We start from the raw sequence: 142,968 nt of genomic DNA, 5'->3' as shown, positions 1-142,968 counted from the left end.
TACTCGAACCACACTGAGGGCTTCAAGGCCCTGAGCAGCTCTTGTCTGTTATGGAGGTCAGCAACGGGAGTGCTGTATCCGAGGAGAGTTGTAGCGCTGGGTCGCACACGCCGTCACTACGGCGTGCCGATCCTAGCCCGTGCCCATTTGAGTGACGGTACACTCCGCTCGGGGTGTGACCTCCTCGTGGGCATCGGCTTAGTGCGCCTCTCTGGCAGACATCTGTAGAGTTGCGGGTTGGGCTACGCTATACCTCGCAGAGGCTTACAACCTCCGTGGGGAGTCGGCAGCTCGAGTCTTGCCAGCAGGTGAGACCAGCAGTCGTGGGGCGTACGCCTGCGCATAGCGCCATTCCCCTTCTGAGGTGGACCAGTGCGCTATGGGCTGCCTCCCTTCTTTCCCCAAGGGTGAAGAATAGGCAGTCCGTCCATCCATCAATAGCACTCAGGGCGGCGGGCTCGGCGGAGCAGCCCTGCCGCCTATGGCCGGGTATCAAGCTGAGTTATTACATATAGCTCTAACCGGACCTAGTGCCCCACACGTAGTAACCCCCCACTAGGGTGGTTCCGTCTGAGATGTCGTCATGAGATGGTTCCCCGCGTGGCAACCCATGACCTCCCCAGGTGGACATCCACCTTGCGGCATTCCGCACATACCTCCCATGAGTTCTCCCCTATTTGGTGAGACCATGTTGGTGTCTCCACTGTATTCCCCCCTAGGGTGGGAAGTGGTCTCCGTAGCGCACGTCCTCATTGAAGGAACAGCGCTTACCCAGTAGCCCTACGACTGGATGGCCCTCGCCAATGGGGCCGTCTGAGTTGGCAGAGGGCAGGGGCTACTCATCTTTGCCAAAAGCTCTGGGAGCCCCTGCCTGCCCACTGGAAGGTTACAAATTTCGCGATAGCGCTCACGTGTGGCTCGCCCAGGCCGGTCAACGTCGCTTCGCTAGAGATTGTGACGCGGCTAGTGCCGTGGCGTTTTCCATAGGAACCCCATCTGTCGGCTTCGACACAACGTCGAGAGACCGACAGAAAGGGAACGTCCCGGTTACGTATGTAACCTCTGTTCCCTGATGGAGGGAACAAGACGTTGTGTCCTTCTTGCCACGACAATAGCCGTCCGCTGCAGCAGTCACGAGATGCTCTCAGGCTCCTCAGCACAAAAGGTGAATGAATGAGCACGCCGGCTCCCCTTTTATACCCGGATATCCGGGGGCGGAGCCCGGCATGCAAATTTCATTCGCCAATTTCATTGGCCTTTTCAAAATAGTCAGAGACGATTGGTTCTCAAGGGCGAACCCCATCTGTCGGCTTCGACACAACGTCTTGTTCCCTCCATCAGGGAACAGAGGTTACATACGTAACCGGGACGTTCTGTAAAAGTTCTCTCAAAGTTTTAAAAAAAAGTTCTTGAAAACTTTAGTATATAAACGTTACCTTACATAGTTAGTGTAACGTCTTAAAAATGTTACATTGTTAAAAATATGTCATGACATAAAATTAGTTATACAACATTTTCTTTTTGCAAATCAACTTAACTGACTTCAACTGACTTAAACTTGTTCAATGAACTAATGACATATTTAATGCACTCAATTATTCCAATTATAAAAATTATTATTTACAATTTACAATTAATTTGTCTTGACTTGATTTAACGTCTTGTCCTGCCTTGATTCCAGGTCTTGTCTTGTCTTGTCTTGCCCTTATTCTAGGTCTTGTCTTGCCCTGATTCCGGGTCTTGTCTTGTCTTGCCCTGATTCTAGGTCTTGTCTTGTCTTGCCCTGATTCCAGGTCTTGTCTTGTCTTGACCTTATTCTAGGTCTTGTCTTGCCTGATTCCAGGTCGTGTCTTGTCTTGCCCTGATTGTAGGTCTTGTCTTGTCTTGCCCTGATTCTAGATCTTGTCTTGTCAAGTGGATGTACTATTTTGTGGATTATCTTTTTCTTGGGATAACTCTCTCCCGTTTAGTCCTGTCCCCCCACACCCACTGGGAATTGTTCCTGGCCACCTCAGCTCCGCCCACGGCTGGCTTCACCGTCCCTCACGGCTACAGGACTCTCTGCCGTCGCTGCGGCTTCGAAGATCTGATTCTGGTTTGTGCTCAACTCGGGTTTGCTGACCTCTCTCCTGCCATCACCAGAGGTCACTGTGCCTCTCTGCTGCTGTCCAATCGTCCTTCCCCTCACCTCTGCTGATGCTATTGTATGCTGGGTTCCACATTTGGCTCACAGTCAGCTGGGACAATCTGGGTCGTCTGTTGGTCCTGTCAGCCTTGAACTTTCTAAGTGCATGTGTCAGTGTCTTACTTAATAAACTGTCGTTTTTTTAGGTTTAGATCGTAAAAAAACCATTCCCACTGATTTTTCCTCTATTGTTAGAGGGGGAAACACAGGAAGCCCTGTAGGAGTCCATTTCTCGTCAGACTTGTTATCAAAACGAGCATAGAACTGATTCAGTTCAGTGGCAAAACAACCAGAATGAGGACACTGAATGTTGTGTTGCCTCTGATTCCTCCCCATCATACTATTTCGCCTTTAACCGCGCATGTCCCATTTTTAACTTTTCCTCAACCTTCCGTTTGTACTACAATTTAGCCTCCCTAGTTTTTTTTTAAACTATTTTTGCAAGATTTGAACACCATGTTTATCTCCATTTAAAAAAGCTATTGTGGTATACTTTAAAAACAATGTTCCTCAACTTCAAATTGCAAAGGCTTTGCAAATCTCTTCATCTACAGTGCATAACATCATGAAAAGATTTAGAGAAACTGGAGAAACTCTCAGAACAGCATGTCTCAATTCAGTGAACTTTTGAAGTTAACATTAAGCTACTTCCGTACCATATACTCCGAAATATCGGTTTATTTTGAGTCTCGGGGTCTGTCAGGAACGTCTGAAAGCGAATAATCACCTAAAATTGTGGATCACTAAAGTATTGCTTGCTAGACACAGAGCAACTGTCGAGACATGAGCAGAACACAAAGTCGTCTTGCAAGTTAACATAATTTTGATATATATATCAACATTATGTTAACTTGCAAGACGAATGACCAGTAATATCCTGTAAGGATCTACCACGAGATCGCTCCTTACCTCCGGACCAGCAGGGGGTGATCTACTCTGGATCCAACCTCAACACCGCCCTAATCAAGCCTGAGGCGCTACACCTTAACTTAACCCTATTTAAAGGGACTCATATTATGTACCCTTCGTTCAGTCTTGAGCCTATGTTACCCATTGTTTGCACCTAGCTATATTGAAGCGGTCTGTTGTTTTGAAATATTGTTTTTGTTAACTTTGTTTTTTCAAGTAAACTCTATTTAGTCTTAAAGACTCTTGACTCATTTGCTGACTCTGCTCTTGGATTCATGAAGAGATCTATCATATAGAGTTGAACTCTTACATATCCGAAGCACCGCAGCCAGTCCATATTTGTGTTTAATGTGATAAATATTCACTTTTATTTATACGTGGTTGCAACAACATTTAGTTCTAATTTGTTATACAGTATCATACAAATGTTTAAGTGACTGTCACTTTAATGCTCAGTTGTTAGTCGGTTGTAAATGAACACATAAAGCTACCAGATCTATGCTAACATTAGGAATGTTAGCAAAGTTATGAGCTGACAAGTAATTGCACTTCTGAACTGAGGGTTGTCGAACCCCAGGAACTCAATGGTTACCATCCACTTTATCCGTTTGAAAGAGCTGGCAAGCTATACGTTACACCAAAAACCTTCTTGCTTCACTAAGGTATATTTGTTGAAAAGCACATGATTTTTTTTCGGTGTCAACATTTTGGTGTAATCGTCAATCGATGTACTCTTTTTACTTTTTGAATTTTTGAATTCCCACAACAAAATGCTGTGTCGTGTAATCATCTCCCCACAGAACATTAAAAAAGTTAGTCTTGATTCCAAGATTCTGTCCTGTTCCAGATTCTGTTGACGGCCTCAAGTTTGAACTTAAAAGCAGGCTCCAGCATGTCAGACTCCAGTTCAGACACTGCAATTTTATGTGAATCCTCATCTCCATCAACTTCTTCAGCCAGCATCCATTCAGAGCCATATGCCGCCCATTCGCAGCCATGGCCAACCGCCTTTCCCATTCCAGTTTTTGCTTATGTGGAGCTGAGGCTAAGACAAGGTAATGAGGCATTTCGAAAGGATGGAACATTTCTATCAATTGCCATAGACATGAAGATTGAAATTCTTGAGAAACTTGCAGAAACTATATACATTTATTCATTTGGCAGACGCTTTTATCCAAAGCGATTTACAAGTAGTTTTATACAGTGACCAATCAGGGGTAATCAGGGGTAAGGTGCCTTGCTCAAGGGCCCTTCAGTCATGACCTGCTGGCACTGAGATTAGAACCGGCAACCTTCTGATCACAAGCCCAACGCTCTAACCATTAGGCCACAGCTGACCCCTTACTGATTTAAAGTGTAGCATCTGCCTTAATTGAAAAACACATCTGGATGGTATGGGTGAAAAATAAGTATCAATTTCAAAATGGGCAACTACAGCCAACAGCTGAGAGATGCAGGATTTCAGGAACTGAAAGTAAATTCCGAAAAGAGAGGTCTTGGGGAGACAAGAGGAAAGCAAAACAAAGTTAAGAAACCTAGACGGTGTGAAACCAATTTTCTTCCAAATCTACTTTAGGGCAAAAATCGGGCAAGTCCAGAAAAGGAAAGAGAGCAAATAGCTGTGGAGATGACGCAGAGGACACCAGACATCACCTTTTTTGATGCTGCTATGAGCAGGACGTATTCTTTGATAAGACAAGAAGTCATTGAGGAAGAGCCACCGGTGTCACAAATGAAAGTCCGATGGCCAGCACTTTTCACAGAGAGACAGGTAAATTGGATTGATTTGTTTCATTGTGCTTTGAATTTATCAGATAATCCAGAGCTATGAAAGTTGTACTGCTCTATTACAAGATATGGGCAGACTTAATATCCTTAGATTATATAACCAGTTCTGTCACGTTGAATGAAATAAAAATGTTGTGTTAAAATGTATTAATTTAGTACTGTTGAAAACTGTCATTGAGACCCTGGCGCTTTGTTAAATTTGTAAATATATTTGTTTTTATAGATCAGCAAAGAATTCACCAGGCTTGTGTCAAACCCTAACCCTAACCTAACCCTAACTTGAGCAAGTCCTTTTTTGAAGGCCTTGATGGTCATCTCTCAAAGCTGATACAGTTATTCAGCTCAAAGCGTTATGAGGACATTCCAGAAATGACTTCAATACTGGAGAGCCTTGATAAGGATGTCTATGGATCAGAAAAATAGTGATAGTGACATATTTTCTTACAAAAACAGATCCAAGATCCAGCAGACATTAGTTTTAACCCCAATTAAAAACACCTAACCAGCTAAACCAGGTGTTCAGGATCACTATAAACTTCTAGGCAATATGTTGAATCAGGTTGGAGTTAAACTCTGGAATACATTATTGGCCCTCCAGAAGCAGGATTAGACACCTCTTATTTAGGTGGGATAAGCATGCTAGATCCACTATTAAATCTTATTTTGCTGCTGAACAAAAAAGGTAACAAACAACTGTTGTTGCATCACATCACTCGTTATTTATTTACAACAAAATATACAAGTGTAAATGTGGAAATTTGAAATGTATGCTTTTTGGAAAAAATAAAATGAATAAAAATCAGGATTGAAGGAACCATTCTATATTTTACAGAAAACAACCCAAAGGATGAGGACTGCAGCATTGCTGGGCCTGCCGTGGTACATGCGAGAAACTCCTTCAAAATATTTGACCGGTGCGCATACAGCTGATGCTCGTTATAAGTCATATAGGTTTAAAATGACAAGAGTGTGAGTGAATGATGATAACAATTTATTTTTAAAGGTGAAATATTCACAATGAGATCTTAAACTACAATGAACTTTTAAACAGTACAACCGAAGATTTTGTTTTCTGCCTAATTTGCTGCAACTTGATCTTCAAAGAGTGAACTCTTGCGGTTTATTTGTCTGACCCAAGTCCGATAATCAGGTGTATCACTTCACAAGTGAATTTTAGTTCCTTTGGGTAGTCAAGGTTTAAGGCATACACCAGGCCCATCAGGTTCAGAAAAGCATTGGGTATATCATAGGCCTGGATTTTATGTTGTGTATTATTGTTTGTTTATTTAAATAAAAGTTATTTTATGTTCCCGTCTCCTTCCTTCCCTTTATGGATCTTGTTACAATCGCTTTATTGTTATTGTTTTTTTTATAATTATACATATTGTAAATCGGTTTTGTTTGATTCTGTGTAACTTGTGTAATTGTTATCTCCTGGTAAAATAAAGGATAAATAAAAAAAACTTTAACAAATCTGAATTTAAGAAACACACAATGCATTCATTAATTGTCTATTTATACATTTGTTTATTCTTTTGAACTCATTCACTCCCCCAGCCATTCACGGTTTGTCCTTCAGTCATTCACTGTAATAAAATTTTTAATTGACTCTTGTGTTGACAAATATGACCAAATATGATGTCTTTCAGATGGTGAAAATGTTATCTCTGGCTTCTGGTAAATGAACCCCCAGGACCTTTTTGAGTGAATCTTCTTGTTCGTTGTCAGTCATCCCCAAAAAGGCAGGCTTAAAGAGACTTACTTAAATAATCAAATTTAAACTTTCTAAGTTACGCCCCTTCCCAGTTACGCCTCTCTCATGCACTCCACAGACAGACCGCACTCACGCTGGTTCCCTTGATTAGATAAGATTCAACTTTATTGTCATTACACATATACAAGTACAGTGTAACGAAATGTAGTTTAGGTCTAACCAGAAGTGCAATTAGCAAGTGCAGAATATACAGTTCTAACAAGGAGTCAGAGACGTTCGGATCCATATGCAGTATTTTAATATATAGAATGGTCAAACAGGCAGAGATCAATGCACAGCGTCAGGTATGTCAGGGGATATTCAAAATCAGAAACAATAGCAAGCAGAGGTCGAGACAGGTAGCAGAGAATCACAGTCGGAATAAACAATCCAAGATAAGACACTGGAGGAACAAACACACACAAACGCTCAGAAATGCTAGACAGGCTAAACAAGACTTTGCAATGATTGAGAGTCCAAACACAGTATATATAGCGGAGTGGTATTTGGGAACAGATGGTTGCGGTTAGCATGGGATTATGGGAAATGGAGTTGAAAGTGGGAATGGACACAAAATGCCAGAGTCCTGAGTGAAGTGCCCTCTACTGGAGTTCATTGGCACTCCAGCTGATGATCGTGACATAGCCCCCCACCTAAGGAGTGGCTTCCAGACACTCCTAACTGAGCTTAGACCAGAGTTCAGACGGGAGGTGGAATGGAGGCGGAGGGATTGAAGTGGATTGACCGTGGACCAAGGCGGTGCTGGCAGAGCAGGAAGCTGGGTTGGAGCAGGCGGAGCTGGAGCCCACCAGGGAAGAGCAGAGGACCCCCACAATCGAGAAAATGGGACAGAAGCCCACCAGGGCGGAGCAGAGGACCACCACAGCCGAGCAGACAAAACCGAAGCCCAGGGAGGAGACAACCCTTCAGGCGGCCAGTGGGGAGACGACCCTTCAGGCGGCCAATGAGGAGACGCTCCTTGAGGCGGCCCGTGGGGAGACGACCCTTCAGGGGGACCAGCCAGACCTGGCGGTTCAGGGGTATAGAGCGGAACAACGTTTCAGGAACGGACACAGGCTCAGAAACAGGCGTGGGTTGGCACGTCATGTCCGAAGATACAGGCTCGGAGTCGGCAATCTTATCCGAAGACACAGGCTTGGAGTCGGCCATCTTGTCCGAAGACACAGGCTTGGAGTCGGCCATCTTGTCCGAAGACACAGGAGTGGAGAAGGCCATCTTTTCCGAAGACACAGGCGTGGAGAAGGCCATCTTGTCCGAAGACACAGGCGTGGAGAAGGCCATCTTGTCCGAAGACACAGGCGTGGCGGTAGCCACATTGGAATGAGGCCAATGTGTGTGGAGCCCACACACACATTATAGCTGTGACCATTATAATCAGTGCCTCCTCCTCAGGCTCAGGAAAAGGAACAGATTCAGGCTCAGGCTCAGGCTCAGGCTCTTGAACAGATTCAGACTCTGGAACAGGAACAGCTTCAGGCTAGGGGACAGGAACAGATTCAGACTGTAGATGGGTCGACATGACAGGACGAGACTCTGGCTGGGCAGTGGCCATTTTGTCCAAGGGCTCAGGCATGGCAGACGCTGGCTGGGCAGACGTGACGTGAAGCTCTGGCTCTGGCTGGGCAGACGTGATGTGAAGCTCTGGCTCTGGCTGGGCAGACATGACGTGAAGCTCTGGCTGGGCAGACGTGAAGCTATGGCTCTGGCTCGGCAGACGTAACATGAAGCTCTGGCTCGGCAGACGACAAGCCCTGGCTCTGGCTCGTGTGTGCCTCCTTTCGCCTTCCTGAAGTCCACGATGATCTCCTTTGTCTTGGAGGTGTTAAAGAGCAGGTTATTGTCTGAGCACCATGTGGCCAGGTGCCGGACATCCTCCCTGTATGCAGTCTCTGATTGTTGTTGCTGATGAGACCAATCACCGTTGTATCGTCCGCAAACTTGATGAAGGAGTTAGATCTGTTCAAGGCCTGCAGTCGAGTGTGAAAAGGGAGTGGAGAAAGGGGCTCAGTACGCAGCCCTGTGGTACACCAGTGTTGAGGCTGATGGTGGTGGAGCAGATGTTGCCTAACCTAACAAGCTGAGGCCTGTTCATCAAGAAATCCATAATCCAGCTGCAGGTAGAGTTGTTAATGCCTAGGTTTCCAAGTTTGATGATTTGCTTGATGATTGACCGGAAGCCTATGCATTTTTCCCATGGACTTTTGGAAGATCGCAAAAACTAAAAGGTTTGTGATGTTAACACGTTTTGTCTATTAAGATAATCTTTACAAATTAACAACAAATTTTACTTTTGAAAAAAACGATGCTATAAACAGTTCAGGTCGCTCGATATCAACGTCACCACCACCAAGCCTCCGACAACTCTTTCAAACTTTATTAAAAGTGTGTGCCCTGGTAAATTATCACTACGTGAATGAATCCGCATCTACGTTTTAAGAGACTTGTGCCCATGTGGCACTATTTGTGAGCTTTACATGCGTGATGAAATCAAATGTCGCCGCCAAAGGAAGCTTTTATCAACTTGTTTACAAACCGCCATTTTAGTGACAAAATAAGGGTTTAAAAAATGACAAGCGGATTATAACTGATGTGTTTAAGGTCATAGAATAAAACGTACACATATTTCGAGATTTTGTTTACCAGAGACCTTATTTTGGGCGTGTAACAAGCAATTTGGGATGAGAGCCATGAGGGAACAGTCGAGGCTGGTGACGCGAGCGACTTTTGCACAAAGTTTTCAGACAGCTTTCAGAACGGACACTAGACAGTGTTAACACATGAAGACATTCAGTATAGCTCAGTGAGTAATGGTGGATTGATTGAAAACTACAGGCGCTATGTCGTAAAAAATATATCAAATGTTTAAGACATCAAGTAGGATAATACATTGTTTTTTCTTTTTATAACCTGAGATTAATGGATACGTGATTTTAATGTGGCGTTTACCCTGCCTAAAATCTGAAGAAGACCCAACTAACTGCAATTCAACAGCTGCGATTCCTGCGGCTCAAACCATAATGCTGACAGTGCGCCGGAACAAGATGGACACACGTCCTCTTCCAGGCTGATTCATAACAATTACAATCGGTTGGTCATTTCTTAATAATTACTCTAATGGTGGATATGGGCATTTTCAGTGTTTTATTTATATTTTTATAGCGATATTTTAAAGCTCATCAACCTTTTGCCGCACATCAAAGCCATGTTCTTTGTTCTTATCCATTGTGATGGACTAACGGAGTATGTATTACCTCATATGTGTATCCCTGTGAAGTCATAGTTGAACAATAATATCAATGGGATTATAATTCACATATATTATACACAAAATATTTTGCAAATATGAATTCATTGGGGTGCCAATAATTGTGGCACATGCATATTTAACAAAGTATTTATATAAAAATATATATATATTGAGCAAAAGAACAAAATACACTGAAGACATTTTTCACAGCCTTCTTTGCTCTCATTTACCAAAGGTAAATGCGTTTTAGTGGAGGGAACTGTACATTCTTTGGTGGATCAATCCTCCAAACAACCCCTAACAACGTCCTTATAGCTGTTATAAAATCTTTGTAAACCAAGGCTTCTTGGGGCTTAATGCTTTTTATTCACTTGGAAAATAACTTGTTTGGCAACACATAAATGGGTCTTATGTTAACTTGTTGCCTTTATTGTGGTCATGAACAGACATGGTAGTACGACCCCACAAAAATAAGAAGATTCCTTTTTGGCATTATTAAAATGATGTTTATCTTTTAGCCCAACACGTCACTTTCTCATCTAATAGTGTGAGTTACAATTTGTGAAAAGCCGAGAAAATGTTCCTCTGCCATCAACAGATACCTGAACTAAAGTCTAAAATTATTCTCAAAGTGAACAATATGATGAAGAGTGTACATTAAATACACTTAAAACCATCCATAGAATTTCTAACTGTTTTTTAACGTTGCCATTTTCATATCATGCTTTTAGATGTTGCTCGATATGTAGATTTTATTTAATTCAAAGGTACTGAAAAATATCCAGTTTTTACAAAGCATGCTTACTTTTCATATTACAATCAAAAATAATTTGATGTTTATTTTTGCATACAAAGGTGTTTCATTTGCCGATTGAAACATTGGGATCTTTCCTCTCTCAGAGTTAAAATAGCAGTGTTAAATTGATTAAAAATGGACTCAGAAGCTGAATTAGTTTTAGAAAGAACAACTATTCTCTAAATATCTTCATTAAGAATGAGCTTTTCTTTGCACGTTGCATCATCAACTCTTGAAGCTGGCCTGTACCATCTACAGATGCCGTCACTGTCCTCCAGACAGGCGTACTCCAGAGAGTGAGGAGAGTGGGTATCCCACATACATTCTTTCTGAGATCGGGGACAACATGGACTGCCAGAACACCTAGAGATCTGTGGAGAGTTGAACGGACATACAGTTTGACATTGACATGAGTTTTGTGTTTGACTGCTGTTAAAGGAATAGTTCAGCCAGACCATACAGTTTATATTCAGTTATGTTTTCTTCATCCTCATGTTGCTCCAAGAGATGCAAAGTAACATTTAGAGACTGAAAGCCTCGGTCCTTGTTCACTTTCATTTGTGTTCTTCAAAAGAAGTTTTTCAGTAACATTATGACTTTTGTGTTTCCCATAGTGCAGTTTTAGAACAGCAGAACCGCCCAAATAATGACAGAAGTTTTATCTTTGGGTGAACTTACTGAATTAAACAAAGCTAAATGCTTTCTCTTTAATGCCTGCATGGCAGAGGTTTGCTTATTCTTGAAACTATGCAATTTTTATTTTTTTTGGTGAAAATTGTGAATATCAAAGTCAAATTGTGTAAGGTTTTGTATGCTGTATATCATTACCGTGCAGTTGCAGCCCATCTTATACGTTTGTTTGAAGTTTTCTTGTTCCGTTAAGGAGAGATGATCCCATTGCTTGACAAGGCCACACATCCCAACCTCGATCCCATATCTAATCTGGTGTCCTTTAAAAGAAAAGAAATGGGAAAATCTTTATCTGAATAGAAGTTTATCTGTTTGACAAATGCAGCATTTGAAAACATCTGATATCATATGCACAGGGAGTGAAAGGGATATCAAAAGAGAAAATAGAGGGCGTGCCTTGTGTTTTTCAATGCGAATGTGGATCTAAAAAAGCAGTTGTTTCACTTTGAAATAGAACTTGCAGCAGACTGAAAGTTAAAGAGGGTTTGCCAATGCTGTCAGAGAAAAATGGCAACTGGAGGGCAGAAGTGCATTTTCAGATTTTGATTAAAGATGATTTGGGCACATGATTTATAAAAGAATGATGCACAGTATAAATCATTTATAATGAACACTGCAATTTTCAACTAGTTAGGTTTTCAGAATGGCAAAACTCAGCACGGGGGCAGTTGCAAAAGTGCTCAAGATGTTGTGGACTTGGGATATGGCTTCTTCATATTGCTGTACAGTTGCTAGGGTGCTGTAAATAGTTGCTATAGGGCGTGGCACAACGGTTTCCATTGTGATACGTACAAACTGGTTTGTCAACCAAGTAAAAGGAAAACAACACAGTTTTTACCATATGTCACCATGTTCTTCCCACAACTTAGACGAGTTGACACATATCTGTCCCATCTCAGTGCGTGCACTTAATCGCTCTAGCATCGGCGCCACTGTTAGCATTTAGCTTAGCACCAATACAACCAACGTGACTTTCACTTCTACCTGTGCTACTAGAAAGCTGCAAGAAAACATTTACAATGGCCGATATGCCGCTAGATCGATTAAGTGCACGCACTGAGACGGGACAGATATGAATCAACTCATCTAAGTTGAGGAAAGAACATACTGACATGTAAAAACGGTAGTGTTTTACATTTACATTTACACATATTCATTTGGCAGACACTTTTATCCTAAGCGACTTACAAGCTGTTTTTTACAGTGGCACATTACTGCAGAGTAATCAGGGGTAAGGTGTCTTGCTCAAGGGCACTTCAGTCATGACCTGCTGGCACAGAGATCGAACCGGCAACCTTCTGATCACAAGTCCAACAATCTAACCACTAGGCCACAGCTGACCCCCATTTTTCATTTAAATTTACTAAGGTTTACTAAACTATGAGACTCGGAGATGACGAACATTGCTTAAAACAGTATGCCTCTCCTTAATAGGCCAGTGGATTTGACATCTCATTCTTGGGTCTATGACAAACAGTGCGGAGTGCGTTACGCACCAAATAAGTATTTATATTAATTAGCTGTGCCTCACAAGTACCACTGATAAAAGTGGCAATAAGAATTGTCAGGTTTTTTTATGGTAAGTTTAGATTCAATGTGAGACGCAGAGGTTTACCTGAAAGCATGTATCGCCCCTTATCCAGTGTGATGCCACACGACGATTGTGGATTTGTGTAAACGTATTTAATTTCCCTTGCATTGCTAGAACCTCTCAATACCTGAAAGATGAATTTTCATTATGATGCAAACATTTTATATTTGTAGTATTTTATTGTGAATATTCTGCAAACTTGACATCTGTGATTCTCTTTCTTTTTCATTTTTCAAGATAAATATTGTGTAGATGAAAGACTAACATTATCTTGCATTCAATTTAATGGATTTTGATTCATTTGAGAAATATAATATGCTCACCTTGATGTTTTTGATTTCATACCGAAATAAGTTGTGTTGACCCTTAACAGGACCACTCTTTCCAGTTACGTCAGCTAAAATCACTGATGGAAAATAAAGAGGCAGAAATGTTAGAAATGCTGTTTTGTCTAAACATCCTGAACACGACTATTCAGCGCTGTTGAGTTTTCACACACTCACTAATATATTGTTAATATGAGATATTTCACTATTATTGTCCCCTTACAACATTCAACAGTGGACATTGTTGTTTGTTTCTGAATCATGAACATTTCCAGCACTTACTGTCAATAGTACTTTTACACTTGCTTGTTTGGAAATGAAAGAATTGATATTCGAAGATAAATGACAAATCAACTGAAATACAGCGGAAATAATGTTGATGATAGATTTGACGTACCTGTTTCAGAAGTGCAGAATTGATGTTGAGGGTGACGTTGGATACAGCGGCAACTCTCTGCTGTCTGTATATTCAGCCCGACAGACAAGAAGATCAGCACAACACCCAACAGTGTGAAGCCCATCATGTACAGCAGAAGTCAAAGGATTGGGTTTGATTTACAGACTGTGATTGAATTTCTCCTTTTCTCTCAATGGAAGTGGATGCACTTTATAGTTCACATGTCTGAGGGCGGGATCTGCCCTGCCTTCCAAACAAACCCCTCCCACATTCTTGTGTGTTGATGAGTTAGTCCTGCATATTAAAATACTAGAATACAATAATGTATAATGCCAAAAGTTGTGAAGTATAAAACAGTCTGTAATCTATTACAGGTCGGTGCATTTTTTATTCTTTGTTGAATATTTGGGTAAACCTGAATAACCGAAAAATTTAGAATCCTGTCTGTCTGGGTCACTGGTGTGGTGTTTCAGGTCAGGCGTGTGGAGTGAATTTCTACAACAGTGCCCTTGGTGAGAATAATCTACACTCTATTTCACATCAAATTGAACGTCACTGTAAAATAAACAGTAAAAAATAATTTTCTGGGTTTTTTTACTGATTTTACACGTAAAATTACGGTATATATCTGTCACTCCCGCTGACAGAAATATCTGTTATTTTTACTACAGTGTAGAATAAACTAATATGTAAGTGATCGGTCACCCAAAAACAAAAGTTCAGTCATAATTTACTCTTCCTCTTGACAGTTTAAACTTGTATTTACCTCTTTCCTCTGCAGAACACAAGATATTTGAACAATGTTTTGGTAACCAAAAACCGCTGGTCCCTATCGACTTCTATTGTATGGGAACAAAACCAATACAAGTCAATGGGTACCAACAGTTTCATTGGTAAATAAAATTATCTTCTTCTGTGTTCTGCAGACAAAAGAAAGACATATACGTTTGAAATAACAAAAGAATAAGTCAATTATTTTATTTGTTTTTGGTGACCCATTGATTTAATTGACTTTAGTAAAGAATACGATCTACTGTATTATAAACCTTAATAACATATAAGCCCTAAATTAAAACGTAATTACATGACCCAGAAAACATTAAATCTGCAGTTCATTTTTTTCTGAATCATTATCTCATGATTATGTTTTTTCAGTGGCACTTCCTTCTCTCCGTAAAGTACACACACCCATCATCCGCACAGGGGTGTAAAGAGTAATTATACTTGATGTTCTTTATTATTTGTTCTTAACTTAAGTAACATTTTAACTGAAAACTATTTGAAAGGAAACAGTACTTTTGCCCCCTACAATTGACTCTTGAAAAAAGCATTTCTGTTGGTCATTTGCTTACATTGCTCCTAACAAACCAAACGAGTTGTGCTTATGCAATTTATTCCGCCAATAAATACAATGTAAGGAAACCAAACACATGAATTGTATTTTGGGAATTGATGTCACGCCTCATCAATTACCACACGCAACACCTCGATGACTATGTTGTGAATTATGGTAAGAGTTTCGTAAGACTTGAAACAACAAGAAATTAGTCGGATCCAACAAGCCACGCCCACGGGTCAGACTTGAAACACCAAGGATTTAGTGAGAGCAATATTGTGTACACAAAGTTGGCGCGGTAAGCACCGTAGCTCACTACACATTGGGACACTGTTAACTTCTTTTTCTGTGAAGTGACAACTTTTTCTTAACAACAACAGGCAGAACCGACATCTTTGACTTTACCTTTTAAATATTGGTTAAAGTACATCATCAAAGTACATATTTTGTACCATATCAGTGAATAAATTGAATATTGAAATACTAAGCAGGTTGTGTTCACTGCAATACATCAAATGTGTTCTACTATAATACTACATGAAATTACAAACCATTAATACAAACTTTCCATGGTGAATCCAGCAAGGGTGACACAGTTCCCTTTCTGTCGGTCTCTCGACGTTGTGTCGAAGCCGACAGATGGGGTTCGCCCTTGAGAACCAATCGTCTCTGACTATTTTGAAAAAAAGGCCAATGAAATTTGGCGAATGAAATTTGCATGCCGGGCTCCGCCCCCGGAAATCCGGGTATAAAAGGGGAGCCGGCGTGCCCATTCATTCACCTTTTGTTCTTCGGAGCCTTCGCATCGAATGACGACTACTACAGCTGAATTCTTGACGTGGTGCAGCGGATTGGCTCGTCTGGCCGTTCCCAGGAAGGCGGTTCCACACCGTCTTACTCCTCCGTCACGCAATCGGCCTCGATGCGTGACGACGATGAGATGTCCCTCGCAGCATCGGAGGGCGACCTTCTGGCATCCGACCCTGACGATTCCTTTGAGCCGTCTCCGTCCGGAGATAGAGTTCAGGAAAAAGCAGACGTCGAGATGTCGGCCATGCTCTATCGGGCCGCCGCGAGCATCGGGCTGCATTGCACCGCACCGCCCACGCCCCAGCGCTCGCGGCTGGATAATTGGTACATCGGGTCCGAGCACGGCTCCAAGCCGCACACGCCCCCTGTACCTTTTTTCCCCGAGGTGCATGAGGAGCTCAGCAAGACCTGGAACGCCCCCTTTTCGGCTCGTTCCCGTCATGCTGACTCTGTCGCCCTCTCTTCCCTCGATGGCGGGGCAGCTAGAGGCTACGTCGATGTCCCCCAGGCTGAACGTGCAGTCGCGGTGCACCTGTGCCCGCAGACGGCGGCCACCTGGAGGTCTCGACCTAGACTCCCGTCTAAGCCGTGTAGGGTTTCGGCATCGCTGGTGTCGAAATCCTATAACGCTGCTGGACAAGCTGCCTCAGCTCTTCATGCCATGGCCATCCTGCAGGTCCATCAGGCCAAGGCACTGAAAGAGCTCCACGAGGGTAAGACCGACCCAAAGATCATGCAGGAGCTCCGCGCTGCCACCGACCTTGCCCTCCGGGCGACGAAGGTGACGGCGCGAGCTTTGGGTCGGACGATGTCCACACTAGTGGTCCACGAGAGACACCTCTGGCTTAACCTTGCGCAGATGCGTGAAGCCGAGAAAGTTCGCTTCCTCGATGCTCCCATTTCGCAAGGAGGGCTGTTTGGTGACACTGTCGAGGATTTCTCTCAGCAGTTCTCGGCAGTGCCTTTTCAGGGCCTAGCGCCCACTTCCTCGCAAAAAGAGCAGTCTCTCTCTCTAGGTCCCCCTTCCAGCCGCACTCACCCTCCACAGGACGGTGTTCGGCAACTCGACGTTGCGTTGTGGCGACACGCAAGGCCGAGTATAAAACTGCGCAGCCCTCAGCACTCTCACCTCGACGGTGCGTTGAGCTGCGCCACCGCCAGGCAGGTAAATCAGCGGAGCCAGCCCCCCCACGAGGTGGGGCCGGCACCGCTAGCCGGCGAACCGCCCTCCCCATGGGCGATGAAGCAGATCGTACCTCTAGTGCCCCTGTCGCAGTCTTTGAGTGCTTGGTTAGCACTCACCACACCGTCAAGGTGGCTGGAGAACACGATACGTCTCGGCTACTCGATCCAGTTTGCCAGACCTCCGCCCAAGTTTCCGGGCATCCTCTTTACCTCGGTCAGAGGCAGGGATGCTCCCGTGCTGCGGGAGGAGGTGGCAACCCTTCTGGTGAAGGGAGCGATCGAGTCCGTCCCCTCGGCCGAGATGTCCAGCGGGTTCTACAGCCCATACTTCATCGTCCCCAAGAAGGGTGGAGGGTTGCGCCCCATTCTAGATCTGCGTACCCTGAACAAGCACCTCCAGAAGCTGCCGTTCAGGATGCTCATGCAGAGGCGCATCTTGACGTCCGTCAGGCGTCAAGATTGGTTCGTGGCTATCGACCTGAAGGACGCGTACTTTCATGTCTCGATTCTCCCTCGTCACCGGCCGTACCTACGGTTCGCTTTCGAGGGGCGAGCATATCAGTACAGGGTCCTCCCATTCGGTCTGTCCCTGTCCCCACGTGCCTTTACGAAGGTCGTGGAAGCCGCCCTCACTCCCCTCAGGGAGAGAGGTGTGCGGGTACTCAACTATCTCGACGACTGGCTTATCTTAGCGCACTCGCGAGAACTGTTGTGTACACACAGGGATCTGGTGCTCCGGCACCTAGACCGTTTGGGGTTACGGGTCAACCGAGAGAAGAGCCAACTCTCCCCTGCGCAGAGTTCCTTTTTTCTCGGTATGGAACTCGACTCTGTCTCCATGACGGCGCGGCTCACGGCAGAGCGCGCACAGTCAGTGCTGAACTGCCTGAAACTCTTCAAGCAGCGACCAGCGGTCCCCCTGAAACTTTTTCAGAGGCTCCTGGGCCACATGTCGTCCTCGACGGGGGTAATTCCCCTCGGGTTGATGCACATGAGACTGCTGCAGCACTGGCTACAGAGACGAGTTCCCTGGAGAGTGTGGCACGCAGGCAGGAGGTTGATCGTCATTTCACCTCTCTGCCGTCGTATCCTAACCCCGTGGTCATCAGTGACCTTTCTAAGGGCTGGCGTCCCCATGGGGCAGGTCCCGAGGCGCATCGTGGTAACGACCGACGCCTCCTTACGGGGTTGGGGTGCGGTGTGCAAGGGGCACACAGTGTCGGGTCTCTGGACGGAGTCCCAGCTGTGTTGGCACATCAACCGCCTAGAGTTGTTAGCTGTTCTGTTGGCACTGAGGGGACTACGGTCCCTCGTGCAGGGCCAGCACGTACTGGTCCGATCAGACAGCACGACTGCCGTAGCGTATATCAACCACCAGGGGGGTATACGCTCACGACAGTTAACGCAACTTGCCCGACGCCTCCTCCTGTGGAGTCAGCAGGTGACGAAGTCTCTGCATGCCACTCACATACCGGGCGACCTGAACCAGACAGCCGATGCGCTCTCTCGTCAGTCGACGCCCCGTGGAGAGTGGCGACTCCACCCCCGTGCGGTCCAGCTTATTTGGGTGCAGTTCGGGCGGGCACAGGTGGACCTGTTTGCTTCCCTGGACACCACCCATTGCCCGCTTTGGTACTCCCTGACCGAGGGCCCCCTCGGCACGGATGCCCTAGGGCACAGCTGGCCACGGGACAAGTGGAAGTACGCCTTCCCCCCAGTGAGCCTCATTGCACAGGTCCTGTGCAAGGTCAGGGAAGAGGAGCATCAAGTGGTACTAGTTGCGCCGTACTGGCCCAACCGGACTTGGTTCTCGGAGCTAATGCTCCTGACGACAACTCCCCCCTGGCCAATTCCCCTGACGAAGGACCTTCTCTCGCAGGGGAAAGGCATGTTGCGGCACCCGAGACCAGACCTCTGGAACCTCCACGTCTGGCTCCTGGATGGGACGAGGAGATCCTGAGTGGTCTACCCCCCGCGGTGGTGGAGACCATCACTCAGGCTAGGGCACCTGCCACGAGGCAGCTGTACGCCTTTAAGTGGCGCCTCTTCTCGTCTTGGTGTTCTTCTCGCAGAGAAGACCCACGGATTTGCTCGGTCAGGCACGTGCTGTCCTTCCTGCAGGAGAGGTTGGAGAGTAAGCTCTCTCCGTCCACACTGAAAGTGTATGTAGCCGCTATCGCCGCTCATCACGAACCAGTTGCTGGAAAACCTCTAGGGCAGCATGACCTGATCATCAGGTTCCTCAGGGGCGCGAGGAGGCTTAACCCACCTCAACCGCGCTCCGTACCGTCTTGGGACCTCAATGTGGTCCTGGCGGGCCTTCAGAGGCCTCCCTTCGAGCCCCTCGGAGAGACCGATCTTTCTCATCTCATGATGAAGATGGCTCTCCTGACGGCGCTCGCCTCCATCAAGAGGGTGGGGATCTGCAAGCATTTTCCGTGTCCACAGAGTGCTTAAATTTCGGGTCCGGTGATTCTCACGTGATCCTGAGACCTCGGCCCGGCTACGTGCCCAAGGTTCCCACCACTCCCTTCCGGGACCAGGTGATGACCTTGCAGGCGCTCCCCATCGGGGAGGAAGACCCAACCCCGTCCGTGTTGTGCCCAGTACGCACCTTGCGCCTCTACGTGGACCGCACGCAGAGTTTCAGAGGCTCTGAGCAGCTCTTTGTTTGTTTTGGAGGTCAGCAGAAGGGGAAAGCTGTCTCCAAACAGAGACTGGCGCACTGGATCGTGTACGCCGTCACGTCGGAGAGACCGATCTTTCTCATCTCATGATGAAGACGGCTCTCCTGACGGCGCTCGCCTCCATCAAGAGGGTGGGGATCTGCAAGCATTTTCCGTGTCCACAGAGTGCTTAAATTTCGGGTCCGGTGATTCTCACGTGATCCTGAGACCTCGGCCCGGCTACGTGCCCAAGGTTCCCACCACTCCCTTCCGGGACCAGGTGATGACCTTGCAGGCGCTCCCCATCGGGGAGGAAGACCCAACCCCGTCCGTGTTGTGCCCAGTACGCACCTTGCGCCTCTACGTGGACCGCACGCAGAGTTTCAGAGGCTCTGAGCAGCTCTTTGTTTGTTTTGGAGGTCAGCAGAAGGGGAAAGCTGTCTCCAAACAGAGACTGGCGCACTGGATCGTGTACGCCGTCACGACGGCGTACCGATCTCAGGATTGCCCGTGCCCGCTGGCAGTGAGGGAACACTCCACCAGGGGTGTTGCCTCCTCGTGGGCACTGGCTCGGGGCGCCTCTCTGGCAGACATATGCAGAGCTGCGGGTAGGGCAACGCCCCACACCTTCGCAAGGTTCAACAACCTCCGCGTGGACCCGGTGTCAGCTCGAGTCCTACAGGATAACACCAGGTAAGACCGGCGACCGGCAGGGTGTACGCCTGCGACGAGCGCCAGCCCCCCTCTTTAGGTGGGTCAGTGCGCACTCGCCTGCCTCCCTTCTTTCCCCTCGGGCGAAGAATAGGCATTCCATCCATCACTAAGCACTCAAGGCAGCGGCTGGACGGAGCAGCCTGCCACCTTTGGCGGGTACAAGTTGAGTTATCGACGTGTGACTCTAACCGACCTCAGTGCTCCAGACGTGGTAACCCCCCAGCAGGGTGGTTCCGTCTGAGATTCTGTCATGAGTCGTTCCCCCCGGAACCCATGACCTTCCCCAGGTGGGCATCCACCCTGCGGATTCTCGCACATACCTCCCATGAGTTCTTCCCTACCGGTAAGACCATGCTGTTTCTCCACTGTATTCCCCCCCGAGGGTGGGAAGTGGTCTCCGTAGCGCACCTCCCCCTTGAGGGAATAGCGCTTACCCAGTGGCCTATGGCCGGACGGCTCTCGCCAATGGGGCCGTCTGAGTTGACAGAGGGCAGGGGCTTCCGATCTTTCTGAAAGCTCTGGGTCCCCCTGTCTACCTACTGGAAGGTTACAATCTCGCGAGAGCGCTACGTCTGACTCGCCTAAGCTGGTCAACGTCGCTTCGCTGGAGATTGTGACGCGGCTATTGCCGTGGCGTTTTCAATAGGAACCCCATCTGTCGGCTTCGACACAACGTCGAGAGACCGACAGAAAGGGAACGTCTCGGTTACGTATGTAACCTCTGTTCCCTGATGGAGGGAACAAGACGTTGTGTCCTTCTTGCCACGACAATAGCCGTCCGCTGCAGCAGTCACGAGATGCTCTCAGGCTCCTCAACACAAAAGGTGAATGAATGGGCACGCCGGCTCCCCTTTTATACCCGGATTTCCGGGGGCGGAGCCCGGCATGCAAATTTCATTCGCCAAATTTCATTGGCCTTTTCAAAATAGTCAGAGACGATTGGTTCTCAAGGGCGAACCCCATCTGTCGGCTTCGACACAACGTCTTGTTCCCTCCATCAGGGAACAGAGGTTACATACGTAACCGAGACGTTTTGTGTATTTGCTCAATAATTGGTCTTGGTTTATTTTTAATCAAGAACACTTACTGATTGCCACTTTAACACCACATGCAATAAACTAAAAACAATTTTCACAGTAAATAAACATGATGTTTGTCTCTTTACACAGACAAGTTAAAACATTTAAAAACAACTAAAATAAATCCATCACAAATCTTTCATAGTGTTGGGAATAGTTACTTTAAGACATTTATCATATAAAGCAAAAATTTGCCCAAAAATATTCCTTAAAATATACATCATAACACTGTATAAAAATGCCAAAACAAAGTGAAATGAATGAACAAGTAGGTCCAATCTCCTTTGATTCATTGCTGAAAGTCACTCCTCTGGTTTTCTAGTAGGTGTTTCATGTCTTTGGATGCCCAAACATGATCAGTTACACAACTGCTTTGTCATGGTTTTCATGCTGCTAAAAACAAGGGAAACTCTCAAACGATCAATTACCACATACAAATGTTTCTTACAAATGTAAAAATATGAGAAATGATATGAGAAATAATGATGAAAAGTGTAAATGTGAGGAGTATTTTAATGTGCATGATTGTTAATGTTCGCAGTGTCGTCTTTGACAAACAGGTTTGTATGAATGAATAGATAACAGAAGTTAAATTTCTTCTCTACACGGATTTGCCTCACAGAACCAAAAAGTAAACATGAGAAATATTTCTTAAATATATTTCCTGACCTCACATGAGAGGGACAGTTCCAGTATGGACCATCCCACAGTTTTCAGCTAAATTGATGTTTATGAGAGTTGATTTTCAAGCACTGCGACATGAGACGTGAGTTTAATTTCCAGCTGGAAGATGTGGCGGTTATTGTCCCTCCCCACTGGTGCGCCACAGTGACAGAACGGTTTTCCCTCTGTGCCACTTCATCACAAGTAGGTAAAGATGACATGGATTTGATGCTTTGGAAACTGTTGGTTTTTGCATGTTGCTTAGCTCTTTGTAAGACTCGATTAAAAGCATGTCAGATGAAAGGATTCATATTTTATTCATTTTTCTTGTCTGTCATATCTGAGTGTAAGTGTTAATGTACGATTCAGAGCTTCATTCAACCAGCTGCTCTTTCCCAAACACACAAGGAGATACAGAGATCAAAATGACAAAAGCTGCAGAATTCACCATCCAAGATGTAAGATGATCCAGTAATGGAAATATCAGTTAAACAGTTATACCCGAATGTACAGGGCAGGGTCTGGTGTGCCGTCCAATTCTTCAAGTTCATTGGCCTTTTCAAAGTAGATTTGGAGATGGTAGGTTCTCAAGTCAAACCCCATTCTGTCAGTCTCGGCACAACGTCAAGAGACCGACAGAAAGGGAACTTGAAAACTCCTGACAAGGAGGACAGGATCATGACACTTTTTAGTCAAATATATTGTGAAACATGTTAAAAACTTCTAATGCATGACGTATAATGTGTAAAGTGAATCTCAGTTTATGGAAAATTTGGCATGAAATGACACAACAGATGAGTTTAGTCAAGAGCCAGGAGAACGACTGCAAGAAAAACATGGCAATGGCAATGGCATTTAATTATATAGCACTATTAATTTCAACCAGTGGTTGACCAATGTGCTTTAACATAAAAAAAGAGGCAATATTATACATTGTAATAAGATAAAAAAGGAATAGTACAGAAAATATTAAGAAACGACAAATTAACTAACAAAAGCCTTATCAAAGAGTCTTAAAAGAAGACACAGATGGAGCCTTTTTTATTGTAATTGGCAGTGCATTCCAAAGTTGAGGGGCAATGAATGAGAGGGCTCGGAAACCCCTGCACTTTCGATTCATCTTAGGAACAGACAGAGTCTGATCGTTAGAAGACCGAAGAGATCTACAAGTCTTTCTCTCAACCAGTAGATCAGAAATGTAAGAGGGACCCAGACCATTTAACGATTTAAAAACAATAAGCAAAAGTTTAAACACTACTCTGTGGCGCACAGGCAACAAATGCAGAGATCTTAAAACAGGAGTAATATGAGCATGTTTATGAGTCCCAGTTAAAAATCTAGCTGCTGCATTTTGGACCAGTTGTAGTCGGGACATAGAAGATTGACTAATCGCAAAATATAGTGAGTTACAATAGTCCAGACTGGACGTAATGAAAGCATGAATGACTTTCTCTAGATTTTTGAACGAGAGAAAAGTCTTTACCTTTGACAGGAGTCTCAGCTGGAAAAGGGTGATTTTACCACTATCTTTATCTGCCTATCAAATTTCAAGTGTTCATTGAAGATAATACCCAGATTTTTTTACATGGTGCTTGACAAAAGTGGACAACTCCTCAAGATTTATATTGGGGCAGCCACAGAATCTGAAGGTCCGAATATAGTGCTTTCGGTCTTATCTTCAATAAAATGTAGAAAGTTTAGCGATAGCCGTGCCCTTACATCACACAGACAGGCAAGGAGGGCATCAACACCTTTAGAGTTTGCTTAATAGGCAGATCAATTTGCGTGTCATCCGCATAACAGTGAAAAGACAGTCCATACATTCTAAAAATAGAACCCAATGGGAGCATATATAAAGAAAAGAAAATGGGAGCCAAAATAAGGAGCTACCACATCCAAAACTTGTTTTAAAAGCTTATGGGGAATTACATCAATAGCCAAGCCAGAAGGCTTGAGCAGAGTCACTAATTTAATAAAATGGCCGTCGGAGACCGGGGGAAAATGACTCAGAGATCATTTATCTTACTCATAAAAAATTATAGAAAGTCCTCGCAAAGTTTTGAGGATCCTGAGCCAGAGGAGGGCTTAAGAGTAGCATTTATAATATTAAAGAGAGTTTTAGGTTTATGACAGTTCTTGTTTATAATTTTAGTGAAATATATAGATTTTTCTGGTATTGTGATAGGGATTCTCTTAGTATTTGAAGTGAGATATGAAGTTTATCCTTTTTCCACTTTCGCTCTGCTCGCCTACACATCTGCCTGAGAGCACGTGTAGAGTCAGTTAACCATGGCTCCGGTCCAGATTAATGAACAAATGTTTTAAAAGGGGCCACCAAATCCATAACACCAACACAAATGGAATTAAAACTGAGAAGTAATTCCTTCACTCTTAAATTGCCATTCCACTCATCCATATGTAGGCTTTCTTTGCTAAAAGTGGAAATAAAATCCTCTCTAGTAGCTGAGGTGATAAGCCGAGCCTGACGAAGAGTAGATGCCTGTCTAACAACATTTAACTGAGATGAAAAGGAAAAGAAAACAGTCTTATGATCAGAGAAGCCATTTTCACATACATCATTGAGAGAAAAGTGTATGGCCATGCTGATGAGTGGGTATATTAACCTGAGAGGTTAAATCGAAGGCATCTCAAAGATTTTTTTATTATTTTGCCAAAGAATCATCAGCACAGCAGACATGGATGTTAAAATCTCCCAAAATTAATAGCTGTTCATATTTGGGTAACAGATCTCGCAAAAGGGTTGAAAAGTCATTTAAAAAGTCCTTGTTATATTTCAGTTTATGGAAGTCCAAAACCAAGGAGAGCGAAAGCCAGGGGGCAGCGTCAACGACGAAGCGAGAACCGCAACCATCCATCTGCACACTGGCTCCAGCGAGCGCCGGCGGACACGGAAAACTCCAGCCAAGCCATCCTCAAGAGACGCCAGATGCACTCCAGACTCCCGATGTAAGCGTATGAAGTTTTTTAGCTTTATAGCTAGCCCGTTGTACATGCTTTCCACGGCGCCTCCTGCGCTTTCTCACCGGTAGATGGTACAGACAGCGGCGAAGGTGGGCAGGTATCAAATTCAGTAGTGGGGGGGGGGAGCAAGGTTCAACACAAACTGCTTGGTTTGATAGCGCAATTGAAGCTTTTTTCAGGTTTAAAAGAGTAAGACGGTCGTAGGTTAAAACTGAGGATGCGCATCGTATTAAAAATAGCATAAAACTAATTAAAACACACATGACAACTTTGAGTGATTGACGGCAAGCCTGTACCGGCGCCATCTTTTCACTCTAGATAACAGCAATTACACTGACTGATCAAATAATGAGTATGTTCATAAAATATGAAAGTTAACCTAAAAATGAGAATTCATTTATTTTAGTTATTTCATTAACCAAAGTATGCTATTGGCATGTATATTACAGTATTTTTATGTTGAATAACAAGCAATTTAATTTTCTATTTGGATATTTTCACCACAGTGTTTACCATCAGTTACACTTTCTATGGTAAAACAGAAAAAAACACAAACACACTCAGCTGTCTTCTTAGACAACATTATGGCTTTTAAAGACTTTTTGGCTAAAGGAGACTTTTTGACTGCAGCTGAATCAGTTTGTTTGTATCACTGCACTTGCACTCTCTTTAACATTAGTGTATTTTATTCGTAGGATACATCCCAGTCAACAATTTGATCTCACAGTGATCTCACCATGAGCTCCCAGAATACTCACCATCTGGTCAAAATGGGAAGTCATGGCGAGCTAAAAGTCTAACCTCACAGTGCACTGTGTGCTCATACTGTTCTTATACTGTGGTCACACTGTGCTTATCGCGCACACACTGTGTGCTCACACTTTCCGTTTAGGGCCACTAATTCTGCAGAGTCCATTTTCATTTACCTAAACTGACCAAGGCGCTGGTTCACAGAGGATCTATTCCTCTTCCCTTGATGCTCCTTCACTGGTCAATGCTGATAAGGCAGGCGCAGACTTGGCTTAACGCTCTCGAACCGTTGGTTTATTACTGTTCCGTGTTCCTCCCACGGAAAAGGCAACCCAGTGTACAAAAGGACATTACTCAGTATTTCTCATTTGTTTCTTTATTATTTCACAAATGAAATCCAGCAGGTAATAAACCTGAAACAATAAGAAATACAACGTTTCAATTTTTCATGTGCATACTAGCTTTTAACAGCCTCAGTTTACCTCAATAGCCCAATAACAATAAGCGCCAATAAATATTAGTCAAACTGCATATATATATATATATATATATATATATATATATATATATATATATATATATATATATAATAATATTCATTTCATAATTTCATGTACACGCTTCACATTTTAAGCATTATACTTCATCCTCCAATCCTACCAAATCCTATGCAAAGGTATTCTGCAAGCAGGAAACTACAGCTCCCAAAATGCACCGCGGCACACCAGGAAGTAGCGGTCCGCAATTCATAATTTAACAAACACTTATGAAGCTAAAAGTAAGCACAAATGGACTCGTGGGATGGTTAGTTTCATGTCTTACGGCTACGCGATCTCACCAACTTATAACTTATCATAATTAGTTAAACCTGCTTAGATTTACCGAAGCATAACGTTAACATTACCTTTTACGTGCAACGGACGTAAACACAGTATAACAACATAACATGGCAACAGCAGACAACATGGACCCGTTTCAGAAAGCAGGGTAAGTGCAAACTCAGAGTAAGTTAACCCCAGAAAACGGGATACTCTGGGTTTTCAGTTTCAGAACGCGAGGTATATCAAACCCGTGACCGCGGGGTAAGTCAAGCCCGTTTCAGAAATCAAGGTATATTATACTTAGAGTGAGTAACCATAGTAACATACTCTGTGAACCTAACCTGGTCTGGAGCAGGTTTTATTCCACTAACCCGAGGTTTGTTACAATCTCCGCCCCTTTTAGAAGCGCGAGCGGTGTTGAACTTGCCTTCGCAGTTAGTTTTTTCATTCGTTTTCCTTAATCGCGCACAAGTTTATAACACAGACATTAAATGTCCGTTTATTCAGGAACCCGTAGATGAGGAAGCTGCATTCATTTGGAGAGAGTTAAATTTACGTCGGTAGAGAATATATGGATTGTTATATTTGGATGTTTTATCATATCCGGAGGATTTTTTATTTGAGCGATACAGTTTTTCTTTACAGTCCATTAAATATATTCACAATCTGCTTCATCCTTACATCACAAACCTCTCTCGTGAATGCGCTCTTACATCTGAGCAGATTATTTTTATGGTCACGTTTCTTTGCTAACGGAAGCTTTCTATATAACACCAGAGATGCAGAACACGTAAGCAAGGCAACTGTATGCAGAGTAAGAAAAGTGTGCATCGCTCTCAAGCACTTTTTATACATTTTTGTTAAGCTTCCTGTGAGAGCCATCAAAGAGGAGTTTCATAGGATTACAGGTGAATGGTGAACGCCTTTCTGAATAAGCTGATCAAATAAATGTGGTCTTGCTGCCACCTCTGGAAGTAGCTAATAATTCAAATACCCTTAAGGATTTCCCATTGTGATTGGGTGCACATGTAGCCGATCCCACTCGCGCGGTCTTTGAAACGACGTTGGCCCGAATGGGAGACGGGCGCTCTAACGATGAGCCGTAGAGCGTCTCTGTCTGTTGGTCAGGGAGTGAGGGTTACACACTGCACAGCTCTTCACTCCGTTAAACACAGCTGGAGCAGGGGCAAGCATCGCCAGTTTTTTGTCTTCTATAGCCACAGTGCTCGGTTCTCATATCCTCATAACTTTCAAAGCCAATTTATTAAATATATCAAGCATTTCCCAGTCAGGCATCCTACAAGCAAGAGCATTTAAACTCACCGGACTGAATGATGTTTTTATATTTTATTTTCAGCTGCTGCCATGTTCTTTTTATTGCAGAAGGACTGCACCTACATGACAAAAACCGAAGGTATATATGTGTTTATATATATATATATATATATATATATATATATATATATATATATGTATGTATATCTTACATGTAAATGTGTATATATAGACACATTTTTATATAGTTCCTTCCCATTCGTCTGCAAGAAATAAACGGAACGCTTTTTGTCACGTGGCGTTGCCATGGTGAATCATGTTATGTTCGCTCAATTGATGATGGCTTTTTAAAGCCGCGGTGAACACGCGTAACCTCGAGTAAACTTACTCAGAGTGGATTGAACTCATTGAAACCAGCTGTTCTGAAACAGAAAACTCAGAGTAGCGATTATCTGAGTAAATCAACTCAGAGTTCATATTTTAACTCAGTGTTGCTTGAACCTCCTTATTGAAACGGGTCCCATGAAGCGTAAAGCAGACAAGACAACATTTGAAATTAAGCGAGCTTACCAAGTGGCTGCACACCGGGTTGGAATTAATAAAGAACTGAATGAAACGCGCTTCCTTTTATCGTAGTAAACAACGGTCACGTGTTCATAGCACACCCCTCTCTTAAAGTGGCACTACACCTCAAACGTTTCTCCATAAGTTACATACAGAAAACACAACAGTTACTATCACAGTATGAGAATCTATTGAACACACGATGACCTCACATGTTGCTCAGACTGTTACTATCACAATATGAGAATCTATTGAACACATGATGACTTCACATGTTGCTAATTAATCTTTGAACAGGTATATATTATAACTGTATTTTCTAAGGTTGTATTCACTTAGATGCAGTGTTATAATAAATGCTTTTTACTATAGTCATACATAACAAAATGAGGATTTAATCTTTAATTGTTTTGGTTTAATTATATACCTGTTAGGCATGTTATAACTATTTAACATTTACTGATTTATGCCTGTACCTTTGTTTCAGAACCACACACACACCTTCATATTCAACTCTTTATTCTAATAAACACCTCAACGAACATCTTGTCTGCATTCTAATCGATGCTCCCTGGCGGCCATAAACCTTTAAAGACCAGTCAAATTATACAGTCCTTTACAACATAACACTGTAACTATCACAATATGAGAATCTATTGAACACACGATGACCTCACATGTTGCTCACACTGTTACTATCCCAGTATGAGAATCTATTGAACACACGATGACCTCACATGTTGCTCACACTGTTACTATCACAGTATGAGAATCTATTGAACACACGATGACCTCACATGTTGCTCACACTGTTAGTATCACAGTATGAGAATCTATTGAACACACGATGACCTCACATGTTGCTCACACTGTAGTAATCACAGTATGAGAATCCAACACAGGGGTAGGAGCCATTCTGTCCCAATGTCAAGGTAACCCAGAGAAGATGTTTCCCTGTGCTTTCTTTTCCCGAAAACTGACCTCAGTGGAACAAAGCTATGACGTAGGAAACCGCAAATTGTTGTCCATGAAACTTGCTCTTGAGGAGTGGCGACACTGGCTAGAGGGAGCGACCCAACCTTTCATTATCCTTACCGACCACAAGAATCTTGAATACCTTCAATCAGCTAAACGTCTGAATCCCCATCAGGCCAGGTGGGCCTTTTTTTCACAAGGTTTGAGTTCACTGTCCTATCGACCCGGTTCCAAGAAGATCAAAGCTGACGCTCTCTCTCGCCAGACTGAAGAACCCGTTCAACTCCTCTCGAATGACACCATCATCCCAGAGAACTTCCTAGTGGCTCCAGTACAGTGGGATATTCGCACAGAGATAGAATTGTTCAATCATCAAGCAGAACCTCCATCCTAATGTCCCGAAGGTCTCTTATTCGTTCCAGAACCCTGACCCTAATGACTACTCAAACAGGTACCAGCCGCACCTAGTTCAGGATATCCCGGAATCACAGCTACCCACAATCTACTCAAAAATCGCTTTTGGTGGCCAACTTTACCGTCAGATACAACCAAACACATCCAGAACTGCATAACTTGTAACACTTCCAAATCCTCCAGACAGCTACCAGCAGGACTCTTAACACCGCTGCCCATACCTCAACTTCCTGGTCGATGGAGAAGAGGCGTACTCGTGCATGACTTTCTCGACTCCAGACACCGGGGTAACGTTCTCCTGTATCTGGTTGACTGGGAGGGGTTTGGTCCGGAGGAGCAATCCTCGGTCAACTCTAGACTAGACCCCACATTCACAGAAGAGTTTCATCGGATGCATCCGGAGAAACCAGCCCCTCGACATCGTGGAAGAACCCGGTGTCGTTTGCTTCCTCGCCTCAGGAGCTGCTCGCAGGGGGGGCTCTGTAACAGAGCAGGCTCCCACACCACCACCGAATTCCATTTCCAGTCTTGCCTTTCGGCTGGGACTGATTGCACACACACCTGCATGTCATTCACTTTCACACAAATAAACCACTTACACACACCCATTCAGTGTGAAGTATTGATTGGTTCTGGCTGTCATTTCTGAGTGTTATTTTCCCTGTTTGCATTTTTGTACTTGACCTTGGACTGTTACCCGTCGCTGACCCACTTCTGCCCTGACCTGGATTGCTTATTGGACTCTGATTCTTGCTGCCTGCCTCAACTCCTTGGCTTGTCTACCTGGCTTGTCTCTGCCTTTCCTGTATTGCCCCATTCGCGGGTGTTTACCCTGCCTGTTTTGACTTTTCTTAAATAAAGCTGCAAATGGATTCCGCTGACTCTGCCTCGTCACAACAGACCTCTTCTAGGATGATAACAATTACAGTCGATTGGAATTTCTTGATTATTACTCTAATGGTGGAAATGGGCATTTTCAATGTTTTTTTCCTATTTTAATGCTACTTCCTATATTATAAAGCTCATCAACCTTCTGCCGCACATCACAGCCATTGTCTTTGGTCTTATCCATTGTGATAAAGGACTTAGGGAGTTTGGCCTATGTATTACCCCATATGTGTATCCCTGTGAAGTCATAGTTGAACAATTTTCTGTTACTTATCACCAAGGTGTACTAGAAAAATAAAAAATGTAAATTGGATTATACTTCACATATATTGTACAAAAAATATGTTGCACATATGAATTCATAGGGGTGCCAATAATTGTGGCACATGTATATTTAACAAAGTATTAAACAAAACTTAAGGCACTAAAGACATTTTTCACAGCCTCCTTTGCTCTTATTTACCAAAGGTACATGCATTTTAGTGGAGGGCACTGTACATGCTTTGGTGGATCAATCCTCCAATCAAAACCGGACAACGAAAATCTTTGTAAACCAAGGCTTCTTTGTGCTTATTGTCTTTCGTTCACTTTGAAAATCACTTGTTTGACAACACATAAATGGGTCTTATGCTAACTTGTTGCCTTTATTGTAGTCATGATCTACAATTACAACCCCACAAAAATAAGATTTTTTTTATTTTTTGGCATTATTAAAATGATGTGTATCTTTTAGCCAGACATTTCACTTTCTCATCTAATAGTGTGAGTGTGAGATACAATTTGTTCCTCTGCGATCAACAGATACCTGAGCTAAAGGCTGAAATTATTCTCAAAGTGAACAATATGATGAAGAATGTACATTAAATACACTTTAAAAGCACCATAGAATTCATAAGTGTTTTTTAACGTTGCCATTTTCATATCATACTTTTAGACACGTTGCTCAATATGTAAATTTTATTGAATTTAAAGGTACTTTAAAATATCCTGTTTTTACAAAGAATGCTTTTCAGTTACAAATAGAAACATGTTTATTTTTGAATAAAAAGGTGTTTAATTTGCCGATTGAAACATTGGGATCTTTCCTTTCTCAGAGTTAAAATAGCAGTGTTAAATTGATAAAAAATTGACTCAGAAGCTGAATTAGTTTTAGAAAGAACAACTATTCTCTAAATATCTTCATTAAGAATGAGCTTTTCTTTGCACGTTGCATCATCAACTCTTGAAGCTGGCCTGTACCATCTACAGATGCCGTCACTGTCCTCCAGACAGGCGTACTCCAGAGAGTGAGGAGAGTTGGTATCCCACATACATTCTTTCTTAGATTGGGGACAACATGGACTGCCAGAACACGTAGAGATCTGTGGAGATGACAGATTGACATGAGTTTGAACGGACATACAGTTTGACATTGACATGAGTTTTGTGTTTGACTGCTGTTAAAGGAATAGTTTAGCCAGACCATACAGTTTTTATTCAGTTATGTTTTCTTCATCCTCATGTTGCTCCAAGAGATGCAAAGTACATTTAGAGACTGAAGCCTCGGTCCTTGTTCACTTTCATTTGTGTTCTTCAAAAGAAGTTTTTCTGTAACATTATGACTTTTGTGTTTCCCATAACAAAACGAGTAGTGCAGTTTTAGAACAGCAGAACCGACCAAATAATGACAGAAGTTTTATCTTTGGTGAACTTTCTGATTTAATAAAGCTAAATGCTTTCTCTTTAATGCCTGCATGGCAGAGGTTGGCTTATTCTTGAAACTAGGCCATTTTGGTAGAAAATTGTGAATATCAAAGTCAAATTTTGTAAGGTTTTGTATGCAGTATATCATTACCGTGCACTTGCAGCCCATCTTATACGTTTGTTTGAAGTTTTCTTGTTCCGTTAAGGAGAGATCATCCCATCGCTGGACAAGGCCACACATCCCAACCTCGATCCCATCGTTAAACCGTTGTCCTTTAAAAGAAAGAAAGGGGAAATGGGAAAATCTTTATCTGAAAATAAGTTTATCTGTTTGACAAATGCAGCATATGAAAACATTTGATATCATAAATTATGCACAGTGAGTGAAAGGGATATCGAACTTGCAGCAGACTGACAGTTAAAGAGGAAGGTTTGCCAATGCTGTCAGAGAAGAATAGCAACTGGAGGGCAGAAGTACATTTTCAGATTTTGATTAAAGATGATTTGGGCACATGATTTATAAAAGAATGACCCACAGGATAAATAATTTATAATGAACACTGCAATTTTCAACTAGTTAGGTTTTCAGAATGGCAAAACTCGGCACAGGGCAGTTGCAAAAGTGCTCAAGATGTTGTGGACTTGGGATATGGCTTCTTCATATTGCTGTACAGTTGCTAGGGTGCTGTAAATAGTTGCTGTAGGGCGTGGCACAACGGTTACCATGGTTACCATTGGGATATGTACAAACTGGTTTGTCAACAACACTCTGTTTAAATATGTCACTATGTTCTTCCCTCAACTTTGACGAGTTGATACATATCTGTCCATTCTCAGTGCGTGCACTTAATCGCTCTAGCATGCGGCGCTACTGTTAGCGTTTAGCTTAGCACCAATACAACCAACGTGACTTTCACTTCTACCTGTGCTACTAGAAAGCTGCAAGAAAACATTTACAATGGCCGAAATTATAGAAGATAATGACTACTTTGAAGCAGACCCAGAGCCATATCAATTTGAACCCGAATTCACAGAGGAGGAACTAAGAACCGAAGTGAGAGGAATGAATTGTGCTAAGCTAAACGCTAATATAGTGGCGTCGCGCTCTAGATTGATTAAGTACACGCACTGAGATGGGACAGATATGAATCAACTCGTCTAAGTTGAGGAAAGAACATAGTGACATGTAAAAACGGCGGTGTTTTCCTTTAAAAAGCATTATCTTATATGTTTATACGTTTACTAAGGTGCTCTAATTTCTTGATAGAACATGGTGCGACTAGGACTTGCCAGGACAAAGCCTTCTGATCACTGAAGTAATAGGAGATATGGATTATTCATATATTTACACTGTTGCTAGGGTGCTCTAAATGGTTGTTAGGCAATGGCTAGACAGTTACCAGGGTGATCTGTAAAGACTTCTTGCCTGATCCAGTGATATTCCTTTCATGCTTTTCAATTGAAATCTATGTATTGTAACTGTTTGATAGGGTGTGGCTAGCACATTCAAATGTTTGCTTAGAGCTTGGTGGTGGTCACATTTGAATACGCTATGAGATTCAGAGATGACCTAACAAGTTTCTTCACCCGCCTGACGAACATTGCTTAAAACAGTACGCCTCTCCTTAATAGGCCAGTGGATTTTACATCTCATTCTTGGGTCTATGACACGAGTTACGCACCAAATAATTCTTTATATTAAGTTGCTGTGCCTCTGATAAAAGTGGCAATAAGGATTTTCAGGTTTTTTTATGGTAAGTTTAGATTCAATGTGAGACGCAGAGGTTTACCTGTAATCACGTATCGCCCCTTATCCAGTGTGATGCCACACGACGATTGTGGATCTGTGTAGACGTATTTAATTTCCCTTGCATTGCTAGAACCTCTCAATACCTGAAAGAGGAATTTTCATTATGATGCAAACATTTTATATTGGTAGTATTTTATTGTGAATATTCTGCAAACATTTTAGTTTTGCTTTCCATTTCTGATACATTTTTCAAGGTAAATATTCTGTAGATGAAAGACTAACATTATCTGGCATTCAATTTAATGGATTCTGATTTATTTGAGAAATATGGACGCTTGAAAGTGCAGGTAGATTCGCTCACCTTGATGTTTTTGATTTCATACCGAAATAAGTTGTTTTGACCCTGAACAGGACCACTCTTTCCAGTTACGTCAGCTAAAATCACTGATGGAAAATAAAGAGGAATAAATGTTAGAAATGCTGTTTTGTCTAAACATCCTGAACACGACTATTCAGCGCTGTGGAGTTTTCACACACTCACTAATATATTGTTTATATGAGATATTTCACTATTATTGTCCCCTTACAACATTCAACAGTGGACATTGATGTTTGTTTCTGAATCATGAACATTTCCAGCACATACTGTCAATAGTACTTTTACACTTGCTTGTTTGGAAATGAAAGAATTGATATTTGAAGATAAATGACAAATTAACTGAAATACAACGGAAATAATAATGATGTTAGATTTGACGTACCTGTTTCAGAAGTGCAGAATTGATCTTGAGGGTGACGTTGGATACAGCGGCAGCTCTCTGCTGTCTGTATATTCAGCCCGACAGACAAGAAGATCAGCACAACACCCAACAGTGTGAAGCCCATCATGTACAGCAGAAGTCAAAGGATTGGGTTTGATTTACAGACTGTGATTGAATTTCTCCTTTTCTCTCAATGGAAGTGGATGCACTTTATAGTTCACATGTCTGAGGGCGGGATCTGCCCCTCCCACCAAACAAACCCCTCCCACATTCTTGTGTGTTTATTAGTTAGTCCTGCATATTAAAAGATAAAATACAAGAATACAATAATGTTTAATGCCAAGTGTTGTGAAGTATAAAACAGTCTGTAAACTATAACGGGTCGGTGCAGTTTTTATTCTTTGTTAAAAACATTAACATACGTAATTATTTGGGTAAACCTGTATACCAGGAAAGTTAGAATCCTGTCTGTCTGGGTCACTGGTGTGGTGTGTGGGACAGAGTATTTCAGGTCAGCTGTGTGGAGTTAATTTCTACAACAGTGCCCTTGGTGAGAATAGTCTACACTTTCAAATTGAACGTCACTGTAAAATAAACAGTAAAACTGAATTTCTGTTTATTTTGTATTGATTTTACACGTAAAATTACAGATTTATATATATATATTTGAAATACGGTCCAAAAAACACAACATTATAATTCTTCAGGGGGAAAACTTTATTTTATTTATTTTAGTTTATTTCTGGTGCCCCAGTTGCCAGAGAATTCCAATTTCATAATCAAAGATTACATTTTTACAGAAAAAGATAGCAAATTGACAAGAACATGTGGAAAACTACTTATTATACTGTATCCTTATATCCTTAAATTTTTACAGTGAGTTATTTCTATTTTACGGTATATATCTGTCACTCCAGCTGAAAGAAATATTCTGTTATTTTTACTACAGTGTAGCATAAACTAATATGTAAGTGATCGGTCACCCAAAAACAAAAGTTCAGTCATAATTTACTCTTCCTCTTGACAGTGTAAACCTGTATTTCTTTCCTCTGCAGAACACAAGATATTTGAACAATGTTTTGGTAACCAAAAACCGCTGGTCCCTATCGACTTCTATTGCATGGGAACAAAACCTATGCAAGTCAATGGGTACCAACAGTTTTGATGGTAAATAAAAATATCTTCTTCTGTGTTCTGCAGATATAAGAAAGACATATACGTTTGAAATAACAAGAGAATAAGTCAATTCTTTTATTGTTTTATTTGTTTTGCTTTAGTAACGAATACGATCTACTGTATTATAAACCTTAACAACATATAAGCCCTAAATTAAAATGTAATTACATGACCCATAAAACATTAAATCTGCAGTTCATTTTTTTTCGGAATCGTTATGTCATTATAATGTTTTTTCAGTGGCACTTCCTTCTCTCCGTAAAGTATACACACCCATCATCCGCACAGGGGTGTAAAGAGTAATTATACTTGATGTTCTTTATTATTTGTTCTTTACGTAAGTAACATTTTAACTGAAAACCATTTGAAAGGAAACAGTACTTTTGCTCCCTACAATTTACGCTTGAAAAAAGCATTTCTGTTGGTCATTTGCTTACATTGCTCCTAACAAACCAAACGAGTTGTGCTTATGCAATTTATTCCACCAATGAAGATTTGTTTAAACAATGTAAGGAAACCAAACACATGAATTGTATTTTGGGAATTAATGTCACGCCTCATCAATTACCACACGCAACACCTCAATGACTATGTTGTGAATTATGGTAAGAGTTTCGTAAGACTTGAAACACCAAGGATTTAATCAGGTCCAACAAGCCACGCCCACGGGTCAGACTTGAAACACCAAGGATTTAGTCAGGTCCAACAAGCCACGTCCACGGGTCAGACTTGAAACACCAAAGGATTTAATCAGGTCCAACAAGCCACGCCCACGGGTCAGACTTGAAACGCCAAGGATTTAGTGAGAGCAATATCGTGTACACGAAGTCGGCGCGGTAAGCACCGTAGCTCACTACACATTGGGACACTGTTAACTTCTTTTTCTGTGACCTTGTTTCTTAACAACAACAGGCAGAAACGACATCTTTGACTTTACCTTTTAAATATTGGTTAAAGTACATCATCAAAGTACATATTTTGTTACATATCAGTGAATAAATTGAATAATGAAATACTAAGCAGATTGTGTTCTACTGAGCTTAATTTAGTTAAAGTTTGATCGTACGTTTTTTGTTTAGATGGTTTCAAACATTTTGTGATTTCCGGTAAGGGTTGCCTCCCATTTTGTCTATTTAGACTATTGCCGAACAATATGCACGCACTGGGACACACTATATATACATGATATACATGAAACAGAAGTGGCTTCTGTTCCCTAGACGACGACGTGATTGTAACCTGTCACAATAATCAAAATACAGCCCTTCTTTGCATCTCAGTATGTATTTATTCATCACTTAATTTGTAATGTTACTGTATACTTACATTTATTAATTCAGTGAAGCATCAGCTTCAAGCAGTATTGGATCTGATTATAAAGCTTACACGTGAGTACACTTGCACCTACAGAAGCATGCTAGTTGAATAGGAGAAAAACAGCTAACAGTAACTTTTCTTAATAAAAACTATTGCGCTATTGCGCCACATGAAATACATTGGGAGGTCATTTCTAAACCAGACGAGGTTCCCAGATAATATCCCGTGCGAATATGGTTTAAATTAAATTTATCAAGGATTTCCGGAGAAACACGACCTGACAAGGAAAATTACAAACCATTATTACAAGCTTTCCATGGTGAATCCAGCAAGGGTGACACAGTTTCGTGTATTTGCTTAATAATTGGTCTTGGTTAATTTTTAATCAAGAACACTTACGGATTGCCACTTTAACACCACATGCAATAAACTAAAAACATTATTCACAGTAAATAAACATGATGTTTGTCTCTTTACACAGACAAGTTAGAACATTTAAAAACAACTCAAATAAATCCATGACAAATCTTTCATAGTGTTGGGAATAGTTCTTTTAAGACTTTCTCAAGAAATGAATGAACAAGCAGGTCCAATCTCCTTTGACTCATTGCTGAAAGTCACTCCTCTGGTTTTCTTGTAGGTGTTTTATGTCTTTGGATGCCAAACATGATCAGTTACACAACTGCTTTGTAATGGAATCAGTTTTCATGCTGCTATAAACAAGAGAAACTCTCAAATGATCACTAACCACATACAAATGTTTTATAGATAATGTGAAAATATGATAAATGATATGAGAAATAATGATGAAAAGTGTAAATGTGAGGAGTATTTTAATGTGCATGATTGTTAATGTTCACAGTGTCGTCTTCGACAAACAGGTTTGAATGAATGAATAAATCACAGCAGTTGAATTTCTTCTCTACACGAGTTTGCTTGTCAGAACCAAAGAGTAAACATGAGAAATATTTCTTAAATATATTTCCTGACCTCACATGAGAGGGACAGTTCCAGTAAGCACCTTCCCACAGTTTTCAGCAAAATTGATGTTTATGAGAGATGATTTTCAAGCACTGTAACATGAGACGTGAGTTCCCTTTCTGTCGGTCTCTTGACGTTGTGTCGACAGAATGGGGTTTGACTTGAGAACCTATCATCTCTGACTGATTGGAACAGGCCAATGGAAATTGCCGAATGAAATTTGCATGCCGGTCCCCGCCCCGGACATCCGGGTATAAAACGGAGCCGGCGTGCTGCATTCATTCACCTTTTTTTTTTCGGAGCCTTCGCATCCTGATGCTGACGACTTTGTGGTTCTACTACGACTGTTGCTGGTCTTACGACGTGTGCAGCGGACTGTCCCTTCTCCAGTGACTTCCCCTGGGCGTCTCGGCAATATCCAAAGCTTCTCTCTTCTAAAAGAGCACATTTATTTCAGCGCGGCATGTCCCGCTGTGCTCATGGGTACAACGCACTCATCGAGGAGGGGGACGGACACGATGTCTGCCTCAGGTGTCTGGGACTCCGGCACGCTGAGGCAGCGTTTGTGGATACGTCATGCCCGCACTGCGGGCGAATGATGATCCAGACGTTGCGGTCACGAGTGGCTGTGTTCTTTCGAGAATCAGCCACCACCTCGATTGCTTCCCGTCCCGCAGCAGCAGCGGCATCAGCCCTGCCGTCCGCCTCGGCGAGCAACGAGGGTGATATGGGGATGACCGTGAGCCTCTTCACGACCACCTCGCTCGTCTGACCGTTCCGTACAAGGCGGTACGCCGCCTTGCTCCTCAGTCACGCACTCGGACACGGGTGGTGACGACGATGAGATGTCACTTGCAGCATCGGAGGGCGACCTCTTGGCATCCGACCATGACGATTCCTTCGAGCTCCCTCCCCCGGGTCGGGTGTACACCTCAGTGGCCACCAGCACCCTCAGTCAGACGGTGCGGTGTGCCGCAGTATCGCCAGGCAGGCAGCATCTCGGCAGAGCCGCTCTCCTCCCCGGGGTCTCCCCCACGGTGATGGAGCCGTACTGCCAGCCATCGAACCACCCCCCATGGGGGCAATGAAGCAGATCGAACCTCTGGTCCCCCTGTCTCGGTCCCTGGGAGCCTGGTTGGCTCTTCCCAGACCAGCACGGTGGCTAGAGAGAACGATCCGTCTCGGGTATGCGATTCAGTTTGCCAAGCGCCCACCCAAGTTTCGGGGCATCCTCTTCACCTCAGTGGGAGGCGTCGATGCTCCCGCGCTTCTGGCGAAGGGTGCGATCGAGCTCATCCCTCTGGCCGAGATGTACTCCGGGTTTTACAGCTGCGCCCCATCTTGGACCTGGGTACCTTGAACAAGCACCTACACAAGCTGCCGTTCTGGATGCTAACGTAGAGGCGCATCCTGACGTCCGTCAGGCGTTCATGGCAATCGACCTGAAGGACGTGTACTTCCATGTGTCCATCCTCCCTCGTCACCGTCCGTTCCTGCGGTTCGCGTTCGAGGGGCGGGCATATCAGTACCGCTTCCTCCCATTCGGTCTGTCCCTGTCTCCACGAGTCTTTACAAAGGTCGTGGAGGCCGCCCTCACTCCCCTCAGGGAGCAGGGGGTGCGCATACTCAACTATCTCGACGACTGGCTCATCTTGGCACACTCGCGAGATCTGTTGTGTACACACAGGGACCTGGTGCTCCGGCACCTAGACCGTTTGGGGTTGCAGGTCAACCGAGAAAAGAGCAAGCTCTCCCCCGTGCAGAGCATCCTTTTCCTCGGTATGGAACTCGACTCTGTCTCTATGACTGCACGCCTTTCTACCGAGCGTGCCCAGTCGGTGCTGAGCTGCCTGAGGAACTTCAAGCAGCACCCAGCGGTCCCACTGAAACTATTTCAGAGGCTCCTGGGACACATGGCGTCCTCGGCGGGGGCAGGCGCTCCTTTCTGGGGAGGAAGACCCAACCCCTTCCGTGTTGTGTCCAGTACGTGTGCTGCGCCTCCACTTGGACCGCACGCAGAGCTTCAGGAGCTCTGAGCAGCTCTTTGTCTGTTTTGGAGGTCAGCACAAGGGCAGGGCTGTCTCCAAACAGAGGTTGGCGCACTGGATCGTGGACGCCGTCGCCACAGCTTACCGATCACAATATCTCCCATGCCCGCTTGCAGTGAGGGCGCACTCCACCAGGGGTGTGGCCTCCTTGTGGGCACTGGCTCAAGGCGCCTCTCTGGCAGACATATGTAGAGCTTGTGACGCGTCACAGCGCTGTGGCATTTTCCGAGGAACCCCATTCTGTCGACACAACGTTGAGAGACAAACAGAAAGGGAACGTCTCGGTTACTTATGTAACCTCCGTTCCCTGATGGAGGGAACGAGACGTTGTTTCCTTCATGCCACAACGCTGACCGCCCGCTGCAGCAGTTGAGGCACGATAGGCTCCTCAGCACAAAAGGTGAATGAATGCAGCACGCCGGCTCCCTTTTATACCCGGATGTACTCCCTTATATTGTCAATTTCCATCAAGTCAGCCAAAGATGATAGGTTCTCAAGTCAAACCCCATTCTGTTGACACAACGTTGAGAGACCGACAGAAAGGGAACGGAGGTTACATACGTTACCGAGACATTTAATTTCCAGCTGGAAGATGTGGCGGTTATTGTCCCTCCCCACTGGTGCACAACAGTGACAGAACGGTTAAATTATACAAGTGCTTATTGTTTTCGAGAAAACCTGACAGCATACTGTTGTGTTAAAGATATATTTTCAGGTTTGTCACATGATAGACTATCATGCTTAAAAGCGCTGTTCTCCCTCTGTGCCACTTTATCACGAGTAGGTAAAGAAGACATGAATTTCATGTTATGGAAACTATTGCTTTTTGCATGTTTCTTAGCTCCTTGTGAGACTCGATTAACAGCATGTCAGATGAAAGGATTCATATTTTATTCATATTTCATGTCTGTCATATCTGAGTGTTAGTATTAATGTACGATTCAGAGCTTCATTCAACCAGCTGCTCTTTCCCAAACACACAAGGAGATACAGAGATCCAAATGAAAAAAGCTGCAGAATTCACCATCCAAGATGTTAGATGATCCAGTAATTGAAATATCAGTTAAACAGTTAAAAACTGACCTCATCAGAATGAAGCAATGACGTAGGAAACCGTGAATTGTTGGCCATGAACCTAGCTCTTGAGGAGTGGCGACACTGGCTTGAGGGAGCGACCCAACCTTTCATTATCCTTACCGACCACAAGAATCTCGAATAACTTCGATCAGCTAAACGTCTGAATCACCGTCAGGCCAGTTGGGCCTTTTTTTTCACAATGTCTCCTATCGACCCGGTTCCAAGAACATCAAAACTGACGCTTTCTCTCGCCAGACTGAAGATCCTGTTCAACTCCTCTCCAATTACACCATCATCCCAGAGAACCTCCTAGTGGCTCCATTACAGTGGGATATTCGCACAGAGATTGTTCAATCATCAAATTGTCCGAATCTCCCGAAGGTCTCTTATTCGTTCCAGAACCCTCACCCTCACGACTAATCAAACAGGTACATGCCGCACCTAGTTCAGGACATCCTGGAATCACAGCTACCATCAATCTACTCAAAAATCGCTTTTGGTGGCCAACTTTACCGTCAGACACAACCAAACACATCCATTTCCGCTTCTACGGCCTACCCGAGGACATCGTCTCTGACCGAGGTCCCCAGTTCACCTCCAGGGTATGGACATCCTTCTTCAAACACCTCAATGTCAATATCAGCCTCACTTTTGGTTATGATCCCCAATCCAACGGACAAACTGAACGTCTTAACCAAGATGTCATTCGCTTCCTGCGTTCCTATTGTCAACAACACGAAGCTGAGTGGAGCAGAAATCTGTTCTGGGCCGAATATGCTCAGAATTCCCTCGTCAAACCCGCTAGTGGCATCACTCCCTTCGAAATGCATCCTGGGCTTCCAACCTCCACTTTCCCAAGGTCTGGTGACCCACGGACTTGCCTTCTATCACTGAATGGTTACAAAGGAGTGAAGAGGTTTGGGATCAAGCACACACTCACCTACTTCACGCCGTCAGACGCCAAGAACTCCAGGCTAATCGTCAACGTCGCTCCGCTCCAGAGTATCAACCCGGCCAATGGATTTGGCTCTCAACCAGAGACCTCAGACTTCGACTTCCATGTCGCAAACTCAGTCCCAGGTATGTTGACCCGTTCCAAATTGTAAGACAAATTTCTCCAGTATCATTTAGAAAAGACCTGCCGGCTAATTATCATATTTCTCATACATTCCATGTATCACTCCTGAAACCTGCTGGTGGTCCGAGAGGAGAGTTGGAAGAGGGAGCTACATCTCTCAATCCCCCACCCATCCTGGTCGATGGTGAAGAGGCATACTAGTGCATGAGTTTCTCGACTCCAGACGCCGGGGTAACGTTCTCCAGTATCGGGTTAACTTGGAAGGGTTCGGTCCGGAGGAGCAATCCTGGGTCAACTCCGGACTAGACCCCACACTCACAGAAGAGTTTCATTGGATGCATCCGGAGAAACCTAGTGGAAGAACCCGGTGTTGTTTACTTCCTCGCCTCAGGAGCTGCTCGCAGAGGGGGGCTCTGTAACAGAGCAGGCTCCCGCACCACCTCCTCTTCACCACCACCAAACCTTATTTCCTATCAGCCATGTCATTTTTGAGTGTTATTTTCCCTGTTTGCATTTTTGTTCTTGACCTTGGACTGTTACCCGACGCTGACCCACTTCTGCCTGCCCTGACCTGGATTACTTATTGGACTCTGATTCTTGCTGCCTGCCTCGACCCTTTGCTTGTCTACCAGGTTTGTCTCTACCTTTCCTGTATTGCCCCATTCGCTGGTGTTTACCCTGCCTGTTTTGACTTTTCTTAAATAAAGCTGCAAATGGATTCCGCTGACTCTGCCTCGTCACAACAGTTCTCTTCCAGGATAATAACAATAACAGTCGATTGAAATTTCTTAATTATTACTTTAATGGTGGAAATGGACATTTTCAATGTTTTTTTTCTATTTTTATAGCTACTTCCTATATTGTAAAGCTCATCAACCTTCTGCCGCACATCACAGCCATGTACTTTGGTCTTATCCATTGTGATAAAGGACTAAGGGAGTTTGGCCTATGTATTACCCCATATGTGTATCCCTGTGAAGTTATAGTTGAACAATTTTCTGTTGCTTATCACCCAGGTGTACTAGAAAAATAAAAAATGTCAATGGGATTATACTTCACATATGTTGTACAAAAAATATTTTGCACATATGAATTCATTGAGGTGCCAATAATCGTGACACATGTATATTTAACAAAGTATTTATATAAAAAACAAAAGGCACTAAAGACATTTTTCACAGCCTCCTTTGCTCTTATTTACCAAAGGTAAATGCATTTTAGTGGAGGGCACTGTACATTCTTTGGTGGAGCATTCCTCCAAACAAAACCTGACAACGGCCTAGCTGTTACAAAACCTTTGTAAACCAAGGCTTCTTTATGCTTAATGCTTTTTGTTCACTTTGAAAATCACTTGTTTGGCAACACATAAAATGGGTCTTATGTTAACTTGTTGCCTTTATTGTAGTCATGATCAGACATGGTAGTACGACCCCACATAAATAAGAAGATTCCATTTTGGCATTATTAAAATGATGTGTATCTTTTAGCCCAACACGTCACTTTCTCATCTAATAGTGTGAGTGTGAGTTACAATTTGTTCCTCTGCGATTACCAGATACCTGAGCTAAAGGCTGAAATTATTCTCAAAGTGAACAATATGATGAAGAATGTACATTAAATACACTTTAAAAGCATCCATAGAAGTGTTTTTTAACATTGCCATTTTCAGATCATACTTTTAGACACGTTGCTCAATATGTAAATTTTATTGAATTCAAAGGTACTGAAAAATATCCCCTTTTTACAAAGCATGCTTACTTTTCAATTACAATCAAATAGAAACATGTTTATTATTGCATAGAAAGGTGTTTAATTTGCGGATTGAAACATTGGGATCTTTCCTCTCTCAGAGTTAAAACAGCAGTGTTAAATTGATAAAAAATTGACTCAGAAGCTGAATTAGTTTTAGAAAGAACAACTATTCTCTAAATATCTTCATTAAGAATGAGCTTTTCTTTGCACGTTGCATCATCAACTCTTGAAGCTGGCCTGTACCATCTACAGATGCCGTCACTGTCCTCCAGACAGGCGTACTCCAGAGAGTGAGGAGAGTTGGTATCCCACATACATTCTTTCTTAGATTGGGGACAACATGGACTGCCAGAACACGTAGAGATCTGTGGAGATGACAGATTGACATGAGTTTGAACGGACATACAGTTTGACATTGACATGAGTTTTGTGTTTGACTGCTGTTAAAGGAATAGTTCAGCAAGACCATACAGTTTATATTCAGTTATGTTTTCTTCATCCTCATGTTGCTCCAAGAGATGCAAAGTAACATTTAGAGAATGAAGCCTCGGTCCTTGTTCACTTTCATTGGTGTTCTTCAAAAGAAGTTTTTCAGTAACATTATGACTTTTGTGTTTCCCATAACAAAACGAGTAGTGCAGTTTTAGAACAGCAGAACCGACCAAATAATGACAGAAGTTTTATCTTTGGGTGAACTTTCTGATTTAATAAAGCTAAATGCTTTCTCTTTAATGCCTGCATGGCAGAGGTTAGCTTATTCCTGAAACTATGCCATTTTGGAATATGCCAATGTGAATATCAAAGTCAAATTTTGTAAGGTTTTGTATGCAGTATATCATTACCGTGCAGTTGCAGCCCATCTTATACGTTTGTTTGAAGTTTTCTTGTTCTGTTAAGGAGAGATCATCCCATCGCTCGACAAGGCCACACATCCCAGCCTCGATCCCATCGTTAAACCGTTGTCCTTTAAAAGAAAGAAAGGGGAAATGGGAAAATCTTTATCTGAAAATAAGTTTATCTGTTTGACAAATGCAGCATATGAAAATATTTGATATCATAAATTATGCACAGTGAGTGAAAGGGATATCGAACTTGCAGCAGACTGACAGTTAAAGAGGAAGGTTTGCCAATGCTGTCAGAGAAGAATAGCAACTGGAGGGCAGAAGTACATTTTCAGATTTTGATTAAAGATGATTTGGGCACATGATTTATAAAAGAATGAACCACAGGATAAATAATTTATAATGAACACTGCAATTTTCAACTAGTTAGGTTTTCAGAATGGCAAAACTCGGCACAGGGCAGTTGCAAAAGTGCTCAAGATGTTGTGGACTTGGGATATGGCTTCTTCATATTGCTGTACAGTTGCTAGGGTGCTGTAAATAGTTGCTGTAGGGCGTGGCACAACGGTTACCATGGTTACCATTGGGATACGTACAAACTGGTTTGTCAACAACACTCTGTTTAAAAATGTCACTATGTTCTTCCCTCAACTTAGACGAGTTGATTCATATCTGTCCATTCTCAGTGCGTGCACTTAATCACTCTAGCATGCGGCGCTACTGTTAGCGTTTAGCTTAGCACCAATACAACCAACGTGACTTTCACTTCTACCTGTGCTACTAGAAAGCTGCAAGAAAACATTTACAAAGGCCGACATTATAGAAGATGATGACTACTTTGTAGCAGACCCAGAGCCATATCAATTTGCACCCGAATTCACAGAGGAGGAACTAAGAACTGAAGTGAGAGGAATGAATTGTGCTAAGCTAAACGCTAATATAGTGGCGATGCGCTCTAGATTGATTAAGTACACGCACTGAGATGGGACAGATATGAATCAACTCGTCTAAGTTGAGGAAAGAACATAGTGACATGTAAAAACGGTAGTGTATTCCTTTAAAAAGCATTATCTTATATGTTTATACGTTTACTAAGGTGCTCTAATTTCTGTAATTTCTTGAAAACAATTATGAAATAAAACAATAAGGCAGTAAGAATTGTCAGGTTTTTTTACGGTAAGTTTAGATTCAATGTGAGACGCAGAGGTTTACCTGTAATCACGTATCGCCCCTTATCCAGTGTGATGCGACATGATGATAGTGGATTTGTGTAGACGTATTTAATTCCCCTGCCATTGCTAGAACCTTTCAATACCTGAAAGAGGAATTTTCATTATGATTCAAACATTTTATATCGGTAGTATTTTATTGTGAATATTCTGCAAACATTTTAGTTTTGCTTTCCATTTGTGATACTCTTTCTTTTTCATTTTTCAAGATAAATATTCTGTAGATGAAAGACTAACATTATCTTGCATTCAATTTAATGGATTCTGATTTATTTGAGAAATATGGACGCTTGAAAGTGCAAGTAGATTCGCTCACCTTGATGTTTTTGATTTCATACCGAAATAAGTTGTTTTGATTCTTAACAGGACCACTCTTTCCAGTTACGTCAGCTAAAATCACTGATGGAAAATAAAGAGGAATAAATGTTAGAAATGCTGTTTTGTCTAAACATCCTGAACACGACTATTCAGCGCTGTGGAGTTTTCACACACTGTTAATATATTATTGTTAATATAAAATACACTGCTCAAAAAAATTAAGGGAACACCTAAATCACACTACATAAGATCTCAGTGAACAAAATATCCAGGTTAAATCTCTTCACTTACATACTTTGCATAACTTGCGAGAACCAAATAATGTGTCAATGGTCAATGAAAGCCAAAATGATAAACACATTCACGGCAGGAATAACAGTAAAATCACTGTAAAAAAATGAAATATTGGCTCATTCAACTTTTAAAGTTTTACCACAGTAACTCATAATGTCAGTCAGTAATGTGCATGACCCTTCGTGCCCTTATGAACTCCCCGCAATGTCTGGACGTACTCCTGGTGAGATGGCACATGGTCTCCTGTGAAATCTCCTCTCAGACCTGGATCAGAGCACAAGTGAACTACTGGGCAGTCTATGGTGCATCTTCATGGCTTTGGATACATGAGATCCCAGAGGTTCTCAACTGGATTTAGGTCTGGGGGAACGTGAGGGACCAGTCAATGTCATCAATGCCTTCATCAGCCTAGAGACTCTGGCCACATAAGGTCGGGTATTATCATGTATCAGGAGGGCTCTGTAGTGCACCAGTATAAGATCTGACAATAGAGTTGAGGATTTCATGCCAATACTTCATAGCACGTGGAGGTCTGTAAGACCCTCTAAGAATGGTCCTCCCCAGACCACTCTTGTTGTTGCCTCTCCAGTGTACCTGTTGTCACTTTTATTTGCACCAAAACAAGTGAAAAGTGTTCACAACCACTTATGCTTACTTACCGGGTTGAATGATAGTCCTGAGGGTTAACTGACTTGAAGTTGAGCTGTGATGGTAAGGTGTTCCCTTTTTTTATGAGCAGTGTTTCACTATCATTGTCCCCTTACAACATTCAACAGTGGACATTGTTGTTTGTTTCTGAATCATGAACATTTCCAGCACATACTGTCAATAGTACTTCTACACTGTTTGGAATAAAAAATTGCTCATGATTTATAGATAAATGACAAATCAACTGAAATACAGCGTTTCCTTCAGATAAATGTGTTCTGCACTTTAGAACATTTAATTAAAAAGTTAAATTTCATTACAAAAGTTTTGGAAATAATGTTGATGTTACATACCTGTTTCAGAAGTGCAGAATTGATGTTGAGGGTGACGTTGGCTACATTTGCAGCTCTCTGCTGTCTGTATATTCAGCCCGACAGACAAGAAGATCAGCACAACACCCAACAGTGTGAAGCCCATCATGTACAGCAGAAGTCAAAGGATTGGGTTTGATTTACAGACTGTGATTGAATTTCTCCTTTTCTCTCAATGGAAGTGGATGCACTTTATAGTTGACGTGTCTGAGGGCGGGATCTGCTCCTCCCACCAAACAAACCCCTCCCACATTCTTGTGTGTTGATGAGTTAGTCCTGCATATTAAGATACTAGAATACAATAATGAATAATGCCAAGTGTTGTGAAGTATAAAACAGTCTGTAATCTTTAACGGGTCGGTGCATTTTTTATTCTTTGTTAAATAACATTAACATACGTAATTATTTGGGTAAACCTGTATACCAGGAAAGTTAGAATCCTGTCTGTCTGGGTCACTGGTGTGGTGTGGTGAGTATTTCAGGTCAGGTGTGTGGAGTGAATTTCTACAACAGTGCCCTTGGTGAGAATAGTCTACACTTTCAAATTGAACGTCACTGTAAAATAAACAGTAAAACTGAATTTTTGTTTATTTTGTACTGATTTTACACGTAAAATTACAGATTTTTATATATATATATATTTGAAATACGGTCAAAAAAACACAACATTATGATTCTTCAGGTGGAAAACTTTATTTTACAGTTTATTTCTGGTGCCCCAGCTGCCAGAGAATTTCAATTTCAAAATCAAAGATTACATTTTTACAGAAAAGATAGCAAATTGACAAGAACATGTGGAAAACTACTTATTATACTGTATCCTTATATCCTTAAATTTTTACAGTGAATTATTTCTATTTTACGGTATATATCTGTCACTCCATCTGAAAGAAATATTCTGTTATTTTTACTACAGTGTAGCATAAACTAATATGTAAGTGATCGGTCACCCAAAAACAAAAGTTCAGTCATAATTTACTCTTCCTCTTGACAGTGTAAACCTGTATTTCTTTCCTCTGCAGAACACAAGATATTTGAACAATGTTTTGGTAACCAAAAACCGCTGGTCCCTATCGACTTCTATTGTATGGGAACAAAACCAATGCAAGTCAATGGGTACCAACAGTTTTGTTGGTAAATAAAAATATCTTCTTCTGTGTTCTGCAGATAAAAGAAAGACATATACGTTTGAAATAACAAGAGAATAAGTCAATTCTTTTATTGTTTTATTTGTTTTGCTTTAGTAACGAATACGATCTACTGTATTATAAACCTTAACAACATATAAGCCCTAAATTAAAATGTAATTACATGACCCATAAAACATTAAATCTGCAGTTCATTATTTTCTGAATCATTATATCATTATAATGTTTTTTCAGTGGCACTTCCTTCTCTCCGTAAAGTACACACACCCATCATCCGCACAGGGGTGTAAAGAGTAATTATACTTGATGTTCTTTATTATTTGTTCTTTACGTAAGTAACATTTTAACTGAAAACCATTTGAAAGGAAACAGTACTTTTGCTCCCTACAATTTACGCTTGAAAAGCATTTCTGTTTGTCATTTGCTTACATTGCTCCTAACAAACCAAACGAGTTGTGCTTATGCAATTTATTCCACCAATCTGATTTGTTTAAACAATGTAAGGAAACCAAACACATGAATTGTATTTTGGGAATTAATGTCACGCCTCATCAATTACCACACGCAACACCTCGATGACTACGTTGTGAATTATGGTAAGAGTTTCGTAAGACTTGAAACACCAAGGATTTAATCAGGTCCAACAAGCCACGCCCACGGGTCAGACTTGAAACACCAAGGATTTAGTCAGGTCCAACAAGCCACGTCCACGGGTCAGACTTGAAACACCAAAGGATTTAGTCAGGTCCAACAAGCCACGCCCACGGGTCAGACTTGAAACACCAAGGATTTATTGAGAGCAATATCGTGTACACGAAGTCGGCGCGGTAAGCACCGTAGCTCACTACACATTGGGACACTGTTAACTTCTTTTTCTGTGACCTTGTTTCTTAACAACAACAGGCAGAACCGACATCTTTGACTTTACCTTTTAAATAAAAGTCCCAGAGCTTTAGCAAAGATGGGTAGCCCCTGCCCTCGACCATCTCAGACGGCTCCAAGATTACTCTCCAACCTCTCCTGCAGGAAGGACAGCACGTACCTGACCGAGCAATTCCGTGGGTCTTCTCTGCGAGAAGAACACCAAGACCAGAAGAGGCGCCACTTAAAGGAGTACAGCCGCCTTGTGGCAGGTGCCCTAGCCTGGGTCTCCACCACCGCGGGGGGTAGACCACTCAGGATCTCCTCGTCCAATCCAGGAGCCAGACGTGGAGGTTCCAGAGGTCTGGTCTCGGGTGCCACAACGTACCCTTCCACTGCGAGAGAAGGTCCTTCGTCAGGGGAATTGGCCAGGGGGGAGTTGTCGTCAGAAGCATTAGCTCTGAGAACCAAGTCCGGTTGGGCCAGTAAGACGCAACTAGTACCACTGGATTCTGCTCTTCCCTGATCTTGCATAGGACTTGTGCAATGAGGCTCACTGGGGGGAAGGCGTATCGGCTGTCTGGTTCAGGTCAACCCGGTATGTAAGAGGCATGCAGAGACTTCGTCACCTGCTGACTCCACAGGAGGAGGCATCGGGCAAGTTGTGTTAACTGCCAAATTGCGTTAAGTGAGCCGCGCCGTCATGGAGACAGAGTTGACTTCCATCGCGAGAAAAAAGGAGCTCTGCACGGGGGAGACCTGGCTCTTTTCTCAGTTGACCCGTAACCCCAAACGGTCTATGTGCCGGAGCACCATATCCCTGTGCGTACACAACAGATCTCACGAGTGAGCCAAGATAAGCCAGTCGTCAAGATAGTTGAATACCCGGACACCTCTCTCCCTGAGGGGAGTGAGGGTGGCTTCCACGACCTTCGTAAATTCCCGTGGGGACAGGGACAGACCGAATGGGAGGACCCTGTACTGATATGCCCGTCCCTCGAAAGCGAACCGTAGGTACGGTCGGTGACGAGGGAGAATCGAGACATGAAAGTACACGTCCTTAAGGTCGATAGCCACGAACCAATCCTGACACCTGACGGATGTGAAGATGCGCCTCTGCGTGAGCATCCTGAACGGCTATCTAGAATAGGGCGCAACCCTCAACCTTTCTTGGGGATGATGAAGTACGGGCTGTAGAACCTGCTGGACATCTCGGCCGAGGGGACGGGCTCGAACACTCCCTTCGCCAGAAGGGTGGCCACCTCCTCCCGTAGCGCGTGAGCTTCCCCGCCTCTGACTGAGGTGAAGAGGATCCCCCGAAACTTGGGCGGAGGTCTGGCGAATTGGGTCGAGTAGCCGAGACGGATCGTGTTCTCCAGCCACCTTGACGGTCTGGTGAGTGCTAACCAGGCACTCAAAGACAGGGCCACTAGAGGCACGATCTGCTTCACCGACCCCGTAGAGGGTGGTTCGCTTGCTAGCGGTGCCGGCCCCACCTCGGGGGGGGGCACCATAGCCGGAGTTGACGACGAGGAAGGCCGGGCTGCTGGGAGGCAGACGTTACGCGGGACCTCGACGGCTGAAAGGCCTGGCCTGATGGATCTGCAGGATGCCCATGGCATGAAGAGCTGAGGCAGCTTGTCCAGCGGCGTTGTAGGATTTCGACACCAGCAAAAAATGTACCTCTCAGAAACCCTACACGGCTTGGACGGGAGTCTTGGTCGAGACCTCCAGGTGGCCGCTGTCTGCGGGCACAGGTGCACCGCGACTGCACGTTCCGCCTGGGGCACATCGACGTAGCCTCTAGCTGCCCCACCATCGAGGGAAGAGAAGGCGACAGAGTCAGCTTGACGGGAGTGAGACGAAAAAAGGGGGCGCTCCAGGTCTTGCTGATCTCCTCATGGACCTTCATTGGCTTTTTCAAAATAGTCAGAAGATGATAGGTTCTCAAGGGCGAACCCCATCTGTTGGTTCGACACAACGTCGAGAGACAGACAGAAAAGGAACTCCCGTGGACAGAAGACACCTGAACGCGACCGTGGGTCTCAAATGCTGAGAGGTACAGTCATATATCATCAAACACCATACAACTATACATATATACAGTGGGGGAAAAAAGTATTTAGTCAGCCACCAAAAGTTCAAAGATGAGAGAGGCCTGTAATTTTCATCATAGGTACACTTCAACTATGAGAGACAGAATGAAAAAATTATCGTCTGATTTTTAAAGAATTTATTTGCAAATTATGGTGGAAAATAAGTATTTGGTCAATAACAACAGTTAATCTCAATACTTTGTTATATACCATTTATTGGCAATGATAGAGGTCAAACATTTTCTGTAAGTCTCCACAAGGTTCTGACTGAGCAAGAAATCTTGCTTTTTTGTAGGTGACCAAATACTTGTTGTCCACCATAATTTGCAAATAAATTCTTTAAAAATCAGACAATGTAATTTTGTGGATTATTTATCTTATTATTTCTCTCATAGTTGAAGTGTACATTAAATACATTGGGTGGTCATTTCTAAACCAGACGAGGTTCCCAGATAATATCCCGTGCGAATACGGTTTAAATTAAATTTATCAAGGATCTCCGGAGAAACACGACCCAACAAGGAAAATTACAAACCATTATTACAAGCTTTCCATGGTGAATCCAGCAAGGGTGACACAGTTTCGTGTATTTGCTCAATAATTGTCTTGGTTAATTTTAATCAAGAACACTTATGGATTGCCACTTTAACACCACATGCAATAAACTAAAAACATTATTCACAGTAAATAAACATGATGTTTGTCTCTTTACACAGACAAGTTAGAACATTTAAAAACAACTCAAATAAATCCATGACAAATCTTTCATGTGTTGGGAATAGTTCTTTTAAGACTTTTATCATATAAAGCAAAAAATGTGCCCAAAAATATTCCTTAAAATATACATAATAACACTGTATAAAATTGCCAAAACAAAGTGAAATGAATGAACAAGTAGGTCCAATCTCCCTTGATTCATTGCTGAAAGTCACTCCTCTGGATTTCTTGTAGGTGTTTGATGTCTTTGGATGCCCAAACATGATCAGTTACACAACTGCTCTGTCATTGAATCCGTTTTCATGCATAATGATTTCATGATAATGTGAAAATATGATAAATGATATGAGAAATAATGATGAAAAGTGTAAATGTGGGGAGTATTTTAATGTGCATGATTGTTAAATCTCTGGCTCACCCATACATCTTCAGCGTGAGGCTGCCTCCGTTGGGGACACAAGCGCTGGTCTCCGGACCAAAATTCTTCGACGCCACTAGAGTGAACCTGTCTCCATTAGACGCACAAGCGTCCGCAATTAGATTTGCCTTTCCCACCCCGGGCTCTTGGCTCTCCAGTGTGAGGGCACAAGTGCTGGTCTCAGGACAACAATTCTTTGACGCTGCTGCCGCTGCTAGCACGAGCCTATCTCCGTTAGACACACAAGCGGCCGCCATTAGTTTCGCCTTGCCCGCCCCGGGCTCTTGGCTCCCCAGCGTGAGGCTGCCTCCGATGGGGACACAAGCGCTTGTCTCCGGACCGCAATTCTTTGATGCTGCTGCCGCCGCTACCACGAGCCTATCTCCGTTAAACGCACAAGCGGCCGCCATTAGATTCGCTTTTCCCGCCCCGGGATCTTGGCCTGCGGCGCCGGAATCGATTTCTAGCGTGAGGCTGCCTCCGCTACAGTTACGGTCTCGGTCCCTGGGCCTCATATCTTCGGCGCCGCTGCCAACGCTAGCGCAACCTTGTCTCCGCATGACACGCAAACGGCCGCCATTCTCTCTCTACAACAGGCACGCCCAACGTTTTCATTGGCCACAGACGCTGCGATGCCAGTGCCTCCACACCCGCATGCGATGGAACCACCAGTCCCGAAGCGGACCCCATGCCTATTTCTGTACCACCTTATCCGGAGTTGATTTTCCAGTGAATCACCCACTGCAAACCCTTCTCGGTGCCTCTCTCAATTCCTTCACTAAGGCAGTTTCCCCCAGGACCTTGCAATCATACCTCACGGCGTGGAGGAGCTTCAGATCGTTTCACCAGAATTTCAGCATTCCCTTCACAGAATTTTCTCTCCTCACAATCACCTCATACATCTCATTTCTCAACACTGCAAAAAGCCTTCAGGCCAGCTCCATCAGAGGTTACCTCAGCGGACTCCAGTTCTTCCATAAATAGATTTTCAACTCCCTGTCACCGGCCATAGCAAGCTCCCAAACATCAATGATTATCCAAGGTATACGAAGATCCCAACCCACCCGTCAGGACGCCAGGAGGCCCATTACCCTGGAGATTCTCACCAAATGCATCTCCACCCTCCGCAAGGGATATCACTCCACACATGTTGCCCGCACACTCGACGTCATGTTCATATTGGCGTTCTTCGGCTTTCTACGATGCTCAGAGATCACCACCACATCCAAATTCGACCCTTCGGTTCACCCCAGAGTGAATGACCTCCAAGTTCTGGATTCGGAGACGATTTCTTACTCGATTAAGCAAAGTAAGACGGACCAGACCAGGAGAGGCCATTTCGTCTATGTTTTCAACATCCAGTCACCGATTCAGCCGTATCGAACCCCTTTGCTACAGACAACCGGCTCAAGCCGGTTCAGAGCCCGGGTTCGGATAGATCCGGCAAGCTCGGAGCCCACTCCCTGCTCAACTTGCCAAATGCGCATAACCTTCATGCCCATGCTTTACCATCTATCCTAACAAGGAGCTGCTTATCGGCGAGGGTGAACTCGTGAAACAGGTTTGAATGAATGAATAGATCACAGAAGTTGAATTTCTTCTCTACACGGGTTTGCCTCACAGAACCAACGCGTAAACGTGAGATATATTTCTTAAATATATTTCCTGACCTCACATGAGAGGGACAGTTCCAGTAAGGACCTTCCAATAGTTTTAAATTGATGTTTATGAGAGATAATTTTCAAGCACTGCGACATGAGACGTGAGTCTAATTTCCAGCTGGAAGATGTGGCGGTTATTGTCCCTCCCCACTGTTGCGCCACAGTGACAGAACGGTTGAATTATACAAGTGCTTATTGTTTACAAGAAAACCTGACAGCATACTGTTGTGACATTTTTCTTGTCCATCATATCTGACTGACATTAGTGTTAATGTACGATTCTGAGCTTCATTCAACCAGCTGCTCTTTCCCAAACAAACAAGGAGATACAGAGATGACACGTGCCAAAACCACCAAAGAAGTAAAACTGCATATCGCTCCTGTCCTTCTGAAACCTACTGTAGTATCTTCACATATCATCTTTATTATTTTAATATCCTTTATGTTTGTCATTGGGTTTGGTATTAAAAAGTGCTTGTGATTTTTGACAACACATTATTGAACTATTTTTTAAGTATAAAATTTTCTAATTTCCTGAAGCTGCAAATTTGGAGGGACGGACGGCAACGATATGAAATATACAGCATGTCAAACACTGTTTGTTTTGCGAGTTCTGGAATTGTCTTCTCAAACACAAACAAAACATCCAAGATGTCAAATGATCTAGTTATTGAAATATCAGTTATGTGGTTCTTATAATATCAACATTTGGCCAGTTTGACTGTATATATACTCTTCATGTGCACAGTGTATATAGTTTGTGAAATTTGGTGACAGTTTAAAAAGCAAAATATGACCTCTTCAAAAGTAAGCGTATCGACACTAAACAACACTTATCTAAAAACTCCAATGTGAGTGACAGTGGGGCAGTTGTCATATAATGACAGTACATATAAATGTAATAGATTTTTAAAGGACATGAAAACTAAGCATTCACAAAGTTCCTATGATCTTGATGTCTTTGTACAAAGCGCCCTCTGGTGTTTGCAATGTGGCATATGTCACACACTCAGAATTGACATTTGAATGTTTGAATTAATGTGTGGGAATATGTTTACATGTATCTACAGAGCACTGCCTTAAAGGAACTCCAGCAAGACCCCCGGCCCCCGTCACAAGGTTGTTTACAGTACATTTTTGACTGGATTGCGTAAACGCACCAACAACTAATTTGCCATCCACCTTCAAACTAGAAGTGTCAACGATGTGGGAGGTGTTACCGCTGTTGATCGTTCACCCACGTCTAGTTGTAAGCGCACTTTGTCTGCGTTGGGTTGTGAAGTGTGCGTACTGCTTACAACAAGATGAATGATGACAAGAAACCTTTTTGTGTAGTGTAAGCGCCATAGCAATTCAAGTAGTCTCACAGTCCTGTAGTGTCAGCTCGGCTTAAGGGCCGATTGAAAGTTGAAGTGTTGGAAGTATATTGTTTTAAAACAATTATTTGCAAAGACGATTTTCTTTATACCTGATGAACTGTAAACACATAACCAGTGGATGTCTGGCTAATGGGTCTTGCCAAACACATTTTAGCGATTGCCTTTTTACTGAATGGCTAAAACAAATCTGAGATTTCAGAATAGCAAAATAGATTTCACCTGTGAGTCCATCCTCCCATGACTCCTCAACTGTCAGCTTATGTTAGACACCATTCGAAGTAGTGTTATACCTGTTGCAGAGCATGTTTTAAAATGGGTGATTGATCACTTATCCTAAAATCAAAGGATATGTTGCCTAATGAAAATGAAACATTTATAGGACTATTAACATGGTGACATTTTACTGATAATTAAGCATATTTAACCTCATCATGACTATAATGTGAAATATAAAAAGGTACAATTCAAATTCCCTCAGCCGCGGGGATTGAGGAGAGTGTCCACATATGGTCCCTTTCCTCTCTATCTCTACTTTAATAAAATTTACATCTTCAGAATTTTGGGTAAAATACGACCATGTTTTAGTGTGATTTAACCAAACATACTGCCACTACATAAGTTGAAGGAGTAACATGCTATTTACATCCATTGTGCCTTCTTTATACTGTTAAACGTGCTGGCTTCTCAAGCTTAACATGGTTAACTTGTTAAAATACGAGTTGGACGCATGACGTAGTGTTTCTCTGCTCGATATTGTCAGCCAGCACTACAACCTGTTGCAAACGGTGGTGAGGAACCCAAAACTCAATTGGAGGAGAAAAAACCAGGCCTGACCAGGTGATTCCAGTTCCCCTCTGGCAAAAGCTGCAGCCTCTGCACAAGCTCGACAGTACTTGCACAACAAGGCAAAATAAAAAAAGTTTGATTTAAGATTATCATTAATAATCTAATAGCGGCTGAAGTTTTGTAGAGTCGCCATTTCCTTTGTCCAGCTCTATCATCTCAGCATTTGTCAGGTCTGGGTATGGATTGTGCCTTGCCCGCTCTGGTAACCTTGGACTGCCTCCTGTCCGCTTTAGTAACCTTGGATCAATGAGACAAGACTGGCTGAGAGTAGAGTACTGTTCTGCACTCTTTCATGCAACAAATGCATCAGTTGGTATAGAAAGTGTCCTGGTTCCGGTTGATCTAACTAGTGCAGCCTAAATCTTCGGAATATATACATTATGATAGTGTAGTGTATGCAAGATTAAAAAGATCACAGACTTGTGAATTTACCTTTGAATGGTACGGTTGCCTCGGCCAGACTTGGGGGATCCCTTATTTTTTACTATCGATAAGTTTCCAGTTCTGGATTTAAAACCCTTGATAGATATGCCATTTCAAAAATATTTATGATGAATCTCTTCTGTACTAAACCTAGGGAGGGGCAGTGAAACCCCAAGAACCACAACCTAAAGGTCAAAAACCTCTGCCTGAGCCAGTCCCTGCCCAGGAACCAGTTCCTAAAGCAGGCCCTACCCCAACTCTTCCACCCACCACGCAGCAGCCCAAACCCCAAGCTCAAGCGGCACCTGAACCCACTCCAGGCAGGCCAACAAAACTGCCCCTAAAACTCCAACCTCCCAAAACACTTCCCCCAAAACCGGTGCCTCCGGTCCAAAGAAACTCCAAGCCTCAGATCCGGCCGAAACCCCAAACCCCACCTCCTACCAAGGCCCTTTCAAAATCCCAATTTGATGATACAGCTAAATATGTTTAATTTGCTGTGTACAAGTGTCTTAGACACTATTGCTCCTTTGAGACCTAAACAATATAAAGATAAATATGAACCCTGGTTGAATAGTAACTCTGCAGAAGAACAAAGCTCCATGGAAACAGGAAAAGCTGCCAGTGTCTTATGAAATTTACTCTCAGCCTCAGATGTCACGCCCATGATCTGTTGGCTGAACGTCTGATGCATGGCACACTTTTTTTCATCTGATTGTTTAAATTTCACGGGATTTCCGGTAGACATGTTTATGGCGAGCAGGGTGGGACGAGAGCTGTGAGGGAAAGGCGCGAGGCCGGTCACCTGAGTGATAACGAGCGTCAGCTGTGCGTGCACCGGTCTCACATCTCTCCAGAAGCATAAGAGACTAGCAACAACCAGGGGGGACCAGGGGCCCGTTTCAATAAGGAGATTCGATTTGAACTTTGAGTTGATTTACTCAGAGAATCACTACTCTTGATTTTTCTCTTTCAGAATAGCTGATTTTAATTAGTTCAATCCACATGTGTAACCTAGGTTTAAAAAACTATCATCAATTGAGCGAAGATAGCACGATTCACCGTGGCAACGGCACGTGACAAGAAGGGCTCCGTTTACTTTCCGCCAGTCGAATTCGTGGTACTGTTACAAGCGTACAGCGAATATGAGCACATTTTTAGAAAGAAGAGCAACACTGCCGCAGCAGCAAAAAAAAAGAGAGTCGGCATGGGAGCAAATTGCTTTACATGTCAATGCGTAAGTTTATATATATATTAATCCACATTAATGCTGTGGATGGACTGCCGATTGACATAATCGGCTTCATTTTGGGAAGGAGCGATTGATGGGAATTTGGGTGCCATCAATGCACTTAATACAACAACATGTACACCATTCACCTGCAATCCTGTGAAACTCCTCTTTGATGGCTCTCACAGGTTTGTGGCCAGGAAACTTAACAAAAATGTACAAAAAGTGATTGAGAGCGTGGCACACTTTTCTTATCTGCATCCAGTTGCCTTGCTAACATGTTCTGCATCCCCGGTGTTATATAGAAAGCTACCATTAGCAAAGAAACGTAAGGCCATACAAAGAATCTGCTCAGTGCGTCCACGACGAGTGAGGTTTGTGATGTAAGGATGAAGCGGATTGTATCGCTCAAAAAATCCTCCGGATATGATAAAACATCCAAACGCTCCTCACCATTCTCTCCCCGACGTTAATTAATGCAGCCTCCTCATCTACAGGTTCCTGAATAAACGGACATGCCATTTTAAAGTCTGTGTGACGAAATTGTGCGAGATTAAGGAAATTAATGAAAAAACAAATGGTGTAGGCAAATTCAACACCGCTTGCGCTTCGAAAAGGGGGAAGAAATTGTAATAAATCCCAGGTTTGTGAAAGAAAACCCTGCTTCCTAACAGGTTAGGTTCACAGACTGGTTACTATTGTTACTCACTCTGAGTATAAGATACCTCGATTTCTGAAAGTTTGTTTTATTGTTTGTTTATTTAATTAAATGTTGTTTTACGTTCGGCGGTTCCCGCCCCCTTCCTTCCTTTTATTGATCTTTGTTTCATTGGTACCGAAAACCCGGGAGGAAGTAGAGAGCCGTCCCTGCTGAAAAGTTCTGGCAGCCTTGGCCAAAGAAAGCGGCGATAAGTTCCAGACCATCAGTATGTGAAAACTGCCAGGTTCAAGTATTTCTCTGAGCAAATATTAAAAACGAAATTTGTTCAGGGGCCCTAGTAAATATACTGAACTCTGTGACTAAGTAACAACTACAAATGTTTCTGGACAAAAACAGTCTTTTTGAGACATTTCACTCTGGTTTTAGGAGAAATCAGAGAACAGAGTCATCCCTTCTAAGATCAGTTGTTTATGTTATCGGTTGATTCAGGGGATTCAGCTATTCCAGTTTTGCTAGATATGAGTGCTCCATTTTATTTAGTTGATCACACTATTCTCATTTCACGTCTTGAACAGTATATGGACGTCCGATGCCTTGCCCTTAGCTGGTTTAAATATTTTATGTGTGATAGAACCTTCTCTGTGGGCATTGGAAATTCTGTTTCACCAGTCGTCTCCTTGACTTGTGGTGTTCCCCAAGGGTCCATCATTGCCCAACCCTTTTTTCTCTGTATATGTTCCTATTAGGATATATCCTTTGGAAGCATGGAATATCATTTCACTTTTATGCAGATAATAAATAAATACAGATCTGCCTCTGCGGCAAAATGACACAAAAGGGGAAAATCATGTTTGCATGTCTAGAGGATATTAGTTTTATGTCTAAATTCTAATAAAACAGAAGTAATTGTGTTTGACTGAGGTAAATATGGCTACTGTTAACCTTAATCTTGGGCATCTGAGCTCCTTCATCAAACCAACTGTGAAAAAATCTGGGAGTTCTCTTAGATTTCTCTCTTATATTTGATCAACATATTAATACAATAGTGAGGTCAAGCTCTTTCCAGTTGAAACTTAGAGTGAAGTCTTTGGGTATCTTTTAAAGATCTTGAGAGAGCCACACATGCTCTGGTCTTAGACTACTGTAATTCTTTGTAAGTCGATCTGCCTTTGTCTTCTACATCACCACTCCAGATGGTTCAAAACGCAAAAGCCAGGTTTTTAATTGGGACTTGCAAGCGAAAGCATATTTATCCTATCCTTAAGACTTTAACCTGGCTACCAGTTTGTTACAAAATTTTAAGATCCCGGACTTTCTTTTGAAATCTCTAAATGATTTTACATCTTCTTTTTTGTCAGATTTTTTGGAGTAAGCCAAATAAGCCAATAAGATGTTTAAGATATACAAAAACTGCTATTTGTCTCAGCCTAGATCACAGCTAAAGCCCTTTTAAATATTGTATGTAAATGTATTGGCTGATTTGATCAGTATTATTTTTTTTATTGGTGCTTAATAAATACAAATACAAGACAAAATCCTGGTCAAATCCTATGAAGGTAGAATAGTAGCAAAACTCGAGAGCACGTAGATGTGAATTTGAGACCTTGTACAATAAATATTTGCACTTGTATGCTACAATTTACACTCACAGCTTCGATGTGAAAACCTGTATATTAAAAATCTGAAGTTGAACGCTGAGATTTGCACTCGCAGACAATAGTCACAAACCTGTATTCTGAATTTGAAGCTGCAGACAAGTAGTCACAAATGTGTAAAATGACAGACACAGCTATACAATGACAGACACAAACTTGAAATACATATTTGCATTTCTTCTTACATTCATATTCGGAGTAAAACCTCAAATAGGCACTTGCAACTTCTCAAGTCTGTCACTGCAAGTTCAAATTTCGCGCTTCGACTTTTGCTACTCTTATCGCGATATATCAGTTGCAAAACTGATTTGTGCACTTGCAACGCAGTAGCAGCGAGGGGCGGGAGAGGCGGGGGTGGGTGGCTGCAATGGAGTCGTTTTATTGGTTGGCACCTAGCCATTGAAATCGGGCTTCTTTTCTACGCGATGACGTCACGACACCCGCAGCCTCGCATTCGCGACACTTTGGTTGTCATCGCGATGGCGGGATATAACGATCCGAGGGTAAGTGTGGTGAGGAAGGCGGGACGAGAGCCGTGACGCGGGGCCGGTGAGTGATAAGTGCAAGCAGCTGTGCGCGCACCGGTCCCGCGTCTTATCACAGAGGAGATTGGGAGCTTAAAAGGACGATCGGCAGGACTGTTGACGAGAGAGGACCGGTCCCGAACATGTGTTTAGGTTATGTGTATGTTTTATGGCCGGCAGTCTACCGTGAGGTGCCTGCCGGTTACTTCCGTGTTTATTGTTTATTTAATTAAAGTTTTATTGTTTGAATGTTTGCCGGTTCCTGCCTCCTTCCTTCCCTTCTATGGAACTTTATTACAGTAAGTTTTTCTTTTTATACAATATTTGTTATTCAAATTATTACATACATCACAAATAACATACAGTGTAAATACAGTTGACATTGTGTGAGATGTCTTTGTTATGACAACTTGACATAAACCAATACATCATAACCTGTCAGTGTCTTTGTCATAACAGCTTGACATTACTAAGACAACATAACCTGTCATAAACATGACATAGCAGATTAAGTATCAAATTTAAGAAACCACTTAGCTTTATGGGTTAACATTACATTAAAAACTGTCAGTGTCGTGGAAAGTTGTTCTTGTAGCTTCAAAGAATTGCTCAGATGAAGAGGGTCCAGGTGTCAAAAAGTTAACTTTATTTGCGCATGCCAAACAAAGTGAGATCTTCCCAAAGCATCTAAAGTTACAGTGTTTTCAAGCCCATAATTATAGTAGTATTTCTGACAGGGGGGCTTCTTTCGAACCAATCAAATACCTTTACTGTTATCTTTTCATTACATGACATGACTTTCCACCAATAGATTTCCAGCAGTCAAGTATGTTTTTACTTGTGGTTAGCCAATCGTCGATTCCTTTTTTTTAAACATAGTGCCCATTGTATACATCGTTTCAATGTTCATAAGACATGGAACTCATGCTTAAAACTGTAACTCGTGCATACATATGATGTCCCTGCGGCTATAAAGTCATTAAACTGGTATAATGAACATACTGCTTCAATTCAATGTGTAGTGGTCATGCGTTTTTAGACAACACTGATTTTTTTAAATGCTGTGCTCTTAAACCATAAGTGAGTATATAGTTAGTGAGAATAAAACAGTGTTGTGCTCTTAAATCATAAGTGTAAATATATATGTTTGATAAATGTAAATTAATGATACTTGATTATGGCTTAGTATGCTGATCATGGCCCTTAAAACATTGCATAATCAACTGTGGTTAAATGTGGTTTCTGATTATATTACTAATACTCCCACATATTCTAATGTTCCTATGAATACATCTTAATACTAAAACAGGTAAATTATAACTGTGGTACATAATACTGCACTTTGCAGTGAAGCCTCATCAAATCATCTGAAAACAACCCAGAAATTACACAATATCAGCTGGTTGGTTTTGACATTGGCTGTCATAAGGCCATTATAACATTTTAATGACAAATTAAATTTGTACCACTGTAGTTGAGGTCAAGAAAAATATTCATGACACAGTTATAATTGCCTCATGACAGCCAATGTCAAAACCAACCACATGACAATTTACAATTTATGTTGTCTTAGTAATGTCAAGTTGTTATGACATATACACTGACAGGTGTATTGGTTTATGTCAAGTTGTCATAACAAAGACATCTCACACAATGTCAACTGTATTTACACTGTATGTTATATGTGATGTATGTAATAATTTGAATAACAAATATTGTATAAAAAGAAAAACTTACCCTCGGATCGTTATATCCCGCCATCGCGATGACAACCAAAGTGTTGCGAATGCGAGGCTGCGGGTGTCGTGACGTCATCGCGTAGAAAAGAAGCCCGATTTCATTGGCTAGGTGCCAACCAATAAAATGACTCCATTGCAGTCTCCCGCCCCTCGCTGCTACTGCGTTGCAAGTGCACAAATCAGTTTTGCAACTGATATATCGCGATAAGAGTAGCAAAAGTCGAAGCGCGAAATTTGAACTTGCAGCGACAGACTTGAGAAGTTGCAAGTGCCTATTTGAGGTTGTACTGCGAATGTGAATGTAAGAAGAAATGCAAATATGTATTTCAAGTTTGTGTCTGTCATTGTATAGCTGTGTCTGTCATTTTACACATTTGTGTCTACTTGTCTGCAGCTTCAAATTCAGAATACAGGTTTGTGACTATTGTCTGCGAGTGCAAATCTCAGCGTTCAACTTCAGATTTTTAATATACAGGTTTTCACATCGAAGCTGTGAGTGTAAATTGTAGCATACAAGTGCAAATATTTATTGTACAAGGTCTTAAATTCACATCTACATGCTCTCGAGTTTTGCTACTATTCTACCTTCATAAAATCCAGGCCGTTCCAGTCCCTGCACAAGAGCAGTCCCCAGCCAAGGTTCCTTCTGAGCCCCGGTCACCATCTAAACCACAGCTCCAGCCTAAACCTGTGCTCAATCGGCAACCCAAACCTGAAGACTGAGCTCAGAGCACTGCCCCATCTAAAGGATCCTCAGGCCCTGGAGCAGCTCCTTCCCCTGTTCCTAGCCCAGCCCCAGCCCAACCGTCCCAGTGAAACCCAGCCCAGCCTCCTGTAGAGGACCAGCCTGCAACCTCAGCAGAAGTCAACTCATCCTCTCCTAGATTCTGTTATGTTTTGGGGTACTTGTCATGATCCTGCCTCTCCTTGTCTTGGTTTTCGAGTCTTGTGGCAGGATCATGTCAGTCCCATGTGTTTTGTGTGGAGAAAGAGCATTGTTTTGGTTTAAGAAGCCATGCTCTCTCTCCAGTGTCGCGTCCTTTAGTCCCGCCCCCTTGTTTCCCCGGTTAGCGGTCCATTAGTGTTAGTCTTGTCTCCAGCCCTGATCCATCCTTCCCTTAGTGTTTCAGTCCCCTCACCTGCCTCGTGCAATCCTCCTGTTAGCTTTCCCTTAGTGTTTCATCCTTGTCACCTGTGGCCACTCTCCCTGTGTCATCAGTCCTTGTTAGTGTTTTCCCTTTATCAAGCCCCAGTTTTCCCTCTGTCCCTTGTCGGTTCATTGTCATTTTGTCATTATCGTACCTCCTCACGTCACCTTGTTGGATTATTCCTGTCTATGGATTATCGTGTTTGTTCCTGTTCTAAGTTTGTGGATTTTGTTGATTTATTATTCAAAGGACTTTGTTTGCTTTGTTCCCCATGTGGGAAGTTTTAGTTTACACTTTTGTCTTGTTTTAGATCATGTTCTCCCCATCGAGGGTCTTTTGTTTAAATAAAGTTTTTGTTATTTAACTCTGCTGCCTGCGTTTGGGTTCTGTCCACACACCGTGAGAGAATGAACCGACCAACTTCGAACCCAGCAGGCAAGATGGAGGCAAGACGAGCGACCCAGGCTCATCGCCTCCTCAGTTTACGCCAGGGGCACTGTGATGTATTGGAGTTCGCGGACCACTTCTTTGAGGTGGCAGGGGAGATGGTCCACAGTGAGCGGGAACAGATGGTCCTGTTCAATGGCGGCCTCAACCAACCACTAGCGGGGTGGGAGATGCAGATGCTGAGACCGCTGGGCTTCACAGACCTGATCAGGTATGCCATGAATCGGCCGGAGCCCAGTGTCTCAGTCCAGCCCAGTTTTTCCACCCCGCTGGCCGCCATCCCCGAGGGCCATACCCTGCAAATCGGGGCCGTGGGCCTCTCCTCACCCTCTGCTCCACCACCAGCTAGCCTCCGTGGTAGGCGTGGACGGAGGGAGTCGTGGGACTCCCTGTCCGACTCTTCCAGCACGGAGATAGTGGGGTCCCCCACCGCTACTCTGCAGCCGGCCACACGTCCTGTGAGCCGGTCAAAGAGGAAGAAGCAGAGGAGAGTGGCACCATCCTGTCCTGCCCAGCAGCCGGTATCCAGCCCTGCCCAGGTGTCAAGTCCGGTGGTCCCGTCAAGTCCGGTGGTCCCGTCAAGTCCGGTGGTCCCGTCTAGTCCGGTGGTCCCGTCGGTCCCACCTGCACCCAGTGCAGTGTCAAGTCCTGCCCAGCCGGCCTTCCTGCCGGCGTCAAGTCCTGCCCAGCCGGCCTTCCTGCCGGCGTCAAGTCCTGCCCAGCCGGCCCTCCAACCTACAAACCAGTCAGCCTTGCCCCAGCCGTTCCCTACTACGGCCGTCCTGTCATGCCCTACCCCTTCTAGTTCCTCCCACTCCAAGAGAGGTATCCCTTCCATGCCCAGACCTTCCTACCCCACCCCTCCGCCCAGCTCTAGGAAGCAGGGTCCTGTCCTTCCTAAGTCTCCACCCAGTAATGTTCCCAAGTTTTTCCCACCAATTCCGCCTCCCCCCTTCCCATTGATGTTTATTTTATTGTCCAACCCCAATCCCTTTCTAGTCATGTCAGCCCTGCCCCTAGTGTGTTCTGTTCTGTGTTTGTGGTGTCTGTCCTCCTGTCTGTCAGTCTTGTCATGTTTAGTGTGATCTTGAAGAACTCCTGGAGGAGTTCTTTAAGGCGGGCGCTCTGTCATGATCCTGCCTCTCCTTGTCTTGGTTTTCGAGTCTTGTGGCAGGATCATCATGTCAGTCCCATGTGTTTTGTGTGGAGAAAGAGCATTGTTTTGGTTTAAGAAGCCATGCTCTCTCTCCAGTGTCGCGTCCTTTAGTCCCGCCCCCTTGTTTCCCCGGTTAGCGGTCCATTAGTGTTAGTCTTGTCTCCAGCCCTGATCCATCCTTCCCTTAGTGTTTCAGTCCCCTCACCTGCCTCGTGCAATCCTCCTGTTAGCTTTCCCTTAGTGTTTCATCCTTGTCACCTGTGGCCACTCTCCCTGTGTCATCAGTCCTTGTTAGTGTTTTCCCTTTATCAAGCCCCAGTTTTCCCTCTGTCCCTTGTCGGTTCATTGTCATTTTGTCATTATCGTACCTCCTCACGTCACCTTGTTGGATTATTCCTGTCTATGGATTATCGTGTTTATTCCTGTTCTAAGTTTGTGGATTTTGTTGATTTATTATTCAAAGGACTTTGTTTGTTTTGTTCCCCATGTGGGAAGTTTTAGTTTACACTTTTGTCTTGTTTTAGATCATGTTCTCCCCATCGAGGGTCTTTTGTTTAAATAAAGTTTTTGTTATTTAACTCTGCTGCCTGCGTTTGGGTTCTGTCCACACACCGTGACAGTACTATGTTCTCTTTGTTATTTTTTTATATTATGTTTCTTTTTTATATGTTTATATTTCTTATTCCCAGCATTCCTCCCGCTTGGTCACTGGTTTACCCAATTATAATTTGGTTCATTGCACAAACCTGTTCCCCATTAGCGATCGCTATTTATACCACGGTGTTTCTCTCACTGGTTGTGGCATTGTCGTCTTTACTTACCAACCCTTGTGGACTATGGTCTGTGTTTTGTTCTCGTGTTGGTTTCTGGTCTGTGTTTTGTTCTCGTGTTGGTTTCTGGTCTGTGTTTTGTTCTCGTGTTGGTTTCTGGTCTGTGTTTTGTTCTCGTGTTGGTTTCTGGTCTGTGTTTTGTTCTCGTGTTGGTTTCTGGTCTGTGTTTTGTTCTCGTGTTGGTTCTGGTCTGTGTTTTGTTCTCGTGTTGGTTTCTGGTCTATGTTTTGTTCTCGTGTTGGTTTCTGGTCTGTGTTTTGTTTCCGTGTTTTCTAAGCAGTCTTGTTGAAGCCGGTTTGGACGTTATCTCTCTCATTCGGTTTTCCCTGCTTTACCAGACGGACCTTGGCGCTTGCTTGGCTTCTCTGGATTATTGTTTTTTGTTTGTTTGCTGTTTTCGAGCCAGGAGTGCCCCGTCTCATTGTGTACTGGATTTCTAACCAGTTGGATCAATAAACCCTTTTTTGTGATTTCATCTCCTTATTCAAGTCCTTATTCGCACGCTTAACAGATTCTACGCTTTCAGTACTTTAAGATCTACTGTGAAGCATGTCCATTCAGCAGGAAACAATTCAGCAGTTCGTTACACCAGATGTGCTCAATCGTGCTTCTGGAGTAGTCAACTGAATCAAATTTCCAAAATCTATTCTAAGTCCTTACTTTGACATCCAGGGGCCTCATTTATAAACGTTGCATACGCACAAAATAAGGCGTACGCCGCTCTCTACGCAATAATTAGTATTTATAAAAAGCAAACTTGACGGGAAAATCTGCGGCCCTTCGCGCAAGCTCTGACCCAGGCATACGCACAAAAACGGGTGAAATGAGAAATGGTGAAACCGTCAGCAGATGGAAGAAACACGTGAAAGTGTGTGAAACTGTAGACCGTTGTGTAAAAGAAATGGTAATACTGCCTCTGATAAATAACATGAAGACTTCACAAAGCAAGTCTTACAATTAACAGCCTACACGAACATCCGTTTGATCGATCTGCAGTGTAAAACAAACAAAATCAAATGAGAATTACAACAGAAATTCAAATTAACACATATTTGCAAAAAGAAAAGTGAAATATGTTCTGCAATAATCTTGGCATGTTATGCAATTCATCCTCATAAATAATACGGTAAACAGAACAAAATAATGTACAAACCTGATATTCTTGTCAATGTGTCCGTCTTGCGGAGCAGATATAGATGCAATTAGAAAAATAGATAGGTGTATTAATTGTCCACTGGGGAAAGTTGTTTTCATAGTAAAAATTTCTTCATCAGTTACGGAATCATGGTATTCATGCATATGCCTTTAGTTTGTTTTATTTGTGATAAAATAAGGTATGACATATATCTCAACCATTCACAAAGCTGCAAGAAATTACATTTGCACTGAACTATTTCCCATTTCCACGTAGATTATAACCCACATCTGTACCTTGTCAAATGCAATTAAATGGATGGAAATAAAATGCCCCGTCACTGTGTAATGACGCACAATGGCTGATCTTGCGCTCTTAGAACATGTGGCAAAAGGAAGGGTTCGGAGCAGGGGCGTCACTAGGCACTTTTTAGGGGGGCTTCAGCTTCAAATGGCACAGAGAGAGAAACATCATGTGGAGTTATTTTGTTTTGTAATATTAAACAATTTTTTTGTATTAAGTAATAATGAATCATTAGTGTATCATGATACATTAGAGTAAGAGTAGAGTAAAGGGATTTGTGTTTTATTAGAAGTAATTGATTTATAGAAGTGGCAAATTGATAATTCATGTTGTTACTTTTAATAAATAGAAATAAATATAGACCAGATTAAACATATTTCCAATAGACAATTACATTAATACATGTTTTGTCTATATTGTTATACATACACATCTGGTATACAATGAAAAAGTGGATAGCAATAAGGTTAGTAGTATACAAACCTACCCTTATAGTCAAATAATATTTTTTTAATCATACCCTTATTGCGGGCTGAGCTCCCCTAAAATGAAAATCGTAGAATCGCCCCTGGTTCGGAGTGAACGCAAGAAGACTTGCTGGCAAACGAAGACGAGTCGCTAGACGCTTTTTTGCCTCGACTTTGATGTCCGACCATTTCTTTCCGAGGTTGTGAGGCTAGAGCATTTACGGCGTCTGCAACCTTTTGCCACTCAAGTAGTAATGCCCACACTGTGCCCTCCAAACAACATTTTTCTCCTCTTTTCCACATCGCCAACGATAACTTCAACTTCACAATGAGTGAAGTTACGTTTTTTTGATTTCCTCTCTGTGCCATGATTTCGCAATCGATTAATATTAACTTGTGGGCGTTTCACAGACTATTTATGGGCAACTATGGGCGTGACATGAAGCCGCAAAAGCTGCGCTACATTTAGAATTGATTGTGATTTATTAAGGGAAAACTGTGTAGGATGTGCGTGCGCACGGTTTTATAAATCCGAATATTTCTCTGCGTACGCACGTCCTATGTTTAATCCGCACCACTTCTGACGCAAATCCTACGCAAAGTTTTATAAATGAGGCCCCTGGGATTCAACCTCGCAGCTATATAGTAACAAAAGATAACCGCAACATTTGTTTTTTGTTTCACAGTAGCCCGTGCAAATAATTTAACAATTATTTTATCCAACCCATTTTGATACATGGTGTAATGTATTTGAGTTGTTACAATACCTGATGGCCACTAGAGGGCACCCCCCGTGCGGTTGGTGAGTGTGGTGGCTGTGTTCCGAATAAAACTTGTCTAAACAGTTCAGCCAGATCTCCGGTTTCCTCGTGTGTATGCTAAAACACAAAATGGAATATAATATGTTATTATAGCATATTGGTGCATACATAATACATGGCTCAACAAATCATGGGAAATATTAACCAAACGGGTGCACGTGAATGCAGTAATACTGAACTTTACCAATACCATGACGGTGCACACATTATTTCTTTCTTTCTTCTCAGACATCAGTTCAAGCCGATGAGTTTAATCAGGTGTGTTGGGTTAGGAAGACATCCAAATTGTGTAATGTTAAGAGGTTACTTAAGAGGCCAGAATTGGGAAACAACGTAATATGTTTTGAATGCACTAATTATAACAGATATTTTGTGACCCTTTACCTTCCTGCAGAGCTGAGCATCCACCCTGCTCATCTTCATTTTTTATTCAAATATATTGTAAAACATGTATTAAAACCTTCGTATGCATGTCGTGTAATTGCTTGGAGTGTAAAGTGAATCTCAGCTTTGGGAAAGTGTTAAAAGGCAAGAAATGACACAACACATTAGTTTAGTCAAGAACCAGGAGAACGACTGCAAGAAAACAACTGATAGAACCGTAGTCTTGCAGTTTGTGCCATATAATTTTGTCAATTAACAACACGCACACACATATTGTGTTTTTTTGTGAGAAATAAGGAAATCTCTCAGTGAGGTCATTACGCTCATGTAAAAGGGTAAAACTTTGTTAATAAAAAGTAAAACCAACATGAGTCCAGCAGGTGGCACTTGATGACTAGTAATTCAGTTCATATAGAAAACCTGTACACTGACTGATCAAATAATGAGTATGTTCATAAAATATGAAAGTTAACCTAAAAATTTGAATTAATTTATTTGAGTTATTTTAGTAACCAAAGTTTGTTATCGACATGTCATTTTGCTTACAACACTAATGCATGCACACTTGACATCACATTTCTCTAAATGGTCATATGAGTGATGATGAGTCTTTACAGATGTTCATGACTGGAGGTCAAACAGCGTCTGTCCTTTTCACATCTCTATTACATTTTATTTAAACGTGTGACCATGTTGTATGTCAAAACAATGACACACTCAGTGGATAACAGTGGATCTCCACAAGCATGTGGTGCTTCATTTCATCACATTAAGAAACAAAGATACAGCTCTGAATCCATTAAAAGATCTCTTCTGAGGATATTTATAACACGTGGTAGTTAAAATATAAATATATAAAACAATGAGAACTGGTTCTTCCAACATGAACAATATATAGCCTACTGTATACAATAGTATGAACTATGGCAAACGGTAGTAATAACTATAGTAAATTGATCAACTAGTATACTTTTTTCTATATTAAAGCTCAACAACTATAGTATCTAGATATATATAATACTATATTACAGTATTTATTCATGTTGATTAGAAGAGCAAACGATGGACACGTCAAAACGAGATCATATGAGTTGGCACGCGCATGCAAATAAGCGAATTTGGATTTTTCACCGGCGTGTTTACCATCAGTCACACTTTCTATGGTTAACAGAAAAAAACACGAGTTGACTAAATTAGCAGCATCGAGTTTGTGTGAAATAAAAAGAGTTTGTGTGGTTTCACAGAAGTTGACAACAGGTGGAGTGTCATCCACAGTAAGTACTGCCGTTCATTGCTTTGACTCTTCCGCTTATATTAGTCCATGTGCTCCAAAGGTTATCCCGGTGGGAGGAGAGAGAGAGAGAGGGAGGAAGCGGTTGTGTCTCAAAACACACTCAGCTGTCTACTTAGACAACATTTTACATACACACTGCGTTTAAAGACAATTGACTTTTGTCCAAATGAAGAACATTTCAATCTATAGATTCGTGTAAAATCTTTTGAGATCTTATCATATTTATTTATTAAATGTAAGTGCAGCGTTTCCCAACCTCAAAACTCTTAACAGTTTAAAAATATATTTGTGTATGCATTACAAGATGCGTGTTTTATTTTTACAATATTTCCTCTCACACTAGTAATGTTTCGTGCTTCATGACACTTCATGAGTGTGTGACTGTGTTCATGTTGTCTACATAGGCAGCTTACTGAGTTTCGGGACACATTCCCGCAGTGTACGTGCCCCGCGCGCATCGGAGCGCGTTACAGAGCTCGAGCAGTGATTCCTGCATCTGTTACCCGCTTCATATTTGCCCCAAACCTGCTAAAGACAGTCTGGCGCACAGCTCAGAGGACCAGGACACATTGAGCACTGCAGAGCTCACACAGAAGAGCAGAGGTTTGCCATTCATACCGGGCGGAAACACCACAGTCATCGAGTACTTGACGAGACCCCTCAGGTCAGTGCAGTCCGAGACCACCTGTAGTGAACAGCAGGTGAATGCTACTGAACTTCACTCAGTTGACTCACAGTCTAAGCTGCACAGTCGTTTCACTATTAAGAACCCATCATTTACAGAAGGTAAGATTAAACAAAACGTGTTTTTTGTTCAATTAAATCATATATAACTTCAAGAATACTTATAGATCTATAACAGTCAGTGACATGTCATGTTCTGTACAGCTGTAAATCTTTACATGGCTTACTTCAAAACTAAAGATGTCATATTCTGGTTGTAATAATATTAAATTGTTCAGTAAAAAGCATTTATGTATTTATTTAATATGTGGAAACTATAGGTAGTTTAGTTTTAGGCGCTATAGTTTTATTTTATCTCAAGGTTTTTTTGTAGATTTTTATTTAGTTTCTTTTGTAAAACCAAAAAAGTTTGATACTTTGTTTACCTGATTTACATTATATTTTACTTTCAAGCATCAAAAAAATAGTCCTGTACAGTGTGCCATGTTTTCACGCTTTCTCTTAACAAATGTTAATTTTATGTAAACTATCCAAAAACAATTATATTATCTACATACATATATATATATATATATATATATATATATATATATACATATATATATACATATATATATATATACATATATACATATATACATATATACATATATACATATATATATATATATATATATATACATATATATATATATATATATATATATATATATATATATATATATATATATATATATATATATGCTATCGTCACTTTTTGCTCACTGGTGGCCGGCCGTTGGTAGATTTGGCCATAATGTTTATATACATAATGTGAATACATAAGTGCCACAGTATGTGAATAAATTGATCTGTTTGGCTACCGTGCTATTAAAACTATAGTTTAATTCATATAATCTCCTTCCACATTATTATGAGTCAGATGAAAGGATGATGTATAATCATAATGGCGATCTGAAAGACAGTTAGACACATAATCGTACTCTCTCACATGGTGGCTATATTCTTTTCTGCAATCTGGCTGGGTTTTTGTTCAATGATTTTATTCTCACGAATGCGATTGAGCAATGCAAATTATAATTGTGATTCTGGAAAGACGTACGTCACAATTCATGACTAACTGTAATTCCTCTTTGAACTTTAAAGCTGTTGGCGTACGTCCGTGTCTTGATAATGACCACAGTAGCTTTATCATTGAAAAATAAAAGAACTGCCCACGTAAGCATTGTTTAGTTTAAGAGCCAGGTTCTTGTGAAAGTCACAAATAGCAACTCACTCAAAATCTCCGGCTTGCTGTTATTTAAGGAAATTGAAGACTCCTTTGACATTTGCGATGTCTGACACAAATTGTGAAATGTTAATGACGGAGATATCGTTTAATGTGTGATTCAGCAGTAAATCAGATGTCAGATTTGTCATTTCAGCTCAGACTTCAGTTTTTTGCGTGAAGTAAATGAAACTGAAAAGTTTGAAAGAATGTTTATGTTTTTGTAATACACATTCCTGTGTTATATATGTGTTCGTGTGTTTACATACTGCAGTCCAAAGTTTGGACACACCTACTCATTCTATATTACAATTTTATAAATCTGAGTAAATATCAGTTACAATATTTACTACAATGTATAGTAAATGTAACTATAAACATCGAAACTGTCTTCTGTAGAAATTTCTTCAAAGCAGGCGCTTTGCACCGCTCCGGTCATTCTCTCAACCAGGGTCAGGTGCATCATGGGATACTTTTTAAACAATATTAAAGGAGTGCCCATGTATGCTGGACGTGATTCATATGTGAACAACTTATTTTGTCTCCAGAACCTATTTTGAGAAAGTATGCGTAAGCATTTAGATCAAAGTGTTTTTTTTTTTTATAATTTCGACTTGTACAGTATGGGGTAAAGCCCGTAGAATGTGTACAGACGGCTGACCTGTTGTATAACCGACACACAACGTGACGGACTTTGGCCCGCTGTTCTGAATGTAAGGTGTGGAAACAGCAGCGTTGTCGATCTTTATAGCAAACTAGCCTGTGGCTTTGCGTGTTTAGTGTTGAAAACATAGATTTACAGTGAAAGTACTTCATGAGAGTTGTTTTCCATTTTTTTAAAGGTTTTGTCTGTTGTGGTTGTTTTGCATGTGTTCAACCGATGTAGAGTGCGTTGTGTTTTTAGCTGTAAAATATGACTGGAGTCTGTAGACGGTTCAACGCATCATTTACTCTCAGACGGCAAAAATACATTCATAATAATGCGCTCCTTTGTGGTAACCCTCAGTAAATTTCTTTCTTGAACTGCAAAATAAATAAACAACACAATAATTAGTCAAATTTAAGAAGAAAACTTCTTGTGAACATTTTTACAACATTTACTCATCAGAGCATACATTCATGGACCCACTCTTAAGTCGTGTTTTCCATCAGTGCACACCAAAGGGACTAAACCGGTTACACGTGTGCATTTACAGAAGTGGTAAGACAACTTAGTTTCAATGTACAGAGGATGGATTAGGTCTCTTTTGAAATGGCCAGGTTATACATTAGTGTGTTATCTTTCACGTGTTCCTACACAATTTCTGTGATTATGCATGAGCGATTAGTACCATTATATGGCAGAAGCCGCACCTTATCCAAAGACGCCTCCTGAGCTTTACAATTCAATGGCCTGGAACTTCATTTCAGGAACCTGTTGTGGCAGCATTGCATGCGTGGCAAATGAGTGTGGGCTGTATAGTGCGTGCACATGTGTATGCTTTAGTGTTTGTATGTTGAGAAGTGTTGATTTATTAATGTTTGGATTCTGGAGTAACGTGAATACATTTTTAAAAGGATGGTTCACCCGAACATGAAGGTTCTTTCAACATTTATTTACCCTCATGTCATTCCAAACCTGTGTGAATTTGAAGATATTTGGTAGAATGTTGGAAACCAAACAACATTGACCTCCATTGTATGAACACAAAAACACTGAAACATTTCTCAAAATATCTCCTTTTGTGTTCCACTGATGAGGGAGACCTGTACAGTTTTGAATGACATGAAGGTGAATAAAATAATGACAGAATTTATTTTTGGGTGTAGACTTTGACCTGAAGAAGGTTTTTTAACCAATCAAACCTAAATGGGTATTTCAAAGACTTATACGCATTTGTCCTATGGTGTGACGGCAAAAAATCTAAATAAAAACGAGCAATGAAGATAAATCACTCTTATGCTCTTTTATATGATAAATATAAATAGTCATAATATAAAAATAAATTACCATTAACAGTTTGTTTTCTAAATTATGCAACGTCACACCAACTTGAATTGAATACTGATTCAAAAAATCAATAGATTTCTCAGTTTTGTCGAAATGTTCCAAAGTGCCAACTAACAAAAACATATTATTTTAACATTTTATATTAACTCATGTTTAATAAATAAAGCTCAATTTACAACATGTAAATAATGCCCTTAAACCAGCGTATGACTTAAAATGGAACTTTGACGTTCAGAAGAACTCATGGTTTCGGGGTCATTTCAAGGGCTGTAGTTTCTGCCGAAGTACAAAATGCAGAACATTGAAATATTTGGGAACGCTCCTCAGAGGTCTTTCACAGTAGCGCCATTAGCGCCATCTACGCTAATGTGTCCTAAATAGTCCTAATGTGACCATAGCTAACCTTCTACCCCCTTTCCTTCCCACATCGAGGAACAGGGAAGACCCTTCCTCTGTTTTTTAAGGGGATCTATAGCCGTAGCGAATTGTGAGGGCCTTGACAGAAAGCATGTTTCTTCCTTATCCGTTTAGGAAGCTCCGCAGAACCCTCAGGAGAGTCATTCACTATTAACTCATTCCTATTAAAAGTAATTGGGAGAAAGTTCATGTCCTTAGATGTTGTGCAAGTCAAAATTCCCAAGTAGATTCACAAGTCCGCGCTGGGTTTGCTCAAGTCCCTCATGAACGTTTGGGTGAAACGTCAGAACGCATCGTGTCTTCGTTAGTCAAATGTACTTGATGTCTTTTTCTCGGGTTCAGAAAAGCCTTAAAGGAATACTTTAGGAAAACTGTCATCATTTAATCACATTCAAATGTGTGTATATTTCTTTGTTCTGATGAACACAGAGAAAGATATTTGGTATTATGCTTAAAACCAAACAGATATCGTCCCCTATTGACTCCCATAGCAGAACTGTTTGCTGTCCTACATTCTGCAAAATGTTTTCTTTTGTGTTCAACAGAACTATGGGAGTCAATGGGGGGCAAAGATTGTTTGGTTATAAACATTCTTCCAAATATCTTTCTCTGTGTTCATCAGAACAAACACATTTATACAGATTTGGAACAACCTGAAGTTGAGTAAATGATGACAACATTTTGAGGTGAAGTATCCTTTTAAACAGTGTACTAGGTTAACCACGTTTTGAAATAGTAGTTTTTCAGTGCGTTTAATGCTGCGTTTTATCTGACAAATATGTCAAAAGTAACGAACCGCTAACAATCGATTGCCTCCTTTGAGTTGTCTTGTGACGACTGCAGCAGACGGCGTCTTAACGCCTAAATTTACTTCTGTCTCTCGGGTCCCTTTATTAGAAGACGCTCTTCTGTGAAGAGAAGTGGAACCAGCAAAGCTTTGAGTTAAAATGAAGCAACAGGAAGTCATGTTGGCGAGCCGTACACCTCATAGCAGGACCACATGATACTTAGCTGTCTGCACTTTTGCTGAGGATGTTTCAAAAAATCCTTCAGTTCCTGTTCAAGTTAATATAACCACAGAAGTAGCCACTCACTTGCCCATTCGCTTAAGTCAAAAGTTCACAGCGCTCAACTCACTTTATCAACCTAAATCGACAAGGATTTGACCTCAAGAGAGGAACTCTGGTTTTGAGGGTGAGATCTAGTCTTTTTGTCTGGTTTTGTTGGATGCGTTTGTATGTTTTCTCTTGACTTGAGTGCAACTTTGCGTTCCTTTTTTAGAAGCCAGTCATACGGGCTGGTCAGGTATCAACCAAAGTGTTATGTTAGTAAACTTATATAGCTGTTAAATGCAGAGCTGGAAAATGATGTCAAATACTTGACGTGAACATTTTAAAACCTTGAGGCGCATTAGTCATCATTCAGCATAGATTAAGAATACAAAAGGTTGTTGGTACTTTAAAAAAATCACACACCGAGGTGGTCGGTAAAGCGTTGGTTGTATTCATACCCAGTATTGAATGCTTTGTTTTGTGAGTATGCGACGCCGACACTAAAACCAAAAGAAGTTTGAAGAATTCCCCGAATGAGGTCCCGTTTGAAAATAAATCAGGGTTCACTCGTGCCACGCTTGAGGCATCTGTGCCAGGCTACCTGAAATGCGGTCAGAAATGTGTATAACGTGACACCTGCATCAAAGCGTCGCAAGCTTGCATCGCAAAATCAGTAGTAGCCGAGTAGGCGGCCAGACAACTTTATTGTCTGGGCCAAAAGACTCATAGTGAGAGGGCAGGGGTTAGACTTCAGTATGGAGGTAGTTATAACAGAGTACTGAGGTGAGGAAGTCATATTTTCTTCATGCCTGACAAAGCTTTGAGGTCACGCTGGGTACTCCCCCACCCCGGTGCCAAAGGCGCCCACGACACACAAACTCCTCCAGACGTATTTCTGAAGAAAGTGCTGCATCAAGTAACTTTAAGCCAGTGCACATTAAAAAAATCTGATAATATACTGTTTTTAATGTGTGGAAAACAAAAGACATTTGGACAGAATCTTCTGCCAGCTCTCAGTGAAGCTGTAAAACAAGTCTTCTTAATTCATGTAAAATAATGTAAGTTTGAGGAACGGACCGACAGTGTTCTTAAATGTTTCTCTCACAAAGTCATCATTATGCAATGGAATATATTGCGTGTGTATGTTATGTTATGTGCGATATTAAAGAAAATAGTTTTAAAATATATTGAAAAAAAATGTATAGCCTTGGGTGTGATATACAATAATTTGCTAAATAATGCGATGAGCGATAAAATAATGTATCGAGTTTTTATAATGTTTTTTTAAAAACTGAAAATGATATAAGCAACATAGATATTTTACATTATTTCTGATTACTGATCATCTTCCACACAAGTGACTCTGCAAGTACTGGCTATCTGCAAGTACCTAAAACTTATAGACTATAGACCACTTCGCAAGATGTAAGCACTGGTCCAGAAGCATTTCCGGTTTCAATTGTATTTTTTTTATCTCTAAGGTTTAAGATATTCGTTTTAACATTTGTTGCATTTTGTTCGGCTATCGTGTAGTGTTAAAAAAGGGAAACAGGAAGTTATTTTGGACCAGCTTTGAATCAGCGTTGTTTATGTCATCCAAAGTAGTCTATACTTACTTTTTGAAATGCACGATATGCACAAGTTTCAATTACACAATAGAAAGAAAGTCATATGGTTTGAGACAACATGAGGGTAAATAAACCATGGCAGATACATACACATTTTTCAGAGAACTGTTGCTAATGTGGGGACAAAGTACACATTTGTTCTCCTTTAGAGTAGTTTTTAAATAACAGAATAGCTTATGGTTAGAAATCAAAGCCACTGTCATTGCTAGTTATTATTTAGACTACTAAACCGTTTTTTGTAGGCTATGTGTTTGTATGTGTCTCATTGACTGCAACAACCAAAAGTCGTTCCGTGACCCACAGTTTGAAAATCCCTGTCACAGAAGATATAAAGCAAATGATACAAATGGAAAAACAGAAAAATGTTGCAAGAATGTATAGAGACAGGGGTTTGGGTTGCACCCTTTTTCAGATTTTGTGATGTTATCATATGTAAAATGGCCTTTGGGAATCTTTCAAGGTAACTTCTCTTTGCGGTGGTGTAGAGATGCCAGTGAATGTTGTCGGGCAGGTTTTTCTTGTGCGCTCTCTCTGTTTTAATGACGATTGCCTGTCTGCAGAGCAGCACGAGAGCTTCTGTAATGTCTTATGTAAAGCATGTCTCTTCTTGAGAAATATGTGATATTAACAAACTGTTAGTTGAACTTGTTTCACGAATACAATAGAAATATATTTTATTATTTTGGCATTTCTTTAATAAGTAAGTACAATTGCACGTTATGATGATCTGTAAAGTACCGATTATATTTAATGTTATCTGTTATAAACTTTGTGATTCTACTTCTTACACAAATGAAAAATTAAACATGCAGACGTTCAGATTCATGTAATAAACCGTGGCCCCATATTTTTGGCATTTGTTTAGTGCTCTTATGAAACACAGTGAAAAACATCATGGTGCTGTTGCAATAATGTCCCGATGGAAAGGATTTCACATAACAGGCTCCTCCAGTTTTCTCACATCAACAGTGAATTTGTCAAAATAAATTAACTGCTCTTGTGTTTGTGGGCACTTCGACTACCATTCATAGAGTCAATTTCGTAAATAAGACAATAAATCAGTGGTGTCTGCAGAGGTTCTTTATCATGGTGAGATGAATGCACCAGCATTAAATCATGTGTGAAGTGTCACATTCATTTTTAGTGGTGCTTGTTAATGCAAAATAAACAATCATGAAACATCAAAGGTTTACATGGAGGGAGAAACAGAGACCAAAACATCCCAGGTACTCTGGGGGCAACCCATAGCAACGTTTTAACGATAATCCACATTATGTGGCCAGACTAATCCGGCAGTTTTTATTATTTTGTTACACTTTACAATAAGGTTGTATTTGTTAACTTTAGTTAATGCATTATTTACACTGTAACAAATAAAAAATTCACAGTTCAACGCTTTATTTTACACGGTGGGTTTAAAATAACATGAAAAACATGTCAATTTCATCAAACGTAAATGTTATTCTATGTTTTTACTTGCACCCAGTTGCCGGAATATTACAGTGTAACATGAACTAACAATGAACAATACTTCTACGGCATTTAGTGATTTAAATACATGTTATTTTTAGCATTATAATTTACTAATACATTTTAAAATCAAACATTGTAAAACAGTGAATTAACATGAACAATTGTATTTGTATTAACTTTGATAATTAACATAAAAAAACTATATTGCTTATTGTTAGTAAATGTTGGCGAATGCATTTGGTAATGTTAAAGAATACATCCATTGTATACATTGTAAAATGTCATCCATATTTTAAAATATTTCATAGTAAGTTTGTTTATGATTAACTAATGATTGTAATAATGTTTGTAATGATTAACTTTCAACAGTCTATGGAAGGGCTTCATACGTTTTTTTGTTGGCAACAAAATTTAGGCAGGGCGAGTCGGCTTTTCACAGTCTTTGTTTGCAGCGCTTAAACTCGACATTTACCTCTGTCTCAACTTCCACATTCGCTGCAAGATCAGACATGATTGGCGGAGGCAATGCAGAAAATCTGTCCACGTGGTATTTGTTGTCTTTTGTTAAGATACAGGGCATTAACTTTGGCAATTTATCATGTTTTGTTATGTTCCATTTGTACGTCACACCGATGCAAACGTTTTCGTCCAATGAGTCGTAAAATGAGTCGAGAGCCCCATTGTTCCCTGGCAGAATTATGTAACGAAAAGTCCTTAACAAGCGCTTGGCTTGGCTACGTTCAAAGCACGACGTATAAGTTATATTCATGCTGCGCCGTAAAGAACACGACCCTGAAGTGTTTTTAGGTTTGACCTAATATTTTGACGAGCCTGTGGTTTAAACCAAAATATATCTTGGTTTTCAACCACTTGAGTCAGAGTTGTGAAGGTTGTCTAAACGAAATTTCTGAGAATGCTACAATATCATTTGCCAAGTGGAGCAATTGTCCCGCGGCAAGATGTTTATTACATTTCAAAATAGACATGTTGTGAACGGAAACTTCTTTTCTAAGAATAGACAGTTTCGCAGTATATTGAGACGTTGTTCTCCAGTTCGATGAAAGACAATTGGCAGAGTTTTGTTGGGTGGTTGGCATTCTGTTCAGATGCTGAGAAGGGAACGAACAAACAGCCCTGGATATGAATCTGACTGTATTTTTAGAAAATCATTGCCAATATTTCCCAGTGCCTTGTTTGAGTTTCTCACCTGCACATTTTCTCATGACATATTTTAAGCCTCTTACTCCATCCCTTGGCATTTTAGCATGAATGTTTTTAAGCTGACGTTCTTGTCAGGTGTTGAAAGATTTTGGGGTGGGAAGTCTTTACATTTAAACGCTTTGCGTAATTCGGACAAGACCAGAACTGCTTTAATCTATGTAAACTGTAACTGTAGCCCTATAAAAAAGTGGAATTTAGAGGAAAATAGAACAACGATGAATAATACAGAGAATCGAGGAGCTCACCAAATTTCAGCTGTGTTTTGCACAACCAGTGACCTTCGTTATCTCAATGTACAATATCTGTGTACAGGCTCCGTATAGAGAAAGCCAAAGCAGTCAGCTGTTCAAGAGGTCAACTCAGTTAGACGTCCGTTTATTATCAACCACAATCTTTTCTATGGTGGTGGTACTCTGGATTTGTGTTCTGTATTTAGCATTTAGTTCTCTTTGAAAGTCATGCTAAAGATCTATCATGTGTAAGGGATCTCTCAGGTTTCCTAATGATGCCATATCACATGGAATTACTCCCTTTGCTTTCAAAGCTGCTCAAAACCATCGCCTTCACTACCAGGTTACTGTGCAAACACTGTAATATAACGCCCTGCCTACAAGGGACAGGCCCTTCCTATAGAGCATTGAAAGTTGCCTTACTTTTGCCCAGTTCCAGCTTTACGCAAAGAATTACAGTACATACAAAATTTGGTACGCACGTTATTTAGATGGACTAAAGGCCTGCAAAACCTAAGCCAGAACCCATACTTAATGATACCTGGATAGGTACCACAATTCGACGAGCATTTCATTCCTTACCATTGGTCACCAACCTGTTTTTGGCCGTCAGATCACAGTAGATGAAGAACTTCACTAAGTATTTGAGAACAAAAACAAAAGTGCATTTCTATAGACGAGAAATTCACGTAGGAGGAAAAATTCACTTTCATTTTTAAAAGCTGAAGTGATATTTTCCTGCTTCTGTCAGGATGAACAAAACAGTTTTCAGCTGATCTTTGAAGGAAGGCATATGTTTGATTCAAATAAACGTTACGACTATAATGTGTTTTAAAAATACAAATGTCAATGAAAACATGCTAGAAATGTTTTGCTACAGATTATGTTACAGAAAGCGTTGCACACAGCAGGACAAGATTTGAGATGCATCAGCCACAGGCTGATGGTCTTTCTTAGATCCTCTATTGAAAATAAAGTGCTAGACGGGCTGTTTAGAAACTGTTTAACACTTAATCTAGTGAAGGGTTCACACTTTAAGTCACAGAATTTTATTTATGGAAGAACCTGTTAACTTAGATGCATCGTAAACTGAGTTGTGTGCTGCTAAGAGTCGTTCAGCGTCAGTTTATTTGTTTGGACAGTTGGGATTTTTCTTTTTATGAATGTTATGTTTGCTATAATGAAATTCAAAAGTGTAGGTTTGGTATATATTAATACCCCTATAATGTACAAGATGGATGTCAAAAACAAAATCTGATAAAACTATTCTATCCCCCTCTATAAAACAATATTTAAAGTAATCACATATACAATCCGAAATAGATCAGCTTTATGAGTTCAATGCTTGTGTGATGTTCAAGTCTATGGGACTTCAATATTACAAACAATATGATGAAATTCATTGTTTTCTCAACCTCAGACATTTTATAATGTCTGAGACGTTTTATCCATATCATACATTTCTATTTTAAGTAATGTTTTTACAAAATATGACTTAAAAGAGGCAGCTGTCAAATTTTAACCTAATGGTTAGAGAGTTGGGCTTGTGATCAGAAGGTTGCTGGTTCTAAACTCAGTGCCAGCAGGTCATGACTGAAGGGCCCTTGAGCAAGACACCTTACCCCTGATTGCTCTGCAGTAATGTGCCACTGTATAAAACCACTTGTAAGTCGCTTTGGATAAAAGCGTCTGCCAAATGAATAAATGTAAATGTAAATAAACACCTTATCTCTTCCTGATCTGTAAGTATATGTAACATTTTGGCAGAAACTGCGATCTCCGTGGCAAATCTGTGAGCCATTGCCAAAAAATGGTTTTAATAAACACGCTAAGAATGACTCTGATGTTATAACAAGAACACAGATTTGTCTTTGGCCTCACTTTGAGGTTGTGTCTATCTCTTTCTGGCAGATATGGTGGACACACAGACGTTTTCCTGGCCTGTGGGATTCGGTCTGAGTGCTTTGGAACTGGACGAGCTTGACGATAGTTCGCACTCACTGGACATGAAACCTTTGTCCACGCTGGACTACACCAACATATCTGGCGTGGAGTATGAGCCGAGCCCGCCGCCGAGCGAGATGCCCCACATGATGGACCTGACACACATGTACTACAGAACACAGGACAGCTACAGGGTGCAGGAGAGCATCTACAGGGCTCATGAGAACACCTACAGAGGCCACGACGGGAACTACAGGACACAGGAGAACAGTTACCCTGCTGAAGAGAGCAACTTCAGATCACAAGATGCCCAAAGTATGCACTTCACTATAACACTCATAACAAGTCAAGCTCATTTTACAGTCAAGTATATTACATATTATATGATCATGTGATATAGATTAAATATCGTAGCTCAATTCATCGGTTTGATTGGCTCTGAACACACTTTATTGCACTTGATTGAAATAATTTGCCGTGTACTGTGACTCTACGCATACGTAGCTGTACAATACTTATTTTTGTTTGTGTTGCTCGATTATATTAATATATTATATTTCCTGTGGTTTATTTCAGACACAATCAAACTGGAACCTGAGTCTCCTCCTCAGTTTGCAGAGAGCAGTCTGTCATTTTCCAAACCTCATGAAGATGTGTCCGCTTCGGTTTTAAATATCGAGTGTCGTGTGTGTGGAGACAAAGCTTCTGGCTTTCATTACGGCGTTCACGCCTGTGAGGGATGCAAGGTACTGTTCTAAATGCGTTCGATATCACATGCTAGGAATCACAACACCAGGTGTCAGAGATCCAGGCTTCTTGTTTAATCACTTTAAAAAATATGTTTCTTATCTTTATCTGTGTATCTGAAACATTTAAAGTCAAATCTACCTGAGAAGCAAAATTGTATAAGATAAAAAATAGTGTTTCAATTACGACAAGAAAGCTTTATTTGCCGAAAGGATAGAGAAAACCAAACACAATTAAGGAGATACGTGGAAACAAATATCTTATGCGGTTTATCTTTTTGAAGGATGTTTTAGAAAACATTGTACCATTCCAGATACAGAAGGAAGAAGTGCAGTGATCGTTCTGTATGGCGCTCATGAACGTATGGATTTTATCAGTGTTGGTGTGACTGAGTGCATGGATTGAAACACGTGTTAAGGTGTGTCACGACAGGTTTTCAGAGAAAAGTCATTTAACTGCCCATCCTATAACAACCCACACACGTCCAATGAGAACGCAGCAGGTGTTTAGCATTTAGCTATATGGATTAAGAAGATTTCACAGAGAGCTGGGACCCATTTCAATAAGGAGGTTCAAGCAACACTGAGTTAAAATGTGAACTCTGAGTTGATTTACTCAGATAATCCCTACTCTGAGTTTTCTGTTTCAGAACAGCTGGTTTCTATCAATTCAATCCACTCTGAGTAAGTTTACTCTAGGTTACGCGTGTTCACCGCGACTTTAAAAAGCCATCATCAATTGAGCGTAGATAACACGATTCACCATGGCAACGCCACGTGACAAAAAGCGCTCCGTTTATTTCTTGCAGTCGAATTGAAGGCACTGTTACAAACACAGCGAATATGAGCACATTTAGAGAAATAAGAGCAGCAAAAGAGAGAGAATATATATATATATATATATATATCTACGATTTGTGTCATGTAGGTGCAATCCTTCTGCAATAAAAAGAACATGGCAGCAGCTGAAAATGAAATATAAAAACATCATTCAGTCCGGTGAGTTTAAATGCTCTTGCTAGTTGGATGCCTGACTGGGAAATGTTTGCTATATTTAATAAACTGGCCTTGAAAGTTTTGAGTATATGAGAACCGAGAACCTGGCTATAGAAGACAGAAAACTGGCCATGCTTGCACCTGCTCCCCCGAGAAAATCATGGCTGGTTTTTCTAAATCCTGTTTGTAAGACAGCTATGCACCCAATCACATTGTGAAATCCTAAAGGGTATTTGAATTATTATCTACTTCCAGAGGTGTCAGCAAGACCACATTTATTTATATCAGCCTAATTCAGAAAGACGTTCACCATTCACCTGCAATCCTATAAAACTCCTCTTTGATGGCTCTCACAGGAAACTTAACAAAAATGTATGTAAAGTTCACACTTTTCTTACTGCTCTGCATACAGTTGCCTTGCTAACGTGTTCTGCATCCCCGATATAAAGAAAGCTTCCGTTAGCAAAGAAACGTAAAGCCATACAGAGAATCTGCTCAGATGTAAGAGCGCGTTCACAAGTGAGGTTTGTGATGTAAGGATGAAGCTCAAATCAAACATCCTCTGGATATGATAAAACATCCAAACGGGCTTCATTCTCTACCGACGTAAATGTAACTCTCTCTGAATGAATGCAGCTTCCTCATCTACGGGTTGCTGAATAAACGGACATGCCATTTTAATGTGTTACGAACTTGTGCGCGATTAAGGAAAACGGATGAATTAACAAACGCCGAAGGCAAATTCAACACCGCTCGCGCTTCTAAAAGGGGGCGGAGATTGTAACAAACCCCGGAATAAAACCTGCTCCCGATCAGGTTAGGTTCACAGAGTATGTTGCTATGGTTACTCACTCTAAGTATAAGATACCTTGATTTCTGAAACGGGCTTGACTTACCCCGCGGTCGCGGGTTTGATATACCTCGCGTTCTGAAACTGAAAACCCAGAGTATCCCGTTTTCTGGGGTTAACTTACTCTGAGTTCGCACTTACACTGCTTTCTGAAACGGGTCCCAGAGCACCCAGACTTGCTGTGGTTGTGTTTTTATTGCTTGTGGATTTATTGCAACACACCTGGTCAGGAAAAGAGTCTCTGATGGCTTTAGACATTTATACGCTTTAATACTAAGGACAAAAAACTCACAACAGTAGAGTATAGAAATCATATACATTCCATTATAATTGATGCTGGTGAAGTAGGAAATCAAGTTGCGCTCAGAAATTTTTAAACCTTAAATCTGTTTACACATAGCATTATATCTAAAACAAACCATAATATTAGTTTTAGCCTTACAGATTTGAATGTTTTTGTATATTGGGGTTACTTGGTGTGAGGTGTTTGTAAAATTAACAATTATTCATAAAAGATTGGTCACACTTCAGTATGGGGACAATTCACGCTATTAACAAACCATCAACTACGACTTTTTCATCAATAAATCCTTAATTTATGGCTAATTCATAGTTAGTAAGGTAGTTATTAGGTGTAGGTATTGGGATTAGGGATGTGGAGTCTGGTCATGCAGAATATGTGCTTTATAAATTCTAATAAACAGCCGATATGCCAATAGTGGGCGTTGCTAATAACAACTAGTTAATAGTGAGAATGGCCCCCTATACTGAAGTGTTACCAAAAAATGCATGTTTGCATTATGTTTGGTTTGGTGTTTTTGGACAGTTTTTATCTTTTGTCAATTACGTTTATTATACGTCATTTTAGTCGAATTGATAGATTACTGCATGTCATGTCAAAATATTGACTAAATTCAAAGCACCACAAAAAGCTGTGAAAACTTCTACTCCTTTTTTAGAAAGTACATAGTGACGTCCCTGAAGGGTGCCGGGGTTAGGTATCTCAATAACAGACATGCAGATGATAGTTGGTGTATCACACCACGCAGGGTTCAAACCCGCCACCTTCCCTGTGCATTCCGACTGCAAACCAACGTGCCACACCACCCACACGCACTACAGCGTGTTTGATATACGAAGAGCTGTGAACATCAGTTTGCTGTAATACCTCGAACACATCGAGCGCTTCCAGTCATTATGATAAAATTGGAACGTTCAGAAAATTCAATTCAGACTCAGACATGCAGATGAGATCAGAAATCGCCCTTCCATGCCTGAGCAACCTAAACTTGTCTGTCACTTCGACCGCAAAGCCTCGATAAGTTTCCACTGTGGCAGACATACATATGGGCAGAAAAATATGTCTGAATAAGAATAATCATTCGAGTGGGTGACCCAGACATGTCAGGTGCACGCTTCCCACAGACTCAACAGAGGTATCTGTGTGGTTTTGATGATACATGTTACAGAAACTTTTATGAATTGAACACTGTGTCCTTTCGAACAGACTTTCTTTCGTTTAAACATCGATCATTTATGAAGAGTATCAGTAACAGGATGATCCTTTCAAAAATGCAACGCTTGTGGCTAACCACATCCCTGGTCGACACGCAGCATTCTGTGAAAAAAAGGTGGACTTTGCTAGAACTATTTTCTGTGTGATTCCGACACAATCGGAAAAGCACTAAATTTAGACCGTTCCTACAATGGCACAATGCGAGATCTGCTCGTGAGCAGAAATTGTTCCAGCGTCCTCATCAATGTGAAGAATGCAAGAGCCAAGCGGGTTAACTTTTTTATTGTTCAATAATACAAAGCCACAGGTTCTCACCTTACTATTTATATTCTTGGCCTGCTGTATGATGTTTCTAAATTTAAAAGTAAAGTAATCGAGGGGTTAAATGCATGAAAAACATCCTCTTTTAAAAAGCTCTTTCCTGTGCGCATGCTTCTCGCATTTGTATGTATTTTTTACTTGCTAAAAATACCATGCTAGCCCCTCTCGAGTCTTTCAAAAAGTACCAAAAATAGTTTCGGCCACCGTCTTTCTGCACTCTGTATTGTTTTCCACTTTAACAGCGCTTAAGAATCAACCCGCGCTGATGAAATGTTCTGGGTAGGGTCTTTATCGTTTTTTATCATGCACATTGTTTGTGTGGGTCCGACCATGTGGGTTTTCATAATATTTGCATAACGATTCTCATCTATGCTTATTAATGACTTCACGTCGAGACAAAGACTAAAGATAATTGATTTCTGGCCAAAGTCCAAAGCAGGCAGTACTTGCCTGTCCTAATGACATATTATTTAGATAAAAGCTCACTATCATGAGACCTCGGGTTATCTTTGGGTACATAATAGCTCGAGTGGCATGCTGGAAGTAAATCTCGGCCTGTGGTTTGGCTGGATTAAAGCATAACTTCTAAAGCGCTGAGGGAGTGCAGGGAGCAGCTTCGGTTAAGATGAACAATTTAGACTAACAATTTTCATTTAGTTTCATAACTATAAAAGTATAACAATATATTATCAATATAATATTTTTTCAATATATTTGTATTGTTTATGTGATACTGGCACTATTTGACAACAATTTACAAATGTCATGACAGATGTGGTTAACAGGTGCAGCTGTTCAAATAAACACCTTTATCGCGGTAAATGATAGCATTTGTAAATTGTTGTGTCACAGGGAAATATTTCACTTCGTCCAGCATTCCTGTTATAGTTTTACCAAAGATATTAATATTAACAAGATGCGCCACTGCCCTTACAATGAATAGCGAGGATTGCAACGCTCAATATTGGGAAGGAAGTCCCGCCTTCCAGTATAACAAACCAAACGTCAATCAAGATTGGCTGATGAGCCTCTGGGGCCCTTGCCAATCTAGGCATGTGCGTGGTAGATAAAGTGACTTTAGAAATATTCGCCTTTCACCATTTAAAACAATAGGACTGTGGACTTGCTATGACGTAAATAGCTGCCCAGAGGCATTGCAAACATGGTCGCCGAGTGGCACGACTTCTGTAAAGGGACTTTGGTTTTACTGAATAAATGAATTCAAAATGATTCAGAATCACTTGTAATATTATTATGCCACAATATCAGCATTACAGATACAATGGATGTGTTAATTGCAACACATTGTTTGTTTTATCCTTTATAAAACGGTCAGTTCTGGTCCTTGATTCTGATTGGATGAGCCAAGTTCTAAGCCGTTATAAAACACCCCGATGTATAACTGCTGACCGCATCACAAAGCCTAAATATCTGTAAATTTACTTCATTTTATGAATGATCCTGCTTAAACCAAGTTGGTTTGCTGGGTAGTGCTGTGCACACTTACTTGGAACTGTCCACGATGTTAATCTTACAAAAAAATTGAAGTCCCATCCCAAAACCTAACCATCAAGGGAGCGAAAGCAGATCGCACAAAGTACCAGTTTTCTGTTATAAGTCAAATTTTCTGATCTGAGCCCTAAAACTAACATTTGACAAATGATTCTGAGGTCGATTCATTAGTTTAACTGGGAATTGTTTATGATAAACGTCAGTATTAGGACTGATTTCTGTCATTGGGGCAGAGAGCGTCAGAGCGCAGCTCTTATAGGAACTGGTATTGTGATTCTTGACAATGAGTTGAATTGATCAGATGTGTGTCTAAGAGCACTAAGAAGGCATCAGGAAAGCCTATTGCCCTTCCTTCCTAACAGCATTCCTTTCATTTGCCAGGGATTCTTCCGTCGAACCATTCGGCTGAAGCTGATCTACGACCACTGCGACCTGCACTGCCGCATCCACAAGAAGAGTCGCAACAAATGCCAGTACTGCCGCTTTCAGAAGTGCCTGATGGTTGGCATGTCACACAACGGTGAGGTGGTAACACGCATGAGAAAGGCCCTGTTTTTTCACGGAAGTGCTTTCTGTTTGAAGCGCCCGAGGTAGACTCTTCTCGATGCTACATGCCTTCTCAGGCAACTGCGCTTGGCCTAGTGTGCATTGTTGTTTCCTTCGTGTGGTCTCCTGCTGCAACATAAGTGGCATTTCTGTCAGAACGTGCACACATCTGGTGTGTGCGAGTGTGTGCGAGTGTGTGTGAGTGTGTGTGTGTGTGTGTGTGTGTGTGCTGGCTCGGGGCTCAAAGGCAACTTCACTCACAGAATGACACTTTACTTGCAACCCTGCAACCACACGAGTCTTGGTTAAGCACCTAGGTGTGGAACACCGCAGTTCATTAGCATCCGCACCAACTCAAGAGCTGCAAACTATCCGTGTAAAGACCTTCATCACAATCACAGCTGAAACCTTTCTGCTGATAGCACACTACTATAATACAAACAATAACAGAGGAAAACATATAAGAGTCTCTCTTTCTCTTTATGTGTCTGTCTGTCGCTTTATATCTGTCTGTCTTTGTTTCTTTCTGTTTCTGTCTCACTCTCTTTGTATGTTTGTTGACTGTATTTGTCTGTATTTATCTGTTTGTCTGTCTATATATATATCTGTCTGTCTGGTTGTCTATATACTGTACATCTTTCAATGTTTATCTTTTCTTCCTTGCTTTCTGTCTACCTACCTGTACCTGTCTGTCTGTATTTGTCAGTCTTTTTGTATCTGTCTGTATGTATGTCTATGTTTATCTTTTTTTTGTCTGTCTGTCTCTTTCTGTCTATCTACCTACATTTACATTTAGTCATTTAGCAGACGCTTTTATCCAAAGGGACTTACAGATGAGGAAACATTGGAAGCAATTATAACAACATAGGCAACAAAATACATAAGTGCATCAAACTAGTCCATTAAAGCCTAGCACAGTATACAAAGCTAACAATAGTGAGGTTAGTAATTTTAAATACCTGTAACTGTATGTCTGTATTTGTCAGTCTTTTTGTATCTGTCTGTCTGCATGTCTATGTGTCTCTCTCTATCAATGGGTGTGTGTGTGTCTGTCTGTATGTCTTATGTTTATCTTTTCTTCCTTGCTTTCTGTCTACCTACCTGTACCTGTCTGTCTGTATTTGTCAGTCTTTATGTATCTGTCTGTCTGTATGTCTATGTTTATCTTTTTTTTGTCTGTCTGTCTCTTTCTTCCTTTCATTCTGTCTACCTACCTGTACCTGTCTGTCTGTATTTTTCAGTCTTTTTGTGTCTGTATATCTATGTTTATCTTTTTTGTCTGTCTATCTTTCTGTCTCTTTCTTTCTGTCTACGTACCTGTACCTGCCTGTCTGTTTTTGTCAGTCTTTTTGTATCTGTCTGTCTGTTTATCTTTTTTTGTCTGTCTGTCTCTTTCTTCCTTGCTTTCTTTCTGTCTACCTACCTGTACCTGACGGTCTGTATTGCTCTTTGTCTCACTGTCTGTCAATGCCTGTCTGTCTGTCTATATCCATCTGTCTAAGTCTTTCTTCATCCAACCCGAATTACGGAAAAGTTGGGACGTTTTTTAAATTTGAATAAAATGAAAAGTAAAGGAATTTCAAATCACATGAGCCAATATTTAATTCACAATAGAACACAGATAGCATAGCAAATGTTTAAACTGAGACATTTTACACTTTCTAAATTAGCTCATTGAAAATGTAATGCCAGCTACAGGACTCAAAAAAGTTGGGACGAGGGCAACAAATGGCTAAAAAAGCAAGCAGTTTTCAGCTGGGAGAACATCTAGTGACTAATACCCTTCATTGATATCAGTTGTGTAACATGATGAGCTATAAAAGGGATGTCTTAGAGAGTCTCTCAGAAGTAAAGATGGGCTCTCCAATCTGTGATAGACTGCGTAAAAACATTGTGGAATACTTTAAAAACAATGTTCCTCAACGTCAAATTGCAAAATCTTTGCAAATCTCATCATTTACAGTACATAACATCATGAAAAGATTCAGAGAAACTGGAGAAATCTCTGTGCGTAAGGGACAAGCCCAGAGACCTTTACTGGATGCCCGTGACACTGCATCGCTCATCGGCATGATTGTGTCAATGACATTACTAAACGGGAATACTTCCAGAAACTACTGTCGGTAAACACAATCCGCCGTGCCATCAGCAGATGCCAACTATCATGCAAAAATGTGTATCTATGTATCTGTCTTTATCTGTATCTCATTCTGTCTGTCTATATCTCTCTGTCTTTATTTGTCTGTGTGTCTGTCTTTCTACTGTATGTCTCACTGTCTTTCTGTCTGTATCCGTCTTTCTTTTTGTATTGTCTGTTTGTTCTATGTTCAAGTCCCTGACTTTCATGTCAGCTTTTTTATCTTAAAGTTTTTACTGAAGTTTACTATTGCGTTTGTTTTTTAGTTGATGTATATCAGTAATTATACCATGGTCGGTCTGAATCCTTGATTCTGTTTGGCTCAAGGGTGTGCAATTAAAATCCGTCCCTTACACAACAAACTGCACCGTACTTATCCATTCATGTGCAATTGTTTATTTATATATTTGTTTCGGTTAATAATTTGTTCTTCATTTCATTTCTTCTTGTTTTAAGTAAAAAAAATGCACATTCAACCTTTTATTTCCTTTAAATCAGGGATTTGTTTTATGAACAGCTTATTCCATCTAGCTCTTAGGTTCTTGTATTTCCTGGGTGTTAAAGGTTTTCTGTGAGCATTGAAGTGGATGGCAGGTGTTATCCCGCTCTCCGCAGGGTCAATCGAGTTTAGCGATATCAGCTCGCTCACTCCTCATTGGATTACTCTGTTTGCTCTCTCTCTCTCTCTCTCTCTCTCTCTCTCTCTCTCTCTCTCTCTCTCTGTCTTTTCACGCACACTGAAGTGATTGGATGAAATCTGGCTGCTTGTCTCTGTTATCAATGATTCATGAAAGCGTGGACGGGCTGCCACAAACATGCTGTGTCACTCAATCTGGCCTGAGGCCAAGCCGTCCAGGAGGAGGAAGGTATTTTGGCATGCGCTGGTTTACAAAAGGTGTGATAGTAACAGCACGTCATATTAATCGAAACTGTTTTGCAGCATGTCAAGGCAGATACATGAAAGAAACGGTTTATGTCCTGACATTAAGAATATTACAGAACTAATGACCTTTACAAATGTTTTCCAGCCCTCAAGTCAAATAATGATATCAACAAAGCATTACAACCATTATGCAGATTAAAATGTTGAGAAAAAATATATTCTGTCCGGACTGGCCTACAAGCATACTCGAAGTTTATCGGAAGAAACTGAAAATTGTACCATTTCTTTTAAGGTTCACATTGAGGGTGGCACAAATTTTAGCATCACGCAAGATGATTCGATGGTTTTATGATCTTGTTTCTGGCGACTTTGAACGTGTCCGCTGGCCTACATTCAACTTATGAGTTACAAAGTGAGATCTGAATGCACAAACTATTAAGGTATTAATTATATTTTGCCATTTTAATATTAATGACAGGGAAAGTTCTGGCAAGAAACTCTAAATGGCCCAGTCCTATTGTCTAACCCAATCTGACATGATGACTTTACAACACGGTGCAAGCCAATGAGCTTTTGCTGCTCAACTTATAAATCTTGGCTAGTGATTGTCGTAGCAGTGCAAGCGCGCTTTTAGAAACCCTCCTCCTTCCCCAGCTCCACCTGTATAGATCTGCTTCAAGTCGATCATGTACGCTGAACGTGATTAATTCATATATGTGCAGCAGCAACATTCCTTACATGCACACAGCAGCATGTTGTGGATGTTTTGGCAATAGCAAGTCTCCGTACTTGCTCCGCCGCATTATCAGCAAAAGATCTTTCCGCCAAGACCAAATACATTTATATGTCATGTACACTACCATGCTAAACCATCCGAGAGTTGTCATGACAGAAAAATAACTAACAATATTATAAAAATATGAATTGTCTCAAACATATCTGTGATACAAATAGTTATGAATCACGTGCAAGTGTAACTTGTCAAAAAAACTTGTGATTTGTTACAATGAACTTATATTTGCTCAATAAAATAGCAAAAAATGTTTGTGACATGATGTATGCTTAATACAAATGATTGACCTCTCTCTTTTGTTCTTTGAGTAAATGATTAGATTGAGGGAGTGTCTTTATGCAGTTGATAGAGTAGCGTGACAACACACAACATGTCAAGAGCCCTGGAGGTGCAGTTACTTTTCGTGCGATCTGCTGGAATGCAGCTGCGTCAATAGTCACGTGCATTCCAAGTGATGGTGGCTTGATTTTTGAAAGCTTTCCCATCAATACTACACAAAACCAAGTGCTGTGGTCATGTCTTCAAGTCCCCAAGGAGCTCTGACCAACAGTCGGAAGCTCTGAAAATGTGCTGAACTTCTAAAGCACACAATATATAACAGAGTAGCTCTCCAAGCCATACAAAGCCCTGTTTTTGTTTTTAATAAAACAATTTGATGTTTAGAGAAATTAGAGGGCGCAAACGCTTCATTTTCTCCATTACCGTCAGAATGATAAACATGAAAGAATGTTGGAAATGGTCATAATGACCTGCGCTAACATACCGAACGACTGAAAACAAACTCCCTGCCTTTAACTCCCACACAGATCCCAGCAGACCCACAGATATTAGTAAATACTTCAAGCATGTTGGATCTGGGATTTGGGGGTTTTCAACTGTCTTGTTTGTTTGTTTTTTTCCCAGCCATTCGTTTTGGTCGGATGCCCCAAGCAGAGAAAGAAAAGCTTCTGGCTGAATTCTCAACTGACGTGGATCACATGCACCCGGAGTCGGCCGATCTCAGGGCCCTGGCCAAGCACCTCTATGAGTCCTATCTCAAGTACTTCCCTCTGACCAAAGCCAAAGCCAGGGCGATTCTCTCCGGAAAGACCAGCGACAACGCCGTGAGTTCGCTTTTTAATGGCCTATATAAGGTTTTTTTTGTAAACAGGTTCAGGAATAAATCCATCATAGTTGTGTTGCTTTCTAAACAAAGTAAGGAAGAGTGCTCTTGAAATGAAGCGTAGCCGGGGCAGTAATGTGTCTCTACATGTAGATAATCTTACCCTATGCTTTCGTCATGTCTCGTAGCCTAACTGTTGAAAATATGAAACCATATACATGTAAATTATAGTGTTTTTCTCCGGCGATACCGATTGTAGGACATCAATCAGTGTGAATGTGTAAAGTGGATGAAGCCAAGTACTTTTCCCCTCTCTCCATGTTTTTACTGTTTTATGGAAGGGGGCGCTGTTACACGTCTCCTTGATGAGTACATTTTGCACCTTAAAACAAGCAAAGCATTGCTATGCTTTGCGAATTTGTATGGGTTTATCACCGTTCTGGATCCTTTCTGCATGAAGTCACAGTTTTCTTTGTTTTTCTTTTTTAAAGATTTAACTACAGTGGAGAGGGTATAAAAAAGATCATCAATAGAAGATAGACATGGATTTCTATCGTTTTAGTTAGTTTGTTTAAAAGTAAAGGCTTTGACATTCTGTATGTTTATATATTCATTGAGGAACATTTTAGAGGGATTGGTATCAAAGTTTTGTGAAAATGAAAATGAAGTTTTCTAAAAAAAACACTGGCAGGGTAAGAGGTAAACGTCAAACACTCCTCTCCCTTTCCACTGTACATTTCTGTACTTTTACCACAGGATTTCTTGTCTGTGAAAATAGGTTTTATATTAACACACACCCCACAAACGGCTGCATCACGTATCTTTAACAGAAGATATGAGCAAGGCTGTTAGATGCTTGTTTTGACTAACACAGCTCAGGGATATCAAACATCTGCTCCGTTCAGAGGGAGGCTATATTTATACAAGCACAAGCTTTAGGAAAGAAAATCCTACAAAAATATAGAAACTATAGACATAAATCTGTAAATCGACTCAGAACCTGCTTAATTCATGTTTTATCGTTCCATATGCTGTACGTGGCCTGACGGGTCCTGCAGGAGCTCAGCCAACTCAAAGGAAGTTGACAGAAAAAGACAAATCAGCTTGGGTTTTCACCCGATGTGTTCAAAAACAAGAGTAAAAATCGAGAGAAACTGTGACCCCTTTAACTGATATATTCTTGGCTTGGCTGTTAAGGTGACATTGGAGACCGAGGTGAAAAATATTCTGGATACCTAGAATAAAGAGACCTTTACAAAAATGAAATAAACAGACAGGTTTTCACATAGGAATGAGAAAATGCTCTGCGCCCGTAAAACACCAGAATGTTTCGTGTGTGCATCAGAAACTTTTTTGTGATTTATGTCAAACCTGTCTTCATGTTTTTTATGTCTCTCTCACTCCCAGCCTTTCGTTATTCACGACATGAAGTCTTTGATGGAAGGCGAGCAGATCATAAACTGCCGGCAGATGCCAATACAGGAGCACAGAAGATCAGACATGGGCATCATGCACGAGGTTGAGCTTCGCTTCTTCCACAGCTGCCAGTCGCGGTCGGCCGAAGCCATCAGCGAAATCACCGAATTCGCCAAGAGCATCCCGGGGTTCATTAACCTGGACCTGAATGACCAAGTGACGCTCCTGAAGTACGCCGTCATCGAAGTTATCATCATCATGATGTCACCCCTCATGAACAAAGACGGCACGCTCGTCTCCTACGGGCAGATCTTCATGACCCGGGAGTTCCTCAAGAGCCTCCGCAAGCCCTTCTGTGAAATGATGGAGCCCAAGTTCGAGTTCTCCGTCAAGTTCAACATGCTGGAGTTGGATGACAGCGACATGGCTCTGTTTCTAGCCGTCATCATCCTGAGCGGAGGTGAGTCAAAGGAAATTTGATGGAAAGAGTAGACTGTGGCCGACACATCAGCATCAGCTCAATGGCATACGCTTGGGCTCTATTGCTGATGTACGGAATGTTAATATCAGCCCTCAGTTGCATTTTCACAGCAAATCTAACCACAATGTCTGTGAGTCACACTGTGGGTATTGAGCTGAAAGCAGACTCGTGCGATCCGAGCCACACATATGAGGTTGTGTCATACAGTTAAAACTGGCAGGTTTACATTTGGCTCATTGTGACCATTTATCTCAACTCATCGTTCGTTTTACAGACAAAAGTGCAGTTATGACATGTTTATTGGCAATCCATGGGCATTTTTTTTAAATCTCAACCTTGAACTTTGATGATTTCAACTCATGACAAAAGAGATCACCTATAGGACAACAAAGTTATGAAAGATATGAAAAATATGGAAATGAAGTGGGATTTTAGCGTTTACAGTACACTTTTTTCCTAAATTCTCATTAGTGTAATGGAAAAAAAAGAGTTGTTTTATTTATTATCATTAACAATAATAAAATTATTATTTTATTTGTGGTTTCACGATCAATTATTTTTTACATTTATATTAATAATATTTTATCTGTGGTCAATTATTATTATTTACATTAATTATTTCGTGTTTCTGATTATTGTAATATTTACATTAGTTTTCTTTTGTAATATTGATTATTTACTAATTCACTATTTTTTTACACCATAATTTTAATTGTTTTATTAACTCATGGTTAAAAAGTGTATTTGTAGGTGTTTAGATTTGATTCATCTAGTTCAGGATTTCTCTATTATATTGTATTGTGTGGTATAGTGTCCCGTTGTTTAAAGAGTGCTTTATAAATAATTAAACTAAAACTAAACTAGTGGTACATGAAGAGACCTTTAGTGGTACGTGACACGACAGGAAATTCTTAAATTCCTTTCGTGTTTTAAATACAATTTTAAATGTTATACATGATCGATAAATACGGAATACATCTCGTATAGCCTATGTGCAATTTTATTATAACTGTTAGTTATTGTTTATTTATTTTTGCTCGGTGATGTAACTGGTGCGTGATGGGCAGTTCAAACACAGAGCGGGAGCAGAAAGACGCTTGTGAGTCTCTCTCTCTCTCTCTCTCTCTCTCTCTCTCTCTCTCTCTTCTGATGAGCTGCACGTAAATTAAGCTTCTTATGTATTTCTGCATAAGCTGCACTTGAACCGCTGTTTAAAGCTGATGTTACTGCTCTAAAGCGCTAATTCAATGCAACCCCCATAAGAGCAGTTTACAGACTCCTGTTTACAGTGTTTTGTGTCCACTATTACTGTTGACTAACTTGGAAAAACAACACAAACAACGTGTTCTTTAGCTGGATAAAACAAGTGAGGAGGATGAGGTGTGTTTAATCATGAGGCTGGTAAAGATTTACAGCTCTACTATGATTTTAAGGGTTTATTCGTGTGATTTTCTATTTCGGTCATAAGGTGGTACTTGGAACAATTCATTTTATAAAAGGTGTGGCACTTGATCTGAAAAGTTTGAGAACCACTGATCTAGTTTATTACAGTAATACATGTCATTTATTTTACTTTATAGTACTTTACACAAACATTTGTGAGAGTTATACAAAATCTCAAGATGCAGCAACAAAATATCAATTATATCAATTCAAGCCTAAAACAAGAAAACACAAATAAAGCCCAAAAAGAAAAGAAACAACTTTAAAGTAGAAAACAATCGTGAAAAAAGCGTTTGTTTCTCGATGAACAGGTTTTGATCCTCTCTTTGTGTTCCGGTGACAGATCGACCCGGGCTCTTGAACGTCAAGCCCATTGAAGATCTGCAGGAGACTGTTCTTCATTCTCTGGAGCTTCAGCTGAAGACGAATCATCCCGACTCTCTTCAGCTCTTCGCCAAAGTCCTTCAGAAGATGACGGATCTACGGCAGCTGGTGGCCAATCACGTTCAGTTGGTTCAGCTGCTGAACGAGACGGAGGTCGACTGGTGCTTACACCCCCTTCTGCAGGAGATTATAAGAGACTTGTACTAATGTGTGGTTTGCTGATAGTCATTTTGAGTTTTGGTTTACCGCTCTGAAGTGGGAGCTGATGTTTTTGCACTGTTTCAAACCTTTGTCGACGGAGAATCTAGAACAGAGCGTTGCTTGTTTGTCAGCGGGCCCTTTGTGATTTGTTTCTGGCTTTCGAGACAAAGGAGTGTCGTTTGGTGCCCATTGCAAGGACCCTGGGTGAAAGGACAGTGTCAATGTGAATTTGTTTTACAGGGTGAAACATGGTCCTTACAGATAAAGCCGTGGACATAGAAGTGACACTCCATTTTTAATTAAAAAAACGTTTTCTTTTTAATACGACAGTTGATTTTTTATCATGGAGTGCCACATATATGTATGTATGTAGGACTGCAATAAAAATGACTCGTTTTTGGACAAAAACTAAAAGCCTTAAGTATCTCGATATATGCACCAGCTACTAAATGTACCAAAGAGTTTGTGTTTGAGGAACAATACACCCGCAGATTTAATATCTCTCACAGCTTTTCATTTTGCTTTTAGCAAATGAAACACTTTCTAAAATTAGCTTCTTGCTTCAATGATGTGCCGTTTGCATTTATCATGTTTGGTCATTTTTTTCATGGATATTGCGAGGGATATAATGATTTTCTTAATTTTTCTCAGTCAGCAAGTAAAAGTTGGAATCATTCCAAAGCCTTAATGGATGACTATAATTGCCAAAATGTATGTAAATATAAAAAAGGATTTCTCTCATGCATTTGAACTCAATTGTATTTGAATATGTAAATAAATATTTTCAAGCTATAATTATTTCAGGTCTCTGGATTTATTGTGCCGTTACACTCCCCACGTTTTTTGGTGACCACAGTACAGTAGGCTACACGCCGGCCGAGTTTCTGTGTTTCAAGCTGATGTCGTCCTATTAAAGTTTTGATCGGGCAGGGTGCGTGCAGTCCCGTAATGCGCAAAGCTACTTTGCAGTCATTACATCATGCTTTTATAGCGTGTCTCTGAACACACCCTGTTGTGATTGCAAAACGTGAACTTCAATGCACCCCGCTGTAGATGTATATCTCCCCTGACAAAATGCAATATCCAGCTGCTGACCTTTTGAAATGACATGTTTTGAAATGTGCCTCAAAGAAACACGAAGGGACTGGAAGGATGATAGATGTTTTATCGGATTCTATATACAGTATAGTACACAGAACCATTTTATTTGATGTAGGCCTACTTTTCTTTCATGGAGGTCATAAAGGGGGAAGTAAAACCTGGCAACCCATCTTTAGTATATTTGTACGATTCCACCCCTGATGCATGTCTCTCTTTCACAATCTCTAGATGAACCTGCGAGTCCCGTACAGTCGGGTTTCACGCTGTAGGCTTAAACATCTGTGCTTTAATTCTGAGTTCTCATATCACTCTTGTATTATCATATCCTTATTATGGGAAAGTCAGTGATTTTTCATAAACAAATACCATAAAGTATCCTCGTGAGACACAGACGGGAATGGGTCGTTTCAAGTGGACAGGGCCCTAAAACACGGCCCTGCTCTCTTCTGTTCTGATGAGGATGATTATATGTGTTTTTGTGTTGTGTCAGCACATCCTTACTTTGTTGCTATCAATTCCCCAGAGACTTTATCCTGCCAAGACACTTTATGGACAATGCCAAGTCATTTCAGAAAATACATTTCCCTGCTTTTTTTAAATCTTGAGAGGAATGCAGCCAAAGAGCACCATTCCAGTGTCAAACATCTGTGTGTTTTTCTATGAGAAGAGAGGAGTTGTGTGAAGATGATGCCTGAGGAAACTCACCTGCTGGAAGGAAAACCAATGCAGCGCATGAACAATGTTAACTGATTGTAAATAATGTGTTCACGGTGCAATGCCAAACTGTCAGACGCTCGGGTTATTGGTGACGCTGCGGAGGTTCAAAATCAAATCACCTGCAAAATGTGCTGTCACTCACGGATGGTTAAGGTTTGGTGATATTGCAAGAGGTCACCAAATCTCATTTCAAATGTAACATCGATTGTGTTTCCATATTAGATCTTAATGACATCAAAGGTAAGCTAAACACTATTATTACAGTACCTGAGCCATACACTTGATATCGTACATCTCCCCTCATTCCCACATGCTTGTGTTTCTGTCCCAATGTTTTAAAATCTGTGGCATCCACGCTCTTTAAAACAAAGGGCCTTTCTCGGGCTGTATATGGTTTCAAAAAGCTTTTAACAGAGACTTTTTTAGGATGATAAAATGTTTTCGTTCCCTGTGGCGAGAGCATGGCACTAGCAACGCCAATGTCGTGGGTTTGATCCTGTGGATTGCACATACTTAGATGCAATGTGTAGTATAATGCAATGTAAGTCTCTTTGGATAAAAGCGTCTGCAAAATGCATACATGTAAATGTAAAAAGATTCTGCAGACCATAAAAAGGTAAGAAAGAAATCGTTTTTCCAAAACTGGTTCTTCTAAGCACCTTTATTTTGTCAAGTTTAAAACTATGTGTAGGGTATGAGCACTGTGAAATGGTCACATTAAACTTTTCATTGTTGTGTATTTACATCATTATTATGGGTGAATAAAAAATAAACAAAAACGAGAAAAAAAATATTTTCAAGGCTTGTCCTCCGTGTAGTGAAACAAACGTGTGCGGGTATGACTTTCATCTGTCAGAAGATATTTTGAAGAATGTGGGAAATCAGACTGTTCTGGCCATTATTGACTAGTTTATTACTATTATTGTAGTAGAATTGTTTGGTTACCAAAATCCTTCAAAATTGTCTCTATACCAAGAAAGTAAAAAATAACACGTTTACTTATGCGTGTCAGTGTCAAAAATAAACTTAAAAAACCCAACAATATATCTCCCCTGGAATTTCCGTTCAGGGACAGTTTTACCCTAAAGATCACAGTTCTCTGCTAACGTTGTACTCTGTCTTAGAAGAGAAAAGTATATGTTACATAATATCCAATAAATAAATATAAACTATATTTTCAACAGAGGAAGGTTTCACCCATTCTCACTTTTGACCTGATATATTAAATATATTAAATATTTAAGCCCACACATAATTATATTAATATAAACAAAATGAATGTTTACTATATTCATAAACAGTGGTGTATAGTAAATATTGTACACATTCTGTGTATATAGCCTACTAATATACTTTATAAATAAATGTGCAATGTAAATATAAACATTCAAAGCATTGGATAGCCTATAGCTTATTGTATAATCATATTGTAAGATATTAACCGTTGACATTTCACTCATAAGTGTAGCATTTATAACTCATTGAAATAAATGTAGATGTATAATAGCCTCCTATAGTTGTTCCTCTGGATTCTGTCTTATAAGGCAGCATTTCTATATCTGTAATAAAACACATGGGCTGCTGGGTTGACTTTTATCATTGGTATTGTTTATGGGAGTAAATGATAACAGAAATTGTTTTGGGCAATTATGATAAAGGCTTTAATTAAAAACCCAGGCTGTAAACGGACAAACTTGTTTATGATTTATCAAAGAACATTTCTGTAAAGAAAAAGTCACTTTAATAAGAAAACCTCCTGACTAATGATTTAAACTTTAAAACTAAGAAAAACACTTTATATCAGCTCATTTTACACATCTGAGGTATATTAACAATTGCACGAGTTACATGTTTAACCGTTGGAATACATTGCCCTCTGCTGGCTCATAAAACATATTACATTTTAAAAGTTTAAGGAAATGTGTGGATAAATTGGTAACATCGGGTAATGATTCATATCGAATTTTGTTGTTGAATATTTATTGACCACCACATTTTAGATTTAAATTAAACTGCAGTCAATTTGAACTTCCGTCGGAACTGAAGATGACGTTTGCTGAAGCGCTACGGATGTTATTTACTGTGACGCCGCAACTCACATGCGCTGGCAGAATGCATTAAAGCGTGAAACTTCTGTGATCAACACCTAAATTAATGTTGTTTATGGGATGTGAGGGATCTTTCCTTCATGACTGAAGCTGTGTTTCAAGCGCCTAAACGGCGAGCGAAGATCTATGACTCATTTGAAGCTCCTCTTCCCATCAGAGAAGATGAAGATCACATCACGTACGGAGCAGAAATCATCAATCATCATGTCATCGTGAAACATCCTCTTCACATACAATCTTTGTATGGCAGGGTGAGACGCACTTCTCACTGCATGTACATGTGTTTAAAACTCTTCAATGAAAAGCTTTGAAATGATACTTGGGGGATGGATTACAGTATCATGATCAGTTATTATCTGACACCACAAATGCTGATCATTTGATTGTTCTGAATGATAAGTTATTATACCTTCTTCTTTCTGAAGGGTTATTTTGGTAAAGGAGTATTTTCCAGGTCCAGGCCTGAACACAGGATCTCTCATCAATGGAAATGTGGGTATAAACTGTTTTTCATCGCTGCCCTGTATATGGTTTTGGTTATTGTTTTGATTTTTAATATATAACCAAAATATGTTGTAAGCATACTGCACATGTTTGTATATATTTCTCTTGTTTATTAGGTATTGGCGACAGGTATCTTCCTGTGATAACGTCATCAGAGTAAGATCTTAAATCCTTAAAGTTCATTTTGAGTGATTGAATGTAAACACTTAATCTAATTGTGATTTCATTTCTTTCAGATATCAGAAACGTGTGAGCTGGGCGCGGGCCGCTCTCTTGATGCAGGGTTTGGAGGATGAAGCTGTCAGTCATGCACTCCAGACCCTCACAAAACCCGTGGAGCTTGATATCGACGAAGAACATGACCCAGAACCCGTCAAACCTCAAGAAGGACGCTTCGATGGGTCATCGGCGGGCCACTTAATGCATTGCACGTCTGGTGATGCCGAGCTAAACGTTGAAAAAGGAGACTTTGTCCAAACTGACACTATAAAGCCTCAACGGCAAGGAAACCTGTGTTATGATCCGTTGGCTGAACTCTATCCTGATGAAGCTGAAGCACTGACTGAAGAAAATGAGCATTCAGGAGTGAACGTGAAGTGCAAACGACATGACGATTGGATCATTCACTGTGGCTGTAGAGTGGATGATAACCAGTCACAGGGTTCAAAGCATCGAGCGCCAGACGCTGACCCTTCTGAAGGTTATGAATATGTTTTGGTGGAGAAAGCTGAAGATGATCATGAGAACTGCACCAAGGACAACGTCTCAGTTGTAAATTAATCTATATTTGTATTTATACAATGAAATACTAGTATTGTGACGTTTCTATGCAATACTGAGATCACAAAATGAAGAGTTTATTTGCAAAAATAGATATCTTGACTTTCAAAAGTCCTTTTTTATTGTGTTAGTTTTATTTATATCAAAACACCCCAACTGCAGTATAATTGAAATGACTTTGAATGCAGAATATAAAAAACTTGATTTTTTTAAATGAAATGTAAAGGGTAAGAGTTCTGGTTTTGCAAATGAACTCTTCATATATAATATGGAAAAAATTAAACTCCTGTTCAACATTTGTATTCCACACACAACAACATGGTTTAATTGAACATTCTGTATGTAAAATAATACAGTAGAAAAGGTCTATCACAAAAAAGTAAAAAAAATTTTTTACATAAATTTAAATGATGGAGAGATTTATAAGAGATGATATAGAATCATGTAATATATTGTTTCAGCCCATTTGAAATTCCAAAAGATTAAGAATAAATTGCTATAGATATGAAAAGATCAGTTCAGTCAGTCACAATTTAGCATGTAAATATTGTAGTGACATTATTTCGAGTATTTTGCATGCTGAACATTCAGTCAATCATTTTATTTTAATGTAGTATAAAATATACAGACCTGAAGCCAGAATCATTAACAAATAAAAGTTAGAAAATATTGCAAAACTATATTGTTAATCTAAAATAATATATGCACATCTTTCATAATCCTTAATGTTTATTAAAAAATGTTTTTATTTTGGTTATTTCTAAAAGAACCAACACCGTGCAATTAATAATAGCGGCAGCCTTAAACAGAAGTTTACATACGACACTTTTTTTATCGTATGGCTGTTAAAACCTAGAAGTTCAAGGTTATTTTAATATTGTCAGTTTTAGATCTGAAATAAATCATGGCCGTTAAGAAAATCTTTAAAAGTTCTATACATTTCTATTGTTATGCTTGGCTCACAAAATATTTGTTAAGATTGTTCTAGGTGCTGTTTAGTAATCCCTATTCACTGATGACATATAAATCTGGATAATGGACTTTTCAAAGAGTGTGAGAAAGTGCCGTCTTATTTACAGCCTTCATGTTTGTTAAAGAGCCGTGTCTTCAACGCTTTCGAAAACCTTGATGATTTTTCTAAGTGTGCTGATTCCCTCATTTCTTTCCGTCAGGATGGATGCAGGAGGTTGGAGTGTAGGATCAACCCTTTCAACATGATGGAGTACCTGCAACTCACTTATGAAGAAGTAAATCACACATCAGCTTCTCAGAATAACATCATGTGTCGACACATTGAATACTGCAGCATCTTTTCCCAGCCCTGTGGTCTGTGCTGTATCACTCAAGTAGCATATAAAACATTTCGGCAGAGGTTGTATTGTTTCAGCTGGATGTATTTAAGAGATTTCACTCGACTGAGCCAATACAAACAGCCGAATTCAAGCAGCGAATAAGTTTGGTTTTATAAACTGTAGCTTACTTATTTATTATTATTTATCACACCCAAGAGTCTGATGTAAGGGTCAGATATGTGATATTTTATCATTGATCATTTAGCCTCCCAACGGTACGCGTGACCTCCCGGCTATATTCCCCTAGTGAGGGATCTTGGACTGCTGTGACCCCTAAAGCGGTGGCATTTAAGATGCATCCTAAGATCACCCTGTTAGCAGCCAGGTGGATGAGAGTACTTTTTCTTTCCACATAATAACGTTTTTATTTTTGTATTTCAGGCTTTTTTCCTGGTTTATGCACTTGGATGTCTGTCCATTTATTACAGTGGGGTAAGTTTCATCCCCTGCCATGTACTCATAATGGACATCATTGTGTGTGCGTCAAGTTTTCAGTTTGTTTGTTTATTCAGGAGCCTCTATCGATTCTTGAGGTTTGGTCGATGTTCCGCTCGGTACAGCCCAACTTCTCAATCACCTACGCGGCCTATCACTATTTCCGTGCCAAAGGCTGGGTGCCGAAGACGGGAGTTAAATATGGAACAGATTTAGGTAAGTATAGAAGAATATTACACATTTTCAACAAAACCTTAATCTACATCAAACTTTATTTGGTAATACACAATAGATGTCTCTTTAAAAGTATTCCGTATTTCCTGTTCGTAGAAGCGATATTAGAAACCTTGAAAGCACTAGATGTGACTCCCAACTATCTGAAACCATCACCCAAATATGTAGGCGGTTTTAAAGCATCTGCGTTACTGTGCAGCTGTGTGATCCTGTCCCCCGTTGACCAAGAAATACTGACGTGTATGACGTGTATCACATCAAGCTTTGACAAAGAAAATGTGTTTTTCATAAACTTAAATTTTAACATTTTACAAGCAGCTTTGGTTAGCAATACAACCACATATCATGATAACAACTTTGTGATCAGGCATTACAACTACCTACTAGGTCATAAACGGACACTATATTCACACCAGCCCACATCCACATTCCTAGAATAACCTGTAAATAATTTTCTGAGCCAAACTAATAACAAGTAAAGTACATTAGCTAGTAAGTTAAAGTATGTCTAGCCAGAATTATTTTGGGTTACCGGTAGGAGAACCTTTACTTGGCTAAACTTAAATTCCACAAAGTTACAAGAACCGTTCAACAAATTGTTTATTTAATAAAAACATCATCTAATAAAATTCAACAAATTCTTTATGTAATACAATTATTTTACTATCAAAGATGAAAAAAAATAAAAATCCATATAAATGGATTAAAATATAAATACTTCTATTATTAACCACTAGACAGGCCGATCAACAAACAGACCGGAAGTGAACTTTGAGCCAGATGTGTGCGACTGATGAAAGCGTCTATATGTTGTGTGTGAATTAACGTCAATACATACAGTATGTTCATAATATAGTAGTGTATGTATTGGTTTGTAGCTCTTTGAAATCTTCAGCCGTGAGCTCTGTTCTTGATGGCTTGTCCCTTTAAAACATTAAGGCTAACCCTGGATCGAGTGATTCTAGCTGATGATGAGAGAGATTTTCCGAGTAGTGTCGGTATAACACTTGAGGATGGCAGGTGAATTATTCAGGTGGGGTAAGCAATGCTTTGCTTGCCCTTCTGTCTGGGTTTCAACGCAGTCTCGGGGCACAGGGTGAAAGTTCAGGAACAGCGTCTGAAGTGATGGACACATGACTCTTCTACAGGACGATAGAGTTCATGCATCAGGCTTTTTGTGCTTGCTCTTATTTGTTCTGTAGCTGATTCTCTGATTCTTTTCTCTCCAGTGCTGTATCGTAAAGGACCACCGTTTTATCATGCAAGGTTTGTTCATTAATGCTCTATGATCGTCTTTTTTCAATCTGTTAAAAATGCAACATTTCGGAGAGACTGGGTCTTCATGTTCGGAATATTGAAATGTCTTGAAACTAACGTTTTAGTAAAAAAAGGTTTATTAACACAAAAAGATCATTTATTTAAGACTAAACGATCTAGGTAGGTGTCTACTAAGGACTTCTGTTTAGACGTAAATATGACTGCAGTCTTTAGACCTGGGATACTTCACCCAAAAATGTAAATTCTGTCATCATTTACTCGCCCTCAAGATATTCCAAACCCGTAGAAATGTCTTGTGCGGTTGAACACAGAAAGATATTTGGAAGAATGTTGGTAACCATTGACTCCATTGATGGTATTCACAGGTTCCCCAGAACTGTTTGCTTTCCTAAATATCGTATTATGTGTTCATCAGAACAAAGACATTTATAAAGGTTTGGAACAACTCGAAGGTGAGAAATGATGTAAGACACAGAATGTACTTTTCACTTAAGGGGGTGTCACATCTTACCCCACTCTCCCTTACTCATTGTTTGCTTCTTCTTATAACAATCGAATTTCTAATGTAAAAAATTTTTTTATAGTTGTATTCTTAGGAGTAAATGCTCTATTGTTGTCATGTTCAGTTATTCAGTGGCGGTGGAAAGAGCAGATGATTCATTCACAGGCTCGGCCCTGCGGCCCTTTACATGGAGATCACTCGCTGCTCTGAGCAGAATCACAGGCAATGTCTCAAAGGTATCGTCTTTTTCTGCATATAAAGAAATATAAACAAAAAGCCTGCCAACAGAACCTGACACACACGAAGTGATAGAAGTGTTAATCCTGATAAATATCGCCTGAAATGAGTTACTACTCACCAAAAAGTGACAAATCCTTATTTACACTCATGTCATTTCTAATCCAAAAGTGTTTCACAAACACACTGTTAAATAAATAACTTATTTACATATTTTGAGTTTGAATGAGATTTTGCCCTCTTTCGACTTTATTAGGTAAATATGCCTTTAGTGAAATCTAACATTCATGTCTCCTACAGGAACTGATGCTCTGCTACGTCATCACACCGTCAGACATGACAGAAGACATGTTCTCATCTCCAGAATGTCTGAAAAGGCTCACAGTACAGGTAATAAAGCACATCACACTTTGCTTTAAGAGTTCCAGTGCTTATTTTGTGTCTACGTCTATTTGTGTTGTCGCAGGAGGTCATCGTGAGCAGATGGGTCTCCTCGAAAGAGCGAACAGAGCAGGATGAACTCTAAATAAACCAGCGTTCCTCTCTCCATTCCATCAATATTTAATGTAAAGTGTTAAGATTTCAATTTGTTTTTCTTTTGTTTGTCTTTCTAAAAATGTCCATACAATGACCCTCGGAAGCAAAAAGTAATAAATGATGGATGTTGAATATACATGAATGCTAAACATCATTGTAGTGTACGGTTTACCATTTAATGTCAGAATCTGTGTGTAGCGTTCCCCTGAAAATGACCATTCTGTTCAAACTACCCTACAGTATTATCAACTCACAAAACAGTTCTTTATTACATTTTTAGTTTATTTTCTTTATTATGGATGTAAAAACAAAGGTAAAGTTTTACATTAGGTCACGACTCGCCTCTTTCAAGTATCCAAACCAAGCGTTTCCCGAAACAAACCTCATAAAACATCCATGGGGTGAAGCTAAATGTATCTGTCCCTTTACAAAAGTGGCATTAAAATGTGAGAGAACAGAGCAGAGGGGCACACAAACCCATCACGCAAACAAATATCACCTTGATACAAGATATAAGAGATAATATTTCATTCAATAAAAAGAAATTGTGTTATTTTGTCTGGAAATTCTCCATTAAGTGGAATGTATTTTGTCATCTTCCTCACTCAGAGCCTCTTGCGAGTTTCTCCGAGGACTGTTCACGATGTAGAAGTGATTCTGGGAAATCTCTCGACACATCATCATGTATTTGGTAGCTCTTCTAATGCGTGGCAGCACAAACGTGTGTGTGAATTCATCTTTACTAAGGGTTGGCTTCGACTGGGTGGCCATCACGCAGTTAATGTACATCAATGTGTAGCTGTAGCAATTGTGTGTTTCCTCGTGAAAGCTAAAAAGAACAGATGGATTACCAGATTAATCTTTCAAATGCATGATTTTCATTGTATTGCATAAATCATTTAAAGTCCCTTTGAACTGGAATTTGCGAAAGTTTTTACTGTAGTGGGTGGGTGCAATTTGATTGATGTATAAAAAGTGAAAAAAGGCTGTTGCATTTTGAAATGGATCTGGCTGCAGACTGAAAGTTGAAGGGGAGGAGTTAACATATGCGGAGGAGGACTTAGCATATGGCCCCAGAGCCATTGAGAGAGAGGCTGAGTCCCAATTCGCATACTATCTGTCCTAAATAGTATTCGAAAATAGAATTAGTATGTCCCAAATCATATTATGCTGAAATGAGTATTCTCCAAGTACCCGGATGTTTCCAGTGAAAATTAGAAGTGTGAATTCATGGACACTGAACGGCTGAGATTACCCACAACTCACTGGGACTTTAAAGGAAGCAGCATCTGTAAACACAGTGATGTACCGTACATGATTCATCTGTCGGTTTACCTTTGCCATAGAGGATCCCACATCTGAGCGGAGGAGAACTTCTCCAGATACTCATCCCACTGACTGATCAGATTAAACATGTCCGGCTGAACCAGCGGGATGCAAATACAGCGTTCCCATCCCTGATGATCTCTATGGACACCCGTTCTGGTGTAATTGTAGACCACTCCTTCATTAAGAAAAATAAATGCATCTTACAGTCAAAATAAAGAACAATGTCACTTTTGATTGATGGGTATTGTACAAATCTGCAGGTCATATTCAGAGGTCTACATGTTAATATTGAAAATGTCCAAGAGTCCGGGGGAGACCGGGGCTCTTTGTCACATGGGGCTTATATAATCATAACTATGCATTTGAGTCCAGTGAAAAAAAAGATGTGTTCCCCTTTTCAAGGGTTTTGCCTTTCAGACTCAAATTTATACTTTGAAACAGTTGTCTTAAAATGTTTGATTATTTATCAATATTCTGATCATTTTGGGTAGCGAGCAAACATGATAGATCTGCAGTGGCATCAGAGTAATTTTAGTCTTTTCATTTTACTTTTTTAGTTTAATACTTTGAATATGTTGGTGTGTTCATTTTAGTATCAGCCACTTTCTTATGTGCTTTTTCAATACATTATTTCACTTGTTATTATTTGGACGTTTATAAAAGGTATTTAGGCATTTTAGGTAATGATCCTATTTATAGGTAAACGTTGGATATTTTGTGGGATATTGTACAGAAATCTGAGTCATTTTAGTTTTTATTTAGTTTATTAATATTTAAATCAGCTTTTATTTTTATAAAGTTTTAGCAATTTTGGTTGGCTTTATGATTTTATCATTTTTTTATTTTTTTTAATGTTGCTTTACGATTGCTATATCTTAAGATAAGAGTTTTTGTTTATTATACATTTTTAGGTCAATATTTGATTTGATTTTAATGAACAGAATGTAGCAAACTAAAATAACCTTGACAGAAATGAACAATAACAATTTAGAAGAGGTTAACATTAGTAAAATGAACTAACGATATATCGAGCAATATAGTTTTTCAGCATGTATTAATCTTTATTCGTGATGTCAGTACAGTTATTCATTGTTTGTTCATGTTAACTAATGTTTGGAAATACAACCTTATTGCAGTTGGATCAAGTCGTCACATATCTTTAACATATTGTTTCAGTTACGTTTATTTTAAACTATCAATGCTTCAATATTTTTGTATCTTAAATTGTAACTTTGTTGAAGTCAAGCCCTTAATGACAACACGAACCCTGCATAATGTGTGACAACTAGCCCCGGTTCCCTCTACCGTATAATATGAACACACCTGACGGTGAAATGACAAAAACAGCTACGCACCGTTTGTGTTCGTAACTCCTGTGTGTAGATCAGAGTGGCCATCAAAGTCTCTGCAGGAACATAAGCTGTTGATGTCACTTCGGTCCATTAAACCTTTGCGTTGAGAAGAATGAGAAGATGAAACCTGGTCCTACCTTAACACGTTGTCTTCTGTTGGTGCCACCAGAAAGGCACATGGGACTTTGTGTCCATTGGAAAAAGGGTTTGGGATGCTGACCGGTGCTTCTTCAAGCCTCTTCCCACTGAAACGAACTCCGCATTCGGGACATTGATCGGGAACAAAGCAACAAAAGATGTCCTTGTCACAGTGGTTGAATCGAATAACGCTCTTATCCATTGGGAGAGAACATACAGAAGCAACTGCGAGGCGTACGAGAGCTGCCCGGCCGGTGTTAATGCCGCGGTCAAGAGGGACCAGCAATTGTGTTTCAATACAGTGACGTTGATTGAAGTCGTATCTGGTTGCAGTTAACTCTAAACCTGTGGATCAGCTGGATCTGTTTGCACGGCAGCTTCTTTAATGTTCACGCGCGTGTGGACAGAGCAAACGTCACGATGCTTGGAATAGGACTGAGATATGAGTGCATGCTTACCAATACAGACACCCGATCGTGCTTTATTATCACTTTATTTCAAGTTGAACAAGTTGTTGACACAGCATCTTTGATGTCGTTTGTTTAAATCCGACTTTTAAAGTATTTACAGGTTTACAAGCTGTCATGAGTAATTCAATCGCATCTGTCATGTGTAAATAACACCTCACACCACAGGCGTGGTTTCAGCATACAACAGGATACTACTTCATAAACTTTTGCATAACTTATGAGTATACTGTGTGTCAAGTGCTGTCCAGTTTGTAAAATCCATGCTGTAATATTGTATGGTAGATTTTGATGTATTTGGACACGGTCTTCATTCTGGGTAAAATATAAGATCCTGTGAACTCATCTCTGCTCAGAGACACTTTCCCATCCAGTGAGCGCATGCGGTTGATGAAGGTCAAAGCAAAACCGTAACAACAGGATCCAAATTCTCTCTCCTCGTCAAATCTGTGGTTAAAAAATATTTCCAATCTATTATTATGATCAATAATAATCAATACAATATAGTAGACATTATTATAGCCTAGTGTATGGTCTGAAGTTCGAAAATCTAAAAGCCGTGCCATTTCTGAGACATCTAAACCGATAAAAGCATTTCTGTTCGTTTAAGTCAAATAAAATATAGGGATAAATATCGAAAAAACTGATGTTGCCTCAGCAAAAAATGCTGAGGGAGTAAAATGATAAGTGTACCTGGAATTGAATAAAATCTAAACATAAACATTAACCTGTAAATGGATTTTATTTATTATTCCTGGGAGTAAATAGTAAAATTGACAAGAATTCAACCAAAGCTATTCAAGAGTAAAACTGGAGAAGAAAATAACTTTAAAATAACTCTGTAGTAAATTCTAAAGGATCCAAAAATTAGATTTTTTACATTTCAACACGTTGTGTTCATTCTGTATTATATATATTTTAATTGGTGAAACAAACTACCGAATCTAAGTTTATTCAAACATATTTTATTCTCTAAATCTCTTTTATTCCAATGTCCTACATGAACATGTCGGTTTGTTCTAAAATATTAGAATATTGATTGTGTGTGTTTGTTTGTTTGTGTGTTATTGGTTCTAAACTACAATGAAACGACCGAAAAGAATCCTTTGTAATGTCTTGGCTCTAGGCTCGTACATATTTTGACACGTTTCATTATGTATTGCATAAGGAGTATTGTTACCGTTCTGAAACCCATTGTGGGAGTGCAGAAAACTCTTCTAGTTGTCTGTCCCATGATTCCCTCAGGTCGTGTCTCCACGGTGGGACCAACTGTACACAGACACACTGTTCCCAACCCCGGTCATCTCTCTGGACCCCTGACAGCGTGTAGTTATAAACCAGACCTAAAGGTGCACATTAACAAACTATAAACACCACAACGTCTTACCAAAACAACACATGCTCGAGTTTTAACTTGTATCCTAAGGTTGTGCACAATTATATATCCGCATAAACAAAATGTGTAACAATTCTGATTTCATGCATTGTGAAATAATTCTCTTATACAAAATAAAACTAAATAAAGCATCTTTCTGTTGATTATCATGAAACATTATTAACATTATAATAGTTCACATAGGCTAATAAAATGCTGTCAACACCTCCTGAATTTGAGACTCCCACGTGTATTTCTGTGTCATGCCATTCTCTGCAGAAAACAAACGGAACAAATACAAATAAACTAACAAAGACCATCGTGTTACGACTTCAATTTATACTTTAAAAAATCCATAATCTCACCCCAGATATGATGGTCCGTGAACAGATCCTATCACAAAAGCACACGGGACTTGATGCGCGTTCATGAACGGACAGGTGAGCGCCACAGGTGCGTCTAGAACACCGAATGACAGAGTTTGATGACAGATCGGACACCCGCTTCTGTCCACGTCATCGGTTTTCTGAGTACAAGAATAACGTGAACATGAAAAACTGTAAATGTCTCTTTCGCAGTGTCTGTATTTGATCACGGTTCGATCCATCGAGAGAGACGGACTCGCGCTGCCTGACCTCAGATCAGTTTCGCTTTCTCCTGTTTCCCTGGTGACGTCATTGTGTTCATGTTGTGCCTGGAGGGGGCGCGTGATGCATCAACACTCACAGGATGATTTCTTTTGGTTGAAAAATAGCCAGTAGTTGTAGAATGCAGGCTGTGATTCGTAAGCGGATTGCTGCGTAAACAACCAGATAAAACAGAAAATGATATTTATTTAGCCGATTTAGATCGATCGTACCTGCCCATGTAAAGCATTTCCGGTCGGCTAAGCCACGCCCATTGGAGTACGCGACACGTGACGTGCGTTTCGTGTATCCTTTTCATTTGAATGAATGCTTTTATCATGTCTGCCTTGTTAGTCGGACTCCTTTAAATCTACATATGCGCGTTTAAGGTTTGAACTGCAAATCAAAATCCTCACATACTGCTTCCGGGTTAGCTGTCTTTCCATTTCGATTTATTTAAGATAAAACCATTTACATATTTCACACACACACCGTTCCTGAGACGTGAATTGTAACAAAATATAACACATTTACAAAACAAAATGGCGTATACTTTACAATAAGAGAAATACATTATACAAAAAAATACAGACAATAAATAAATAAACGAAAATCAAATAAACTCTTCAATCTTTTAACCATCAAATATAAAACATGCATAGGGAAAGATGTCATAATACATTATATTTATCTAATAGGATTCCAGATGTTTAGTTTTTGCAGTGTTTTTAGTTATTGTCTTGAATCATTTTGAAATACTTACAAACGGGGGGGGGAGGTGATATTCCTCAGACGTATTTATAAAGATCCTTTTGTGAACGTCATTCAAGCGCCAGTAAAAGATGCGGAACCAGTGAGCAGCGTGTCCGCGATCTAGCCGGAGTTGTTTTCCGGTTGCGCAGATCCGTGGAGACCGAACATAAATATAAAAAAATCGGTCTACGGAATCAAAAATGTCAACGAAACAAGTGACCTGCAGGTAAAGATAAACACAAACACGCCGTTGCATAGAAATGAACGCATCGCTGTATTAATAATGTGAGTGATAGTGTCAACATTACTTTGACGAGAGAAAATGGTGCTGCTGCACTGACGCATGTGTGACTGCAGATCTCAGATCACATCTCTGACGTTTACGCGCAAACGCTTAACATGCGTTTATTGATCATGGATATTTGAGCGGTATAATCACGGGTGGTTGAAATCTTAGCTTTTGCTTTTGAAGATCTGTGCCACGAACAGTCCTTGAATATGTTTGATTCGCGTGTCATTGCTTGACTGGTGTTTCTGTAGATATTTCCTCCATGGCGTTTGTCGAGAGGGCAGCAGATGCATGTTCTCTCATGATCTGAACACGAGCAAACCTTCAACTATCTGTAAATACTATCAAAGAGGAGTTTGTGCTTATGGAGACAGGTGCAGGTGAGAGATCTCTCTGAAGCTCTGTTCTTATGGGTCTGGTTGTGGTATAATGTGTATTCTTTGACTATAATAAGCTTACCGTGTCTTTTTTTATAGATATGACCACATCAAACCATCTGGCCGTGGCAGCGGCCCACCCGTAGACAACACTACCAGAGCCAGCACGGCAGGCGCGTCAGTGCCAGAACCCGGACCACCATCAAACATGACCAAACATATCAAGAAACCCCTAGTGTTGCGAGACAAAGGTTTCTGAATAACATTTAGATTTCCACACAAACAAACATAATGTATTATGATGTTAGAAGGTAATGTCAGTGAAAATATAGCTCTTGTTTTATTATGTATGTTACACGTGTGTGTGTGTGTCCTTAGTCTTATGTCATTTCATTTATTTATGTAGTTTCTTTGTTTGGTGTACAATTGTTTATTCCTGTGATAGCTCTGGGTTGTGACAGCAGAGGTCAGGGATACAGCGGAGGAGAAAGCACCGAGTGCTGGGACTACAGAGACGACAGCGCTCACGGCAAGCCGCACACTTACCTGGACGCCATCCGCTCAGGTTTGGAGAGTTCAGCCTCCGCCAGCGCTTATCCAGACGCGAGCCCGCAGCCTCAGCTCTGCCCGTACATGGCAGCGGGTCAGTGTCACTATGGAGACAGCTGCCCGTATCTGCACGGCGACATGTGCGAAATATGTCGCCTGCAGGTTCTGCATCCACACGACCCTGAGCAAAGGGCAGCGCATGAAAAGGTGACCGTACCTTCCCTTCCGTTTCCTGTTACTTTTCCAAATGGCAATCGCTGCGTAAGAGATCAACCGAGAAATTGTTGTGTGACGGTGACTGTCGTTGTTTTTAGATGTGTATGATGAACTTTGAGATTGACATGGAGAAAGCATTCGCCGTCCAGCACAGTCAGGACAAGCAGTGCACCATCTGTATGGAGGTGGTGTATGAGAAGGCGTCTCCATCAGAGCGACGCTTCGGCATTCTCTCCAGCTGCTGCCACACGTACTGTTTGAGCTGCATCCGTCAGTGGCGCTGCGTCGAGCAGTTCACCAATCAGATCCGCAAGTGAGTCAAATCCTCATCCGCATTAGGTTGGATTTCAAGAAGCGAAACATGATTTTCTTAAAAACACTCCTCAACAAGTTTTCTTTTGATTCATTAGGTATGACATGTTTATAAATATTCATTTTAAAACTTTTCCTCGCCACACAACTTTGAAAATTTTTGACAAAAAGGGATATTTCACAGGCCAAACAAAATGTCCCAATGTTTTACTCCCCCCTCAAGGTATCCTAACTGAATATGACTTTCTTCTTGAAGAATAATGCAGTCGGAGTTATAATAGCGCCTATCATTTTAGTTCCAAGTGGTAGAATGGGAATGAATGGGCGTCGACTTCTTCCAGCTCCAATCAGTGCATCCATGGATCAAAGCACTGCTCGACATGGCTCTGTGGTCCTAGCAAAGGTCTTCTGAAGAGAATCGATGAGTTTGTTTAAGAGAAATATCCATAACATCAACACTATTAACGTTAATGTCTAGCTTTCGTTATCCCGCGTGAACCAAAGGCTTGTTTTTGTGTTACTAAATTATGTTGTATGACTAAAACGTTTACTGCCATGATGTTTCAGTTGTTTCGGAAGAATTACCCATTTATTTTACATATCGATATCAGTTTTATACGTTTGTGCAGTATTCTTTGCTGATGCTTGATAATTGATGCACATAAACCAAACATCAGCGCTGTCTCTTACACACAAATATTATTGTTAATCATTCATTAGATGCTTTTATTCCAAGAAACCTAAAAAATGAGGAGTACACAGTCATTTTTCTTAAGGAGGGAGTCATATGTTCTTAATAAAGTGGCATGGGATCAACAGGCTTGGTCAAGTGCTACGCTTGTAAACATTTCTTGAATATATATGATTCCAAAATGAGAACCCTTTACAAAATCAAGTATTTTTTGCGAAATATTGTGTTAAATCAAAACCAACCAAATGCAGTTTCATTGACATTAAGAGAGATATCTCTTTTTGGGACCAAACTCTTCATATAATGTGATGGACTGCGGTTTGGGAAACACATTCTACCGGCGAGGAAAAGTGTAAGTGATGTTTTGAAGGCATCATGAAGGTGTGTATATGTAAATCGTGCATTTGCATCATGTTATGCAGAGCTGGGTAGAGTTGCTGAAAACTTAACCCAAATACAGGTAACTATAGAAATATAGTTCTTTCTATTGTCGTCTTTGTTTTTGAGGCAAATGACATGACATGAAAAGCGAATTGTGTGCAGGTCTTGTCCAGAGTGCCGTGTGGTTTCTGAATTTGTCATACCCAGTATGTACTGGGTGGAGGATCAGGACGAGAAGAATCGGCTCATTGAGGAGTTCAAGTCTGGGGTCAGGTGTGTTTCAAAGACAACCGCATTTTGCTACTAGATTTACAAAAATATTCGAAGGTACCAGTGAAGAATCTTTCAACTTTCAGTCCTGGTTAAAGGGAATAGCTTTAAGAAAATGAATTCCCGACCAGTTCTGTTTTGTCGAACCGGGTAGCGCCACCCACTACAAAATCTCAGTGGTGCAGGATCTCACTTCACCATATCTATACATCTAACATCGAGCTGTCCAGTTCACTTTAAAGACGAGCCGCGCAGCTGAAACAGACTTAAAAATCAAAGGTTAAATGTTGGGAGTCGTCCCAGAGCGCTACCTGCCAGCGGCCTTTCATCTGCACCGAGACCAATAGTCAAACTCTTTTGATATTATTCTGTTTTCATTTAGTTAAACATTCATTATTAGCAGAACAGCAAGGTTTATTAAAAGCACCAAATACACATTTTTGTAGGTTTTGTCAGAATGAATCGGTTGTGTAATATGTTCTGACATGTGTCTTGCAGTAAGAAGCCGTGTAAATACTTTGATCAAGGCAGAGGAGCGTGTCCATTTGGAGGAAAGTGTTTCTACATGCACGCCTATGCCGATGGGACACAGGCAGAACCTGACAAACCACGCAAACAGCTCAGCGCTGAGGGCAGCGTCCGGGTAAACACACACACACCTCATGTGCCCATAAATACACTTGATATTAAATAAAATTCCTTGACTGCGATTGGTTGAGCGTGAAGTAATGCACTGGCCCATTTTCTCTTCAGTTTCTTAATTCGGTGCGTCTGTGGGACTTCATAGAGGAGCGCGAGCACCGCGGTGTACCTCAGCATGAGGATGAGGTGAATGAACTGGGTGAACTGTTCATGCAGCTGTCAGGAGCCGGAGACGAGAGCGCCTCATCAGCATCACATTGATAACATAACACACACGCGGATGCTCTTAGGTACCAGTTCAATACCCAGGCAATAAAAATGATTCGCAGGTTAACGTTTCACGTTTACATTCGAGATGGTTTCCTAAGAAAGAATACATTTTTCCAAGTGGTTGGTTCTTGTGCAAAAGCATATGCTACATGAGTATATAACAAATATAAAGCACCTGTATCATGTCTGTAGGCTGCTATATTCTGCATAAGGATTGAGTAGATTGTTTTATTTAATGCCCAAAGATGATTGTATGCTCAAAAGAAAAATGGAACTTAAAAGCGGTTTTGGCACATTTTACAAGCACTTAAAAATTGTATGAAGTTTAATAAAGAAAGATTGTGAAAGTGTAAATCGTTGCACTTTGTTCATATAAAATGTATACATAACTTTATTATTTTTGGGCAACATGCAATATATTACTGTGATTTAACAAAAACTTTGTAACTCTGTATTCATTGCAGAAAATGGATATATCTATATTTTTAGGGCCGTTTGGCTATAGATGATTCATTTTGGAGCCAATATCATAGTACTGAATTTCACTCCTCTGGTTTACACCTGATCTCATACGAGTTCTTATATATTCTGTTTTATGAATTGTATTGTTGAGTGACACTGGACCGAGTGTAATAAACAGTCAGTGTTAAAATATGTTGTACTTATTAGTAAATGTGTACAGTGTTGAACATTTACTGTACACATTTACAACAACATTTGTGTCTTATTCCATATTATGATTGGGCAGTCAGTTTGTATGCATCCACACACACCACCGGTCAGAAGTTTGGGATCACTCAACACAAATGTTTCTTGTGCTCTTAAAATCTTTTAATCTGAAGGTGTTTTAATGTTTCACAAAAACGTTGTGTCAAACTATGAATTTCTTTCTAGAAGACTACATTTCAATTTGCAAAAATTTATTTTTGAAATGGATTACTTGGACAAAATAATGAATAAAAAGCAGCCAATAAAAGTCCAGATGGAAATTCCTACAATCTGTTTTAAAAAGCGTCCCAGGTTGAGACATCAAGAAATGCCAAGACAACTCTTGCTAATTGACGTCTTTGAAAGTGCTAAAATAGAACGTAGAGTTCTTTTATTTTGAATGCTTTTCGTCACAACACAATTCCCACAGTTACAACTCTATTATTCCAAGGTTTTGATGAGTTTACTTTTGAAATGTGGATAACATAGTGATCACAAACTTTTGACCGGTAGTCTAATTACAATGATCACTTTAGAAATAGAATGAAATCAGACTTATGAAAATACAATTTAATCTCAGGGGTATTTTAAGAAGATTTCTATGAAAAAAATAAAGTCCTCTCTTAACACACATAAGTTTTAGTATCATTCTCATGATCATAAAACCTTTGATTCTAACCAAAGATGTGTAATTGCTTCCAATGTTTCCTCATCTGTAAGTCGCTTTGTATAAAAGCGTCTGCTAAATGTAAATGTAAATGTGAAATTGTCTCCATCAAAATGAATGTACAAAACAGATTTTATGAATAAAATGTCAAAATTTGGTTGAAATAATGTTACATTGCACATAAAAATTGTGTTTGAACAACATGCTCATTCTGACATATTAAAATATGCAAAAGATGTAACATTGCATTCGCGGTGAAATAATATCATATATTAATATGTCATAAATAGATTTTTGTTGTAAATATGCGTGACAAGATTGTTACACTGAATGACATTTTAGTGGCCTTCTTCTGTGAATCAGGGGGAAATTATTTATAATACATTTACTTTTTGCTCCCAAAAACAGAAATTAAATTAAGCAGAAAACTTTTCTTTTTTTTTAGAGACAACAATTTAAAGCAGTATTACACTTCTTGTTTTTATGCTTAAACCCTTTTTCATCTTTGATTCATGAGTGTTTGAAAGTTACGTGGCCAACAAAAATCAAAATAATTAGTTTGCAACGTAAAAATATTTTGAATGGATTACTTGTGGTGAGTAAACTGCATTACATTGCAATTTCTGAATATGCTAAAAACGATAAGTTGATCTATTTTGGTCTTCTATACACCACAGAATATCTAGTTCTATTTGTTTTATTTCAGTTTCGATGTGTTTACTGTCATTCAAAAAAATGGGGAGAAAATAACCTTGGGAGTAAGATTTACATTACAAAAGAGCCTGTGTGTTGTATTTAACTTAGTTTTATTAAAATACAATGAATAAACGATCTGTCAAGTTTACAAGTTAATTCTCACTGACAAGCAGGAACGAGCCAAAAATATATGAATCCCAAATAAGTTTCATAATAAAGTTAATACCCACTTTTCTTTGAGTTGCGTACGAGGCACAAACTCCGAGAGGACACACGATCATAAAGTGCTCCCCATATCCTGTGCTGAAGAGGCATTTTACTGGTGTCCGATTAAAAAAAACCATACCAACTCCACGTTGACAACCACAGTACTGGCACTTAAGAAAAATATACACCATGCTACATGTCGAGTCACTCGTATCACGCGCTGTATAACTGATTGTATAATGTTTGAACACGATAGTACGTCTGATCGACTGATCCAGGTCTGCTATTGAAACTACAAGATATGACTACACGCAAGTGTGAACCGAGAAAGTGCTGTGAACTGTTTCCTCTCCCGACCGGATCCTTGGGTGAATTGAAGTCCAGCAGACCAGAAGAGAGACCAGCATCATCAAAGTCGACATTCCACCAGCCATCTTAAGTATAAATACATACAAAGCACATAAACCACCAGCATGTTACTCCGGTCAAAAATAAAACAAGGCCGCCCGGGCGCTAAATTCATCCATGTTGCCTCCATTCATAGCTTAATATGTGGAAGTCTGTGTTTCTGGCTTGCGAGCAGCTGAGCTTCATTTGAAGGCAGATGTGAGCGTGAAGACGTTGATGTCCTCTGTGTGAGAGGCTCGGTGCAGCGACGGCTCGGACGCGCTGCGGTTTATTTTGGGGAGGGAGTGCTGGAGAAGTTCTATCGAAGACAGGATCTGTAAGACACAAGCGGGAGTGATCGACTGTGAATATCACATCCGACAAATCATCAGGATCAAAAAGAAATACTTAAATGCAAGTTTAAACTCCTTTATGCAAATGAACTAGGTATCTCTCTCTGTGGCGAGACTTTTTAACCCCAATTCTCTGTATGATTTGCTTCAGAGAACGTAAAGTCCATAGCAGTGACGTCACCTGTGGAAACAACGGCCTGTCTTCTTTAGACTTCTGGATGCAGTCGGCCACGAGTCTCTTCATGGCTTTGGGGCAGCTCTTGTAGAGTTTACTGAGATCTGGGACGAGATATCCTCCGCCCACCATAAAGATGATCTACATGCAACAACGCGGACAAACATATTATTATAAACAGTAGGTTAATACAACATTAAAATATCAAACTAGATCTTTCCATTTTCTAAAGGTAATGTCAAATATGGAAATGTCAGTCACAGTGCAAGGGATTTCTGGGTGGTTGCTAGGGGGTTCTGGGTGATGGAGTCATAAAGGCAAAAGTATAGTCCGGCCGTCCACGCTCTACCCGCATGACGTAATCATCAGGAGGGTCCGCGGTTGCCTGCACACCCTGTCCACATGCAGGCCATTTTTTGAGACTGCGGAGGCGTAACGCGCACAACAGCGCATGCGTGGACATTTTGGGAATCAGCCGAGTCCACTCAACTCATCTTTCCGTGCTTATCCGCGATTGAGTATGCTCAAACAGCAACAGTAAAAGTGATGCTCATCATATTTAATAGTATTTGCTAAGGATATATTTATTTATGTTAAGATGTTCTTAGAAGAGGTTATGGTAAGAATAAAAATGTCAGGTCTTTGTTTCGGACTCCAGCAATAAAGTGAGAGTCACAGGTCACACTAGCAGTGACTGGGCTTTTAAAATGGATCTTTAGCCTTTGGGCGGCTAAATTTAGCAGTCAGGCTCCAGGGTGACTGTCCAAGCACATCACACTCATGCCAAACGCACTTCAGCTGCTCGCTGAAACTCATGCTTCAAGAAACAGTCAAAGACACACCACACACTAAAGGCTCATGATCATTTCATCTTACCTGATCTCTATTTCCAGACATAGCATAAGGCAATTCCCCGGTCATGAGCTCATACAGAACAATACCATATGAGTACACATCCGACTGAAAACTGTAGGGATTATTATCCTCCATCCGGATCACCTCAGGAGCCTAAAGCAAACAAAACTGTTAACTTCATCCCACATTCTTTCACACTGTATTACACTTTTTATGTTACATTTTTTAATGTGTCATCACTGTCCAGTTTGGACTTTTTTAATAAAAAGTATGTTTAAATAAAAAACGAAGTAAAAGATTACATTGAAAAATTAACGCTTCAGCAACGGAGCAATATGTGCCAGAGATGCTACGGTAACAAGACAAAATTGCCGGCAGTGGAGATGTGAATAATATAATATCAATACAGTGTTTATTTCTTAAGTAACAACATTCAAGATCTGACATAGGATCAACTTTCAAACACACCATCCACAGAACTGATCCAGACGGTTGCTCTACTCGATGTGAGCCGGTCCACCTCGCTTTAACTGTGGCCAGTCCAAAATCACCGATCTTCACTGTTAAACCTTCATGCAGGAAGATATCTGAACATATTATCAGGAAACAACATGACTGCTGAAGAACACCTACACACTACAGCTGAAAACAGAATTATAAACAGGATATATATAGACAATAAAACGTGTGTACCATGCCCACCACGAGGTGAGTGTCCAATGTATCCAGAGCTGTTTATTAAGTCTAATCATTCAAAAAAGCAAGAAAGCATAGTAAAAGATACTGTTTGACTTCATGTCCCGGTGGATGATATTCTTTGCATGTAAGTAACTAAAAGAGAGAAAACATGATTAGTGATATTCACATACAGTGTATAGCATGGTCCGTTTGAATACTGGATTCTGATTGGCCGGAAGGTGTGCATTAAAACCCTTTAACGCAAGGCTAGCTGTGGATTAACACTCACATAATAGCAGAAGTTTGAATATTCTAGATCTACTTATGGTACACTACATACAGCAATACTCTCATGAGCCACCGCATACCCACCGTCCATAGTTGAGATTGTCACAAAACTCATTTTTCATTGGCATTTGATTAAACAGTATTAAATACACTTGACAACTAATAAGAGCAGGAATTTTTTTCTGAAAATCATACACGTGAGTTACTGCCTTGCAAAGAGAAATGAAGATAAAGATACTTATAAATAAAAAAGATATTCTGTATGTGTTTGCCATTAAGTCTGTTTTCTCCCCCAGCACAGTGATAAAGTGTTAACTGAGGAAAACACCTTTATATTTATATATACACAACCCCCCGCCCCCCCCAAAAAAACACATTCTATTTTCGTGCCTCGTCCCATTTCTATAAATAACTTGTGGTCTCTGATCAAAATGCAAATCTGTTACGGAAATAAACTATGACGTCATCTGCTACTATGCTATGTCAATGTTCATAAATGTTTAAACAACTTTGATCCACTGAGTTAAGCCCCAAAAACTGATCACACATCAATTGTGAGCTAATAATAATGATTTATAATTCATATCAATGTATTATCATTTCAACTGTCAGGTGAGGTTTCAAGGGAAATGCTAGTTTGACAAATGTTGACCAAATGTTGGAGAGTGTCAAAAGTTCAAGTTTCATCATTTGACTATAATCGAAAGTAACTTGCCATTTTATTTCAAACAGAGATGGCAATAGAGAGGCAACAGTTACCAATTGCAGCTGCCTATAACCTTAAAGAGATACTTCACCCAAAAATGAAAATTCTGTTATCATTTATTCTCCTTCGAGTTGTACCAGATCTGTATAAATCTGTCTTTGTTCTGATGAACTCAGAGAAAGGTATTTGGAAGAATGTTTGTAACCAGAAGGATTTTGCCCCCCATTGACTTCCATAGTAGGAAAAAATCACTTTATCATATTATACGCAATTTCAATCCTCTATATGTATGTACTGTACATGTGACAGAATTGACAATAAAGCAGACTTTGACATCATTTTGAAGAACGTAGGGCAGCAAAGTAAAAAAAGTCAAAATCTGCTTTATTGTCTAACTGTGTTTATCAGAACAAAGACATTTATATAGATTTGGTTCAACTCGATGGTGAGTCAATGATGACAGATTTTCATTTTTGGGTGAAGTATCCCTTTAGCTACGATTCATTCATTCATTTGTCTTGAATTGGCGTGCTAGATACTCACTCCATGCCCTGAGCTGTCTGTCTGGCGATGTCGATGAGCTGAAACATCTGAAAGTTTGTCTCCTGCACGTGTAGATGTTTGTAGAGGCTGCTGCCCTCACACCACTGTGTCACGATGGCCAGATTTTCCTTGGTCATGTAACCCATGAACAAAACAATATTGACATGCCTGGTCTTCCTGTGATCCAAATAAAGAAACATGATCAGTCGCATCGTCAAAGGAAATCACCAGAGCATGAACACACGGAATAAACGTTCAATCCCAGATGGCGTTTCACTGGGCATTCAATCTTGTCGTTTTACCTGAGAACAGCCACTTCGTTGCGAAAGGCCTGAAACTGCTCCGGCGTGGGATTTGTGACCTTTAAAACCTTTACAGCAACATCACCTGAACGGAGAACATTTACAGACCGTGAACGAAGCGTTCGATGATGTGTTTTAATAACATTTGACATATGCGATCATATATATGACTGAAATTGATGTAATCTTACCGTGCCACTTCCCTTTGTAAACTGTGCCAAAAGACCCCGAGCCGATCCTGGAGTGAAAACCCACCTCAGTGTGGTTAATCTCCCAGTAGTAGCTGGAGTCTCTCTTTTCTCGAGGACGCTACAAACAAATAAACAACACGTTGGGTGAATTATGGAGCGCTAATACTTCACATATTATTCACATGATATAGTCAAATAAATTGGTTTGTGTTTACATGGTACATGTCTGTGCACTGTGCATATTATTAACCCATACATGTACACAAACATGTATGTATTTAGGAAATATTCTAATACGTATATAATCATATTTATGTTCGTGTTCATATTTTATAATATATATGTCTGTATACTTTTATAAATACAAAAATAATATGCACAGCGCACAAACATATATAATGTAAACGCAAACTCTTCTGGATGCGATGAATCGTGCAAACATGTCAGGGCTGTTTTAAGATTCATCGCGATTTAAGTAAAAACTGAAGAAAATTTTAAAAAACCTACAATTCTGTTTGTTTCCTGAGTGTTCGCTGAAGGTGCTTTCTCTTTATGAGCCGGGGCAGGGGTTTTGGACCACTCCGTCGGACTTTGGCTTTGAGGGCTTCCTGTAAATCAACATGTCCCGAAGAGAGAAGAATGAGCGAACAGGCCCTAGCTTTACCGAGAAATCTATAAGGGGGAAAATCTAAACTCCATACCAGATTCATTACTTCCTAAAGCTTCCTGTGAATACAGAGAGTAACTATTTTAACACACGGACAATCTGACATAAATATGCTGATGTTGGTTGAATTTGTTAATGTTTGTACCTGATAAGCGGCTTCGTCAACAGGCTGGGTGGTGCTCACCATGTGGACGTTGGGGGTGGATGTGGACAACACTTTATTATGACTGAGCGAAACCCCGGGGGCCGGCATGGGCGTGATGTAGTTGAAAGCATTTGGCGTGGAGTATCTGTGATGTGGACTGAAAAAGTGTTTGGACATCAGTGAAGGCCTGGCGCTTTGTCACCGCGTGTAGGAGTGAGTGTGATCACGAGATGTGAAATGAGATCTTTCCACTGACATTTCATTCTTACACAGTGTGGTTTTATCATAGGGTCGGGAAATAAACGTTCAAAACCAAATGTTCAAATATTCAATAAGATGACGACGATACCTGGCTGGTTTACATACAAACATCACGTCGTTCTCTCCTCATTGTTAATAAATATCCTTACTTCTCGATTGGCTTCAAGAAACATCCTTACGTTTTGGTTGGATGCTGAGAAAATATCTTCTAAAACGTTTATTTCAGTGCATTTCTATTAAGATGGTCTCTCTGGCATGGTGAACTGGTTGAATTCAAGTTAAATATACAAACAGGTCTTTCGTCACCTGAAAGGGAATCTAGAGTTTTGCATACGCCGAGATGAAAGGGGCGGGAGGGATGGAGTCCCGTTCTCTCCTGGAGTAGGAAACAGCCTGGACGAGAAAGAAGAGAGGGCAGTTTGACCCAAAAGAGTTGCTGAAATGCCGTTTCTGCAGCAACACATCCAATTGTAAATAGCGACCAACATAACAATCAAAAGAAAGGACCGTTGTGTCCTGCATTACCTCATTTTCATTGATAACCATCGATAGAGTTAAAAGTATGACAGGCCTTTATCTTTATGCAAACGACATCTACATACCATTTCTCACTTCACTGGAAAACACTGCTGTGTGAGCATTACCGAACACTAGATTTCTAGATATACTAGTTACACAAGACTATGCCATGGTGACCTCCATAGTCCATATGATGCCTTGTTAAGGAATGTACTGGACCGAAACATGCTGGAGGAGAACAGATTATCAGTAAACATATAAGTAAATGCATAACACAAATGGTTGGGTCTGTTCCTTTTTTAACTATCCATGGGATGAAAACAACCAAGCGCAAAACCGCTTATGTGAACGATGCCAGAATTGTCACATCTGGGCGAACTGTTCCTTTACATTAATGAAAGAATCCACATCGACGGTTCCAACATTAAATCTCATTGCTTCTTCACAAGGGAAACTTACAGAAGCTGTCGGATGTTGCTCCAGTCCACACACATGGTGGGCACTTTGGTGCTGCAGTGCTCGTGAAATTTGTAGCCACACGTCTGACACCTGAAGCCGTGCAAGAGAAACTTCTGACATATGTCACAGAAGGCCAACTTCAAAAACGTTTTTCGTACCTGTGACAAAACGGACCGTCAAAACCACTTGTGAGCCGATCATTTTCCTTTTTCAAACACATCAACATCAACTCACAAAATTGTGCGTAGTCAGGGGGACGTGATCTAAGACTTCAACCAGGAGCTCCTCTCCCATCAGTGAGGTAGAATCTGTGTTCCAATCCATACGTGACTTTTTGCTAAAAAGAAAACAATCAACCATTCGCATAATATTCGTATAACACATCCACAAACAATAGAGCGCGACTGTAGATTATTTCTGATAACAACCAAAAGAAACCGAGAAGAAGCGTTACTTGGCTAAACTTGTCTCTCCATTGTTTAGACTGCAATACCAAGCTCAACCGCTAGATGACAATGTACCATACAGCTTTTTTTAATGCGACCAAAGTACACAATTATTAAGCAATCAGATAATAATATAAATGAATATTAACAGAAATTAAATTGAATATAAATAGACAATATATTATTAGATGAGTCCGATTAAACCGTCTATATTCAAACATTTCAAAACAAAGAAAATGCTTGACTTCACACCAGGGTTATTATCCTTAACTAAAACTATTAAAACATTTCTGTTAATAAACATCAAATACAATATAGGCCTAAATATGATGTGGGATTGCAAGAAATGTTGCAATAAAGTGAAGTAATGGAAATAAATAAAAACAAAACTACAACTGAAAATAGAAAATCAACCATCTTAGCAAATTAACGTTACAACGAAAAATATGGTTCCAGAATGGGCCCATAGATTCAACAGCAGCATCGTGGGATTCCTGCAGCCTCTTTGTGTCTGAATGAGGGCGAACACTTACGTTTTGCCATGTTCTGTGTCCAGCTTGAACACAGCGCAGCATTCTGGCTGAAGTCCTCGAACTTTCAGGGCTTTGATGAGGCAGTTGTGCAGAGTCATGCCTGCTCGCCCATTCACCTATTTCAACACCATTTACAACACATTCTCATTTCAACAGGGAGGACAAACATCAACGTGTTCTATAAAGACGCAAAACATTCACACATCTCCCAAAGTTACAATATCATTAAACTGATTCTCTGGACACACAAACTAATGTTGATGATTTCCAAGTTACCACAGTGCGCTGTTTGTTGGGCAGGTAGACACGGATTGTGCTGCTAGTTTTAGAGTCTGGTATTCTCCCGTCATCCGATAATCTCCGGTAAGGGTAGTTCTTGAGAATGGTGGAAGACATGCAGGGATCTTCAAATACAGAGTCTTTGCATCCAAACACGTGACTGATGCTTTTCCGGGCCCCTTGAATGTGCTCCATCACAGTGGGCAGCAGACTACAATAATCTACCGGGAGAGGAGAAACAATCATTACTAACATCATCTGCACCGGTCGAACACAAAACCTAACGAATTAAAATGAAGGATGTGGGGTATGAGGGTGCATACTGCCAAAAGGTCCAGATAATGTTACATTACTTCGATCACAGAATATACATTTGCACAACCACTACTGGGCATGAATGTGAGTTTTAAAAAAAAGGATGTGTTCCAAACAACTCAAGGTGAAAATGTAAAAAGTTGGATGTATGACGTAGTATTTCTGTGCTCGATACACTCCCCCAGCACTCCAACTTGTTTCGGAAAGTTTTCGAAACAGGGATCCTATTTCTTTTTTGGCCATTCTCCCGTCCTTTGCTGTTTGATGAGCATTATAAACAGACCTTTATTATGCTGCTGCCCCTTTAAGAGCGCTCTATACAGATATACGGATCTAATATAATGTGATGCGTCCGTTTGTTTCCCAGCTGTTAACGTTCATGAAATGGACTACTTTTACATGGACCCTTGCTAATATGGGAATTTTGGTGTAATTTTGTGTTTATTTGTCCTGTTCAGAGTAAGAAAACGTGAAAGATAACTCGGTTTAGTAGTTTGCACACTGACTCTTAGCCTCACACTGCATATGATGCACGCAAAACAAATTCATTATCATTGCCGTACCTAAGCTGGGGGAATGTGTGTATTCTGCTGGCTATTGATTTCCTTCCGCTTTATCATTAATAGCATTAAATAAGCCACTTACACCTGCACATATTAAGTTTTTATGGGGCGAGGGCACTGATAGATAAGTGCATGGCTGAAGGAGGGAGACGAAATGAAGTGGTTTGTTTTATCAATTCCGCCGTCTGGAAGAGATTTATTTTGGTACCTTTCCATTCGGTCTTAGGCCAACCCCAAATGCTCTCATTGGTTGAGACGTGTGGTGACGCCATTCCCCAGCCTGTGACCCATGGTTTCAATCCAGTTATAAATTGACTTCAACTACTTTAAAAATACTGCGTAAATGCACGATAAAGGAATTGTCGCCATTAGTGAATTAATGTGTTAACTTGATGATAACGCGTTAACGTTCCCAGCACTAAAAAGAACCAAACCCAGTTCACTTAAAGTGAACCAGAAAGGGAACTAGCCAAAAACGACAACAGACCTTTTGGTGCTCAAAGTTTAATGGTCTCAAAAGAGAACCCAGTTCTTATTTTGGTCCTCTTGAGCACAAAAGTGATTTTTGTTCACACCATAACTTCATAAGAACCATGTTTTTTCCAGTTTTCTGTACAGCAGTGCTGATTATATTACAATAAGGTTATAATAATTACCATTGGTCATTATTTAAAATATCATGATATATATATATATATATATTGATTGTTAATTACTGAAAAACTGTACAACTTGTTCTTTTACTTTATAGTAATAAATAATAATACTTTACAATATAATAATATTAAAAGAATGAGTTAGTAAATGTCGACATTAATCAAAAAGATCAGTAGTGGGTCATATTAATGAATGCAGCAAACTAAATGTTAAAAAGGAATCTGGATGATCTTCCCAAGAAAGTACTCGCAGACCAAGAAAGAATATCACCATTATTGAAATTAAAGGAAAATATACTAAACAGAACTAGACTTGATATGTGATAAAGATTGATGAAATATGATGTAAAAGTAAAGTTTTTTTAATTTATAATATAAACCACTATTCGCTTGTATATTATTATCTCTTTCCAGCTCCTTTAATAATCTGTTAGTGATAACTCTTCGTGTTTTGGACTTTGTGAGATCGGTTGGTCAGCGCAGTGTTTATGTGAACCTGCAGTAGGGCTGGTTTTCGCTTCTGATGTTCCGATTCACAAGCTCTCGATTCCATTCATTTCTCTATTCGAGTCAATGATTATAGATTAAATACAAATCCTATAGATATCTCTAAAAATGAAGATCAGAAAATATCACGTTACACAAATCCGATTATTAAACTTTAAACACACTTAAGTATATTGCAACAGAACAGTCGCATTTTTTTTCATTACATTAATTATTAAACATTACAATTTCCCTAAATGCAGTTCTCCAATCTGCATTAAATGAAAGAATCTTCTCTTTCCCAAACAACTCTTAAATTGAAGAAGTCAATTAAGTCTTAATAATTCAAATATAACTAAACATGTCTTTTAATTGACCTTTTTCATTTTTGTACTCAACAATACAATTCTTCAACTTTATTTTTGTCTGTTTCGGTTTATGAAACTAACATTGCTTTATTTTTTCTGAAATGTAAAATAAATACTCTTTATCTTGGGTCGTAGTATTAAAAGAAGCGGGTTGATATTTGCTGCAACTTGAGTGTATGAATTCTACTCTAAAGATCTAAATGTATTTGCATGTTTTTGTGTTAGTAAAGAACTCGGAATCCGATACATATCACACACATTGGTTGATTCATTCACTTCTTTATATTTTGGATTTTAAAATCAAGTAGATGTTGTGTTGAATGTCATTTTACCTTAGTGAAATTACCACAGTTTAAACGCAAGACAGGCAATCGGTTTGAATTGAATTTACATTTGCTTTACACAGAGAGACTTCAACATGAGTTTAGAATGTGTCAGAGTTTAGCATCACTGTCAGCATGTAGTACATACCCGAAGTAGACAGAGCAACGAAAGATGAACTACTAGACAGTCAAAGATCTCTGTCTGTGCACTACATGATGCGTGCGCGCGAGTGCAGTCAGCAGAGACTCACGCAGTTCGGTGGACCCACCCAGACACAAGTATAATAGAGCCGTGAAAGACAGATTTCTATTGTAGGCTGACATCAGACTACATATCAATGTGATGTGTTATCAGACTGCGTCAGAATGCTTTCACCTTCTGCATTTTGTTGACACTTTGGTTTGGATGAGGCTCAGATTCGTTGTCATCCTTGATTCCTCAGAGTATCTATTAATAAACAGATTTCCTTGAAAGCATTTCACATACAGACTGTCACAGACTGTACCAGTTTTGTACCAAGTGGTTATTAATTCCCGTAAGATCAAAACAGGTGTGACAGAGTGTTATCTAATCACAATATAATTGTTTTAGCTGTAAATGTGATTATGAACTGTCCGGTAATGTCTTATTTTGGTCAATCCAGTGAATTAAATGCTTATCCTTTTATTTTAATCATATTTAAAGATGGGGTAACACAATGAAATTTATTGGAATGCACAATAAAAAAAAACATGATTTTTGAACTAAATCTCATTGGACTTCCCATTTGCGTGCATTACAAAGCGCACAGCTGCAGGTACAGCAAGCCTCCAGGTACACATGTCAAAACAAAACTTATTTTTATGTGGACAAATATATTACTATTTAATTGTAAAAATAAAAAATTAACTTATTTATATAAACTAAATGCATCATGCATAGGCTGAGGTTAGTTGTTTACCTTTGAAATTAATCTTTCTATTTTTATTAATGTCTCTTATTTAAATATTTGTATTATATTGCATTTTGAATTTAATATGGCAATGTAATGTACTAAATGGGTTTAGTTTCACAGATATTAAAGGCGGGTTGTCCGATTTCTCTTAGCCGTTGTTGATGTTCAAATCCCTAAAACAAACACACCCCTAATCCATATTTCGCTTTCGTCCGTCCTGTGCACTGTGCATCTTACTGCTGATTGGCTACAAGGTTGTTTTGATACTCGGCCCCACTTTGTCTAAACAAGAGTAATTCGGGAATCAGACACCTCGCCTTTAATGTATGAAATTTCAGCATTAAACATTTAGATTTTTCTAAAAAAGAAGGGACATGTTAAGAGACCTGACTTCTTTTCTCTTGTATATTTACTATTGCTCTTTATTAAGAAAAAGTCATTATTATTCGAATACCCGATTAATTGATGGAAAAATCAGAAGAATACTCGATTAGTAAAGGAATCGATAGCTGCAGCCCTAAATCAGACCCCCAAACGAACCATACTCAGTTCACCTAGGTCGGAATACTGTTCGCTTTTGAGGCCTTTTGGTGGTCTGAGATCACTTGGACTGTTCACATATACATGCTGAACTGATCCGAGAGCGTTTGGAAGGCTCAAACGAACTAGGTGTGAAAACACCCAAAGGCATATGTCTGTGTTTTGTTGGCAATAGGGCTGTCGTGCTTACCGCAATTCTGTTTTACCACGCTTTTGACGAACTGAGGATGACAAGCAACCGCAGTAACCAGTTCAACCGCAATGTTCAAATTTTTTAGAATGAATGACACGTTCATAAATGATTCTAAAAGTAAAAAATACCATTAACTGAATCAAGCATGAATGCAAAAGCACTCAAACTGAAACTGACATCACATAAAGGCAATGTCTGCTTCTTAATGCATTTTATGACTTGAAATTGATGTGACATGAAAATTTAGATTATCACTTGCTATGCATTTGTTTTGCCCGGTGCACACGAGACGTGACGCACAACAAAAAGTTTCTAAGATCAGCTGTTGTGCATTGCTGTCCGCTGTTTGAAAAAATAAATATAAAACAAAGTATTTCTAATGTGTCTCAACGTGTTTGGTGTGCCTAGTGTTATACAGAGTGTTACAAATTATAGAAAAGTTATATTGTTATATGATTATACTGTCAAAAAGATTTCTTCGAAAAGATTCCGCTTTACGTGATTGTAATTTGTAAATAAAAATATGTTTTTAATTTGTTTTAAAAACTGCTGTCTTTGTTATAAAAACCAATAAAGCCCAACAACAAAGCCCAACAACATAACTTAGGTCGATTTATTTGGCACCCAAATCAGGATTAATGTGGTTATATCGCACACCGAGCAAATGAGCCCCAAAAATGAAGGAAATTCCTTCACCGCGTCAGCCTTAGTTGGCAATCGACCCGTACGTGCATAAGGTAAACAACACGAAGGGATAATGCAATGATGTATTGTGTGCTCGAGCTGTAGTTCCATCCACCCTGCCCGCATCCAGCAGCTCGTGTTTTTCCAGAAATAATACAGCTGTATCGCTATAAATCGTACAGCTCTATCTCTCTTTTATACATTTGATCAAACTACATACTCTTCAAAGATATGACGTATGCAATACTACTGTATAGGTCCTCAAGATTAATATGAGCTTGGCAGAAACTGTGTGTGTTACCCCATCTTTAAATATAATAAAAATAAAAGGATAAGTATTTAATTCACTGGAATGACCAAAATTAGACATTACCGGACAATAATTAATAATTGAATGACACAAACCATTACACATAAAATAAGATACAGGTCACACCCATTTTGATCTTACAGGAATGAATAACCACTTGGTATGAAACTGGTACAGTCTGTATGTGAAATGCTTTCAATGAAATATGTTTATTTATAGATACTCTCAAGAATCAAGAACAAGACAATGAATCTGTGCCTCACCAAAATACAGAAGGTAAATGCATGATAACCAGTCACATTGATATGTAGTCTGTTGTCGGCTCGCAACGGCACAAATGAATGAAACCTTTTGGCCTTTTTCATAGAGCACTGCCAACTTTAAAGTGGGTATTGTATTTGTAATGTGACTACGTGACTTGCAGCGATAGGCCTGTAAAATATTAGGCCCACGGTTTATAAACAAGGTCATCTGCAGGACTAAAAGGGCTAGTTATTTGGAAGAAAGTCAAAAACAGAGCAGATCTCTTCCCCCAGATCTGCTCTGTATCTGCCATTCTTCCAAATAACTTCCTTTGTGTTTAGCAGACATTTATGCAGGCTCAAAACAACCTGAGGGTCAGTAAATGATGACAGAATGATCCTTTTTGGGTGAACTATCCCTTTAACACAGCCTTACATCATGGGAACGATAACGCAATTTTGTCCCTGAAAATCATGTACCAAACCCCCTCGAATTATTTCTGCGATCCGATGGTTTGGACAGCTCACGTTTGTGACCAGTTATGCAAGTTAAGCAGCATTTGAAGGCAATATGAGTACATTTCTCACCCAGCTCGCACGAGGGGCAGGGAAATCCGCCTGTTCTCGCACAGAAAGCAACACCGCACTCACGCTGGGTTTTTGCACACAGAACTCATCCTCGTGTCTTGTAGCTCTTTGTTCAGGCATCAGAAACCTGTCCAACAGGTCTGTGTCCTCGCAGACAGAAACTCTCACGGCTGATTTGGCCATTAGTGTGCTTTTACTCGAAGTATTTAACACAAACGTTCATCATCACAAGTCCTGACTTAAACATTGCCTTGCGTTGCCGTGGTTAAGATATTATTGCGTGTGATGCTTAGTTAACTTGAAGCTTCCAACTCGCATATAAATCAGAAATAGTCTGAATTGAATTAAAATTCCCAAATTTTGACTGGTTGGTAAAGTCAAATAGTCTCATATAAAGATCAATGAGACTATCAGCTCAACAGAGATTCACAACAAAACAGACAATAACAAATCCATACAGCACGGAGAACAACAATGCTGTATTGTTTAGTAAAACAAGTGACAACTGAGTTAATAGAAAAAAGCCAAGAGAATAAGTACAAAATTCAATCACAAATAGCCTACATGATGAGACTTTTATCAAAATGTTCAGCAGTGGATTGGATTGCTTTGTGGATTTGGATGAAAAAAATAAATCAAATGTAGATGAATGATATTCTTGTTCTTTAGATTCTCCTCATCTCCCACGAACAGTTCAAAGCCCGTTCTGGACATCTTGCATCAGCAGTCCAACAGCACAGTTAGAGAAAGTGCTGAACCCCTCATGTCTGCTTAACTTGCAGTCAGAGAGGAACAGATCACTCTAGAAAACCTTTAAACCACAATAACATCAGAATAGATCTGTAATGCGTCCATACAAACACAGTCCTTAAAGGCAGTGTGTGTTACACACACCATTACTACAGAAACCAGGGTGGGAAGGAAATGAGTGACAATCTGGGCCAGTGATGATGTGTGAAAGTAAGTCATCTTGGTTAAATGTAACATTTTCCTCTAAACAGAACTGTCCGGAATAACCTACACCAAACATCCATTTGACGATCCACTGTAAAGAAGATCCACAACAGTTTGATTTAACGACAAAAAGAAATCCATTGATCGTTCATATACTAATGCTTTTGACCTTCTTGTAACTAGCAAACACACATCACTGTAAAGGGAATTGCTGCGCTCGCTTTAGTAATCGCTGGATCTGTAAGAGAGACATGCAGATGTGGCTGTAGGAAGAAGAAATACTGCACATTGACCCATTTCACAAACAAAGCTCTACCGGATAAACTCCGCTCTTTACATAAGTTTCCAAATCAGACACAAACAATAACAACTGCGACTGATGTTTCATCGACACTACCTCAAATATTTACACTTTCGCTTTCAACCGAGCGTCTACAAAGAGCTGAGCTGCGAAACGCGCGTTATCTACACGATATAAAGTATGTGTAGTGCGACAGACGAGCTTCACTCACCAGAGAAAGTTGTTGAATTGTTGATCCGCCATGATTATCGCTGCGCGAGGAAAAAACTGTGCGTGACGCCAGGGTGACGTAATCATATTCATGACCGCCCGCGACGCGACAGAATGAGGTACGCTTGCGTCGCGTCGCCAGATTAAATGTGTATAGATCCTGTTCAGGTTTATTTCAACGGCGCTTTTCACGATTTTGCATTTTTGCGACGCAGCTGTACAGAAACCGATTGATAAACAAACGATTCATAAAAATAATAATAATACAGAACTAGAGAATATAAAGTCACAGTATGACTGTCGTAAAAACATGAAAATTATAATACATTGCCTATATTCATAGATTATGTTCATAGATCAATTCTAAATATAGTGTCTAGTGTTTTTTTCTGACACAAAAGTTGGGCTGCAACAAAAAGGTGAGAAGGATAAGATACATATAAATGACACGTACTTTTGAATTGAGTTTTTAATCAAAACTACTTGAATTAATGATTGATGAATATCTATCAAACTGCAGCTGAGTTGTTTTGATTAAGTAATCATAACTCAAACATGTAACATGAATAGCTAACAACATGATAACAAAATAAAGCCTATATCATAAAACTAAAGAAATTTTTAAAAGTTTGTCTAATGCGTACACAAATTGGACATTGTTATCTGTATTTTAATTGTATATTTGTGTCGCGTTGAATTGCTTTTCAGAACAGAAACACTACACATCCTGATTTATCTGAATAAACAGTGCCATCATTTGGCCAAATAAACACATTACTTCAAAATTGTACACCCCAGTCACTGTGATATAACCACAAATATAAAATTTTACAAAAAACCGAAACCACGATACCACAGATCCTAATCCAACACGATGTTACCAAAGGCAAATGACACAAATTAAGTGAACATTAAAATGAATAGATCATTAATCAACCTATGACCTATTAAATTCACATGAATGCAAGGTATAAGATCAAAGATGTTATCCAGAGGAACATCTCCACAGCACATTATCTGCCTCAACTAATGATCCAATGACTAAAACACGATCTATTGCCATAAATAGTCTAAAAAATGATAATTTATGTGTTTAAGGTACTCACCTGAATCATGAAGGCCAGTGGAATCCATCCATGTTACATTATCTTCTCATATCCCACCACGGGACCATCAGATGCTCAGTTTGATCGCTGCTTTTCACACCCATTATCTTTGTTGATTCAAAACCCAATAATTGTATATTCACTCAGGATATCAGTCCTATAGTTTAAATCCACACAAAAAACGAATAACATCTATGGCACATCTAGGGCAGCTATAGAGCTGCAGCTGAGTGGCTCCTCGGTATAAATCCCAGGGCATCTCAAATGCACTCAGCTGTCATAGAGATGAGGCGGAGAGAACACAGCGCCCAGCGCAGGACACAGATTTAAGGTATTCCCTCAAGCTTGCATCATCTGAAAACAGCACAAGAGTAAACAAAACAACTCTCATACCTGCTGGGCAATATTATTTCACTGGGAAATGACCGAACGTTTGTGACAGGCTGACTTTTTATATGTTGAATAACTGATTCAAAAGACTAAATGTCTGTTTTAGCTTATAACATTCTTTATCAGTTTATGAAGTCATTCTGTACAATATGTATTGTTTATACACAAGAAAAAACTTTTTATTTTGTATTGAGACAATATGATGATATATACACAGAATACACAAACTACCTTAACAGTGAGCACAGCTCTGAATGTATTGATTCTGAGGGAGATGCTGGAATATTCTGTAAATTGACTCCTCCATAAAAGCCTCCAACACTGCAGGATGTTTCTCTCTCTCTCTCTCTCTCTCTCTCTCTCTCTCTCTCTCTCTACTCTGTCCTTCATTGACAGGTGAATCACTATAAAATAAATATGAAGGGTTGTGAAGACATGGGTTCAGAACTAAATTGTGTCTGATATATATATCAATTGAATAAGTAAATAAACGTTGTTTAGCTATAAAATTTAATTCATGGATGAATATGCATATATTATTTATTACCAAAGACTGAAGACGAGCTACCAGCAGATTCACCAGCACAAATGAATTATTTAGTTGGCCGGCTTTAAAGTCCCAGTGAAATAAAAAAATGACAATGCCTATTTTTTCATGAAATATTGCAGAGTTTATTGTAAATAGTATATCAATGTGGGTCATTCTCGTTTAAAAATGTGTGTGCCCTCATAATATTTAGTTAAAATCTGAAAATGCACTGTAATTCCTGTAATGACTACGGCTTTGGGCGGAGCGTCTGTAAACTCCTCCCCTCCAACTGTCAGTCTTCTGCCAGTTTCAAAATGCAACTGCTTTTTTTAATGCATCCAATCAAATCGCAGAGAATGACTGAACCACGCCCACTAATTTTATCATTAGAAATTTCATTTTGAAATGTAATTTCACTCGGAACTGGCCGAAGTCAAAACGCTTTTACTTCCGTATTTTGCGCATATCCGAGTGAAATGGAATTCGTAATGAAATAATAGTGGGCGTGGCTTTTGTCTTTCGCTGCAAATTGCTGAGCATATAATAACGTTATTTTTATTTACATTACAATCTGTACAAATAAAACCAAATGAATGTAGCCTATCCACAGTGTTACGTTTATTCTTTAGCATTAGCTAATGCTAGCGCTTTCACCAACAGACCGTTTGATCTTCAGTAGCTGTTGTGCTGTGGCTCAATCAACATACTGAAGTACCGGTTAATGGTTAAATCCTTACGTGTAATAAAGTAAATCCATGCTTAGAACATGATTGAATCTCTGTAACGCTTCAAACGGGACTCAGCCATGCCTGAAGGAACCACATTCATGTATGCATTTAAACGATGCAGGTCATGACTAAACTCAAGTTTTGTATTGTAGCACCCGTTACATGTTTAATATATTGATATTTTTACAACACGATGTATTTCACTAATCTACACGTCAATTCCCCCCAAAACGAGCGCTGGTAAAGCAAATTTGCTATTGGAGAATACGACCCGGAAGCTTTCCCGCCCCCTGAGATTTAACCGGAAATACGTAGGCATTTGTTGTTTGTTTGAGAGATATCTGCATTCTACAATTAACGCGTTTCTCTGTTAAAATGCTACAACTTAGCCTTCTCTCTTTGACATTAATAAAACCCATACTAATGCATGTATAAATGTAGTTTACAGGTGTTTGTGTATATCTGTCAGTGATGAATGTATGATGATGATGTGTGGCGTGTTGAATGAGCGTGCCGTGCGCAAAGCGCGGTGGGCGGGGCCAGTGGAGTCGGCCATGAGCGTACCGTGCGCAAACCGCGTGTGGCGCAGCGCGGAGAGGAGGAACCGAAAATAAACAGCAACGAGTCCCGTCGTCGAGGTGAGTTCCCTTAAAGGACGAAAACACGACATTTAACACGGTGCATATGGTGTGGTGACATCGCCAATGTGTCGGAGAGTGTCTCCGCTGTTTTAAGCAGCCAGAGATGTGGTTTTGAGAGGAATCGTTGGGGTTTAATCGGTTCAGAAAGGTGCACGAGCGAGGTTTTCCGACGGCGCACTTTGGCCTACTGCGACAGGCGGCGAGCGGGAAAGTCGCGAGTAATCGCGGCGTTTCGCTGACGCCGTACGAAATTTACGAATGCACTAAAAGTCCGAGCGCATGCACGTAGCTGAAGGATATAGATATAATGGCGTCGTGGGACTGGATGGTCTCCCAAATGGTGAGAGAGGGTCTGTGGGAACCAGCGTGATGGACCTGGTGAGTTGAAAGGCCAAGACCTGAAGACTGCTGCTGATCTTCATCATGTTTTCATGTCACAAGATCATCTTTTTGTTTACTTAACGTGTGTGTACAGATCCGTCACAATGTTGCGGATCGATTTAAAGACACACGCAGACTGTAGTAAATGTCTCTGGGTTGATACATTGATGTTGGTTGTGTCACAAAACCTAGTGAGCTGCCTACCTAGACAGCACGTTTGGACATCGTGAAACGTTGGACTCGAAGATCAAAGTCAACGTCTGTTCTCGTAAATGATGTATTAAATAATCTGATGCATTTCTTATAGTTTAGTTTAGGTAGGCAGCGCGCTAGGGATTGGAGCGTTACCACGTGTAAATACGTTTTTATGGATAAACGTGCCAGGTGCTGAGGCATGTGCTGTAATAATAGCCAAGAAACTGCTTTACGCACGGAAAGACTTGTTTGTCCACCAGCTGTTTAGTCAAATCCACTCATTTGACTTTAGCTGGGACTGTTTTAGCAGCTGGTTCAGCATGTTTTTCTCGAATGCCTTAACCGGCTGTAGAGTTTGACCCACACACCATGATAGGCGCCTTTTTATAGCCAGTTTTTGTTCTTCAAGCACCACCCTTTAGTTTTATTTGTTTGTTAAATATCTGACATATCAGCACAGGAACGACTTCAACTCTCATGGCGCTACTTTGTCAACTGTGTCTCTTTGGCAGTGTATTTCCACGAATGCCACGCTGGCTGTTTTTCATTGTCACTTTTTTTCAGCCGTAGGGTACAGTCAGAGGCTATGAGCAGCAACGAGTGTTTTGGTTGCGGCCGTACAGGCCACTGGATCAAGAACTGTCCAAATGCCGGACGTGGACGTGGCAAGGGCCGTGGGAGAGGGAAAGGTGAGAGGCGCTCTGCTGCATGCTGTGACCTGAACTGACGAATGCCGACTTGATAAATGACACGTGTGTCCTGATGTACCTGTAGATCTTTTCTGCTATCGCTGTGGAGAACCAGGACATGTTGCGAGGGATTGTGAGAGGACTGAGGATGGTAAGGGAAATATAAAGAACGTGAAACATGCTGTGATTGGTCACTTGTGTGTTAGTTACACATGAAACAGTAAAAATATGAATTTGCAGTCTTTGTACATTGCAATTAAACTGGGAAAAATAACTTTGTTTATACGTCAACCTTATTTGTAAAAATTTATTTTGTTGTTCTTGCTGGCTTTATTTAGTTTTCAGATTCTAGTAAAAGCATCGAAAACGTGCATGTACAATATAACATGCAAATCGTAGAAATTCAGCTGACAGATACGCTCGACTGTTTTCTTTAATAAGGTGTTTTTTTTCCCCCCAGCATGCTACAACTGTGGCAGGAGTGGCCACATCTCCAGGGATTGCAAGGAACCCAAGAAGGAGAGGGAGCAAGTGTGCTACAACTGTGGCAAGGCCGGCCACATGGCTCGTGACTGTGACCATGCCAACGAGCAGAAGTGCTACTCCTGCGGCGGCTTTGGACACATTCAGAAAGGCTGCGAGAAAGTCAAGTGCTACAGGTACGTTGAAAGGGTTAACCTACAGGAATATTGCCCTGTGTGAAATATATCGGCACACCTGACGGTTTCCTTTGACCCCGGCAGGTGCGGCGAGATCGGTCATGTTGCCGTGCAGTGCAGCAAGGCGAGCGAGGTCAACTGCTACAACTGCGGGAAATCTGGCCACGTGGCGAAAGAGTGCACCATCGAGGCCACCGCTTAGTCCCGTTTCCTTGTTCGCCCCTCCTTTTTCTGATTGATGGTTGTATTATTTTCTCTGAATCCTCTTCACTGGCCAACGGTTGGCAGATAGAGGCTATTCCCAGGCCAGTGAGCTCTTGACATGTTAAAGGAGGAAAGGGGTGGAAAAAACTTTCCACTTTCTGCATTTAATACAAAAAAATGTTTATGTTTAGTTTGGTAGAGGTGTTATGTATAATGCTTTGTTAAAGAACCCCCTTTCCATGCCACTGGTGAGCAGGGATGTGTGAGTTGAGTGGGAAGAACGTTTGTCGGGTAGGCCTCTAGAGACTCGTGGAACGTAGCCTCGGAGAGATCGGGAAAAAAACAGTTGAAAAAAATAACAACCATACAAATCGCGGAGGCGTTCGCTTCTGAATGATTTGCATTTTTGTTTTATCAACGAGACTGAGTTAGCCTAAGTGTGATTGACCTGATACAGCAGCACAGGACACATTACAGTCAGGTCTATCCAGGCCGAACCAGCAGTACGCAGCTATGTGGAGAAACACCGTAACGTGTCATTTAAAACGTCGTGTAATAACAGTTTCTGAAAAAAAGATATCATTGGTGAAACGCTGAAAGTTGGATCGCAGCAGCCGTGATGTTGAAAACCTAGCTAATGATCCCAAGAGTTTGCGATGGAGTTTTGATCGTTCTACCCAAGGTGAAAACTTCAATAAAATAACAATAAAAGGAAAAAAAGTTCATAAAACATATTTGGAGTTTGTAGAAAGGTGAATGTTTTCACAGAAAACAAAATGTTATTTTTGTACAATATCACTTAGACTACTCTGGAAAAAATACTATCATTTGCTTGTACTCAGTTTTTAAGTCGGAAGGTGAATGTAACTGAAGTTCTAGGACATAGAAATGTAATTTTAAACTATCAATAAAACTGGAGGAGGAAGGGGTGTCAGTCTCACGTTTCTTTCCTGCTTTACCTCTTTTGGCGCAGCTATCCTGTGGCTCAGTGGTTAGAGCATAGCGCTAGCAACACCAAGGTCATGGGTTTGATTCCTGGGGATTGCACATAGTTAGAAACAAATGTATACTGCAATGCAATGTAAGTCGCTTTGGATAAAAGCGTGTGCCAAATGCATAAATGTCAATGTTGACTCAGTTTCTTTTTGTAAATACATGCAAGCT

General features: G+C 40.5%; 10 protein-coding genes across 14 annotated transcripts; 4 read left to right on the top strand and 6 right to left on the bottom strand.

The window, feature by feature from the left end:
• Positions 1-9,781: 9,781 nt before the first annotated feature.
• On the bottom strand, positions 9,782-13,922 carry LOC306909454 (metalloproteinase inhibitor 3-like). Its single transcript, XM_079483163.1, has 5 exons — positions 13,704-13,922; positions 13,304-13,386; positions 13,005-13,107; positions 11,528-11,649; positions 9,782-11,070 (listed from the first exon to the last, which is right to left on the bottom strand). The coding sequence occupies exons 1-5, from the start codon at positions 13,828-13,830 to the stop codon at positions 10,879-10,881; spliced, it is 627 nt and encodes a 208-aa protein (XP_079339289.1). The 5' UTR covers positions 13,831-13,922; the 3' UTR covers positions 9,782-10,878.
• A 17,523-nt stretch (positions 13,923-31,445) lies between these two features.
• Positions 31,446-35,207, bottom strand: LOC306909456 (metalloproteinase inhibitor 3-like). The gene is made up of 5 exons (XM_079483165.1): positions 35,020-35,207; positions 34,620-34,702; positions 34,299-34,401; positions 32,660-32,781; positions 31,446-32,186 (listed from the first exon to the last, which is right to left on the bottom strand). The coding sequence occupies exons 1-5, from the start codon at positions 35,144-35,146 to the stop codon at positions 31,995-31,997; spliced, it is 627 nt and encodes a 208-aa protein (XP_079339291.1). The 5' UTR covers positions 35,147-35,207; the 3' UTR covers positions 31,446-31,994.
• Positions 35,208-43,486: 8,279 nt separating this feature from the next.
• Positions 43,487-48,324, bottom strand: LOC306909455 (metalloproteinase inhibitor 3-like). The gene is made up of 5 exons (XM_079483164.1): positions 48,133-48,324; positions 46,836-46,918; positions 46,503-46,605; positions 45,291-45,412; positions 43,487-44,813 (listed from the first exon to the last, which is right to left on the bottom strand). The coding sequence occupies exons 1-5, from the start codon at positions 48,257-48,259 to the stop codon at positions 44,622-44,624; spliced, it is 627 nt and encodes a 208-aa protein (XP_079339290.1). The 5' UTR covers positions 48,260-48,324; the 3' UTR covers positions 43,487-44,621.
• Positions 48,325-71,922: 23,598 nt separating this feature from the next.
• pparg (peroxisome proliferator-activated receptor gamma) lies at positions 71,923-99,529 on the top strand. Of its 3 annotated transcripts, none has more exons than XM_079483155.1 (7): positions 71,923-72,158; positions 83,368-83,715; positions 83,977-84,146; positions 89,723-89,861; positions 94,604-94,803; positions 96,210-96,678; positions 98,486-99,529. In XM_079483155.1, the coding sequence occupies exons 2-7, from the start codon at positions 83,370-83,372 to the stop codon at positions 98,731-98,733; spliced, it is 1,572 nt and encodes a 523-aa protein (XP_079339281.1). In that variant the 5' UTR covers positions 71,923-72,158; positions 83,368-83,369; the 3' UTR covers positions 98,734-99,529. The 3 variants fall into 3 exon arrangements, with proteins under 3 accessions (XP_079339281.1, XP_079339283.1, XP_079339282.1); XM_079483157.1 differs by having other exon boundaries at positions 71,959-72,280; XM_079483156.1 differs by lacking the exon at positions 71,923-72,158 and adding an exon at positions 76,934-77,046.
• A 3,060-nt stretch (positions 99,530-102,589) lies between these two features.
• tsen2 (TSEN2 tRNA splicing endonuclease subunit) lies at positions 102,590-109,069 on the top strand. The gene is made up of 11 exons (XM_079483158.1): positions 102,590-102,904; positions 103,079-103,145; positions 103,274-103,313; positions 103,394-103,928; positions 105,110-105,184; positions 105,671-105,721; positions 105,802-105,940; positions 107,188-107,224; positions 107,863-107,974; positions 108,276-108,365; positions 108,442-109,069. Exons 1-11 carry the CDS (start codon positions 102,734-102,736, stop codon positions 108,499-108,501), a joined length of 1,377 nt encoding a protein of 458 aa, XP_079339284.1. The 5' UTR covers positions 102,590-102,733; the 3' UTR covers positions 108,502-109,069.
• Positions 108,808-112,245, bottom strand: mkrn2os.2 (MKRN2 opposite strand, tandem duplicate 2). Its single transcript, XM_079483161.1, has 4 exons — positions 111,331-112,245; positions 111,197-111,246; positions 109,848-110,016; positions 108,808-109,341 (listed from the first exon to the last, which is right to left on the bottom strand). Exons 1-4 carry the CDS (start codon positions 111,531-111,533, stop codon positions 109,086-109,088), a joined length of 678 nt encoding a protein of 225 aa, XP_079339287.1. The 5' UTR covers positions 111,534-112,245; the 3' UTR covers positions 108,808-109,085.
• mkrn2os.1 (MKRN2 opposite strand, tandem duplicate 1) lies at positions 111,788-113,832 on the bottom strand. The gene is made up of 4 exons (XM_079483162.1): positions 113,539-113,832; positions 113,400-113,446; positions 112,979-113,141; positions 111,788-112,245 (listed from the first exon to the last, which is right to left on the bottom strand). The coding sequence occupies exons 1-4, from the start codon at positions 113,778-113,780 to the stop codon at positions 112,035-112,037; spliced, it is 663 nt and encodes a 220-aa protein (XP_079339288.1). The 5' UTR covers positions 113,781-113,832; the 3' UTR covers positions 111,788-112,034.
• Positions 113,833-114,114: 282 nt separating this feature from the next.
• mkrn2 (makorin, ring finger protein, 2) lies at positions 114,115-120,163 on the top strand. The gene is made up of 8 exons (XM_079483160.1): positions 114,115-114,778; positions 115,093-115,221; positions 115,318-115,469; positions 115,664-115,974; positions 116,082-116,296; positions 117,530-117,640; positions 118,136-118,280; positions 118,391-120,163. The coding sequence occupies exons 1-8, from the start codon at positions 114,753-114,755 to the stop codon at positions 118,538-118,540; spliced, it is 1,239 nt and encodes a 412-aa protein (XP_079339286.1). The 5' UTR covers positions 114,115-114,752; the 3' UTR covers positions 118,541-120,163.
• A 550-nt stretch (positions 120,164-120,713) lies between these two features.
• Positions 120,714-136,350, bottom strand: raf1b (Raf-1 proto-oncogene, serine/threonine kinase b). Of its 2 annotated transcripts, XM_079483153.1 has the most exons (17): positions 136,284-136,350; positions 128,612-128,835; positions 128,336-128,451; positions 127,591-127,693; positions 127,357-127,514; positions 126,685-126,771; positions 126,118-126,274; positions 126,007-126,031; positions 125,813-125,913; positions 125,306-125,423; positions 125,115-125,199; positions 124,813-124,989; positions 123,382-123,428; positions 123,066-123,184; positions 122,619-122,750; positions 121,749-121,883; positions 120,714-121,549 (listed from the first exon to the last, which is right to left on the bottom strand). In XM_079483153.1, exons 2-17 carry the CDS (start codon positions 128,807-128,809, stop codon positions 121,418-121,420), a joined length of 1,890 nt encoding a protein of 629 aa, XP_079339279.1. In that variant the 5' UTR covers positions 128,810-128,835; positions 136,284-136,350; the 3' UTR covers positions 120,714-121,417. The 2 variants fall into 2 exon arrangements, with proteins under 2 accessions (XP_079339279.1, XP_079339280.1); XM_079483154.1 differs by lacking the exon at positions 126,685-126,771 and having other exon boundaries at positions 136,284-136,347.
• Positions 136,351-139,267: 2,917 nt separating this feature from the next.
• On the top strand, positions 139,268-142,733 carry cnbpb (CCHC-type zinc finger, nucleic acid binding protein b). 2 transcript variants are annotated; one of them, XM_079483151.1, is made up of 6 exons: positions 139,268-139,346; positions 139,477-139,673; positions 140,817-140,941; positions 141,027-141,092; positions 141,402-141,600; positions 141,685-142,733. In XM_079483151.1, exons 3-6 carry the CDS (start codon positions 140,839-140,841, stop codon positions 141,800-141,802), a joined length of 486 nt encoding a protein of 161 aa, XP_079339277.1. In that variant the 5' UTR covers positions 139,268-139,346; positions 139,477-139,673; positions 140,817-140,838; the 3' UTR covers positions 141,803-142,733. The 2 variants fall into 2 exon arrangements, with proteins under 2 accessions (XP_079339277.1, XP_079339278.1); XM_079483152.1 differs by lacking the exon at positions 139,268-139,346 and having other exon boundaries at positions 139,618-140,054.
• Positions 142,734-142,968: the final 235 nt, after the last annotated feature.

This window comes from Barbatula barbatula, assembly GCF_947034865.1.
Source record: "Barbatula barbatula genome assembly, chromosome: 20".
NCBI classification, from domain to species: domain Eukaryota; kingdom Metazoa; phylum Chordata; class Actinopteri; order Cypriniformes; family Nemacheilidae; genus Barbatula; species Barbatula barbatula.
This window is presented reverse-complemented; position numbering and strand designations above follow the sequence as displayed.

Excerpts from the sequence above, each read along its gene's own strand:
- LOC306909454 (XM_079483163.1), bottom strand. The coding sequence starts at position 13,830 with ATGATGGGCTTCACACTGTTGGGTGTTGTGCTGATCTTCTTGTCTGTC. Across the intron at positions 13,387-13,703 it reads ATTCTGCACTTCTGAAACAG|TGATTTTAGCTGACGTAACT; the intron begins GTACGTCAAATC and ends ATTTTCCATCAG. Across the intron at positions 11,071-11,527 it reads AGATGGGCTGCAACTGCACG|ATCTCTAGGTGTTCTGGCAG; the intron begins GTAATGATATAC and ends AACTCTCCACAG.
- LOC306909456 (XM_079483165.1), bottom strand. The coding sequence starts at position 35,146 with ATGATGGGCTTCACACTGTTGGGTGTTGTGCTGATCTTCTTGTCTGTC. Across the intron at positions 34,402-34,619 it reads ATGAAATCAAAAACATCAAG|GTATTGAGAGGTTCTAGCAA; the intron begins GTGAGCGAATCT and ends TTCCTCTTTCAG. Across the intron at positions 32,782-34,298 it reads GGGGCGATACGTGATTACAG|GACAACGGTTTAACGATGGG; the intron begins GTAAACCTCTGC and ends TTTCTTTTAAAG.
- LOC306909455 (XM_079483164.1), bottom strand. The coding sequence starts at position 48,259 with ATGATGGGCTTCACACTGTTGGGTGTTGTGCTGATCTTCTTGTCTGTC. Across the intron at positions 46,606-46,835 it reads ATGAAATCAAAAACATCAAG|GTATTGAAAGGTTCTAGCAA; the intron begins GTGAGCGAATCT and ends TTCCTCTTTCAG. Across the intron at positions 45,413-46,502 it reads GGGGCGATACGTGATTACAG|GACAACGGTTTAACGATGGG; the intron begins GTAAACCTCTGC and ends TTTCTTTTAAAG.
- pparg (XM_079483155.1), top strand. The coding sequence starts at position 83,370 with ATGGTGGACACACAGACGTTTTCCTGGCCTGTGGGATTCGGTCTGAGT. Across the intron at positions 83,716-83,976 it reads CAGATCACAAGATGCCCAAA|ACACAATCAAACTGGAACCT; the intron begins GTATGCACTTCA and ends GGTTTATTTCAG. Across the intron at positions 96,679-98,485 it reads CGTCATCATCCTGAGCGGAG|ATCGACCCGGGCTCTTGAAC; the intron begins GTGAGTCAAAGG and ends TTCCGGTGACAG.
- tsen2 (XM_079483158.1), top strand. The coding sequence starts at position 102,734 with ATGACTGAAGCTGTGTTTCAAGCGCCTAAACGGCGAGCGAAGATCTAT. Across the intron at positions 103,929-105,109 it reads CCAAGGACAACGTCTCAGTT|GATGGATGCAGGAGGTTGGA; the intron begins GTAAATTAATCT and ends TCTTTCCGTCAG. Across the intron at positions 105,941-107,187 it reads TAAATATGGAACAGATTTAG|TGCTGTATCGTAAAGGACCA; the intron begins GTAAGTATAGAA and ends TTTTCTCTCCAG.
- mkrn2os.2 (XM_079483161.1), bottom strand. The coding sequence starts at position 111,533 with ATGGATAAGAGCGTTATTCGATTCAACCACTGTGACAAGGACATCTTT. Across the intron at positions 110,017-111,196 it reads AGGAGTTACGAACACAAACG|GAGTGGTCTACAATTACACC; the intron begins GTGCGTAGCTGT and ends TTCTTAATGAAG. Across the intron at positions 109,342-109,847 it reads TGGGATCCTCTATGGCAAAG|CTTTCACGAGGAAACACACA; the intron begins GTAAACCGACAG and ends TGTTCTTTTTAG.
- mkrn2os.1 (XM_079483162.1), bottom strand. The coding sequence starts at position 113,780 with ATGGATCGAACCGTGATCAAATACAGACACTGCGAAAGAGACATTTAC. Across the intron at positions 113,447-113,538 it reads CACGGACCATCATATCTGGG|AGAATGGCATGACACAGAAA; the intron begins GTGAGATTATGG and ends TGTTTTCTGCAG. Across the intron at positions 113,142-113,399 it reads GGGAGTCTCAAATTCAGGAG|GTCTGGTTTATAACTACACG; the intron begins GTGTTGACAGCA and ends GTGCACCTTTAG.
- mkrn2 (XM_079483160.1), top strand. The coding sequence starts at position 114,753 with ATGTCAACGAAACAAGTGACCTGCAG. Across the intron at positions 114,779-115,092 it reads ACGAAACAAGTGACCTGCAG|ATATTTCCTCCATGGCGTTT; the intron begins GTAAAGATAAAC and ends GTGTTTCTGTAG. Across the intron at positions 117,641-118,135 it reads GAGTTCAAGTCTGGGGTCAG|TAAGAAGCCGTGTAAATACT; the intron begins GTGTGTTTCAAA and ends TGTGTCTTGCAG.
- raf1b (XM_079483153.1), bottom strand. The coding sequence starts at position 128,809 with ATGGAGCACATTCAAGGGGCCCGGAAAAGCATCAGTCACGTGTTTGGA. Across the intron at positions 126,772-127,356 it reads AGCAACATCCGACAGCTTCT|GCTGTTTCCTACTCCAGGAG; the intron begins GTAAGTTTCCCT and ends TTTCTCGTCCAG. Across the intron at positions 126,032-126,117 it reads TTGACGAAGCCGCTTATCAG|GAAGCTTTAGGAAGTAATGA; the intron begins GTACAAACATTA and ends CTGTATTCACAG.
- cnbpb (XM_079483151.1), top strand. The coding sequence starts at position 140,839 with ATGAGCAGCAACGAGTGTTTTGGTTGCGGCCGTACAGGCCACTGGATC. Across the intron at positions 140,942-141,026 it reads GGGCCGTGGGAGAGGGAAAG|ATCTTTTCTGCTATCGCTGT; the intron begins GTGAGAGGCGCT and ends ATGTACCTGTAG. Across the intron at positions 141,601-141,684 it reads GAGAAAGTCAAGTGCTACAG|GTGCGGCGAGATCGGTCATG; the intron begins GTACGTTGAAAG and ends TGACCCCGGCAG.